The sequence below is a fragment of the Emys orbicularis genome, chromosome 10 (assembly GCF_028017835.1).
Source record: "Emys orbicularis isolate rEmyOrb1 chromosome 10, rEmyOrb1.hap1, whole genome shotgun sequence".
NCBI classification, from domain to species: domain Eukaryota; kingdom Metazoa; phylum Chordata; order Testudines; family Emydidae; genus Emys; species Emys orbicularis.
The window spans coordinates 74673125-74817303 of NC_088692.1; the positions used below are offsets into that span (position 1 = coordinate 74673125).

Sequence of the window (144179 nt, forward strand, 5' to 3'; positions counted from 1 at the left end):
AATGGCAGCATGTGGGCTGGCAATGTGTGGAGACACCAGGCCTCTGGGTGGGTGGCCCTTGCTTCTTTTAGGTGTCCAGAGATTTGCGTGGATCCCAGGGCATCCACAGGTTTAGGCACCTGGACCCTCTTCCCCTTTTTCAAGGGGGCTGGGCTGCAACCTACAAAGAATTTCAAAGAAGCTCAGCAAGTGGGAATTTTGAGTTTCTTGTCCAGGGGTGATTTTTTCCCCCCCAAGCAGGGACTATTTGGCCCTAAATCTTCATTTTAGATCAGATCTCTGTAACTCAACTGATGTGATAAAATAAATAAAGGAACAGAAATTCTAGAAGTTTCTGATGGATATGCCAGGCAGCAAGACTCAGAGCCATGGAAAAGCATGCACCCTTCTGGATGGCCTGAGTCTCCAAAATGCCCAGTGAACTGAAACCCTCATACAGTGGGTTTAACAGAAGTAGGTGGATGCTCAGCAGTTTAGCATGCAAGTGAAAATTCAAGTTAACTCCACAGTGTTTTTGGCAGACAATGGCTTGACTGGTTGGTTCCTATTACAAATTAGTTTTAACCACATTGTTTGGCACATGAAACAAACTAGCTCACTGCTCTCAGTAAATGAGCCTAGATGCCTCTGTTGTAACAGGGCACCTTTTTTAACTGTTAAAATGTAATGTTGCACAAGAGATTAAGGGGTTCACAGACAGGAAATGCTGCTGGTGCTGAAACAGTATTCTTGATATGTTGTACAGTAATTTTATACAAGGATTTTTTGGGGGATGCAATAATAGAAGGCAAAAAATAAAATAAAACCAGGTAGTGAGAAAATTATAGAAATATAGGTCTCACTTAATAAATTCAGTGAAAAAAAGAATAACAGCTTGCATAAGTAACTATATGGCATAAATCAGAATTACCAGAATTAACCAATTAGTGTTATTTCTAAGTAAAGTGATGCAGAATCCTGCAATATCTAAGTTCTGCAATACATTGTCACCCCTTTCGGTATACTCTGAAACGGACCCATTTTATATGTATAAAAAAAAAAAACCCTACCAATACAGGAAATCACATCATACAGCACAAGATATACATACAGTACTAAAATGTACACATATTCAAGTTTAACTGGGTTAAGAGAGGGGAAAAAAGGTGCTGAATCTTCTGGTCAGAGAGAACTATATTATGCTGTATAATCTCACATTCAAACTGACCTAAAAATCTCAAGAATCAAAGAAATCAGAATACTGAGTCTGTTTTCAGAGATTTAAGATCAAAGCAAGGCATTGAATCTGAACAATAGACCCTGTAACTGGACGTTACCTTACCTTTTCTCTGTTAGTCTTTGTTACTTCATTATCTATTTTAAATTTACCATTCAAAGGGAGCATTAGGAATTTTTCACATTCAAATATTTAGGACTCAGAGATTTTTTCACAATCAAGCAAAGTTTTTCATCTCTGAGGTAGATGACAAGAAAATACAAAATGGATCTGTCAATGACCACCACCAAGTGGTGTAACTTCTTCATCAGCACTCACACACCGGAAGGGAGAGAGAGCAAACTCCTATATCACTATCCAAAATATGAGAAACATGACTTCTTGTTAGTAGATTCTACGGTAATGCAATACAGGAAAAGCAGAGCCAAAACCACACCGAAATGGTTTTGTTGAACTTCATTTCCCAGGGTTTGTCTGCGTTGTAAATTACTCAGAAAATGGTGGAAACATGCCCAAATCAGCAAAATCTTCAATGTTGTAATTGCCAGTGCCCTGTGTGGGATCGCCCGGCATAGGCAGCATGTCCTGTATAAGGAAAATCAAAGTGAAGTGTCACTTTATATGCTATCGAGAGACAACCATTTTTTGTTCATCTTTTTAGCTTAAGACCAGAAAAGGCCAAAGACTGGAAAAATAAAGTGAAATTCACCCCATGCAGATGGCTAGCCTGAGCCCTCTGCACTGTTTAAGTCTCACTTACGTCTTCTTTCAAGGGCGGAAGCAGGACTTAAGCAGTGTGTAGGCTTTGTGCTGGCCTCTGCACAGGTCTGACTGTCCCCCATACTGCACATTCTTCACGATTTAAACATACACCATTTGTTACAGAGGGTCATTTGTGATAATATGCTAAGATACTGGATCAGCAACTGAGAGACAATCATAGCACCTACTGCAAGGATGCCATTTGGAGTAGCAGTTGCTTCCTGGTGGCTGTTGACAGCAACAAGTTAGACATTTCAAACCAAAACAGAGAGTACACACAAAGGCATGTGCTGCTTTGCCTTTCCTGGTGACGCTTCCCCAGCATGGGTAGCATGGATCCCTTGATGAAACCAAGACATGAAGGGGTTTAACATGTGTTTGTGGGTTCTGTCTACATGTCTCAGTTATTCTTCAGTGTGGCATGAAGGAAAATCAACTAAAGGCCTTTATGCAGAGGATGGGAATGCATGCTGTGGAACAGAAAGACTCACTAGCGTTCTGAGACCCTTCTGAGAAGGGCAGAGCACCCTCATCCCTCACTGAAGTCAATGGAAGTTGCAGAAGCTCAACACTGCTAAGGAGGTGTTCAGCCCTCCACAGGCTCATCATCTTTCCGCCCTTCACACAACCTAGACAGCCAAGGAAGTGATGAGCAAGCAGTGGCCATTAAGCATCATGTGATTTGTGTGTCTCTTAATATGACTGAGCCCCATTTGGATCATGCACCTTTTCTGACATGCTATGCTGGGCGCATTGGAGGGAGTCTCGCCATCAGAGTTCTGTTGTTATGTAGCTGGTACCAGCACACATTTGTGGAGGATCCACTTCCTCCTGAACAGCATTCTGTAAGCAGGGGTTACGTTTATTCTGACTGCACCTCCGCTGAAGAATGCTGGAGGTCTTTCCTCCAGGTCAATGAGCCTCCTTGTATTTCAGAAAAGGGAGTGGAAGTTGATAGCATTTCTCTGGTATAAGAGGAGTTCATGGTAACTGCGCCCAAATCTCCTGAGTCACATGTGGTCCCTGCAGGAGGCATAGGGAGTACTGAACCTCCTTTTCCCAGTCTGGGACAAAGCCTGGGAAAGAGGTATCCCCTGTTGGGAAAACGATCATGCTGTCCTTTCAGCTCTCACAATAACAAGCTCTGGCAGAACTTGACTTTGCAGCAAGAAAGGGACCATAATAATACAACATCTAAATAGCAAACAAGAAACATGATAACAAATTGGCTCAAAGCATCTGCCCTCAAGAGGATGAACTACCCTCATCTAAGAGCACTGTAATGAGGATTTACCCCAGGAGAGGGCAAGCTTTAAATCTAACTGTGGACTTGCTGGATCCCTTAGAGTGGAGATAGATGATGGGATGGACTGAAGCACATTTCCCAGCTGCCTTGGCCAGCCCTGTGTTCCTGGCCAATGCTGCATATTTCTAATGCTGCACTTGCCACTTGTGGGGCTCTTTCATCCCCCACTGCCACCCAGAGAAGGGGAAGCTGAAGTTGCCTTGTGCTGCTGAAATCTCCATCTCCTTTGGGGAACTTCTGCTGTTGAGGCCCTGTGCCAGAGATTGGTGAAGGCCTTGCAATGAATCTGGCCCTTTTTGTGTACATGTCTTTCCCTTTTCCCTTGCATACAACTATCCACCCTCCTCTTTTGTTGGTTTGGTTCTTGATCGAATTTAAATCATAAACAGATTATAAAGGGATAAAAGACCATATCAGCTTATTTGCTTGTAAAGTACCATGCTCATCTACCATGAATAGTTATAACAGTAATTAATACTGCAAAATGTAACTGAAGATGGTTATTTGCAACTCACATGGTTTCTCAATAGTTGGAGCATTTAAAAAAATCTTTAATCAGTATCTTCTCTGAAGGAACAGCCTACTCTCCTCTGACTTCTCAAGCGGAATTAGACCGAAGTTTAACTGGCTGGATTTATAGATCGGGACCAGGGTATGGGGAGGGACTTCTAGCCAGGACTGATAACCTACTGGTTTCTCCCTAAAAGGCATAGCCCTTGTGCTGAGGAAGCAGGAAGAAGGAGAAAACATTTCAAAGCCCAGAAGTTCCTGTGCTCTGGCAGAAAAAGTGCTTTGCGTTCTAGCAAAGACTATCCTAATCCCAGCGAACATCACTATAAACCCCAGGGTAGCACATCTCAAACGGAAGGTTGGTGCTTGTCATGCACACTGTTTCTACGCTGGCTCAGTTTGGCTAAGGTTGTTGTTCGGGTAAGAAGACCTTCACTTTCTTGTGACAACTGTAGACACAATGAACCTTTGACTCTACTCACTTGGAAGACTTCAGTCTGACTGGGCTGCTGGTGAGAATGCTGGTCACTGCTTTGCTGATTATGATGCTGGCTTTGCCACTGGGACCAGACCTCCGAAGGTCTCCCTTGGAATTGTCCACTGCTTTGGCCACTCTCAGCTGAAAGATTCAGATTTACACAGACAGTTCCTTTAAAAGGCACATGAAGGTTTTTTTAAGAACTTCGATTTTCAGAAGTAAATTTTATAGCACAGATACTCAGCAAGGACCAGTTCCGGTGGGAGTGAAGTCAAGGGGAGTTTTAACACTGATCTCAAGGGAGCAAGATAATGACCAAAGAGAGCAAGGTGAATTACCGTGGCTGCACCAACACAACTGGGACAACATGCTTACTAATAGTAAAGCACAAAGTGAAATAATGAAGAGTGTAATGAAACCTAATCTGGCCATGCCAGGGTTTTCCCCAGTCCTGCCTCTCTCTTTAATAGTGCGAGGCAGTACCAGCCATTTCACTTAAAAACAGAATGACAAGATAGGCATTTTAATGTACTTCCTCTTTAATAAACTCTTGGATCAAGAGCTGGACCAGAAGGAACACTGTCATCTGATGGATTATATAATTCAAAGGCAGCATGTCAGCACCCCATTTACAAAAATCTGTTGTTTCATGACCATTTAAATAGTAAGATAAAAAGGTGCCGTCTTATTTAAGTGTAAAAGTCATGTGTTTAGAATGCTGGTTGGTGAGCTACTTTGTCCTCCATTATTATAGGTGTAAATCGGCTATTTAATTCATGCGGCTCTAGTCTCAGAACTGCAGAATTGCGCTGTTCATTTGCCATACAAAACATAGCTCACCTCCGGTTCAGTGATTCTCAGTACTCCTGCTCCCCTCACTTAGGCCCTGAGCCATGGTGAGCCCAGATACCCTCCTCACACACACCAAACACCCCACCTCCCCTTAGCTTTTTTCCCCTATAGGGAAGTACAAAAAATACATAATTTTTTTTTTTCAATGCAGAGAACAGAATCAATGAATAAAACAATTCTACCCCTACAACTGTGTCTCATGTCTGGCTCTCTCCTTTCCCTTCCTTTCCTCTAGACTTTTCTTTTTCTCTCCTTCTGTTGCCCACTGTCCTCTTTACACCTTATCTCATTCCTGTGTATTTCTCTTCCTTTTATTTTATTATCCCTTCCTCTCCCCAGTGCTCTCTCACTTTTCCTACCCAATTCCTGGCTTCCTCCATTTTTTGCCTCAATATTCTCTTCTATTACCCCGACCCCCATCTCTCCCTTTTTCCTCCTTGGCTCATATTGTTCCCAACTCTCCCTCTCTCCCTCCCCTATATTGACTACCTAGTTCTTTTCCCCGTGGTCCTCACATCTTTCCCTCCCCTCCTATTTCTTTTTCCAGACCCCACTCTCTTTAGGATGGACTGGCCTCTATTCCAGTATTGTCTGGGACATGGGCGTGGGTTCTGCAGACCACCTCTTGGTGTCTCTTCTCAGACTGGGCTCATGAGCATGGATTTTTCTAAAGGGCCCTCAGGCCACTCCTGTTACACCCAATGCCAGGGCACCTCTCTCATGCTCCCCTCGCTAGTTCCAACCACTGAAAGTTAGAAATTATTTGATTACATTTTACACCTTTAACAGGAAGTAACACAGGTGTTTATTTTCAGTAGTGGGTGTTGCGTGTCTTGTTCTGTGAGTTAAAAATGTTTCTAGCATACCTTAAAACAATTTTTTTCCAAAACATTTCCTTTTTTTGCTTCTGTTTTTGCCTTTTTGCCTTCAGACACACAAATCCAAAATTTGGGGGTCACCGGTAGATCAGGTTACTGCTGGTCAGAACCACTGGCCAACTTCCTAGCCACTACTGCAGAGGCACGCGGTTCTGCATGCCCCGTTGCGTTAGACTCCTGACAACCAGAAACCAAAATTTCCACACAGAAAAATGGAAAGAATGGCACATGGGAGTAGCCAAAGTGCCTGACTCCACAGTTTGTCATTGCTCCATAACGTAGAAGATCACAAATGCCTCCACTTTCACTCCAGTCTCTCTCTACTACCAGCTACCAACTCTGGTATAAACGGTAAGCAGTTTCCCAGAAGACTGATGAACTGCAATGACATGCTTCTGTCACATCTGGGCTGGAGAATTACTACTCCCCTGCTGACATTACTATTACAAATAATTCAGCTGACTCAGAAATCCTGCAGTCACACTATTGGTCACAACAAAGTTCATTTAAGTTACCCCTTAAAAGAAAGCTGCATCAGTTTTGCTCAGTACGATATGCCAAAATGTACTCAGTGAGGCAAATGAGCTTTTTGCTCAGCAAGACAGAGGTTAATAATAATATATGGAGATATACCTATCTCATAGAACTGGAAGGGACCCTGAAAGGTCATTGAGTCCAGCCCCCTGCCTTCACTAGTAGGACCAAGTACTGCTTTTGCCCCAGATTCCTAAGTGGCCCTCTCAAGGATTGAACTCTTAACCCTGGGTTTAGCAGGCCAATGCTCAAACCACTGAGCTATCCCTCTTCCAGCAGAAAGTTCAGGCTGCTCCTTTCAGTAATAACTGTATTTATTAATAGAATTCAAACTGATGGAGATCAGGAAATACTTCCCACCAGATGAACGGTCATTACCAAGTAGTTTGGGTCTCCAGTGCAGGTCTTATAAACAAACGTACAAAGCCCAATGGAATAAACTCAATGGGAAGTTAGCCATTTTGGTGTACACACCCCGCTGCATTGCTGCTGTGTCCAGGCCAGGCAGCATAATGCTAGTGCCTGAGGCCTAAAGAGTGAAAAGGGCTTGAAATGAAACTGGTCTAATTTCATTCACAATGTTGAGTGAAAAGCAAAAAGTGAATAAACTAGCATTAAGAGCAAAAAGAAAAATTAGTGTTTTAACATTCAGACCTGTGGTAAGGGGGAAATGGCTACTCCTGCTTCCTGGCATATCTGCAAGGGGTAGACAATGTTAAGTTCAGTGCAATATGAGCCATTATTTTTATTTTGTTCCTCGAACAGTCAGAACAAGGTGCTGAGGAAACAGGGTGGAACTTTCTTTAAACTCACTGCATTAAGGGCTTGATCCAAAGCCCACGGAAGTCAGTGGAAAGACCCCTTCACTGACTTCAGTAGGTTCTGGATCAGCTCCTAATGTAAACAAGGTACTGACTAGGATCACCATGTGATTTTAAATCTTTTGCTTAGTGTGTATATAAAACTTTATATGACCTTGGCCAAGGATAGCTGAGTGCTCTTTCTTCACCTTTTGTTCCTGGCAGCCTACCTCACACTTCTGCAGCTGATTCACTGACTGTCCTGACCTACCAGCATGTCATGCTGGATTTAGGAATGTTGCTGTTACATTTGCTGGCTGTAGAATTCCTTAACTGAAGCCTCAGCATCCATCCAAATTTTATATTCTCTCTCATTTCCACAGCTGACTACATACAGTCTTGTAGGCAGATTACTATTGAGGCCATTGTTTTAGAAGGTGTGTGTGCATGCATAGGTAGAAGGGAATAGGGAAGTGTTCGTATTTCATTTTTTTTGCTCTTATTTCACTTACTGATTTTTTTTTTCTGTTCAAGCACTCCCTCAGGAACAGCCTGTACTAAAGGCATAACCTGAACACTTACTGAAGACACTGTGAATAGCACAATTATCCTTAACCATTCTACTTAATGATCCATGCAATAATGTAAGCAGCTGTGGAGTTTCACACACTCCAAGTATGATCATGATGAGGCTCAAGTGAGGGCTTCCAGCTAACAATAACTACGTCTATAACATCGGGACTGAACCCGTGAACCTTGTGAAGGAAAGAGCATAAATCAATGAACAATAACATTGCTGGATAGCTCGCCCAAAAATATCAAGAAGTTGCTTTTGCTGTGCTGTTGAGCAGTTCTAAAACACTAACGTTTTTCATGCTGTAAAGGTGTACAGGCGCTGGCCCTTTCAAAGACACTGCTAATGCTACTCATGCTCCTGAAGCAGGATGTACAATGTGCACTTGGATTTTTTCAGATTTCATTTTTTACAAAGTATAAAACACATGTGAGGCCTGATTACCAGCATACATTACCATCTTAAAATTACAGACATAGAGCCTTCCAGGCATTCTATAACAGGTAGCATATCGTACAACAATGTAGTGAGATTTGAGAAAGGATTTGCATTAATATCTTTACTCATTCTTTTTTATTTGTTTTTAAATATAAAGACAACAATTCTGTCTTCCATCTGTGTCATGCAACTCCACTGACTGTATGTAAACATAGCTTTGATAGATGACCAAATGTACAATAAAGTGCTTCTAATTCTTCATGTACAGGATAATTCCATTATAATCAAAAAATAATCAAACTGCAACAGGTACAGAGAAGGGCTAGTAGGATGATCAGGGGATTGGAGTCTCTCTCATGATAGGAGACTAAAGGAGCTGGGCTTGTTTAGCCTAGCAAAACGAAGGCTGAGAGGAGATACAATTGCTCTCTATAAATACACTGGAACAAGCACCAAGCAGGGACAAGAGCTATCTCAGCTAAACAACAATGTTGGCACAAGAATAAAGAGATCTACACTGGCCATAAGTGAATTTCGGAAGAAATTAGAAGGTTACTAACCATCAGAGTAGTGAGATTCTGGAACCATCTCCCAATAGGTGGGTGGAGGCAAGAAACCTAACTGGTTTTAATACGGAGGTTGATCAGTTTATGAACGGGTTATATAATGCAGTTGCCTGTGAGGGTAGGGGGCTAGACTTGATGACCGAGGAGACTGCTTCCAGTTCTATGTTCTTAATTAGTAATTAAAACAACAACACGAAATTGTTGTTATTGAAATAGGGAAGGCTGCAATAAAGAAAGCATACAAGTCCTTACCACACATTCTACACTATTTCATATTCTTGGACTAAATTCTAATCTTCTTCAATCACAGAATTTATTTTTTTTTTAAATGAATCAATGTCTGTCTGATGATATAATCCTGTCCAGGCAGAATTCGAGGTGCCCTTGCTATACCTTTTTGCCCAGGCGGAATTCGAGGTGCCCTTGCTATACCTTTTCTCTAATACACATTCCAAAGCTATGGTCATATCTTAGCTCCTGAACATATCCCATAGGGTCAAATCCTAATGTGTCTAACTCAATTCTTACCCATGTCTTACTCAGAGGGGAAAGAAATCTACTGATTTAATTTGAAAGCTTGAAGTCAGTGGAGTGTTGCCTGGGTAAATAGAAGTAATGAGGAAAGACATTAGGATTTGACCTTTTATTGATTACTATCTCCTGCGACAATAAAAACAAGAAATGGACTATTGCCATGTTCTACTTTAGACAGTTGCTGAGAAAATTCACATTAAAATTAGTCCTAGTGAATGTGAAGTGTTCTGCTCAGAAACACACTGAAACACACCCAGCTGTTTAAAAAGGGAATTGTTTAACCTCACAGTAGGAATAGCAAAGGTAATTGTCTGCGTGTGACTGAGAGTGAGGGTGACAGAGGTTATCTGCACAGAATAAGCAATGATTAAGTATCCTGGGACAGGAGCAGTGACACGGCAGTGACAGGACACAATTTCACACATTCAGGTGGGTTTAAAAAAAGTCCCTGTTCTGGATTGTGCCATTTTGGGACTGTTCTGAATTAGAGTAGAGTGGAGCTGAGCCACCCAAAAGGAAGTTTGGGAGGGATTTTACCTCAGGAAGGGAGTGCAGCGTGGAGGGAGGGGTCCCTGAACTCAATCCATTGCGCAAAGTAGTAAGAAGCTTTGCTTCCTCTCTTTTGCCTTCCTGGCAATCCCTACACACCCACACAAGGGCAGAGACAATCTCAACCTTGGCACACATTCAGAATAGAGGAGCAGGTCCGAAGATTTAAAATACAGTTAGCATTTCACTTCCATGTTCACTTGTGAGATACAGAATCTGAAACCTACCAAACCCTGCACCTCTGTTTGCTAGGCTAGAGTAGGCATTTCCACTTGGGGAAGAAGTGGCTGGGCTAGAGAGAGGGCTGTACGATGATGGATCAGCTGGATAGGTATGACTGGTTCCAATTCCAAACGGTGATGATTGCGTCTTGCCAGATTGTGATGGGATTTGCTGAGGTGGGGGCGAGAAAAAGAAGAAGTTATTTTCATTGCTGGCATTACAGCGGAGCAGCATGATAGACCCGTTTTAACAGTGTAAAATCAACTGCTAAATAAACACTGCAGATGAGATTAGGCACATTATCCCTGTCTCAGCCATATTCAATTTTCATCAACGTGGACGTACAGCTATTTAAGTTTAATGAAAGCAACAGATAACTGAAAATATAAATAGCTCTCCTGATGATTAATATCCTCCATGCATTCAGAAAGAGAATCAAATCACTATTGTTCGTTACCTGCTGTAAGCTGTTTTTTCCCCACCGCTATTAGGGCATAGAGACTAGGAGCAAAGATTAAAGACGTACAAAAAATGAATCTTTATTTGCCAGATGCCCTGTTTTTATACTACCCCAGTTATCTGAATGCCTGGTAGGATATACCTCGGACCTTAGGATAATCAGGATTTTCGATAATTGGGAGAGCTGGCACAAGAGGCTTCAAAGGGAATGTTCTGGATCTCCACACAGGTTGAAACGCCCGCTGGGTTTTCTCACCTGATTTTAGCGTATGCAAACCAGCTTGCCCAATGGATACCGGAAGCACAATGAATATGTTCTAGCTTGCCTTAGGCAAGCAGTCAGCAATTGCACGAGAGACTTGGTGGGGGTGCCCAGCACTACTAGCGCAGGGGGAAAATAACCAAACTGCTTAAAAGGGGTGGTTCAGTTAAATCAAGAACAATAACACTTTACACTTCTATAATGACGTCAAAGGATCTCAAAGTAGGTTACAAATAATTAAATAGTACAACACCCCTGTGAGATGGGTAAAATGAGACAAGAAGCGGGTAAGTGTCTCGCTCAAAGTAACAAAATACATTAGCAGATAGCGCCAGTAATAAAACCCACTTACCAACAATGCATTCCCTTTTCCCCTATCAACCAGCCCAACAGCTCTACAGAAGACTGGTATTTAACAAGTTCTGCTGTTTGAAATTAAAAGCAGTAACATCTCTAGATACATTTAATGATGTGCATCTTATAGGCAATCAATGCACTGAAGTGCAGCTATTCTCTTGGGCAAATGAGGGGGGAAAATAGATCCCAACAGGCAAACAACATGATGAAAATACAAGTCTTCAGTTTAGTTCCTAGCTAAGAAGTAACTTAGCTTTGAAGGTTCCCACAATGACAATGACAGCAGTCTCCTGGAAGATTTTATTGATTTTTTCTGAGTTCCCTAAATTTGTACTCTGGTGATGCAGACTTGACCATCTCCCCTTAACCTAAACCAGACTTGTCTTTGAGGTTTAGGTTAAGGGGAGATGTCACATTTTTGATCAGTAATCATTAATGCCCTTTCTATCCATTGTACAAATGAAAATATGTCAAAATATTATTTCAATTTGATTTCTTTAGGATATGGAATAGATATGGCAGAGTAATTGATGTAAACTGAGGACTAGTCAGCCTGTGTGAGAAACTAGGAAACGAATATAAAAATAATTAAGCTGCTGGTAAAATGACTGAATGAATACCTTAAAGTGCCTTTATAGACTATATAAGAAAATTGAATGCAAACAATTATTATTAAAGTAGTATTAATAATAGTCTTATTTAAACAGTTTAAAACAAGAGCATTTAATGATTGGGTTGCTACTCAGTCCTTAACACATGGGCTTCTCTGTAGTACTGAGAATGACAAGTGATCTGAATACAGTATGTACTACAGGCTTTGTATGGCAGAGTTGGGCACATTAGTGTGTCTGTATTTTAACTGGGAGCCTCCCAGCCTGGGTAAACAGACTCAAATAGCAGTGTGGACTGTGGTTCGGGTGGCAGGTTGGGCTCTCAAGCCCACCTGGCCCCTGGGTCTGAGCTCAGGTGGCTAGCCCGAGTCTTCGTCTGAGTTGCAACGTCCACACTACTATTTTTAGTGTGCTAGCCTGAGCAAAGATAGCGAGAGTCTGTCTACCCGGGCTGGGAGGCTTGATCCCAGTTCCAATGTAGACATACCCATTTAGGCCTCTGTTCAGCAGAAACTTAATGCCCAAACTTAACTGTGCATAGTCCTGTTGATTTCACTTAAAACACAGATCTATACAGGAATGAGGATTAAAGTGGGATTTCTGTGGGGGTCATGTATGTATACATACATACAAAAATATTTGACCAAATAACCCTATTTTTCCTTCAGAATTATGCAAAGGAGCATCCAACCTTGACCTTTTCTATTTTTACCAGATGAAATCAGTTCCTCCGTTTCTGATTTATTACCCTTTTTTTTTTTTTTAAAACAACATAAAAGTATCAGGAGATAGCCGTGTTAGTCTGTATACACAAAAACAACAAGGAGTCTGGTGGCACCTTAAAGACTAACAGATAGAAAGACTGTTAGTCTTTAAGATGTCACCGGACTCCTTGTTGTTTTTATAAAAGGTACATTTTACCAAATTTTAACCAGGGAGTTTGATTTGTTCTTTTTGTAAAATCTGCTTCACTAGAGTGCACTTAAAAACCCCTTAATCAAACACACACCTGTCCTGGAAATGGTGGACGACTCCCCGTCCAGGCAACCTGACTCTGATTTAACTGACGAGAGATCTGTGTCAAATTTTGGCCTGTTGAAGAAGAGGACTGGATATCGTTCACACCAGGCACATGTACCACAGATGAGCTAAAGGGGAAAGAACAGAAAATGGCTTGTAGGTGATAATACAATTTATGCATCAGAAATATTGTATGCCAGATACTGAAATTTTGTTAATCATCCCATTAAGGCGAGTTTTCCAGATTGTCTGCATAAGGACTAAATGAAAATGACATGACTTCAGTATTAAAACTATCAGGCATTTTGAAATTCTAAAATATCAGACTGATTATGCAGACCCAGTGCCCCAAATTCTTCTTAGTTAGATCCATGCAATCTCATCCAAGGGCTTGCATGAGTACAACCAAGGGGAGGATTTTAGAAAGATGTGTAATTAAATTATTTTCCATATTGGTTTGGCCCCCAATTCAGGAAAGTAGCTCTCCTCAGGACCACACTTAAGTATGTACTTAACTTTAAACATGTGCTTAAAGTCAGTGGTACTTAAGCACATGCTTAAATGCTGTCCTGAATCGAGGCTTCTGAAAGGATGCTGTTCATAAATATTCTTTAACCTGTTTCTTGTCAGTGTTGCATTCTTTCTGTAAAAAGAAGAAAATATGTGTTATGTAACAAAGATGTATGTTTGATTAGCTGCTTTTAATTCTTGTTTTCTCCCATTGGTGCTAAAAGATATCACAGTTACAAATCAAGGTGAAAGAATGAAACATAAACTAGTGTTTTGAGCCTTGGAACAAAAAAAGCAGAGAAATACTAATAGGAAAAAAATGATTCCTAACAGAATTTGTGTACGTTACAATTAATTGTTTCTCAGATCTTGAAATATTTTAACCTTATAATGAAAATTATACTTTTTTTTTGTTCAGTGTTCTTTGTACAGAAATCTTTGGACCTAGTGACTATACTATCTATAAAACACATATTAATACATAAACTTAAATATACATCCATGAATCCCAATATTTTATCTGAAAGAACATGTTTCAGTATATATATCAGTTCTCATGTACGGTCTGCACTTCATAAGTGATTTGTTGTTGGGTTTTGCCCAGGGGCGGAAAGGGGGAGCATCTGTAGTAATTTTTTTATCCTTGCCTCTACTCTTTCTGTGTTAATTATTGAATAACTTACAAAAACAGATGGATGGCTGTTATGGATTCATGTATGTCTGTATGAAACTACAACCTCCATTTTGCTTTTGTGAATGCCATTTTGATTGTAAAACTGTTCTGTACCTCCATCTTGGACTGGAATTCCAAGAAGTGTTCGCAGAGGTCTAACAATACAGCGCAATCAAGGGTTGTTTCCTATTCACATGCAAGCACCTTGAGACAATGAGTTAGCTGCAGCCAAAGGAATCAGTTCAACTAGGTGAGCTGGTAACCACAGTCCCTGATAAGGGACTTGAAGTCACGGAGGAAAGTTACCTGACAAACAGGACTGCAGTTACTTTAGAGGGGGAAAAGGGGACAGGGAACAGACCAGGACCAGAAGCAGTCAAGGCTGAGCAGGATGAGGTGAGGAGGAATTCTGGATTCCCTGAAAAGACACTGACCAAATTGTAAAGTGCTCTTCGAGTAGTAGAGAAACTGAGCAGGGATTTGCATGCTGGGTTTGTTGTTTTTTTGTAGATCTGAATATCTCTTGTGCTATCTCAATGTAAAGTGTGTGTGCTTAGAAATCCCTTTGCAGAGTCTGTATTACTTGCTTTCACTGTCACATAGTCCCTGAAGAGGGAAATAGGAAGCCAGAGGGTTCACAGCTTCAGTGGATCTATAGACGCATGCAACTATTTCGGAGTCTGGCGCTAGTTTCTGGGCCTAAGCAATTGGACGATGGGGTCCCCACTGCCAAGAGGGGTGTCAGGCATGGGATCCGCACCTGGAGTATGAGTGTATGGCTCTGGGCCTCTAGAGGCAGTGTGCCACAACTCTGCCCAGCCTCAAAAGGCCAAGAGCATGTGGGACATAAAAAAATAAGAATGGCCATACTGGGTCCAATCAATGGTCCATCTAGTCCAGTATCCTGTCTTCCAACAGTGGCCAATGCCAGGTGCCCCAGAGGGAATGAACAGAAGGCTAGGGACAACCAGACCATGAGGTTGCATCCTTGACCATCTTAGGTAATAGCCACTGATGAACCTATCATCCATGAACTTATCTAATTCCTTTTTTGAACCCCATTATTGTTTTGACCTTCACAACATCCCCTGGCTACGAGTTTCACAGGTTGACTGTGTGTTGTGTGAAAAAGTACTTCCTTTTGTTTCAAACTTGCTGCCTATTAATGTTTGTGTTATTTACTCCTTCACATAATTGGTCCTTATTCACTTTCTCCACACCATTCATGATTTTATAGATCTCTATCATATCTTCCCTTACTCATCTCTATTCCAAGGTGAAAAGTCGCAGTCTTTGAAATCTCTCCTCATATGGAAGCTGTTTCATACCCTTAATCATTTTTGTTGCCCTTCTCTGTACCTTTTCCAATTCAAATATATCTTTTTTGAGATGGGGCAACAGAACTGCACCAGACTGCTATAAAGGATCCAAAGTTGGGTGTCCTGGTTGGGGAGCTCATCAAGGATCGTAACAATGGCATTTGTCTTTGTGCCACTAGTTGATGGGGCACATTACAAGCCAAAATGAAGCTACAGTTAAATTTCCAAGAGACCCATCAAAACAAAAATAACAAAACATGCCAAACGTCAAGATGGCTACTGACAATTTACATGCTGAAATATCATATAAGATCTAATTAAAGAACACTTGTGAGATCATTGCCAATTACAAGGTTAAAAACACATTGATTTCTATAAAATTATTGCATGTATTTAATTTCTAATTCATAGACCTCCTAACCAACAGGTTACTGCATTTGAATGGTTGTTCCTTCATTTTCAAAACATTGGCTAGATCAAAGTAGTAACTGAGTTTTCCCTTAGGTTAAAACAGCTACATGCATGCATAGCTTGGGATTTCATTAAATAGAGTTCATTGCAATATAGTTGCTCAAGACAGTTTCTCTTCGGTCACTTTAAACAACAGGAGGACAGAGAGGAACAGATTAGCCTTCAAGCAGGCAGACTTCATTAACAGCTAGGCCATTCAGTGAACAGTCATAAATCTTCTTTACTAAAACAGGACTACTACTACTAATAAAGTAAATCTAACCACAATGGCTACAGAAATCTCAAGGGTGTGCCAATTCCTAAACTTCAAGTAGTTTGTCAAACCTTTAGTATCAGCTAGTAGACTCAAAAATATTTCAGAAGCTAGTAAAACACCCAAATTATACATGTTTGAAAATGACCTACTATAGGTCTTGCCTACAGACTGATTCTTCCCAATGAACTTTTGTGTGGGAGCCAAGCTGACTCAAAGGAAGAATGATTCACGTTGTACAGGACATGTGTTAGTGTTACCCGTATTCTGCCTCCACAGAATCAAAATGGAATTCCCTTTTGTGTACGGAAGTTATTGGTGCTGGTGCGGGTACTGTACCTGAAAGCCTTTCCTGAATGTCCTGGCTGGAATGGGCTCCCCTGAGAATAAAGCTGTTGGTTTCCCGCTGGGGATGCAGAGGCCATCATTTTTTTATCTGCTATAAAAAACAATCAAAGAAAATCTTAGGAGAGGACGTAATAAATTAACAATTTGTTCACCAGAAAATAACAAGTATACAAACTACATGGTGCGAGTAACATTCTCCTTTTTAATCCCTTATGGGAAGGTCCTATGGAACACAGTATGGATGAAACCAATAAGGCTGTATGGAAATTAAACAAGGGTCAAAAGGTGATTTCTATAGAATTTTGAAATCAATCCATAGGATGTAATAGTGAACTCTCTCTGCTACAGAATGCAATAGGTTGGCTTAAAAATTCTACAGAAAAATAACCATTTTCTATTAATTCTATAGGTCTTTTCCAGAAGAGACTGAATTAATGTTAATGGAGGTTACACATTTGCCTTAAGAAGAGACTATATCAGGGATCGGCAGCCTTTGGCACACGGCCCGTCAGGGAAATCTGCTGGCGGGCTGGGCCGGTTTGTTTACCTGCAGTGTCCGCAGGTTCGGCCGATCGCAGCTCCCACTGGCCGCGGTCCGCCGTCCCAGGCGAATGGGGGCTGCGGGAAGCGGTGTGGGCTGAGGGATGTGCTGGCCGCCCTTCCAGCAACCCCCATTGGCCTGGAACGGCGAATCATGGCCAGTGGGAACTGCGATTGGCCGAACCTGCGGACACAGCAGGTAAACAAACTGGCCCGGCCTGCCGGGGCTTTCCCTGATGGGCTGTGTGCCAAAGGCTGCCGATCCCTGGACTATATCCTTCTGGATGTATAGAACAGATATTTCTTTGGTCTGAGGTTATATCAGCATTGAAAAGTCTGGTCCTATCTTGCAGAGCTAACAAATCTGTATTATCAATGACTGGAGGCTTATTTCTTGCATGGAAGAACTATTTTTATTATTATTTTTTTTTAAAACAGCCTTCTAAAGAAAAGACTTCCTCAATTTTTTATAGCAGGGTGAACAGTTTTGGGATAATCTGCCGGGTATGAGACAACACTACTATTGTTGTTAATACAGTATTATTTGTATTGCTGAAGCAGCTAAGACTAACCTGTGTTCGGCACTGTACAAACAGAACAAAAAGCTGTACCTTCCCCAAAGAGCTTACAATCTACTCCCCTCAGCAGTAGCGGGAGTTATAGTCCTGGTTCTTCCAGGCATGGTGGAATTTTGCTCACAAATCAGGCGGATCTGCAGCCCCTTAAATACAGATTAATCCCACTGTACTCAGTAGGAATTTTGTCTCTGTGAGGTCTGCAGATCAGCTATGTAAGCAGTAATTTAAGGTAAAACTGAATCTCTCTGGGACACAGTGAAGCTTACTTTCTTTACTCTGACCACAAACTGGCTTGAGCAGGCCATGAACTAGGCCAGGGGTAGGCAACCTATGGCACACATGCCAAAGGCGGCACGCGAGCTGATTTTCAGTGGCACTCACACTGCCCGGGTCCTGGCCACCAGTCTGGGGGGCTCTGCATTTTAATTTAATTTTAAATGAAGCTTCTTAAACATTTTAAAAACCTTATTTACTGTACATACAACAATAGTTTAGTTATATAGTCTAGACTTATAGAAAGAGACCTTCTAAAAACGTTAAAAATGTATGACTGGCACACGAAACCTTAAATGAGAGTGAATAAATGAAGACTCGGCACACCACTTCTGAAAGGTTGCCGACCCCTGAACTAAGCTGTGTCCCAATGGAATTATCATACAAAGGCACTGTACATGAGACGCATACAGAGATGCCATTGACTTTTATATTCTGTTCTTACACTGTAATAAACACATTTACTCTTGTGATCAGTCTCCTCATTTGCTAAAACAACGCAGGGCAAACATGGCCATTCATATTTTTAATAGGAAGTTCTCTCTTGTGTAATCTGACAGCTGACACACCAGGGATTGAACCAGGGACCTCCAGAACTAAAGGCATGAGCTGCTACAGCTTGAGCTAAAAAATATCCTCCCATTGCAGGGAGATGTAACAACTCATATCCTCTGCAGGTCAACATAGAGGCAGCCCTCTAAAATACACTCACCAGTAGATTTCTTAATAGTACCATGACTGGGATAAAGCATGAATCAACTTTGAATTTACATTTTGCTAACTATCTCGGCTGGTACTTTGAGACGGAAAGGCAGGTCTCTGCTCTGAGAATCCACTAAGAGATCTGAAAATCTCAGTAAACTATAGAACCTCCCTTCTGCAATGCTTGTAGCTGTATAAACAACTGCCAACGCTTCTGGCAACCCTCCATTCCCCTTTAACAACGTAAAGGCCCTGCTCCACCTTTCCTCCTCCACGTCCTATCTTCCCTCATCACCTTCAAGTTCAAAAAACTGCTGATCTCTTCATGACTCTCTGCTGCCACACACCTCCCAGAGCTCTATAAACCAGGCACGCCCCTCCTTTTCCTCTGACTTCACTTGATCCTCCCTTGGTGATCATCCTCTCCGTATTTAGAAAGAGTGGGTCAGATGGCTCCCTGGATGTGCTACAGCAGCTCTGCGACATGAAGCTGCTCTAGATACTCTAGAACTGGCTGACCTCAGCCAACTGGAGGATTCCCTATCTGAAGGGGAATTCCTCAGGTGTCACAGACTTGCACAAGACAGAATGGCACAGGGGATGGCCGAGGTATCCCTATGCTCCTGCTATCACCAGCTGCCAAAACAGCTTCTGGGGGCCACTGGCAGATGATGCAGTTAAAAGTAGCTTCCAGGTGCTGAGCTACTGAGGACTGGGAGAGGTTTAAAAAGCAATTGCTCCCTCCTGAGCTCTGCTGAGTTCTCTAGTCACACCTCAGAATCCAGCCCTCCACTTCTTGCCTTTTTCCCCTCTGCCTCAGCTCTTCCCTGATAGCACAGCAATAAACACATCCTTGCTGTCCACTGGTATTTTACCAGGTGCCCTGAAGTCTGCTAGGCTCAAAATCCCCTACCTTCTATCCCAGGGGTGGGCAAACTTTTTGGTCCGAGGGCCACATCTGGGTATGGAAATTGTATGGCGGGCCATGAATGCTCATGAAATTGGGGGTTGGGATGTGGGAGAGGCTGCGGGCTCCGGCTGGAGGTGCAGGTTCTAGGGTGGGGCCAGAAATGAGGAGTTCAGGATGCGGGAGGGGGCTCTGGGCTGGGACCGAGGGGTTTGGAGGGCAGGAGGGGGATCAGGGCAAGGGCAGGGGCTTGAGGTGTGGGAGGGGGTCAGGGGTCCAGGCTCCAGATGGCACTTACCTCAAGCAGCTCCCAGAAGCAGCAGCATATCCCCTCTCCGGCTCCTATGCAGAGGCGCAGCCAGGCAGCTCGGAACGCTGCCCCGTCCGCAGGTGCCGCCCCTGCAGCTCCCATTGGCCATGGTTCCCAGCCAATGGGAGCCGCGGAGCCCCTTGGCTGACCCTATGCATAGCAGCCGGAGGGGGGACATGCTGCTGCTTCCGGGTGCTGCGCAGAACCACAGCACATGCGGAGCGGGACAAGCCCCCGGCTGGAGTGCCAGAGCGGGGCAAGCCCTGGACCCCACTCCCCGGCAGGAGCTCGAGGGCCGGATTAAAACGTCTGAAGGGCCGGATGTGGCCCCCGGGCCGTAGTTTGCCCACCCCTGTTCTATCCCCATACCCTCACTAGTTACTCATTTACTTTTCCCCAACCAGAACCAACATCCTCCTCTTTGACTCCTGCAATACCCAGACTGCCAGAGGCGTAGCACACAGCGGCAGGGCATTGGGGACACTGCCCCACCAATGTAGGGAAGCCAACACATCTTGTTTGTTTAATATATAATGTGTGAGTGAGAGAGAGAGAGAGAGAGAGAAAGGGAGAGAGACTAAATCCAAATCACAAACACAGCAAATCTACGGCAGCCTGCTATAGATTTGCTGTGTTCGTAATGTAGATTTAGCAGCAGGGCATTTTTCTCCTTTGCCTCTGTGGCACATGTGCAGCCTGTGTAGTCAAGGTCTGGCAGGAGGTGAGGCAGCAGCAGTTTCCTGTGGGGTTTGTGGTGCTGGATTTACCACCCAGGCAACAAAGCAACCACAGAGTGCTCTGAAGTGCTGGGCTCTACCTGCGCCATATAGACCCTGCCGGTAAACTAGGTACCTTTTAGAGCACACCAGCAAGGTTTACATGGGGCAGTAGAGCGCAACACATTAGGGCACTCTACACCTCACACTTCTGGCCAACCACGGACACAGACTCCAGGGGCACAATGGATGGGGGTGGGGAGAGGAGAGGGAGGCCCCCCTTGGCCATAATGAGAGCAAAGGGAGAGAGGTCTCACCTAGTCCCAGCCTCTCCAGGGGGTGGGGAGAGGAAGAGATCCTGCCATGACCCCTTACTCCTCCCACTGGAGAGGCCAGGATTGGCTGGGACCTCTCCCTCCCTTCCACTCCCCTCCTAGCAGAAATGGGATCTCTCCCCACCCCACCCCCCACTGGTACTGGGACCGGTGGGGGCGGCTCCGTGGCAGGTCAGCACAGAGGGAGCTGGGATGCTGCAACTGGGACTGGGCAGTGGAGAAAGGGCCAAAGCAGCTTAGAGTCTGGAGTAGAGTAGCCTGGACAGTGGAGCTTCCCACAGGAAGCAGGAGGGAAGCACAGGTAGGGGGAGGCAGGGACGGGATGGGCTCTGGTGACTCTTCTCCCCCTTCCGCCCCCCCGCCCAGTCCTCTCCCTGCTTCGCTCCACTGAGTGGGTAAATTGTCCAACTTGCCCCAAAGCTCACCAGTGACCAATGGTGGCACTGCATTAAACAGTTCTGTATCTCAAAATGGCTGCTGCTCAAAAGGCATGGACGGGTAAAGCATGAGGTCTTTTATTTTAATAAAACATGCAGCTGATGGGTCCCCTGCATCTGTCCCACTACATCAATCCTGTGTTTGTCAGCCCTAAACTATTTTTATAAGCCAAACTGGAGAAAGAGGCCTAGTATCAGTACAAAGCAAGTGTCTGCAAGCAGCATGCACATTTGTCAATATTGTTTTTGGACACTTTAGCACATCTCTAACCGAGAACCATTCCTTTTTATCATTAAAAGAGTCCTTGATCACAGTTCCCATGAGATACTCACATAGGGAGCACACCCAAAAAAAAGCACAGCTTGTAAATTGATAAAAATGAAAAGTGAAATGGCATTTCCAAGAACACAACTTCTTAGCTCACCTCACAGCTTGCTAGACCCTTAACCCTGACCTAGTCACACAAACAGTTCAGAGCTGTTTGAATATTAGCCAATAAAGCAGCCAGAAAGCAAGATGTTCTCGCTTGGAAAACATTGTTCCAGTGTTTAGGGTTGGAGTCTTGCTACCTTCCAGCAGACCCCGTTATGGCCTCAGACACTGACTTCATTGTAAGAGTAAACAGACAAGGATGAACAGGAATAGCAGAAGTCTCAGCAACAAAGAGACAGAATATCAAGTCTATATTGAAGTTACAGTGCCTTCACAGTTTGAAAAGGTCAAGCCGTACATAAGAAACCCATGCAGTGAGGTCATCTCCTTATACCCCTGTAGTTAAACACAATGGGTTATTTCCTCCCTCACTGCAAGACACTTGCCCGTTATGTTTGTTTTAAATAAATCAAAACTTCTTCACTCTGGGGGAAGTGGGGAAGGTTAAGAACAGCGAACAATTAAAAAATAAACAAGGAAAAATATTACACCTAACATCTACAAAAATAGATTATTTTTTTTAAATTGTAAGCCAATCTTACACAGTCTTGATAGCATTGCTACTCCAATCCGTCTCAATGAGCCACACTGACATATACTGTCTGAGAAAGAAAGTTACTTCCAACTTTAGAAGCTGGAAGATCTATTAAATGTGTTTACATCCTTCTATGAGTTGCATTGTAGAAGTGTGCCTCTGAAAAAAGGACGGCTACTGTTCAAAACTGCACGGGAAAGATGTGGCTACTAAGTGAGAACCAAAAGTGGCTTCTAAGTGGTACTGGACAGCATATCAGCCTGTCCTCTAACCTTCTGAGTTTCATTCAGCTTCCTTTTTGGGGAAAATATCTATTTCCAACAAATTCTATGCATCGTTCTTTGAGACTCACTTGCCTAGTGACTTCTCTGCCACAATGCTTTTTTTTGTTCTTTCAATACAGTTTCATATTATTAGGGTCCTTCGTTTTCAGTTTTTATTTAATTTAATTTTCCCTGGGAATTTATACGTGTTTATTACCACCACAACAAACACAGGTGAAAATCAGTGCAAAAAACTTAATTTTTCTGGGTAAATGTCTGGATTTATTATTTTTGTGGATGGAAAGACAGGGAATTCTGTTAATCAATGTGGTTTTCTGCAGAACTAAAACAGAACTCAAAACACAATGCCACTCTGAGTTTAAGAAAACAATATATCTCTAATCTCCAAATAAAACTTTTCATTTGAATAAATAGTTTACTGCTGTAGACTTCGAACTATTCACCTATAAATATTTACATTTAATATTTGGGCCGCACCGTTCGTAGCACATACACTTAGCTTCATCCTTTTCTCCTGCTTTTGTCTTTTTAAAACTTTTGAATACTTTGTGTTCTGAAACGTAGAGATTTGTGTTTTCTTCCCATTGTAGTGTGTCAAACCTTTAAACCGTTATCTGCTAACAGCTTGGAATGTGTATGTGGTGGGCGTGAGATTCATCAGTATGTTCAGATGCGCACGTACTTCAGAGCTTGCGTGCATGCCTGTTTGTTTATTGTGTGTATCTTGTAGACTAATACATAGCCTTCCTTTAACAGGCAGCTTTGCATATACACACACAGACTAATGTATTATCGTAATACATATATCTCATGCAATGGATTGTGTTTTCCTAATCAAACAACGGGTTTTTTAAAAATATATTTGAATGATAGAAATGTAGGGTGAAAAATCAGAAAAAATGGAAAAATACTTTTTGTAAAACCTGGGAATTTTTCAGTATAAATCGGTTTAAACTGAAAACAAAGGGGCTTGCATATTATGTAATAGCACTTAAGGACATGACTACAGCTTACAAAGACAGTATTAAAAATTAAATACCAGAGGCTCTCACTTACAAGCAGTTATTCCTGCAAACATCTCAGCAAACCTAGGATTCTGCTCCTGGGAGAAGATAGTGTCTGGCTTCTCCACTGGCTTTCCACCCTCATGAACGTTAGTTGGTATATTTGGAACAGGTACCTGTTGTTGACATAAACAAAGAAAGAATGTAATCCCCCTCTCCCATATTTGACACAATGAGCTCAAGTATAGTCACAGGGTCTTTTTGTTTAGTTTAGATGCTTAATCACTTTGTGTTTAAAAGATCAGAGACACCAGTATAAAAAAAACAACACCACCCATTCAGAGATATCACCTGAGATAAGTCATAGGAGGACAACCCATCTCTCTGATGTACTTCAAGCTCGGCTTGCTGTTGCTGAAGCTGTCTGCAAATACGAGGAAATGACTAGAGTTACAAAAAATATAATTCAGAAACAAAGAGGAGGAGGCTTGGCTCGCTCCTTTAAATTCCCATAGCAAATGTAACCGCTTTCAGAGTCTTTGTTGACAAGCCATTTCCTACAAAGCCAAAATATTTTTAAAGATTTCTTACTGAGAAAACCTCAAAACACAGTACAGTTCTTGCTGAGTATAACAGGGTCAACAATGCCTTGCACACCAAAACCCACATTGATTTCCAAGGAGTTTTGGGCTGTATCCTGCATTCCTTATGCATCTAACTTTTTCATAAATGTCATTTATTTTTAAAATGCCAATTAGACGTCTTTGCAGATTAAAGAACAATACGCAGGCCCTGTTCCTGCACTTGCTGAAGTCAATATTAAAGTGCCCATTGGCTTGAATGGATGCAGCATCGGGCCCATAGCAATCAACAGGTGGGAAAATTATTTCCTCGTTTTATAACCTCGTAGATTCCTGTGAAGATTATGGCAATATAATAATAAAATACTACTACTACTTATATAACTCATAGTGGTTTTCATCAGCAGATATCAAAGCATTTCACAATCTTTTAGTGTATTTATCCTCACAGCACCCTTAAACTGGGGTACAGAGAGGCTAAGTGACTTGCCCAAGAACACACAGTAAGTCTGCGGCAGAGCACAGAACTGAACGCAGGTTTGCCAAGTCCTAGGCTGTTGCCTGAACCACTGGACCGTGCTTCCTCTCTAAATAAAAAAAACCCCAGAAGTTATTTAGATTGTCTGGTCATATATCAATGTGTGTGTGTGTAGGGGAGGGGGAGTAGTGTATCAAAGCAGATACTTCCATATTACAGATGTGAAGAGTTTTTCAGGGAAATAATTTAAAGAAAGGAAAATGTATTGCATATAAAACCATTCTTAATAACCCACCCCATTCAGCATAATTTTGGTTCTACCCCCCTCTACATCACAATCCAGATTCTATTTATTTTCCCAAAGCTTTGTACAGCAGAGGATCTCCAGAAATAAATTAGTTTTACATTTACTAGAAGACACTTTTTATAGAATCAATGTGTGGACAAATGCTGCAGAAGAAGAGTAATTTTAAACACGATAAAAACCAAAGGAAATAAGTAATTTAAATGAATAAGAATCACTGCAGATATATTCAATAAAAATGAATGAAGAAGCACAATCTACCAAAAATTTCTGTGTAAATCCCTGAAACACAGTGTCAGGCACTGTTACTTAAGCACACCAAATTAGTGAAATACCAGCAGATATAGTTGAAAACTATAATTAATTTGACACATTTATTGTCTATAAAGCTTTGGAGGGACACTACTAATACATAAATATATAATCTTAGCATTAACTAAGTGTCACTTACTTATGTACTAACATTTTACAAAATACATAATGTAGTTATAGAAATGCATAGCTCTTTTATATTTAAGTTAATATAGCCATTAATGTATTTTCTGCACCTTTATCTTCACCACTGTGTTTTTAAAAAGCTATAAACCCGTAGGCACCTAAGTAATAACTTCACAAATATTTGAGCCAGCTACAGTAGCTAATACTTTATGACATCCAGAAATTCAGAAACCAGACCACTATAACGCAAAATGCCCTTGCAGTATCAGTTTTTCCTCATTAGGGCTAAAATCTGATTCTGCTAAAGACAACAGGAACGTCCCCCCCACCCCCCCCAGACTGCAATGGGATCAAGATTTTCCCTAAAATATATACTACACAAACCTTTACTTTTAACTATCTGCATTCACAAATAAGGTAGTTGAAAATCTTATTCTAAATTATTACATGGCACCCATGACCGGAGTAGGAGAATCTCCCAAGAATTAAGAAAGCAACATCAACACCTCTCTCTCTCTCTCTCTTCCTACCCAAAATATCAGAATAAATTGTATGGCTAGATTATTGGAATTGTATGTGTGGTTTCTGTGTGAGGTGCTTACAGAGGGAAAGTCAATTTGAAGAGAAGTTTTGCAGTTAGTTCTGAACATGGTAAGGTTACTGGTCATTCTTCTCTTTCTGGATAAGGAATTCCATAATGTAGGCCCCACCGCCATAACATTCTTTCAACTATGCTCACAAGTCTAATAGTTGACAAGTTTATGATTCCAGTAGAATGTAGCTGTCATGGGCGGGTATCAGTCATGGAGAGAGACATGATCCCCCACATAATTAGGGGCCAATCCCATGGTTGGCTTTGAGCACTAGGACAAAGACCATGAACTAGCTTCTGTATTTAATGAGGAGCCAGTCCTGAGACTGGAGCACTTGGATGGTGTTTTGTGTTTGTGTTTTGTACCAGTTAGAACTATTTCTAGGTGAATGGCTTCATTTCTAGTTATGAACTGCAATAACCAAGCCTGCAGGATATAAATGCATGCAATACCAGAGCCAGGGCTGTGACCATTAGAATGGGGACACAATCTTTAGGGGGTCAGCTGCAGGCAGAGAGAAATGGGCATTTCTGGCATCGATTAACACCAAACGGGAAGGAAGGTGGCAGACTGACTTAAAAATCGGAGGGCATATGCCCTTGATGGTGGGAGGATCGAGTTTTAGCCAGCTGATCTTCATCCAAGTGCTGACTCTGGCTAGCGGCTGAGAAAGCTGGGAGATAGTGCTGTTTATGCTGAACATAAAGGAGACGCAGAGCTGGGCGTTGTCCGTGTGCTGCTGTCATTTCAGCCTGTGTTGTCTCAATGGCTCTGCTGACTGCTTTATGTAGATGCTGAATAATATAAGGAAGAAGATTGAGCCTTGGGGGACTTCTCAGGTGAGGGCTTTGGAGGTGGAGGAACACTTCACTTGCCCATAACAAATATTTGGGTTTGGTCTGAGGTGAAGGACCTGAGTAGTTTCAGGGCATTTCTGTTTAAACCTTTTGCCTCTTAAAGGCAGGAGAGGAACATTTGTCAATGACGCCAAATGTTGCAGGCTGCAAACCCTTCATAAAGTAATACGGTTTCTACAGAATATCAGCATTTATCTGATTTTTTTTTGGCTTCTGATGGCTTAAGACAATTAGAGGCAAATTTGGCTTGTACTAGTTCTGCTAATGGTTCCTTTCTGCCTCTTGGTCACATCTAGTGACGCTGTTTATGGCATGAGGGGCTCAAAGACAGTTGACCCATCCACTGTGGTCTAACCTTTACTATGACCTGTACCCAGCCACCAGAGATATTTTTCACAGGAAGACAGACACCAAGGCTGTGAGATAGAGGTGATAGCAAGACCAGAATTGGATTGATAGGAAAGTAGGCCACCTGTAAATAAGATCCAGTGTTTTGGTGGTAGCATGCCCCTGGCCTCCTCCTGAAGAAGTACAAGACTTCATAGACAGGAATTGCAAACCATTGGTCCTTTCCCTCAAGCAGAAAGATATTACAGATGGATGGGTGGTAGTGGTAGAAAAAAGGGGTTCCAGATACCAAGGAGATGGACCTCAACTATCTGGATAATTTGGGTAAGTTCTGGGCTATGATCCAAAAAGTTAGATCCTTATCAAAACCATATTTTAAAGCTGTCCATTACTATCAAGAACTTGAATCAGAGATTCAAATCCCAAACAACTGGAGACATATAGTGTATAATATAGAATCATTTTTGTATCATGTGGAGAAAACAGAAAAGGTATTTCCCAAGTATTCCTTGGACCATGGATTTTCATTAATAGTTTATCAAATAGAAAATGAGTATGTCTAAAAATACCCACTACTGTACACAAAGAGATTCTTTATTCAGTAAGCAAATACATGCTTTTCCAACAAAACTCCAGGCAGCAATTTAATCACTGAAAATATATGGGGAAGTTTTTCCAAACACCATTCTTTGGACGATAAACACCCATTAAATTGTGTTGTTAAAGTGAAAGCTAATTACATTGTTTCAATCTTTATGTCTCTTCTATTAAGTACAAAGTGTGTTCTCTTGATTCAGCCATAGATATACAACTGAGTCAAACAAAATAGCATACTTAATTAGCTCTGTTTGTTTGCCAGCACTTGTCTAACCTGGAACTCCTCCGCCTGTCTCTATTTGAAGATACTCATCAGTAGTACTTATTAACCTACAATACAAAATAAGTACCACGCTAGATCAATATTTGCTTACAAGGCAAACATTACAAAATCCAACTAACTATAAAGAACAAATATTTAAATGCATCTTCTCTGCATTGCATTGTACTGTAAGCTACTCAGTTCTAATTTAATTTTAAAAGTGGGTTGGGTTTCTCATTTTTACCGCAAGTATTAATATCTCAAATGTGGTTTTAGCTCTTTAAGAAAATATGCAATGTTTCAGAGAACAGTCAATTAGGCACAGTTGAATCTTGTTGCTGGGATTGGTTTAGATACTTCCTCACTGCCTGCCCTTTTGAATGGATGATTATTACATATAGATCCCTTCAGTCATTAGATTTCCAGATCAGATGTGTAACAATGGGACAAGCCAGGGTGGTTTTGGTTTTGGAAAAATTCAATCCTCTTGTTTTGGTTTGCAAGTGAAAGCCAAAACGGACCCTGCTTTTGATTTTAGGATTCATGGCTTAGAGCAGACGGGGGCAAACCACGGCCCGTGGGACTGTCCTGCCCGGCCCCATAGCTCCCGGCCGAGGAGCCTAGTCCCCGGCCCCTCCCCCGCTGTGCAGCGTGGGGAGCGCAGCTGGCTCTGGCCAGGTGTCGCAGCTGCGAGCTCCTGCTGCTGATAAGGGGGTGGGGGGGCTGGGTAAGGGAGCGGAGGGTCCTGGGGGGCATTCAGGGAGGAGGGGGTGGTTGGATGGTGTGGAGGTTCGGGGGGGGCGGTCAGGGGATGGGGAACAGGGAGAGTTGGGAGTGGGAGTCCCAGGGGGCCTGTCAGGGGGCGGGGATGTGGATAGGGGTCAGGAGGGCAGTCAGGGGACAGGGAGCAGGGGGGGTAGGATAAGGGGGTGGGATCCTGGGGGGCAGTTAGGGGCGGGGGTATGGATAGGGGTCGGGGCAGTCAGGGGACAGGGAGCAGGGGGGTTGGATAGGGGGTGGTCAGGGGACAAGGAGTAGGGGGGGGGTTGGATGGATTGGGGGTTCTGAGGGGGGCAGTCAGGGGACGGGAAGTGGGAGGAGGCGGGTGCCAGGCTGTTTGGGGAGGCACAGCCTTTCCTACCCAGCCTTCCATACAGTTGCGCAACCCCGATGTGGCCCTCGGGCCAAAAAGTTTGCCCACCCCTGGCTTAGAGGAAGCCATGAAAGATGAATTTTCTGGTTCAAAAGAGGATATCCTACATAGCAAGTGGAATATTGTCTTGGTCAACTGAGAATTCCCCAGGTAACTGCTGAAATTCCTGGCTCACGATGGGAGCCCCTGTGAAAACCTGTCACTGTGCTGAGGATGTTCTGTGAACCTGAAGGATTTAATTGCTAATACAGATTTATCTAAGCAAATACTGGAATAAAAAGGCTCTGTACAAGTTTCCTTTTGAAACTGGAGAATTTTCTAGTTGAATACCTGTGTGTCTCTGTATAAACTCTGGAATCACCAGCTTATTGTCCTGGCTTCAAAGTGGTCAAGAAGAATTCAAACTTTAGTGTGTGCAGTTTTCTTGTTGGGGAGAAATGAGTGGATGCAGACTTGAGATATCACCCCTAGTCTATTTTTATTAGTAATAGATGCCCAGAGTCCCAGTTACTACTTTGAAAGTAAGGTTTGTGATATCTTCACTATCATGGGCTAGAATTTCACTGAAACAGCTGATTTCACAAGTGGTCTACTCACTACTGCACCTGAATCACAGTCAGGAATCAACCATACCAGAGCTGATCACTGATTCAGCCAGAATTCCACCTCTGGTAGCAACCTGCACCAGATCTTTCAGAGGACTGCAACTCTACCACTAAAATATTTCAAGACCAACAGAAGTCCAGGATTCATCAATACACACAATAATCCAATCAGGTTTATGAAAAATGAAAACATCAAAATCTCTAAAGGTCAGGAAACAACCCATTTCTGCTCTACGTGCATATAAAATTAAGAAACTGTTCATTCAGCTCAGGGTAGATGGGTTCATTCAAAGGCAGTTCAACCTGTGCGTTAAATAAATGTTAGTCAATTTTTTCTGGAACTCAAAGAGGAAGATGATGTGGTGAGGTGACGTGTAGAGGTCTCCTTTTCAGCTGAACACAGTACAAATGCTAAACATTAAATACTTCATTTCTGCAGGAAGTTTCTTTTGGATGATTACATCCAAAAGACACCAAGCTAACTTTTTTTTTTTTTGGCACGGTACTAAATGAACACTTGAACCCAAAGTTTAATTATCCTTCCACACAGAAACTAAGCTGGGAAAGTCAACTGCTTCAAGTCCCAAAGCAATATTCTAAAAAACAGCTATGACCAGCACTGCCCTCTACAGTCCTCTTGGAAAACAAACTGCATTCACTGGGCAACACAAAATGAAAACGTTTTATTAATACAGAGCACTGGCAGGCAAAACAGACATATCTCTAAATTCAATTGATAGCTATTTATCTACATATATCTATATATCAAATCAAACGTCTTAATATAGCATCAGCCTCAGGTCACAGTGCCTATAAGATAAATACATGTTTTAAAACTAACAGCTCAGTAAAATGAATACAAATTTTAAAATGAAAAAGATAAAAGAAAAAAAAGACAGAAAGCCCCACAAGATAAACCCTTCCTCCAAGATCTTTAAAATTATCACCCTAAAACAAATTCTAAAAATAAAACAACAAGGGTTAGAAATATATTATTTAAGCTAAGTCACACACTTTTTTTCTGGTTTTTGTGGCTGATCAGGCAAAGAAGGCCACAGCCCATACAATCAAAACATTTTCACGACATAACCAGTATTCTAGTTTTTAAGCTGGTACGGTAAAAGGCATCTGAGCCAGGAATGGGGCTAATCACTTAATTTTCAGGTGACCACAGAGGTTTTAAGAAAGTAGAGCATGTGATAAATCTTCAATCTGGCCAGATCTACATAGACAAAGACAATTATGTCTCACAATACCCGCATATTTCCTTTCTAGGTAAGCCATCTGCATAGTTTGAAAACGCTGAGTTGTAAAGGCCCTTTTTAACCTATTATTGTTCATCATTTCCAAATATGGCTATTCTTTAAATGAGAAAGCCCAGGGGACATACTTGTTGTGTGAACAACTGCCATATCCAGTTGTTTGCAAACATTTTCTGCTCTAAGTTTGCGTAAAGATATAGAGACAGACAGGCAGACATTGAAACTCGGGTTTTAAAAAGGATATTGTAGAAATATAGAATAGAATTAAACATATGTTTACCTGGTCCCTTGTCTCAAAGAAATAATTATGGCCACATTTTAAAGCATTCTTGAGCCAATATACTATGTTGCTAGATGCATTATAAAATTTATAGACAAATCAAAACCTGCTTCTGATTTTGCACACACAGTTGACAGCATCTGTCATCTGAGAATATGCACCCGTTGTGTCCTCAAGTAAATCAGCCTATTGGGCCCAGTGTCCATATGCAAATTAGCCATCTGTGCATGCAAGAGATGCACCTCCACTGATTCAGTTACAATTAGACATGCAAAAAATGGGCATGCAAATCAGAGGCTAATTCTGAAAAGCTGCCCTTTACTCTGCCCCAAAGTATCCAGAAAATAATGTATCCATACACAGGCGAAGCATAGCAATAGCTAGTCAGCCATAACAGTAAGAGTTGCACTCTGCATGTGTGTATGGAGGGGAGAGGAAATGGGGAAAAGAAAAAATAAGTCAGTTGAACATAGATAGATATGTTCTGTTCCTTCTAATCTAGTACTTAAATTTACAAGCTTTTAAAAAAAAATAAAATACCAAAACCAACAGATTTTTTTTATTGTGTCACAGCACTCCACAAAAAGGGAAGGCAAAACATATTTAGCAATGTCATTTTGTATAAGAGAATACATGGAAACATCATCTGTCGAACTAACAGCACCCAATCTCCTTATTAGGGCAACATCTCTGGTTTATTTTTAAAACCAAGTAAGGACATATATGACAGGATCCAGATACTGGCACAATTTTATTAATCCCAGTCTGTGCTAGGGAGCCAAGGTATCTTGAAAAGGAAAGTATGGAACAATAGTCAACACTACTTAATCTATAGGTCAAAATTTAGATCTCTGGACCCTGGGAACAAAAGCCAATTATTTCAGTTGGCATCCAGTTATCAGCAATTGTCTCTAATTTTGCATGCCTATTTTTATATATGCAAATGATTATGTGCAAAAGTATGGGTGTGCATCTCCCCCCCCCCCCCATACATAAATATTTGGGCGTGCAAATGAGGCAGCTGAATAACCAGTTCCCTGATTTCAATACACAAGATTTATTTGCTCCAAATGGGCAGTATGTCCTTTTTTTCAGGCACAGTTGATGTGTTACCAACAAGGGTTTTAGTTGGCAACTAAAGAGACCTCAGAGCCAATTCTAACCATTTATTTTAAATATTGTTAGGTCAGTGCATAACAGAACGGTGCATACCTCAATCTGTAAAAAAAACCCTTTGCAGCCTGATCACAAACAACTTACACTGTTTGACACAGTTCTGAAGTTAGCTTACAATCTGGAACATTTATAGGGCTTTGTATATTTTCACTGTAACTTATGTTCTCTTTTTTCCACAGAGGAACTTCTTATTTTTAATAACATTATTTTTGCCCATAAATTTCCAGTACATTTGAACATCTGTTCATCTGTCTGGCACATCAGATTTTTGCTGACTTAAGCTAACATTATAGTTGTTTGTTAGGACACTACAAAAATAATATTCTTTGCTGAACAATTCTTGTAAAGGTTACATCTTTCTGGTAACTCTTAGCAAACTAGCATTTTTTCTTCTCAGCATGACTCCTAGGACACTTTGGGAGTTTAACTCATAACCAAGTTACAGGCCTTATAAACTCTGGTGTATAGGCTAACAGGTAGTATATGCAAAAATGGGCATATGAGGGTGAGGCTGGGTTACAAGTGGCCTTTAGTGTCCAAGTCTATGTCATTGTCAAAACGCTCTCCTAAGCAACAAGGTAGAATATAGGGTGATAGTTGAAACAGAGGAAGAACACTTACCATATTTATAAAATGCAAAGCCAGAGGAGAGTTTGTTGTGATAGTGAAATTATTAGTGCCCATCTACATTAGTTAAGTGCCTGTTTGAGATCTCCATTACACATTCTAACAGGTTTGTAACATAGATCTCAACTTTCCCTTTGAGTTTTAAACTTGTTAAAAAAAACACCCAGTTTAGTCCAAAGCACATTTTAAAATATCAGATTATTATTTTATTGGGAAAAGATCCATAACAGAAGAAAACATCTCAGGTTAGCGTCTGCAGCTGCTGGCTCTGACAGTCTGTGTTATGAGGTTATGCGGTGAATTAGGCTGCACTGGATTCTTAGGGGAACTTTGGAAGCAGCTCTACAATACCAGTTTGGGGATTAAACATCTTAAACCTCTCTCATGGGTGTAGTCACAGATTGTGCCCAGAATAATTTAGACTCACAGTGATTTGAGCACATGGCTCTAAAGGACTGGAGCAGCATTAAGCTGCCAACCTAACACAAGCTGCTGCTGTGATCCTGCCAATGAAAAGAATCAAAGGAGCTGTTCATCTTTGTAACCTCTACCCCAACTCCTGGTAAATGCCAATCTTCTCCTACCATGGTCTGTTCAGGAGTTACTCTAGCAAACTGCCACTGGCTGCAAGGTACTAGGGATGAGTCAAGGAGAAGAGGACCAGGTCTAGGACATGTACACAGTTATAGCACACAAGAAGCAGGAAATGTGTTTACATGAGTTTGCCATTCCTTTAAGCAGCTCTGCAGCTTCCCCTTTGGGCTTATGAACTGGGCTAACTTTTCTGCAGTCTCACAACTGAACTGAACTGGATTCGGACTAGATACCATGAGGTGAAAATCGCCAACCCTTATTATTAATTCTCTAAGCTATCCTGCTCTGGGCAGATGTTGTGTTGCTGGAGGCCTTGTCCTAGCCTTCAATGCAGGCTGGATCAAGCCTGTTGGGCTTTTCTGATTTCATGAGTTATAGTTATTTGTTTTTAATCTGTGATGCACCCATATGCTAATGACACATCATATGCAGCAATATATGGTAAACAGAAACATTTATTTGTGAGAACTTGTAGTGTAGGCAACCCGACTATAGTTTGGGGTAAGTATAAATGAATGCAACTGGAAATAAGCCACCATGAGAACCCATGTAAAAACTCAAGTTCAGGTTACAACAGCATTTTTTTAGGTTAAATTCTTTTAAAAAAGCGTTTCAAGCTCCATGAAAAGCACATACTTAACGTTAGTGTTGGTGCAAATGATGTATTCAATCTCATCAGAATAAGGATTCTGAAAAGTGAAGCTGCTGGTCCTGATTAACATCCACTCCCGGTTTTTGGTACGAAAACGATACATCACAGATAGGACTTGGCCTTTCAGTTTAACAACCTGAAAAAGTTTTTGTAAAGGTTAGAGACAGCAGACTGATACCTGACGTAGAAACAAATAACACACCACCAATAACTAGTGGATTTCAGACTGAAACTGTGCAAAGATACAGCTACAATTTGGATGTATTCTTTATACAAACCCAACAATCCAAGTCCACTCTGTGTTTGCAATTAGCCCCATAAAGTCTAAACCGACATATCCTGGATTACAAAATACCCTCTTCCAATTTACATATAAAGACCAATGGACTGTGTCTTTATCCCAGTGGGAAGGCAATACAACAAGGATTTACCGTGGAACACATATCAAAATATACACCTCTACCCCGATATAACGCTGTCCTCGGGAGCCAAAAAATCTTACCGTGTTATAGGTGAAACCGCGTTATATTGAACTTGCTTTGATCCGCCGGAGTGCGCAGTCCCGCCCCCCCAGAGCACTGCTTTACCGCATTATATCTGAATTCGTGTTATATCAGGTCGCGTTATATCAAGGTAGAGGTGTATTATGAGAGAAATAAAACCACAGCATCTTTTATCATACGAATATTTACACATAATCAGAAAACAAATTTTGCACAATGTACAAAACAAATGCCAAGAGAAAACACTAATTTTCATGAGGTTGTCTGACTACTTACAATTCCACTTGGCTGCCTGGCTACCGGTTCTATTTGCATTGCACTGCTCACACTTTAGTATCATAGCTAAGGAAAAGCTCTGAGGAAGGGATACTTAGGAAACGTACTTTGCTTTTCTTCAAACATGCTAGAAGTCAGACACGCTTCCATTGCAATGTTTAAAATTTTCTGTCAGACGTGGCATGCCAAAGCATCTGATTCTGAAGCACCTCTGTCTGAATGTGTGTCTATAGCCATTTAAATTCCTGAACGTCTACCTCCCATATCCCCCTGGGTAAAGTCTATCATTATATCCCTAGGCTACATCCATTCTCCTGGGATGTTTTTGAAAGATAGCACAGTCAAAGCAGATGGGTCTCATACAACTGTTCATTATAGTCATGTATTTTGATGTCTGGACGGTCAAGACATATCTGCCCATCTTCTGGGTTGGAAGATTCTTTGTTCTCATGTAGTTCCTGTGTTCGGACACAATCTATCTATAGGCTCCAAACACATTACATACTCCCTCTTGCGATACCCATGAACATCACCATACACATATAAGGTTCTTCAAAAATCTATTCCCCCTCTCAAGAAGCGCCCATTCTTATCTCAACATGTGAGGAAGTCACATGCATAAATCGTTGAGCACTGAGAAAGAGCACACCACAGGGACTTATGGACACACAGCCACAGGGCCTTTGGTGAATTTTTAAGATGGAAAACCAAATGAAGTCAACTGAACTTTAGGGCATTTTTAAGTCTCTTTTGTTCTGCTCATTAGCTGGGGCCGAGGATCTGGCCCTGCTCCTGTATTCCTTGTATAGCCAAATCTTCCATTGGACTCCTCACTTGTTCTTAGCAGTGATAGTGAATGTTTTAAAATTTTGCCTATTTCTTTCCTGCATGTAGGTAGGCACAAAAATAATAGTTTATTTCAGGTTTTGTCTCCATTGTACCATCATTTTTACAAACGAATAAAGAAAGAAAGGTGGCACAGAACAGCACTGAATTTATCCAGCTGCTTTAAACTCCCATATGACATAACAATTCTCCAATAAATGATTAAGGGCTTTGAAGAAATCCCAAGGGAAAGAATTCTAACACTGATCTCATGAATAAGCACTGACAGGAAAATATTGGCCAGGATAAAGATGATGAAATTCCATAGTCACCCCACTAAACAGGTGAGACAATTGCCAGAGGGCAAAAAAAGAAACAAGAGAGATTTGAATGCAGAAATAAAAAGTACTGTTTAAACCTGTACAAAGTAATAGGAATAAACCTGGGAGAAGAAATCAGGAAGAACATTACAAAACTTTACCAAGAAAACCCTTGAGTAAGAAACCCAGGACTAAGAACAAAAACTACAGAGGAAAAAGGTTAACTGAAGATCTAGAAAAAGACAGGAAGGACGTGACAGGGACAAGATAAATAATTACAGAAAAGTGAAAGGCAGAGACAAAAAGCCATGAGGAGGCATAGGGTGAGCACACTGCCCCGACTGGTACTGCTGCGGGGGAAAAAGTCTGTGTCTCTGGTGTGCTAGGCATGAACACCTGAGAGGAACATATGTCTGCAACTGCTAGAAGAAGAAATATAGCTTCTTCGGGTTTTGGTATGACTTACATCTTATGATGAGACTTGGAAACAAACAAACAGGCAAAACAATAAATCAAGACCAAGGACATCTCTAAGACTGTGAATAATTAGCATGGCAATGTGCCAGCAATTTCACAAGGAGGAGGGGTGGAAGACAGGCCATGCTTATAGTGGAACGAACACCATGAATACGTGCTCCATTATAATACAACTTAAGGCAAATGTGATGAAGACAGAGTAACAAGTTAACAGTTTGCTTGTTATCTAAACCAGAATTGGGATGTTTGGTAATACAGGACCAAAGTTCCACCCTTGGTTGCACAAGTTCCACTGAAGTCAATGGTAGTTATGTGTGTGTGTGTAACAAGAGAAGAATGGAACCTTGTCCTACAGGGGAAACAATGAGGCTTTGATGACGAAACAACAGATGATCCCAGAATGGACCATCAGATCCCAAACCCCATGAACTCTCTCGAAAGCTTGGCTCTGGATCCAAATTTTGTGGCTTGGGCCCATCTCTCAATGTGACATACACAACTGACTTTAAAACAGAAATAAACTAAACAAATAAGATCTAAAGCAGTGGTTCTCAACCAGCGGTCCGGGTCCCCCGGGGGGCCGCGAGCAGGTTTCAGGGGGCCTGCCAAGCAGGCTGGCGTTACACTCGCTAGGGCCCAGCGCAGCTCTGAGCCCCACCACCTGGGGCTGAAACCAAAGCCTGAGCGACTTAGCTTTGCAATGCCACTGTGACATGGGGCCCTGGGCAATTGCCCTGTTTGCTACCCCTTAGTGCCAGCCCCGACTTTTATATGCAGAAAACCAGTTTTTGAGGCACAGCTGGGCCGTGGAATTTTTATAGCATGTGGTGGGGCTGGGGGGAGGCTCAGAAAGAAAAAGGTTGAGAACCCCTGGTCTAAAGAACCTTTCCTCTCATAGCTGCATTGTGATCATGTTATGTCTTGTCCATGATCTGAGAGTCCGGGTCTAATTCAGAATAAATGTTATGTTTCTTGAGATCTGGCTAAGCCATTCAGCTGACGCTTAGCTGGGCCACATGCAATTATTTTCTGCAGTTTTACAGCAGGGTAGGTCATGTAATGCCTCAGGAAGGAAGGAGGAGATTCTATGCAAATAAATGCTGCAGCCCATAGTGGAATCCTAATCCTCACCCATTAGGATTGGTTTGTTTATTAGTAGTCTGTAGCCTGACTTTGCTAACAAGAGTTATCCTCGAAGAAATCTGGTGTTTACTCCATCTGGCTGCTGACAAGCATTTGGGGCGGGAGAATTGCTCTAATCTGATTTTTTCAAAAGGTTCTATTTTAAATGGATCCACTGGATCCCTGGTTACATAGACAGAACACAAGGAAGAGACACAAACTTCAGTAATGCCCAGGATAATAAAACCTATTCATCCTACTGACTATGTCCAGAACAATAAAACCTATTCATCCTACTGAAAGCTCAGGGTTAATGTTTTACTTAAAATACATCCTTTTGTAGTTTCAATCCAATAAACCATATCCTTTTATCAACAAATGTTCTACCACCACACCCACTGTAAAGAATACAGAACTTGGTGTTGGTGTCCATTCTGAACGTTTTCCTACTAGATATTAGATAGCTGTCCTCTGGAACCTTTTGATACAGAACTCTATTTGTTGTTCTTGGCCTTGAGAACATATCATTCTGCCTTAATTTTCCCACCCCGATGAATGAATTTATCTTCTCAAGGAAGTAAAGGCTCTGAGATGGATGCTGGCAATCAACCAACAACTGCAAATCCCTCTCACTCTGCTATGCACCAACCTGCTTTTGACAGCATCAGCAATTTAAGAATGTCAACTTTAAAGAGGATTTTTAAACAAAGGTTGCTGGAAATAATAGTTACCATTTTAATAAAAAAAAAAATTCTTAAGGCCAAACTATCAATAACAAAACAAACTGTAACGCTCTATTGCTCTGCAATCTGAAATAAGCAAACATTAACTTTGTAATAATATATAAAGCATGGAAGTCTTTGGTGGGAAAAACCTGAACTGTCTTAAAACAGTGCACACAAACACGATAACACAAGAAGATTCAAAGCTAATGTTTAACCTCTATTAAAAAACAAAAAAAATCATCAGAAATGAAAACCATCTGGTGTACGGTTAAATTGTTTAATTCAGTCTTTTAGTCACTGATGGAAATAGCCTGGATTGCATTGCTACTGTACTAAATATAAATATTCAAAGAAGGAATACTCCACCAAAATAGAGGCAAAATGATTTAGTGGATTGAACCTGGGATGCAAAGCCTGGAACTCCACACTTTTAATCTCTGGCTCTTCCAACAGCTTGCTGTGTGACCCTGAACAAGGCACTTAAGCCTTGATCCATCAAAATACTTAAAACTAATGAATAACTATAAGCACATGAATAGTTCCAATGGAGTCAATGGCAGAACTCCCACGGACTTCAATGGTGCAGTATCAGGAGGCCCTTATGGCCTGATCTAACTCCCACTGAAGTCACTGAGTGCCTATTCATTAATTTCCATTGCAGCTAGATTGGCCGTCTCGGGGTATGTTTACACTGCAGTCAGGATGTGCAACTGTTTACAGTATATGTAGACATACCCAAGCTAGTTTTCATCTAGCTCGCTTGCTAAAAATAGCAGTGAAGCTGTGCCAACACAAGTGGCAGCATGGGCTAGCCATCCAAGAACGTACCCAGGGTCCTGGGCAGGCTTGTACTTAGGTGGCTAGACCGTGATGCTGAAACTTCGCAGCTGTTTTTAGCAAGCTCGCTAAATCAAAGCTAGCCCAGGTATATATCTACACATGCTGCAATCACACTCCTGATTGCAGCACAGACATAATCTCTGAGTTGCAGATTCACAGTCTATAAAATGGGAATAGTATTGTATGAATTATCTTCCTCATACAGGTTTTATGGGGTTTAGTTTTGTGCCATGCTTTAAATAGATAATCGTCTATATACATCCACTGCTAACCTGAATCCAGACTGAGAACCACTTCCATATGTTATGTGCCTTTTATTACTTTATTTTGTATTTCATTTCTTAAAATGATTTATACAGGGCCAAATTCATAGCTGGGTAAAACTGGGACTGCTCCACTGAAGTTTATGGAGTGGTGCCAATTTACACCAGCGGAGAATTTAGACCATAGGATCTATTACAGATGGGATTTTCAAAAGCACTCAGCGCTGGCCTGCGTGTATTCCCATAGATGTCAATGGTAAAATTCCCATAGACATTATTGGGAGTGGAGTTAGGCCAGCCCTGAGTGTATCTGAAAATTCCTCTCTCTGGATGTATATGTGCCTGTATCTGTTTCTGATTTGCTGTTTTAGTATTTTCCTCTTAAATATTTGGTTTAAAAAACATGGGAATGGAGCCAGTTTCAACTCAAAAAACCATATTCTTGCTGAAGACAACCAATCCCTTGTGGCTCCCATTGACTTCAGTGGGCTCTACGCAGGCATATCCCGAGCCACACTATGGCTCTAAACATGCCCTGAATATTCATTTATATTTTAGAAATAAGAATGAAAAGAACATTTAAAACAATGTGATTTTTCTGAAAATGTAGCACCTTGAAGATGTGTGTATAATCCAGTTTAAACTACTGGATTTACAGAGATTAATATTAATAGGAATTACCCCATGCAATACGCCCTCCACTCTTAGATATCAGAACTGACCCCTGGTATTGAGAAACGAACGTTAGGTTCTGCATAAAAACTAGAAAAAAACATAAATGTAGGACAGTACCTGTTGGAAACTCTCTCTCAAATGGCTTTGATCTTCCGGATGGCAGAATTCTAAAATGTCTTTTCCCAGAAGATCCTAGAAAAGCACAATATAAAACTGTAAAAATACAAACCTGTGTGCTGATCCTACAAAGCTTTAGTTTAGAGCAGGGGTCGGTAACGTTCGGCACGCGGCTCGCCAGGGTAAGCACCCTGGCGGGCCGGGCCAGTTTTATTTACCTGCTGACGCGGCAGGTTCGGCCGATCGCGGCCCCCACTGGCCGCGGTTCGCCGTCCCGGGCCAATGGGGGCGGCGAGAAGCTGCGGCCAGCACATCGCCCGCGCCGCTTCTCGTCGCCCCCATTGGCCCGGGACGGCGAACCGCGGCCAGTGGGGGCCGCGATCGGCCGAACCTGCAGCGTCAGCAGGTAAATAAAACTGGCCCGGCCCGCCAGGGTGCTTACCCTGGCGAGCCGCGTGCCGAACGTTGCCGACCCCTGGTTTAGAGAGTAATCCTTGCTCACACACGTAGTCACATTACCTTCAATTGGACTACTCACCTGAGTGAGGGCTTGCAGGATTGCTGCCCTACATTGCATTTAGGCTGTTGCAAAGACATGTGTATTTCCTTTAAAAACAGTTTCAAGTGAATTTTTAATGCTCGTTAAAAGGTGCCAGGTTGATAGCCCTGAGGACCCTGAAATCCTCTATGAATCCAACAACATTCACTTTAATATACTGTTTTGTTTGAAGAATTTACAGTAAAGCTAATTCAAATCAATATGAAAGGGAAAGTAAAATGATCAGGTAAGGACAGAATGTCTTGCCTGCGAACTACAATTGTTTCGATACGGAAACTGTAGTTTTCTTTGAGATTAAAAGATAACATGCTGTTATCTATGAGAAAGCCATCACACAGAGCTCATTTAGTATCCAATTATATTACCTTAATTTTTATTCAAAGGAGCAGACATGAGCTTCAAGGAAAATAAGCTTCATAATGGAGGTCTGCTTGTTGTTCAATAAACTGGTAGAGAAGTTAAAATCGACAAATGTAACAATCTCTCAAAGCAGAATTTATATTGCTTTAATGTCTTAATTTGAAAGATATAATTTGAAAGCTGCCTGGGATTTGAACCAGTTCAGTGCTAAAAAAAAGAAACACTGAATCCAAAAAGGATACAATGATATCCCCTGTAATTCATAGAATCATAGAATATCAGGGTTGGAAAGGACCTCAGGAGGTCATCTAGTCCAACCACCTGCTCAAAGCAGGACCAATCCCCAACTAAATCATCTGATAATAATTAAGGGGAAAGCTCTTAATTTTAACGATGTGTGAACAGTATGGCAAAATAAATGACACAACATGAGACTGTGTATAGAATACGAACAGCTGGAGATCAGCTGAACTACTGCATCTTTTGGAAGTTATGTTTTTATTTGCAAACACAGATAGAGAATTTCCTTAATTAGTTCTCACCAATCTCTCAGTTTAAAAACTAGGAACTGACCTGTGGTTGGTAGCCAATCACACTGATACATCTTGGATCAACAAATGTGATTATTCCATCAGAGTTGTGTCTAGACAAGAACTCGGTAGGAACAGACATTCCATTCATGTCCATGCACACAGGTGAGCTAGTTACCTAGGACAAACAATCAGATAAGCATAATTTTGAAAAGGAACAGTCACCATAAGTAGAGGTTGCTTTTTCATTTAAAACAACAAAATCTGTTAGTTTATTGACAACTATGTAAAGGGTTCATAAATAAAACAAGGACATGAATAAAATGAAACTGAAATGGCTTCAGTCTAGTCCACAGCACAAAAACATCACTCCATTACACGCACCCTGGACTAACAGAACAATATGAAAACAAGCCTATCAAAGATGCCTCACAAAGAAGGTTCTAACAGCTAACTCAAGGAAGTTCCCAAAGAACCGTGACACAGTTCTCTCCCATTGGGCTCTTAAGGTATGTCTACACTGCAAGAGGTGTGATTATAGCACAGGTATGCCTCCCCGTGCTACAATCACACCTTCACTTGCAACACAGACCTAAAGTTAAGGGCATAATGCTAACACAGCAGATATCACTGTTAAAAGAAAAACAGATTTTCTGTAAATTTTCATAACGGTTCTTCAGAAAGAATGAAGCATTTCTAGGTTCCTACTTCAGATCTATGCAGCCAGCCAAGTTAATCTACTTCTATCCATTTCTACGTGGGCTAAGAGCGAGAACTGTCTTTACTTTGACTTTCTCTTTCATCCTAAACAACTAGGCCTGTTAAAGAGGCACAAGCAATCTGTACAAAATTTCTTTTTGATCGCTGCTCTGTAGCACAATAGCATCAAAATGCCAGTTAATAGAGCAGGGAGGTGATTAGCTGTCACTTTATGGCTTACTATTTGGAGTGCACAGTTTTAAAATTTGTACATCTTGATTCCTTTGTGATTAAACTTATCCACTGAGCCACTGCTTGCCTGCCCTTGCCTTCACTCACTGAGGGCCTGCTGGCTATTCTCTTATGGAACAGATGTTTTGACGCTCCACAAGTTATTAATGGGATTTCTGGGCAAGAGTCTATTTTGGCATCTGTAACATCTGCAAACTCCATAATTTCCTTCTGTCCACCACTTGAGTATTTTATCTTTGAATGCAAGTGTGATTAAGTGGAAAATGTCATAGCAATGCCACAAAAATATTGTATCGCACAGGAGACACTATCTGCAGAAGTGATAACATTTCCAGTATGATGCTCATCTGAACAGATATTGGTTTGGCAGCTACACTCCAATGACACTGTCATTCTGCCATTAAGAGGGAACAATGCCATCCTAACAGATGGGCATGAGTGAAGGCCAACAAAAACCATGCATTAGGATCAAACGTTTTTACTAATGGCATGATTCCCAGACAGGAACATAAAAATGGCTTCCTTATTATGATTGAAAAGGTTCACCACTGCTGCTCCAGCTCCAACTCCAAACTCTGATCCACTAGGACTCCATTAGCAAGGGATGAAGGGAGGGAAAATACAGGACACACAGATTGCTTCAAATTTGGATATATTGATCAAATGAGATGTAAAATCCTATGTACACTACTTTCAATGGACTTCTACGCATGGATCTGCCATACAATATCTCAGCAATATTAAGTGATTATGTGTGTAGAATAAAGTTATACTTTGAAAAGCATTTAACTACTTAGGGCCTCTTGACTGCATTAATTTTATTGTTTTCAAATGAGCTTTTGCAACTACAGGTTTTCCAGACAGTTAATTACCCTTTTAAATCAGCAACTAGAGAAAATCTATTCACAACAGTTTCCACCCCCTGACGTTTCCCTTGTCAGGTACCCAGGAAACTTCCAGAAAGAATCATTTCTACAGTCCATCCAATTCCAAGTGAGTCACTTGGCTGGGCAGACATCATAGTCTTGTGCTTTTTGTGGCATGGTACAGACACTAATCTTCTAACCAGAGCCTGTCAGAATCTTATATAAAACTGTACTACAACATTGACTAATGTTTTCAGCAGCAGTGGATGTAATAAAAAAGCGTTTTTACCTGAAGCCTCCCTATTGCCACAAGGCAATATTTGCTACCTTGTCCCACTTCTGCATCTTCTTCTGGTATAGTCATTCCTAAAATAAACAACAACAACAAAACCATTGTTACTGCTAGGAAAGGTGAATAAACAGAATCACTTGCCTGTTTTTATAGATGCTTTCAATTTTACAAACTAGTCACTATCTTCTGGCTTCAGTTAGACAAAGGGAAACACATACACAACGGCCACTAGACTCTGATGCTGGCAATAATACTTTGATTAATATTTCTTTTCAGATTATTACTGCAAGATGTAATTTATGCATTTTTCTTTGGTATAGTATACACCAAATATCAGCTTGAAAAGAAAGGTACAATGTGGATTACACACCAACTTCAACATTTAGACTGGTTACCTGCCTTTGCATTAAATGGATTAGTTTCCTTTATTATAAAATATCCAGCATGCTTTGTTATGCTGAAAGGAAATAGCAGATTGAAAAACATGGGTATTTCATTAAACTCTATTTGTTTTCAGTTTTTCAATGGGATTAACTATTACAGACATGAATAATATCAAAGCATACGTGTAGGCTATTTTCCACTCGTGTTACACAAATAGAAATGCTCTTTACATGAGTGTTGTTTAGATATTATTCGGTTAAGCCTTTAGTAAGTAGATTTCTCAATCTAAATTTTGAGTTATCCACTTCCTATGATACATTTAGGAAAAACTCTTCTATTGGTAACATTGTTGATTTATTTTAAGCTATTTCCAAGCTCTTTTCCCAATGTTTATTGGAATTAAGACACAACAGAGAATGAATCATTTTAAAAAGCAGTTTAATGTGTTAGTGAAGTTAACTGCAAAGTAAGCTACCAGTTATGAAGCAACGATCATGTTCAGAGATTATCCTCATGACATTTATACTTCCTAATACAAGTCAATCACACTGCATGCAACCTTGAACTGTTTAGAGAAGAACCGGATATAGCTTTTTTAACATGATGCATATGAAAAAACCCTAAAAACACTGGTAATTTTAGTGATGAGGTTTCCCAGATAAACGGTTCATACTAATAAGCAGTGTTATTTAACCACACAGTTTCTGAACATTGGCACAGAAAGTATTTTCCACTTTCCCACAGTTATAGGACATAGTAAACTGTACATGAATATGCAAGAAAATAATGAGTATTTTGTGCAATATACTCAATCACTTGTCATTTTGTTCATTGCTCATAGTGAAGAATACATTCTGAGGCCCAAATTCTGACTCTTGGGTAATTATAATTAGCTCTGATTTCACCTGTAGATTTCAAAGGGACTTTACAATGGAGAAAAAGATTTATTGTCCTCCTTCTACAGATGGTGAAAGTGAGGCACAAGTGATTTGCCCAAAGGTACACAAGCTAAAGAGACAAGGTGGGTGAGGTAATATTTTTTATTGGACCAACTTCTGTTGGTGACAGGGAGAGAGTGAGAGAACTGTGTAGCTCAAAAGCTTGTCTCTCTCACCAGCAGAAGTTGGTCCAATAAAAGACATGATCTTGCCCACCTTGTGTCTCTAATATCCCGGAACTGACATGGCTACAACACTACGTACAAGAAGTTAAAAGCAGAGCTGGGAATAAAACCCGCGTCTCCTACCCAATGCGGCGCCCTTCCTCTTAATGCATGCACAGATCCTAATTTGGCCCTTAATGAGCTTCTTTACATTTAAAGCTCTTTGATGTTCCTGAATAAAAGCCATACACTTCCTTTGACCCATGCTCAGGAGTTCTATGCACAGACCAAGCTAGTATACGAACTTAAGGGAACACTTTAAAGGAATCACACATTAAATAGAGAGTTTTAAAACACATCGAGTTCCATTTGTCCATACTATTTTTCAAATGAATAGTTTATTTTGCAGACTTGGAAAAGGCGGTCCCTGGATAATTCAGGATTTGATTCTCATTTTCACTAAGGATCCTTACACAACTCTGGCAGGGTAAAGAACTCTTAACGTGAACGTAAGTTACATTTACACCTACTTCAAGGCCCCTTTACACTCTCGGGATTCAAAGGGGTCTTAATGTTAGTAAGAATCAGGCCCATACAACAGTTAAGTTAAAAAGTAACTTAGTAGAACAAATAGGACTACAATCTATAACAAATATAATTACAATCTCTGTTCTATTACAACTACACATCCCACGCTGCCTGAAGAATATTCATCTCCATACATCAATGAAAGACATTAACACACGTCTGCACCAAGGATAAAATAAAGCACCAATATGAAAACAGAGCTACTGAGGCACGGTGTAGGGTTTTTGGTTTTGTTTTCACTGCTGTGTTTATGCACAGTGGAAGTCTTTCTCAAGTACTGAGTTTAGTCGTCATCTGATGGCATAAAGCAGCTTAAAAACACACACAGGGACAAAGTCTGGCTACCTGTTGTGAAAATGGAGGTAACGGTATCCTGAAAAAGAAGGACCAAGCACATGTACTTAAAGCTTTATACACTGACAAATACAATTCTGGAGTCAGGCTATTAGTAAAGGCCAGGGTCCAAAAACATATAAAAAAAACTCTTTTGCATGGAAACACTATTTTCTCACAGAGGCCAAAAGTAGTCCTCCTGGGGATTGTGTGCAATCTGCAGGAGATGTTAAGCAGAATCCATTATCCCTTCCTCCTATAATGCTGTGAACAATAATCTGAAAACAGAATTGTATACAGGAAAAACAAATGTAAAAGTCACGATGGACAATGAAAGAAATAGAAATAGCAGGAGGAGCATATACATTGGTCTCAACGATTATTATTAATACAACAATATCACTTATTTTGAGCTGCACCCCCCCCCCCGCCAATACTTTTAAAAATATGAGGCACCTCTGCCATGAGATGTTTATGGGATTAATTTTCAGAAATGCTGAGGACCTGCTTTTCCCCACTGACTTCAATGGGATTTAAGGGTGTTTGGCTCCTCTGATATTTTTTGGCCTAAATATGTATTTAAGCTCTTAAATTTAGGCAGTCAGGTTGGATAATGTTGGCTGAAGACGCTCATTTTTATAATGGTGTTTTCAATCTAAAAATAACATTTTTAAGGTATTTCCCCTCAGTTTCAATGAGCTTTCTTATAGTTTCCTTAAAGACACAGTATACCACGAAAGAAGGCAAAAGCTATGCAGCTGGATGGTATCCATTTCTCATAATCTTTTTGCTGATGTGTTCAATAACACTTTCCCTTTTTTGGAACTTGGTTCACGTCCACGACTGCCCAAATAAACCCAAAGCAACATAAACAATCTCCAAAATTAAACCTAGCAAAGAAATGTCATTCCTGACTGAGCTCAGTGTTGGCAAGGGGAGCTGTTGTTCTAAAATTCACTTTTTTTGTTTTGTTTGCGAGGTGGATTACATTAAGTCCATGCAACACAGTGAAAAATTTATTAGCTGGGTTATTCCACAAGACACACTATGCATAAAAATCTAGCTGCCTGGAATTAATCAGTACATGACCCAGTGAATTGCTAACCCTTCCCAAAGCTTCTAGAGCAAAAAATATGCCAAAATGATTACCTGCTCGCCTGCTCAAAGTAATTTAGGTGCTATTATTGGTAGGATTCCATGCAGTATATTTTTGTTCTGGATGGAAATTGTTTTCCTTACTCTCTTGCTGATGGTTATAAAGATGCTATTTTACACCGGTGTGAATGTGCGTAGGGGATCTGTACTTCCCCTATAATATATTCTCTATTAAATGTACTCAGATTTCATAAGGATAGGTAAGCAAGATCTATGCACTGGTCCCATCACTACTTCATCTAACTCTTAACACAACGTGATTTGTTAGAATCTGCAGTTGCCTAAAAATTAGTAATTCCAAAAGCGTTCCAAAAATTTGTACCCAGGAGAAAGGCTATAAAACTGGCCTATTAATAACATCAACAGAATAAACACACATTATTCACATTCTTACATGTAGCCATTAGAAAACTTTATTTCTCAACACCAAAACATATGCTACTACTAATAAACAAATGTAGCACTACAATTGAACCGATTAACATCAACAACTTACAAAGCTAAACATGAAAATAAATCACAAATAGAACACTGTGCAACCAGAGGCTATGCTGAATTTAACAGTATCACTGTGAGCTAACAAGCAGTTTCCCATAAGGTAAAGGCACGTGTTTAAGCGGACATAAGGAAGTGACTTTTTAAACAGTCCCTGATTAGTTTCCAACTTGGTCCTAACAACAGAATGCCATTATCTCCTGTCCTTCTGCAACCCCACAACCCTGTACTCCATGTGTATGTATAGATGCAGAATAATGACTTGTGAATTTGTGATTTCACTATATCAGCGGTTCTCAAACTTCATTGCACCATGACCCCCTTCTGACAACAAAAATTACTACAGGACCCCAGGATGGGGGACCAAAGCCTGAGCCCGCCCAAGCCCCGCCACCCCGGGGGTGGGCAAAACCAAAGCCCTACCTCCCCAGGCCGGGGGGCCAAAGCCAAAGGGCTTCAGCCCCAGGCTGAGGGCCTGTAACCTGAGCCCTGCTGCCTAGGGCTGAAGCCCTAGGGCTTGGGTTTTGGCCCTGGGCCTCAGCAAGTCTATACCAGCCCTGGTGACCCCATTAAAATGGGGTCGTGACCTACTTTGGGGTCCTGACCCACAGTTTGAGAATTGCTGCACTATATTAAACTGAAAAATAGATATTTTATGATTGTTCATAACAGTGGAATTAAAACATACACAATATACCATTGCATGGCTACACATTATTTTATACCTCCATCAATTATTATTACCTGTACAGTACCATTCATGTGCATGGCACTTTAAAAGATAATATCTCTTGAATAGGTGTATGCAGGAATCTAAGTCCTCAAAAAATCAAAAAGGACCAAAAAAAATTTCAGTGGGTCTTAACATTGTGGGGGATGGGGGAAAAGAGTACTTGTGAAAAATTCCAAAGATGAGTGAGTCATTTTTTAATAAGCATTAACAATTACAGTGCTGTAAAGAGTATTCAAACAACTATTTTTTGTTTTGTTTTGTTAAAAGGAACAGTTTTGCACAAACTTTTCAATTCAAGCCAAAACTTTAAAATAACCTAACTACTTTGGCATTTTGTGGCTAAGTAGTTACTGTAAGTCTGACTTGGAAGACTAGAAATGAATCAATAATTGCAAGACAAAAAGCTAAAGACAAAACCAAAACAACCCACCCCAAAAAACATCACCCAAAAGAAATACAGAATTCTGTATTATTTGAAACTTTGTCCTTCTGATGACAATGACTTCCCTGCAGTTTCCTTTTGGAAAAAACATTGGTCTTGGATTTGATTTATTCTTTACAAAACCAGTAACATGCTGACATACTGTAGTTTCTCTCAACTAAATATTTTCCATCCACTGCTATGTGATGAATAAAACTATTAGGAAAACATCACGTGGACTGCATAAAACTAATTTCCTTCCAGGAATATGACGCTTTAATTGAAAAAAGGCAAATGCTTGTTTTAAATTAAATTTAAAAATAATAGATTGGAAAAAAGTAGAATTGGTATATTTTGTACATTTGGTTATTGGTTACAACACTTCTCATGCAATCAGAAGCACAGGTTCTTATAGCCAGTTGGCAGCAGACAAAACAAATGTAGGATCAAAGTCTGGAATGGATACTCAGCTAGTTTCAAATAGTGAGTCTTTTCCCCATATTGAAAATATTTCAGCACTGTATTTCATTGTTTAATAGAACGTACATCACATACAATAAGCAAATAATATAACTCCCTGGAAAAGAGAGTCTGGATTTTCCAAAACCAACTTTTTCATTTAGTTTTTGACAAATGAATAGTTTTGAGAAATTTACCCCCTGTGCAGACAGTCTGCACAAGACCAATATACCACTTGCTCCTAAAAACAGATCTACATTTCCCCTACAGTTACTTACCCAGAAGCAAAGCCTGATGGCCAGGTTATGTACTTTGGGTGGTGGGGTGCTGCACTACCCCATGGGGAGCCCTAGTTAGGACTATCATGTACCCCCAACCCCCGGAGAGCATATGAAGTTTGCAAGCTGCCCCACACCTTGGGACTATACAGCCTGCACCTCCTAATGTGTCTGGCCACCTTTCCAAGAGAGGGTGGGTGTAGGGCCATAGCTTTGCCTTCTCCTGGAGGTGCCCACATGCAAGGACTACAGAAGTCCCCAGCTCTTGTTTGGGGTACCTCCTGTTCTCTCCCCACACCTATGTAAGGGCAAGGGACAGTCTGACCCTGAGAGAATACGGAAGTCTAACTGTTCTTTGAAAGTAAAAAAAAAAAAAAAAAAAAAGATTTGGGGTCTGACCGACCATGTAGGCACAGGGGGAATTTTTATTATTATTTATATTTCATAATTATTATTATTATAATTATTTCATGTTGGCAATCAACACTTGGGGTTCAGTCCTGCAGTCCTTATTGAGATAAAGCACCCCATTAACTTGAGTGGCGAGTTTTGCTCGAATGAAGAACCAGGTCTCGGTGTTAGAGAACTTAGGAGTCAAAATGTGATTCTTTGTTCCATGCTTCACTCCCTAATAGCATAGTTCAATAGGGCGCGGGCGTACCGGTGGTGCAAGGGAAGACCGTTCATATTCTTTTAGGCTCTGACAGGTAATTAAATATTAGTTTCCCTTTCAATAAGTAAAGGTCCACATCATCATTTATATTCCGAGGACCAAATTCTCTGCTGGAAGTCAACAGAATTAAACCAGAAGAGAATTTCGTCCTGTATTTTTAATAGAGGGATCCACATCTAACACCCTCCCGCCATTCCCTACCAAATGTAGTCAAACTTAGCACTAATTAGCAATATCAGGGATATTCTCAGAAGGAGGACTGAATGAGCCTCGGAGGCTAAACTAACTGGTCCTCCAGGCCTAGGCTGAGGCACGCTAACAGGACAGTGCCAGAGAACCCTGTCCTACTGTTGCTCATGTTGTACTCATTGTGTGGCTAAAGAGAGTAGTAATGTGTTCATAGAATCATAGAATATCAGGATTGGAAGGGACCTCAGGAGGTCATCTAGTCTAACCTGCTGCTCAAAGCAGGACCAATCCCCAGTCAGATTTTTGCCCCCGATCCCTAAATGGCCCCCTCAAGGATTGAACTCACAACCCTGGGTTTAGCAGGCCAATGCTCAAACCACTGAGATATCCCTCACCCCATCAACTATCCCTCCCCCTGTTGCCAACATACTATCCAGGGATTTCTGAAAATAATAATGAATAATAATAATAATAATAATAATTTATTTCCCCTTGTCCCGTGATAAACCCCAGGAGTGCAGGTATTTACAGACAAGGGGGGTGAAAACCTTTCAATTATTTTCTCATTAAAACTAAAATGCTTTCTCATAACCAGAACCCAGAAGAGAGGCAATGCCAGTGGGCAAACAAATCTATATTAAGTATGTTTGCAAGAAATGTTGATATTTTGTTCCAGAAAATTCTACTTAAGTTGACAGCATAGCTGAGAGTCGAGCTTATGAAATCTGAAAGGGGCGGAGGGGCCTTTATTAGAGTATCCATATGGCAATGTGTATGAAAATTGTCCTTTCCCCCAGAATATTTTAAGAACACCTATCATTTGGCGCAAACTCATTTATTCTAAAGGCTCAAGAAAGCATGCGACAGCTAGATGTTTGCTGCTCTCAAAATGTGGTTTTAACTCAAGTAATTTCTTTACAAGGTAGAGGAACTGTAACAAATTCAATTTCCTCTACATTTAAGTTACTAGCTTATTTTGCAAATTATAAAATTTCAAATGGTAATATGCTAATACATGTAGTTACATTGCCACGGACTACCCAAAACCTACCTAGGGGCCAAATTGTGCCCTCAGATACACCAAAAAGTCAACAAGTTTCATGATACCTTCCAGCACAAAAGAGTACAAGGCAGGACACAGACTAAACATGCAAAATTTACCATGTGGAAAAGGAAACCCTATTGTGCACAGAATGACCTGAAAAAGACAACACAGCATATGCTGTTGGTCTGAGCAGTGGGAGTGTGGTTAAAAACAAGACTGTAAGATCACATAAAAGGCAACTGAAATCCCATTTAAAAATGTTAGAAGCCAACACATCTCCTGGATTACAGCACCTTGCTATTCTCCTCAAAGAGAGGTAACCAAATAATGTTGCATTGTTGTTAGGTTACCTTAACCCATGTACGGCATTTGACTGTACTTTGCTCCACTGACCCTGCTTTCATTCCTCGTTATCACTGTGGTCCACTTCAATGCGTTTTTCACCAGTGTAGGGTCTGTAGCGATGGGTGCCAATTAACCATCTTTACCACCCAAGTAACCAATGTATCCCGTTAAGCATGACTAGGTGTACTTCTCTGGTTATCCATTTTGTATATGACCATTTAATTCACTTGCATTTGAAAGTATCAGGAGAAAAACCTCGAAAAACTGAACTTTTCTTAAAGCAAAAAAGGACATTTTGTTACAGGATTTAAGACTTCTGTTGACTCTGTCCGGAGATAAGAACGACTTTGAAACATTTTGACAGTCACGGTACACTAATTTACATTGTATGAGCTTTAGCAATCTTATTACCAGCAGTTGGGAATGCAAAGAGGGACTTTTACACTTCATTGTGGTTCCAAAGTATTGGCAGATGACATGTGGTCTGAATTATACTTGTCTGAAGGCTGATGAAATTCCAAAAGGATGCATCATTTTAATTTTTGTACATTTCTCTTTCTCTCTGTGTGTGTGTGAGAGAGAGTGAGATGATAATTATATAACCTTTGAAAATATAAATCTGCACAGAATCAATAAGAAATATAAAGTGCAAGTTAAAATCTACACAAACAAACAATGTACAGATTTAGTGTAATGGGATTTTTGGCACTCCTAATCCCTGGAGTAGCCTGAATAATGTCTGCGGTATACTCAGCCTATAACCACAAAAGGGTAAGACCTCTTGTTCAACAGGAATTAACATATTAAAAAGAATATTAAAATATTCAACTTCTGCAAATGCTAAGGCCGGCCAAACTATCCCTTCATGATGTTGGACTGGTCTCCATTTAGTCTCCCTTTGTGTCCAGACTCTTCCCATCTGTAAATATTCTCATTTGTAATACTGAATTACAGTAGGTGAGTGGTTTTTTCATTGCTGTTCAAAGCAGCATGTAAAGACTTGTTTCCCAAAAACCCACATTCAAAACAAAATAACTTAATCAAGATGCAGAGATTGGAATATTCTCCACTCAGTACATTACTTGTAAGTGAGTGTACACTTACCTAAACTGAAGCCAAAATTTTCAAACATGGGTGTCTAAAAATAGGCACTGGCTTTGGCCAGTTTTTCAGAGGTGCTGAGTACCTGCTGCTTCCACTGGCTTCAATGAGAGCTGCAGGTGCTCAAAACCTCTGAAAATCAAGCCATTTTTATTTAGGCACCTAAGTTTGAAAATCTTGGGCTATACTTCTGTAGTCATATGGTACCCTCATTCTGAGTGTGCAACTCTTATAGATGACAGTTGATACTCTGCCAGCGTACATCAATGGCAGTTGTATGTGGAGAACCAGGGCAGTATATTGAAAGACTGTGGAGAATACGGATGCGCATTAACAATGACACTGACTGACTTTCTGATTTGCAGGAAAATGCTAGTGCTGCTTTCCAAACTGAGATGTACATGGACTAACCAGATGAAATCAGTCTGGTTTCATGTGACTGCTCTATGTTTTAAACTCGATTTAATTCAAAGAGTGTGATCAGTTTTTCTGTACCCCTCAGCAATGCTAATTTTGGAATATCACGATACAACCTCATGCACCAGGGCATCGTCTGTAAACCACATGGAGCAAATTTGGTCAGGTGTTTTATGGGTTCTTTCCACCTTCCTCTGAAACATCAAGTGTAGGAAACAGGATATTGATGGACTGTTGGCCAGATCCAGTATGCCAAATTGAACAAGTGTAGCAAATCAACTTGCTTGTGCAACTTTTAACACAATGAGCTACCTGGTTGAGATTATCGATTTATCAGACTGAGGCTGGGATTTTCAAAGGAGCCTATGAGAGATAGGTACATAAATCACACTGCACTTAGGCTCCTAACTCCCTTAGTCTCCTTTGAAAATCCAACCACAGTGTCTAACTAGCAAGTTGGTCAATAGATTCTAGAGATCAGTTTGGTCTTGTACATAGTACTATCTATATTGCCCTTAATGCAACTTTTACCTGCTGGTGGCCAGGCCTTGATATATCCAGTGCAGTGGACTACTGCATACTGTGCTTCTCCTTCTTTTACTGGGCCTAGGCCATTCCTATATGAGAAGAAACAATAATATTAATAAAATGTTTGATATCCAATAGAACTTGATACGAATACTAATTTTAATACAAATTTACCAATTACACTAATAATATTTAATACAGCTCTGACATAATGTTCAACAGCTCGAGTGCTGTATAAGCCATATCTAATTATAGCTAAGTATCATTTTACAGATGAGGTTAACTAAGGTACACCCTAAGGAGTCAGTGACAGAGGCAGGATTAGAACTCTGTGGTGAGCTCCCAGTGCTGTGTTCACTCCATTCTGATGTAATCTCATGCTATTTGTGAAGCATGAGTCAGATTCTGATACACAAAGACTTGTTCAGGTAACACTGGGAGATATAGCGCTACTGAAATGGACAACTAGAAAAGTTCATTATGACATACTGTAGTGGCAACTGAAACAAACTCACCTGTATCTTTTTCGCATGGTGGTTATTCTGTTCAGAGGTAAATGATCCAAAGGGGCATTTCCACACCTAAAAACAAGCCAGCATTTGAAAGATAATATAAATGCCTGGGGGAAAAAAATCCAATTTGAACCCCTTTTAAGGATATATATTCAAGTAATATTGCGTTTGTTTTTGATTGTGTGTCTTAGAAAAGTATTTTCTGAGGGCTTGTCTATACTTACCGGGGGATTGACGCGCAGCAATCAATGCATCGGCAGTCGATTTAGCGGGTCCAGTGAAGACATGCAAAATTGACTGCAGATCGCTCTCCCATCGACTCCTGTACTCCACCTGAATGAAAAGCGCAAGGGGAATCGACGGGAGAGCAATCTGCGGTCAACATTGCATAGTGTGAACCCCGCGGTATTCACGTAACTGAAGTTGCATAACTTAGATCGATCTCCCCCGGTAGCGTAGACAAGGCCTAAGAAGTTGTTATTACTTTAACCCTCATGTTGGTTTTTGTTTGTTTGTTTGTTTTACTTTTTACTGCCCCAGCTATTTTCAAGATGTAAAGAATAAAAAAACACTAAGAAAACTACTGGCTCACAAAAGAAAATCCTACAGTTAACATGATGCTAAAGAAGAAATACAAGAAGAGAAAACAGCCCGAAGCAGAGAATCCCAGGATTGGTTTAAGCAGAAATGGGCTTCAGCAGATCACAAACACTTCAAAAACAAGTACGAAAACTAGACAAACATACAATTTTGGTCCTCAGCTAAACCATCCAAAAATAATTTTCCAGCTTCCAGAGGATTTATTAACACGAAGAATTCACATACTATATATTGGTGTACTCACCAATTACTTACGTATTAGACACTAGTCATTTGTATGTACACCCATATATATCAATGCTGCCTCACATGTGGTATAACCCTTTCTACTGGAATATAAGATAGGTACATCAAATACCTAGAAACCCTAAACTACTTAAGTATTATCCATGTAATGTCACAGAAGTGTGTGTGTGTATATATTGGCCCAATATCTGACTACCTGCTATGTGTGCTCCAAACAGAGCTAGGCAGAAAAAGATTCTCCCATCCCACAAAACTTTCTGAGATTTCGAAGTTTCTCCCTGTTCTGCATCAGAAGGAAACTGTCTTTCCAAAAAAAAAAAAAAAAAATCTCAAAAAATCAAAGAGAGACACCCTCCTCCCTGCCAAGAATAGGCAATAGGCCAGTGGTTAGGTCACTCACCTTAAATGTGGGAGACCTCAGGACTTGAAGCTGGGTTTTACATGTGAATGTTTAGAACACTGGGCTAGTGTGTCAATCTCTTTCTCTGGCCCAATGAATTATTTCATTAGTGTGGAACAGCTCCAACATGAAAGACAGGAAGATCCAATTGGCTGTTGGTTAGGGCACTAACCTGGAATATGGGAGAGTCAGGTTCAAATCCCTGCTTCAATTCAGGCAGAGCAGGGTCGAGAATCTTGGCCTCCCACATCCCAGAGGAGTGTCCTAACTACTGGGATATTAGCTTTTCTGGTCTATGGCTCACTCTCTCTCACCCGCCCCCTAACATTCCATAGTGGACTTGAGGAATTTGACAGATGTTTTATCAAAACTAGCACATTCCTACAGAAAGTTTTGGTTTTGACAAACTGGCATTTTCCAATAAAAAAAATTTTGTCGGAAAACTCCTGACCATATCTAGTTCCAGCTGACTTGTACTAAAGTCAGCTTTGACTACCTAATACCTGGCTAATGATGCCAGGTAACTTTCTGTTTGCAATTTAGATCTGCATACCAGAGTATATTTATTTGTATTTCCAATTGTGTGTCTAACCGCACATTTAATTGTGTATCCACATGCAATTATCCCTTTGAAGCCAAATAAATGGTTTGAAAGGACAAAACTGAGTTTATTTTCATTAAAAAAAAAAAAAAAAGAAAGAGGAACTATATGGCAAAGAAAGAAGAAATCATGCAGCAAACATGGCAACCTCAAATAATTCACAATATTTGAGGATGTGGTGGGGTACAGGTACAAACACTCCCTCCCCACTAAGATTTTTTACTAGTTACTGCCAGGAAGTAAGAAGAGAAATAAATAGTAAAAAAAGTTTAGAATTAGACACACAATGGGACTACACACGTGTGTAAGGTTACTCACGCACATTAGTGTTTGCAGGATCAGGGCCTTATAAGTAACTGTGATTTGGATGGCTGTTTCGAAAAGCTGGGGAACAATTGTAAACTGGATATTAGTTCTGGCTCCTGTCTGCTCAAAGACCTCATCACATGATCAGTAAACATGGGCCAGAGGATAAAGAGGTGCATCCTAAATGATGAACAGCAGACTGAATACTCTTACTGAGTCAATATTTGCCTGAATTAAATTAATTTTATATACAGTGGTTACAAATTAATAATAGAAGAAAATATTCTTAGAGTACATGTGAGGACACGTGTATGATACTGGTTCCATAATTCCGAAGCACAAATGTAATTCCTGTTTCTCAGCCCTATAACTATGGGGCTAAGTAGCAGCTTGGAGCATTGTGGAGAACTGGGAGAAGAACGTGGTATGACAGTGCCTTAAAGGAAACATGCAGGGGTTTTGCTATACTGAAAGGAATGCTGAAGCCTGCTCTTCCTCCTTGCTGAGCAGCCTCCTGTCCTATCACTCTGCTGCCATTTGCCCTTTGTTTGGACAGTGCTACCACCACAGCTAGAGTCTCCCTGTTGTGCTTCTCAATGCAAGTAGCCAAATTAGAGCTGCCACCTGTGTAGATCAGCGGGGGTGGTAGAGTTTCTTCACTCCTCCATAATGTGGCTGGCCCTATGTGGGGCCTATGGTCTATAGCAGGGGTCGGCAACGTTTGGCACGCGGCTCGCCAGGGTAAGCACCCTGGCGGGCCGGGCCAGTTTATTTACCTGCTGACGCGGCAGGTTCGGCCGATCGTGGCCCCCACTGGCCGCGGTTCACCGTCCCGGGCCAATGGGGGCGGCGGGAAGCGGCACAGGCGAGGGATGTGCTGGCCGCGGCTTCCCGCCGCCCCCATTGGCCCGGGACAGTGAACCGCGGCCAGTGGGGGGCCGCGATCGGCCGAACCTGCCACGTCAGCAGGTAAATAAACTGGCCCGGCCCACCAGGGTGCTTACCCTGGCGAGCCGCGTGCCAAACGTTGCCGACCCCTGGTCTATAGTAAGTAAGTGACTGTTACATTTATACCACTACTACTAGGACACTTCCAAAGCACCCTCAAATTGAAGGATCTCAAGGAGCTTCACACACCTGAATTGATTAGATTTAATAATTATATTTAATTAGGATGTGTTTCACTTTACATGTTCGAAACATTATGCACATACAAAGTAATCAAACAGGCTCGTCTTGGGCTTGATTTGACCTTCAAATCTTTTGGTTTGTTTGTGTTTTTGCATAATTTATTCTCAGCGTACAAATTGGAAACAGGCAGCAAATGCGACGGTGTGCTTGTTCCCCTCAAAGTCACACTGATGGACCTTTCACCACATTAGATCTACTTAATGTTGTTATTACAACTATTCATTTCTATAACAGGGTCGCCAAGAGGCCACATTCAGGATCAGGCTCCCTTGTGCAGGTGGCTCCTGTTAATCACTTTCTTGCATGTTATTTGGCAAACAAACATCGGAACAGTCACAGAAACTTACCAGAAGTTTGAAAATTGTGAAATAACTCCCCCCCCAACCCCCCCCAGATCTAACGTTTACTCATGTATTTAGGATTAACTAGTTGATCATTGGTTAATTTTCACATAGCTGGCTAACTCAGTAACTAAATTCCTGCTCGTCTTCAACCTATTTTTAGGTATTACTGGTTTGTTGGGGAAAAAAACAAAAAACATGAACCCACAGAGCCAAGTTTCCAGTCTACTTTTGAAGGCTTCTTTCCAGAAGTATTGATTTAAATAATCAAACTTTAAGAGACAATGGCTTACATGCCAGTGGTTAAGATGGTCTGAGGCTCTCTGGAAAAGCGCACAATATAGCACTCTAGTACAGATATGATTTAATGACCTACTTGTTAATTACAGGAATTACAAATTGCAAATTGACACTAGATATAAAAGCAAGCATACTGGAAATGTCTAATCAGCATATGACAGTACATCTCATATTTTTAAACCAGGTCAAACCTGACAAAATGGGCAAAAACCTTGAGGTCTGAGAAGGGATAAGAGTATTGAAGGAATAGAGAATTGTGTACCTCATTCTGCAAATGAAGGAACGTCTTGATCCCATGCACATCCTCATTGAGGACTGCTGACCTTCCTTCTTTACTGTTCCAGTCTTCAAGTCCAAAATTCGCCCTAGAAAAACCAAGAAGAGCAATTCATGATCTTGCCTTTTGCCTGCTAAGAACTGACACAAATTAATTTTACATGGGCCCCTAAACGGCCACGCGATAGGTAAAAAATTCTGGAAATTATTAACACAATGTGGAAATGAACCAGCGATATGGATATGAAATGCTTCATACAGCATTAAGCAAGGCCCTCTTCCCTCTAAGTTTTTTCAATGAGAACAGTATCTTTCACTAATACAGGTTATACAATTTTAATAGAGAGGCTATTTTTTAAAAATCAACATTTTGTTTTGGTATAGTGTAGCAACAAACCTAGTTAGTGTAACGTAAGATGCAGCTCTGTTGGTATTAAAATGAACGGAAAACCTAGAATATAAAGAAGTCTCCCCATAAATACACAATGACTTAGTTTGGAAATAAGTTTATTCCCACATATTAAGCCCTGAAATTACTGTCAGATATTTAGATCTACAGAATTATTTTATTCACACAGGGAATAGGAATTAATTGAAGACATGCACATCTGTGAATGGGAGGAAAATCTTTACAAAACACTTTAAAATTGAATATTTTAAAAACAGAACTAAGTAGCGAAGAGCATTCCCTATTGACTATCAAGGTACATTAAAGGTTTTTGGTGCTGTAGGAATGTTATTCTTACTAACCAAGAGCTGGATTGTGCCTTCACAGCCTGGAGCAAGGGGTAGTACATAAACCACACTAGCTCGGATGTAGTCCTGGGAGGCATTGTTATTTGGAGACACCCCTCTAAGGCACAATTCCCTCTCAGTTCCTGCAGGGTGCAGGAGAATGGTGGTCATTTGATGCAGGTCTGTGCTACCAGCAAGTTATGACACCATCTCCCCCAGCTCAACTGTGCTGGCCAATGTGCTAGAGCAGTGGCTCTCAAACTTTTTTACTGGTGACCCCTTTCACATAGCAAGCCTCTGAGTGCAACCCCCCCTTACAAATTAAAAACACTTTTTTATGTATTTAACACCATTATAAATGCTGGAGGCAAAGCAGGATTTGGGGTGGAGGTTGACAGCTCGCGACCCCCAATGTAATAGCCTCGCGAGCCCCCGTGGGGTCCTGACCTCCAGTTTGAGAACCCCTGTGCTAGAGGGACTGCGCCAAGGCTTATCCACAATCCGCAGTCCAAATAGCTTGCAGAGGGATTTAAGTGGGGAGAGTCACTCACTTCTCTATTCTTCCTGCACTGGCCTGTTTCCAAGCCACAGTCTAGCCTCCCAAATTAATAACTAAAGTTTAGAGGGAAAAAATCACTAGACAAGAGTCGATTCACAGATAAAAGTAATAATACAAGAAAGCGCAGATAATTAATTTTAGATACTGTAGAGAACGTGTGAATACGAGACCAATTTTCCATCCATTTGATCAGACAAATCAAATTAAGCAATTTTAGGATTTTTTTGCCTTTATAGCAAATCACTTCCCTGTACATGGAAAGGAGGAGAAAAGTTGCTTTCAGGGAAAAAAATATTTTTAAACTGAAATAGCCAATATAAATGCCTGAAGTGAAGCTTTTCGTAAAAACCAGGAATAAAAATGCCTTTCAAAAAAGTAATAGAAATATTTCTGTTTTTATCACTAAGCAGCATGCCAAAAATATATAAGCACCCTCTACAGTACTAGATGGCTACTAAGTTTAAAATTGCCCATATGTGTTCCTTTGGCACTGAATGCTTTGACAAAGCATGTATCCAAAAGTCACAATTTTAAGAGTAGTGTTTTACTTTGTAATGTCTTAAGAAGATGTGTCAGATAATATTTAAATGGGCCAGATCGTGCCCTGACTTACACTCCATGTAACATCAGTGACACGCATGGGGAGTGAGTCAGAAAATTATTTTGAGCAATAGATATTATGACACAGCTCTCAAGCAGCTTGTTTCAATTGTCACTCAAATGTTTATTAGTCTTTGCATAGTTGGATCAATACAACTTGTTGTTTATTATTAGAGTTCATGAATAAATGTTTAATATTAAAATAAAGGGGAAGGGGGGGGTGTTAATATTAAACAAACAGATAAAGGGCCAAGTTTTCAGCTGCCCTTCAACTAGTTTCCAAAATTGTGCTCATGAATATAGACTCTCTGGGGCAAGAACTGTCTCCTACAGGACTGGGTCCTCTAGGGACTGCTGTAATACAAATAAAATAATAATCATTATAACGATGTTAGGGCTGCAGAGTATGCATGACTGTAAACTGGGCAGATGCCTCACTACCCAGCCTGCATGTACCAATGCGTTTGTACACACAAGCAATGGTGGAGGAACATCTGTGGACACAAGTTTAGAGGCTAGTTTTAAAAACATAAACCATGTAGCATTTGGAGCCCCTGTGTACTATATATGTTGACATTACTTCTCACACACCCCATTAGTACAACTATAAGAGGGAGGTCCTGATTTCTAATAGCGCCAATTAAGATACATGCATCTCAGATTGCCACTGATGTAAACCTAAGACTGTAAAAGAGGCTGTGAGATAGCATGACATGTGTGGCAAAGCGTATTTTTCAAGAGCACTAGGGGAAATAAAAACAGGCTTTCAGCCTTTATCCACACTCCTAATGAGGTCTGGAAAGACACAAAATCCTGATCTAATGCTGTATCACAATGTCTGTCATGATATTTTATCAGTGTGATGACGCAGGACTGCATCAACACAACATGACCAGGTACCGATGCCACATTACAGCCTCATCCCCCTCTCTCTCACCACCCCATTCTTGACTACGTGGATTGCTTCATTCCTAACTGCATGGGGTTAAGAAATGAGGGTCCTGGCATTTTTTATCCTGTTGAATCCAGTTGCTTGGCACTCCCCCACTTTGTCTGGCACACACTTATCAGGCAGTTTGGGCAGATCACCAGTCACTGTTGCTCCACCTGGGAGCAAGTACCTATCAGAAGTGTGAATCTCCTACAGTGTCACATGTAGGGCTTGGAAGATCTGCTCACGGCTCGAGGATCAGTGACACAGATGGTCATCTGCTTTATCATCTCCAGAACTACAATTTGTTACAGCTGCTCACGTGGTGGACCCTGGAGTATGCCAAATTACAATCAAGCACAGAGCAAATAAATCACAGCTGCATGCCATACGAGCAGCTAAGCTCTATATTCTGATGATAATTCTGTCATAAGATCATAAAATATTCATCCCTCTGTGTGCTTCTGCATCTGTTACACTAATACCGTTTCGCTGGTGATATATGCTCATTTAGGATCTCTCCACAGGAAACACATGTGCAAAACACATGCCGGCAACAATATTCTGATTAATAAGGAAGTTTTGCGGAATAGTAATACAAATTACTATAACATAATACTATACACATTATGTGCATCTTCTCTTTTTTTCTAGTATATATTGTAGACCAGTCTTAAGAGAAAAGGTCCAATACGGGTAACACATCAACATTACCATCTGGATCACTAACCAGCTTTTGCAGTAAACTGATTATTTTGTGTGTAGTTTATTTTAGTTTTAAACTAAATCCTTCCCCTGCTCCAGATCTAGCAAGCACAGTGCCCACTTCCCAGTCGCAACACTGCTCTGAATGACACTTGGGCCTCATCATCATTATAGTATTTGCAGAGCTTAAATTATACTGTAGTTTGCTTTGCAGAGAAAGGGTGAATGAAAAATTGAGCAGAATTACACATAGAAGCCAACATATAAACTGCTTGGATTTGGACATAATTGATAACTTATTGAAAGTTCCCCATTACAGTTCAAATTCAAAATGCAGCACTGCTTAAACCAGTGTGAGGCAAACTTGCAGCCAAACCAGGGCTGCTCACTTAGGATGCAGCTGCAACTTATCACCAAGCAGGGCCTGAGTCAGATGGCCCCAGGCTCAGGTATTTCCACAACCCCAGCACAATTGCAGATCAGTCTGAGCAACAGTGCTACCTGGCCAGGAACTCTCCTGCTGCCTCACAGGGCACCCAACTCCAGAGATTCCCAGTCTGCTCCTGCTCCCTCCCCAGCGTTGCCTGAGCCCAGCCCCAGTATGGTCTTTGCTCTGCATTAGCCTCGCTCCAGCCTCGTTACTGACCCGCTCCAGCCTTGCCTCCACCTCCTGATCCACCCCAAACGCTTGGGCTCTGACTCTCCGGTTCTGACCTTCCGTGTATCTGGACTCTGGCTTTGGTATCAATTTAGCTTGTCTTTGGACTCTGACCATCCGCCTTCGACCTCTGGCCGGCAGCTGGACTCTGGCTAGTTCTGATTCTGGTTTGGCTACGGACTCTGAACTCGGGTATTGACCCTGGCCCGTCCCTGGATCTTAATTCCAGGACCAACCCTACTCCTAGCTGCGACCCACGCTCCAAACACTAGGCCTGATTATCAGAGGCCGTGCCTGACACCCAACAATAAACCATCTGTCCCCTGAAAAGTGAACCACAATACAACCCAGGCTCCTGATGTCAGTTGCTATTGCTGTTAGGTGCTGCCAAAGTCAATAAGCGTCATGAGAGATAGGGTTCAGAAGATGAATTATCTCTGTGTAAAATTAGAAAGAGCCGTGCAAGGATCTCACCACTAATAAGAATGGCAAGTAACCAATCCAAAGCAGTGATGATACAGGCCACAGATGCTCCGATACTGTGACAAATTTTCAAACAGGTTCTAAAAATGTTCCCATAATGATCACAGGTGCATCTGTACACAAGTACAAAACCCTGACCCTTGTATGTGCAAATGGGTATTTGTGTACGTACCAGCCCATTTGCCATTTTGATACTCAAATCCTTTTTTCATAACAGAATATTTGAGATGGACCTATGCCACAAAGTTCAGACCCAAGTCTGGAGTTTCTCAATGTTCATGGGGTTTCCAAGCTGGGATTTTGGCTCAAGCCTATCTTTATGCAATAGCTGCAGACCTTTCAAAAATTTGGCCATCTGTGTTTAAACATTGCATGCTAAATTTTATAAGTGGATAATCAGACACAGCCTAGGTTTCTTACTTTTTCCCCATTCTTTCTTTGGTGGATTTGATTCCCACTAGAGAGAGGCGCAAGGTGGTTGAGGTAATATATTTTATTAGACCAACTTTTGTTTGAGAGAGAGATAAGATTCCCACTAGACAGCTAAACCTAATTTCTAATTCTATAGCAAGCTCTTTTTCTCTGTTTGATTCCTAGATCCTACAGTGTCTCTTCCTAGAGGCAGTAATTTAAGGACAAAAAAGCATGGTATGGCAAGGTAGAAGGTTACAGCTTTACTTCTTCGGGAATCCTCCCTACAGAGGGTCCTTCAAGTCCAGTTTCCTTCCAAATTCCCTTCTTCCCAAAGATAAAATTATCACCATCAGACAACATTATTTTCACAATGACCAGGTGAGGGATTGGGGTCTGCTGCATGGCAGTGTAATACCCCTCTTGAGAAACAAAAGACCATCTCTTCTCTAAGCCTGGAGAGATTTCTCTTCTCTCAGTCCCCAGCAATGTACAATTGGCAAGGTGCATAATGGGACTTTCTCCCTAACTCCCTAAGCCCACGAAAGCTTATGCTCTAATAAATTTGTTAGTCTCTAAGGTGCCACAAGTACTCCTGTTCATTTTTAAAGGACAAAGTTAGCTTTTTTACAATTAATCTCAACCCCTTTATTTTCTAAATATTCTTTTTTCCCCCGTAAAGATAAAATAAATGACAAAATTAAAAGTTTGGTTTGGCCAACATAACAAAAGATGACTTTGTGCTCCTTGAAAATACTCCACATGCTGATCAGGGAAGACAAATAGAACACAGGAACACTGCACCAAAAGAATCCTTATGAAAACCAAAAACATCTTTATTGTGGTATAATAAAAAAGGAGCAAACCAGGATAGGGATACAGGAAAACAAGAGGAAATGATTAACAATGAAAGCAAACTAATGGTCAAGTGACTGATGCTATCTGATGTGGTTCCAAATATAAACTGACCGCTGAATTTAAGGGTCACTGGACAAAAGACTATTCTACAGTGGTGCGAGTTACTAGAATTTTAATACTTTTAAAAGGTAACAGAGCCAATCTTAAAGATTATGTGCATGGAGAGTAATTTCAAATAAAACTTCTAGCTGCAACTCTACCATGCTAAACAGCAATGGTCAGAAATGAATGATTGATTATTAATTATATTTGTATTGCAGCAGCACACTGGGCCCCAATCGTGGAGAAGGGCCTCGTTGTGCTAGGCATTGTACAAATGATGCTCCCTGCACCAAAGAGCTTACCAAAGGATACATCCACACTACCCGCCGGATTGGCGGGTAGCGATCGATCTATCAGGGATCGATTTATCGCGTCTCATCTAGACGTGATAAATCGATCCCCGAACGCGCTCCCCGTTGACTCCGGAACTCCACCAGAGCGAGAGGCGGAAGCGGAGTCGACAGGGGAGCCGCGGCCATCGATCCCGTACCGTGAGGACGGGAGGTAAGTTGATCTAAGATACATCGACTTCAGCTACGCTATTCTCATAGCTGAAGTTGCGTATCTTAGATCGATCCCCCCTCGCCCCCCCCCCCCAGTGTAGACCAGCCCTAAGTAAATTCTTGGGAGAATTTCAAGAGCACGATACAAAATGAAGTGCACATTACAAAGTTATCTCTATTATGGTAGCTCAATCAAAGAACATGAAAGGTTTGGATGGAGATAATGTGACAGAAGAACTGCTCCTGTTCCACTGAATTCCATGGGGAGCAGGATCAGACCTGTAACATGAGAGTTACTCATTCTTGCTTCTGAATAAGTGATCAAATAAGTTTCTAGAAAGCTGAATTTTTGCAGCATTGATGAGCAATCAGAACAGATGATTTTCTTTTAGTTGACTCTATGCCAGTATGGAGAAATGTGACAGACATCAGAATTTAGATTTCAGCAATTTTAATTTGATCTTTGATCACGTAATCCAAACTGTATTGAGAAACTCTGATATACACCAGTTAAGTTTATTTCTTCATTGACGTATTTCATCACCAGTTTACTTTTCAATTGTCATTCTAGCCGCATGCACCGACTGGTATTAAATATTAAGGGTCATATCTCAGCAAGTGTAAATTGAGATAGCGCCATTGAAATCAACAGAGCTGTGATGATTTACACCAGTGGACCACATGGCCTGAAATGCATAAATACAGTGTTTCAAACGGGTAGATCAAATGGTCTAAATCTGATCGATTCAGCTACAGCTGCATTTACCATCGGACATTAAGAAGCTAATTCTGACTTCTCGTCATTGTTTTACTGCATGAATACAAAAATCAAAAGGAAAAAAAATTGATGTTTACATTTTTATGCTCTTAAAATCATTAGTAAAGACCACTGCATATTTAAGGCAGCTCAGCCAGGGCTTTAAACTATATTAAAGTTACTACAACAGGATATATTTACATCTTCCCCATGGAGCCTCAGTGTTTCCAAATTGGCCTAAGAGTAATATGTTCCTAATGTAAACGGGAATACAAACGCAATACTCGGAGACTCTCCTTCCTCCCTGGAACCCGTATTGTTTTTTTTTTTTTTTTTAACATATACACAGCCACGAGCACATGAAATAGGATGGTCCGCTAGAAAAATGTCACCTTCACATCAGTTGCGCTCCTGAAATTAGTATGTTATTTAATATTTGTATGCAGGTAATAGTCACCATATGCTAGGTACTGTCTGCGCACATGCACGAGGACACAGGCTCTACCCTAGCTTACAGTCTAAGGCCCCAATCCTGCAGGTGACAGTGCACAGGCTGACTGCTGCACTCACAAGGAGCTCCACGGACTTAAATGGGGTTTGCTGTGGATTCAGCACAGAGTCTGCATGCTGTCCATTGCAGGATAGGGCCCTCGGAAGGCCAACAAGAAAGCAAGCAAGCTCGCTCTTAAATATCCGAATATGCAAGTTATACAAATATCAACAGTACACCTTGTTATATTACAATGATAAAAATACAATAAATTAATAAAATAAATCCAAGAAAAATGTTCATCTCTGGTCCTCATTGAGAAGAAAAGACGTATAACACTCTACAATTAAGAAGAGCAACAGCATTTTTACTCCAGGCTACGCATTCAAAGATTGGGGTGAGTTTTAGACTAGCCCAAGTTTTACATAGTCACACAATTGTCTGTATTGTACACAAATACCAATGTCACGGTGTAGATCTCTCAGGCAGAGCCTTGCTAATCTTCTGTTCATTATACCACCAACCCTTTATGCTCCCTCTTTAGCTGGTATCCCCTTTTCTCTCTTTAATCTGTGACAAAACTACATGAATTCTTGATTATGTTTAAAATACATGGGGGAGGGGAGCATGAAAAACATGCCACTTCAACACACACTGGAATATGACAAGCTGAAGAGATAGAGAGAGCGCGCGCTAACCTTTCATGCTTGACTTCCTCACTGCAAACCTCTGCCAAACACAACTTCTGCAAGATGAGAGTGGCATTCTTTGAAATATCCACTTTCCATTGCTTTAGACATACCATGTACATGATGTAGCACTGCTAGTGTTCTGTGCATCACGTAATTAATATATCATGCAGAACAGATGGGCTTGATGGTTTTTGCATATTTAAAATATATAGAATATTTATTTTGTATAAATTTTTTTTTAAATATTCACATTTTTAATTCAGAGAAAAAAAGAGGTTCTGGGTAGCACAATGGGTGCCGGTTCAAATTCTAGCTTAGATTATGAGTAAAATGAGTTTGATGGGACAGCCTCATTCCACGTTTGCATTTGGCCACCATAACTAGCATGAATAAAATCCCTGCTTCAGAAAGGACCAGAAACTGAACAATGAAAGTGGTGAGGTGAGAGAGGGATGGGTTGATTCAGGTCAGCCCGGAAGTGTACCTGCGGGAGGGGAGGCGGGGAGAGAACTTGACTGGCATAATACCTGACTCGTGCCAATGCTATTAGTTTCTCATTTTCCTGAGGATGAAATAAGTACACAAATGAAAAATGAAGATGAAAAGTTATAGCTAGTGAAAAGTGTAAGGTGCAAGGACCATAGGATTGTGTGTTTAACATAAAAATGCTCATCCCAATAAATACAAATGCAAAATTAATCAACTTTCTTCAGATTGTAACAAATCCGTGACCATCTATGACTGCACAGTTGTCACAGTACTGCAAGCCATGGCAACTCAGAACTACATGGGGGCAGCACAGATAGAGCTCAGATGCTTCTGCTTCAAAATCAGAGGTTCCTACTACATAAGTGAGAATCTTCTTCAGCTGTGAGCAGTATAGGGCCTATGAAACAGCTTAACAGTTCTAGTTCTGTCCAGCAGAGAGCAGTGACAGAGGTGCACACAGTACATTAATGAGAACTTATGATTATGTACACGGTGAGTTTCTAGGCCTGCAGATAGTAGTTCCCAATAGCCTAACATATTATGATTTACAAAAAGTCCTGATGAATTATAGCCAGATCTGGACACAAATAGCACAAGTAAGAAATATACATGCTCACTACTTGATATATAAAGAATATAGGCTGTACTGTTGATTTATTTTTCTTCACAACTATAGATATGATATCTTAATGAATAAGTGGAGCTACTGTAATCTGTTAGCTCCAAATAAGTGAAAAGAAATCTCACCTTATCAAACATCCACACTATTAAATATGCTATTTAGAATGAGCATATATTCTATACTGTGGTTTTCAAACTGTGGGTTGCGACCCAGCACTGGGTCATGGAATGCAAAGCACTGGGTCACAGAGGCTCTGGTCAGCACCGCCGACTGGGCCGTTAAAAGTCCTGTCGGGGGTGCTGCCCAGCTAAGGCAGGTTAGTCCCTATCTGTTCTGACACTGCGCTGCATCCCAGAAGCGGCCAGCAGCAGGTCCAGCTCCTAGGCAGGGGGGCCCTGGGGCTCCGTGCGCTGCCTCCGCCCCGAGCACTGGTTCCACACAATTCCCAGCCAATGGGAGCTAGGGGGGCAGTGCCTGCGTGCCTCCGCCTAGAAGACAGACCTGCTGCTGGCCACTTCTGGGGCACAGCATGGTCCGTGGTGCCAGGACAGGCAGGAAGCCTGCCTCTGCACCCCAGCTGCACCACTGACCTGGAGCCGCCAGAGGTAAGCCCGTGCCCCAACCCAGTGCCCCAGCCCTGAGCCCTCTCCCACACTCTGAACTCCTCATTCCCAGCCCCACCCCTAAGCCCCCACACCCCAACCCTCTGCCTCAGCCCTGAGCCCCTCCCACACCCTCATCACCAGCTCCATTGGGTCGCGGGCATCAACAATTTTCTTTAACTGGGTCGCCAGAAAAAAAAAGTTTGAAAACCACTGTTCTAGACTGCACATGTTTCCTCTGTACTAATTAAAAATTCCTTAACTATCAATCACTTCATGATGGACAATGTAAATGCAAGCCAGCAAAAGCTGGCTCTCTTCACTGGCTCCGTTCTCAGTGGAATTATTTTAAGCTCCGTATTGGTGTTAATGTTTACTGCATTAAACTGTGACAGATGTTGTATAAGCATTAATGTCATGCTATGACATTCTTACAATAGAATGAAGTGTGGATTCATATCAACACCAATTAAAAGCACAAAAAAAATAAATAAAAAGGAATATGACTGAAATGTAGCGGTTTTTGTAAATTTTTCTTTCCTCTATTGGCAAGAGGAAGAGCTGAGCTGTGGCAAGGGAATTGTAAGGATTTTTTTAAATGAAGTAAAACAGCCCATATTGCAGATGTTTTCCTCATTTAACTTCTTACAAAGCTCATAAGGCCAAAAGGTCTCCATTATGTCTGCCCTCATATTTGACTAATCAGTCTGCATCACGTAATTCTCCACAACGTAGGGCAAACGTGCATCATCACAATGAAATTCAAAAGGAAACTATGTGGGCTTTTTGAGTCTTGCAACTGGGTTATTTTTAAAAGGCTAGTTTTACATATCACATGTGAGCTTCGCTGCAGGTAAAGCCTGCCAAAACTGAAAAGGCAACAAGTAAATGATTCAAATCACATGTTTAAAGCGAATTAGGTTTAAAAAATAACAAAAAGGAGAATAAAGATGTATTCTCAAAACTCCCACTTATGTAATGATCATATTATTTATGTAGGAAGAACAAAAGCTATGCTAAGCAGTATATTGGTGTGACCTTGAACAAGTCATTTAAACTCTCCAAGGCTCAGTCCCCCATTTGTAAAAATGGGATAGTAATCCTTCCTTTTCCTTCTCTTTGTCTGTCGTGGCTATTTAACCTGTAAACTCTTTGGGTCATGAACTGAATCTTACTAAAGGTTTGTACAGTGCTTAGCAAAATGATCTCAGTAGATATCTCTAGGTCAGTGGTGGGCAACCTGCAGCCCATCAGGCTAATCCGCCGGCGGGCCGTGAGACAGTTTGTTTACATTGACTGTCCACAGGGACAGCCGCCCGCAGCTCCCAGTGGCTGCGGTTCGCCGTTTCTGGCCCATGGGAGCTGGGGAAAGCAGCACGGGCCCAGGGACATGCTGGCCACCACTTCCCACAGCTCCCATTGGCCGGGAACGGTGAACTGTAGTCACTGGGAGCTGCGGGCGGCTGTGCCAATGTAAACAAACTGTCTCACGGCCTGCCAGCGGATTACCCTGACGGGCCACGTGCGGCACGCGGGTTGCCCACCACTGCTCTAGGTGCTACCATAATACAAATAAATAATAATAGGGGTTAAAAATTCCATCTCCCCTATACAAAATGAGGTGGGCAGTTGTACTGTGTGTTCTGTTACAGCTTCCAGATGAATTTCAAGGAAAGCCCAAGTAGGAGAAAATTACAACAGCCCAGCCTGTAGGTGAGCAAGGCATGAATGACTGTAGGTCCACATTAGAGAGAAGGCAGACTTTTCAGAGCTGGAGATGGAAACAGCTACTCCAAAATGCTTTCTCAACATGGAATTCCATGCTGGGAGAACACTCCAAAATAACTTTATAAAAATACTGTAACTCACAAATTAAGTGAAATATATTAAAACCTAAACCACAGAACAAGATGTGAACCACATTCAGTTTTATGAACTGCAGGGGCATTCCTACACCAACAAAATAAAATAAACAATAATAGTTTAATATGAATGCTACCTACCTCCATTAAAATTATCTGCCTGCTTAAAGGTCTCTTGAGAAATACCGCTGCTAAATGAGCTCGTTTCCTGATGCTGCTTTTATTAGGTCATCAAGATCATGTCACAAGTAATTTCCCTGGCTGCAGGGTTTTCACAGGTTTTAATTCTATTAAATAAAATAAAGTATAATCTGGTACCAGAATTTATCGGTGGTTTCTCTGTCAACATGAGCCAAGTTTAGATTTAACACCCTCTAATGATTTCCAAACTAATTGCTGGGGGACACCAAGCCACAACCAGTGAGTGACCACGCTAGGAGGTTCTACTGTACAGTGGCATTCATTTTCCATCAAAAAAATTCAGAACAAGTTAAGTCTGACAGAGCTCGCAGTGGTACAGGATGATGAGAGGAGAATCTGCCATGAATGCTCACTGTTCTTTTAGTCGTGCCTTTGGCAGCTAGGAAATAATTACTAGTAAAGGAGAGTTTCCACAAGAACCAATGCTACACCAGCTCCATGCATAGAATTCCCTTTAAAGTGCATGTAAAGCAACTGTAGCACGAGGCCTGCAGCATCAGACCCATACAGGATGTTATTTCTGTTGTTTCCATTTAACTAATGTAAACTTCAGTTTGCCCTTTCTATTGCAAATCTCTATTTAAAATGCCTCTGCATTACTGAAGTGTTATTACTCCCACTTTATCTGAAGGTTGATCTTACACGTGGTGAAAGATTGGACAGCTATAGTTAACTTTTCAGATGTGAAGTCTGTGGCAAATTTAAGTGGACACTTAAGACAAAATGTTTTGGCCCTGATTCTCCTCTCACTTACACTGTAACTCAACTGATGTCAGTGAAATTACACTGGCGCAAGAGGAGAATCAGGCTCTATTTTTTATGTTATTCTTTCCTCATGAATAAGAGTTTAGAAGCTTTTTTTTTTTTTAAACTAATCCACAGAAAGTGTAAGGTAACAGCGTCTCCCCTTCAGTCTTACTATCTGCCATTTGTTGTCATGATGTAATGCTTCTACCTTGTGTTTCATTCTTGTGAGAGTAGTCTCACTCTGTGCACTACAAGAGAGCTGAGTGGGTGGAATTTAGAAAGGGACTCCATTTCTTATGCATCTTCTATTAAACTTAGTTTGAAATAATCTCCCTTAATTAAAACACTGCTTGTTTTTCTAGTCTGCCACTGGATAATTTTTATACTTTACATAGCATCATAGAAAGGTGGGGCAGGAAGGAATCTCGAGAGGTCACCTAGTCTAGCCCCTGAGCTGAGGCAGGACCAAGTACAGCTAAACCATCCCTGGCAGGCGTTTGTCTAACTTGTTCTTAAAAACCCATCAATCACGGGGATTCTATAACCTCCCTTCGAAGCCTATTCCAGAGTTTAACTACCCTTATAGGTAGAAAATGTTTCCTAAAATCTAACCTAAGTCTCCCTTGAAGTAGAGTAAACTGATTACTTCTTATTCTCCATGTCCACTGATGGCAGGATAATAGATACCGTTCTCTTTATAAAAGCCCTTAAAATAGTTGAAGACTTATCACATCCCCACTCAGACTTCTTTATTCAAGACTAAACATGCCTAATTCTTTCAACCCTTCCTCCTAGGTCAGGTTTTCTAAACCTTTTATCATTTTTTTTTTTTTTTTTGCTCTCCTCTGGATGCTCTCTAACTTGTCCACATATTTCTTAAAGTGTGGCATGCAAAACTGGACACAGTACTCCAGCTGACGCCTCACCAGTGCCAAATAGAGCCGTTACATACGATATGCCTGTTAACACAACCCAGAATTACATTAGCCTTTTTCAAAACTGCATCGCATTATTGGCTCATATTCAATTTGTGATCCAAGATAACCCCATTAGATACAATCTCCCAGTTTGATAGCAGATCATTGATAACTACTCTCTGGGTACAAAGAGAACAGGAGTACTTGTGGCACCTTAGAGACTAACAAATGGGTACAGTTTTTCAACCAGTGGTGCAACCACCTTATAGTAATTTCATCTAGACCACATTTCCCTAGTTTGCCTATGAGGATGTCACATGGGAATGTGTCAAAAGCCTTACTTATATCAAGATATATCATGTCTACAGCTCTCCCCCTCCCCCATCCACTAGGCCAGTAACCCTGTTGAAGAAAGAATAAGGTTGGTTTCGCATGATTTGTTCTTGATAAATCCATGTTGGCTACTATTTATCACCCTATTATCCAGCAGGAACAAAGGAAAATATATAGATCTTGGAAGCCTGACATTGGGCTACACTTTGACTTGGCTTACCTGCCTGTGAAGGCACATGAGGGTGAGGCAGAACTCTCCCCACCATGTGCCCCTGTGCAGGGATCCCATGTAGGAGTAAATGGGTGTTATGTGCCTGCTACTTCCAGACCCCAAGCAGGTATGTGGGAGTTTAGGGGAAAGGAGGGGAGTGGATGGTGCCCTGCCTCTCCTACCCCAGCACACCAGCCAGTGGGGAGATAGGTAGTGGCAGGGACCAGCAGCAAATAACTACTTCTTTGGAACAAGAGGAGAGTAGGGATGGAAAGATGCCACACTGAGGCACCATTCCTTTGTGGGGCTCCTCCTGGGTCAGTGCACCAACGAGTCATCCCACACACACAGCTTGTAGCATTGCGAAGGTACCAAAAACTGAAGTTAGTTTGAGAGAAAATTCCCCATTCCACGGGAAAGATCTCGAGTCCAACATTCCACTTTCCCAATATCTGTGGAACACCCCCGGAGAGCAGTGAGCATACAGGGATTACAGAGGATTGAAGGTGAGTTCTGCCATAAGGAGCTGAGAGGAGAACATTGACTGCTTTATCTGCAATGTGTGAATGAAAAGTGAACTCAGACAGACATTTCTATTAAGTATTCCTGAAACATTAGAAGTTTATAAAAAGGAGGAAGAAGCTTGCTGAACTGTATATATTTCATCATGCCATGAACACAGTAAAGCAAAACAAAGCAGTCTGAGTAAATATTTAACAGCAAAAGCTGAAATTGATCCTTTTAAACATCTGTGATAACAGACAAATAGATTGCAGTTTCCAAGTAGGAAATTCACTGTGAATGTTACCAAGAAATAACAACCACACAATCCTTATGTAAAAGCAGCAATTTGATAGCTGCTTTTACAGATACAGACTAGCACGGCTACCCCTTTGATACGATCCTTATGTTCACTTTTATATGAATACCCCCAACACCTTCTGAAAAACCATATTAAATGCATTTGCTGGACACCTAGAATTATTAAACTGCAATGCGGCTCTCTCTGAGGACTCAGTTAAAGCTACTTCATCTAGCAACCTTTACATCCAAATGTCAGAATTAGCAAAGTGATTGTGAAAATACAACTGATCATCATTTTTCCTCTCAGACTTGTAGCCCAATAGTGATATCACCTTGAACTGAAACCCATAGCAATGGGGATGACCACTACGTTTGTGTAGGAGTTATTTAATGAACAGATTTATCCACAGCTAATTTGTTCCAACACTTGGAATTTTATTTTTCCAGCAACAGCCCCAGAGACCAGAGCAATACAAAATTCTCTTCGAACAAATTGATGAGATCAAACAGTTCCTTGTTCCATATATTTAAATTACAATCATTTGAAAAGCCAATTATTGTGGGGTCTCTTATCTCTTGGAGACCAGACTAGCTTCTTCGATATGGCAGTGATAACTTAGAACGTCCTATTGGGTTACAAGGAAATTAGAAACCTTTCCTTTCAGACCTTTAAGTCTTCTTTCCTATACACCCAACACACAAAGCCAAATTCTATCCTGAGTTTCATCTCTGCAAGTTCATTGAGGTCAATGAGGCTAAAGGGCAGTAACTGAAGACAGAATTTGGTTTACAGTGTGCATGTTAGGCGGGACGTATGGACAATTTACAGTTTGAGGAACAGAATATTTAAAAGCTTTCTTGTACTGCTTGTTGCACCCTAGTCTAATCATAAAATGGAGCAGGTCTCACCTCTTAACTCTGCTGCATGGACACCTGGGACAGCAAGCTGCTCTGAACAGCACCTGAAAATATTTAGTTTTGAGCTTCATTTTGCTAATGGTTTCTGAAGGGATATCCAAGAGCACAGACTTCTTGTTCTATGTGCTTGCCTAACCATATACAATCTGCTGTTTTCATTCATCTGCGTGAGATCACCATGGAAAGTGACAATGCCTCGTTTCTCTAGCCTAAACTTGAAAGCCTACCACTGACCATAGTGAATCTGGAAGACACTAACTCTGATACCCGAAACTAACCAAAGATGCAAATTCAAAGGCTATCTGCACCATAGCAACTTTCCTGCTACAAGAACAAATAGTTTACAAAGTCGTAGGCAACTTTTTCACTGGAACAGCAGCAATGGCAACTGGCAGGTGTGAATGGAAATTGTTGCTTTTAACATTCCTTTATTTATACAATATACCACAAGGATCATAAAACCCACAAGTTTGCTGAAAAACAGGTATCACATGCGGATTTGGTAGTGTCGCTAGAATGAGCCAAATCTCCCTCAGATTTCAGAGTTATAAATCGGATAAAACGTCTTGCCAGGATTGGACACTTCTACAGCAAAACCAGGCTGAAATATGAATTCTCAGTGTTCACAGTAATCACTTTTGTAATTGCCCTCTGAGAGAATGTGGCGACTGTGCATTCCAACACAGTCCACATCCTGACCAAGAGGGGATGACTTAGCGTGTCAGCTTCTGCTCTTAAATATCTCAGTTCCCTGGAATCACAGGCTGGAAACCTGGCATGGCTGGCTCATCCCTTCATCTTTTCAAACAAGATAAACTGAGTATCTACAAGCATGGGGGTGTTTTGAATGAGAACTTAAGAGTTGAGGTTCTGACTGCTCTGCTTGGACATGAAAGATTTCATGAAACTTTTCATAAGGAGAGAGTTTTTCTTTATGTAAGTTTCCCCTCCTCCTCCTTTTGGGTAGCATGCAATTAACCATTTAGCTGCCAGCATCCACTGCAGAAGTGGCTGCGGTTCACTGGTATGGCATAAAAATAGTTTATGAAGAATGATGGCTTTACTTCAGGGTAAAAAGCATTATGTACATGTAAAATACTGTAACTTCCAATTACCGATTAGTTACTGACAAAGTCTAGCTCTCCCTATCTGCCCACTGGCCAATACTGTCATTAGGTCGGGCCAGCCACCTTGCGATAAGGATCTATGATGCGAGTAGAGAGATCTGGATTTGATTCAACTCTCCATCACTTCCCAGGCTGCAAAGCCTGGGAACCTTTCAAAGGTACATGGAGCCTCAGAGTTTCACAGAATACATAAAACAGTTCACAGGATCAAAAAGGGAAATAAGCCATTGCCCCTAGAAACAAGATTACACACTGCCAGCACTATACCACCTCTCTGGTATGGAACCAGCCCTGATAAACATGTACTCCATGGTACCAAATGCTACAGAAGAGATTCCCAAAGCAGCTTCACTACCGCTTTTGATTTAGCTGATTGTCTTACAATCTCTACAATAGCATGTTTATCTGAACAGAACAGAACAGAACTTGGTTCCTTTGAGGCGTTTCCCTAACATGAATATGACACTTAAAAGCAGAAGGAAAGCTAGAAAAGCTTTATCTTTGGCCACACCAGATAAAACCCATAAGGGAGTCCATCTCTGGAGCCACTTCTGATTCCCATAACAACATTCAAGGAAGACATTCAAGGGCACCCACCATATTGCACTTTCTAGTGGAAAACTTTTTGCTTCCTCTGAATTTCAGGCATTGGAGTTTCTTTTTAGCAGGCTAGTTTGTATTGCCAAAGAATCTGAACCAATTCTAAATTATCACTGGACCAAGAGAAGATCCCTTCCAGTTACGGTAGAAAACATCCTGTAAATTAAACTTTTTAAGTTTTGTTTTCAGTGGATGTGTTTACTGACTTTCATTGTCATTCATCAATCATTATTGGCATGGTACCATGAGAGGGTAAACAAAATGGGATTTTCCAGCATGAAATTTTCAAACAGCTTCAAGGGGGCCTCCAAATGTACAACCCCACTCTTCCATGGGCAACTGAATAAGGGTCCCACCCAACCCCCCTTTAAGTAAGTAGGAGTCTCTCCACTGACATCAGTGGGAATTGGATCAAGTCAGAGTCTACAAACGTGAGCATGCACAACATCCACCTCTGCATTCACACATTGTTGTTTGGGGAAAGGAAACTAGGTGTGCGAAGTCAGAGGACAGAGCAGGAAAGAAGACACTAAGTAGGAAAAAGAGCTGACACACAGTCCTGACACAAGTTTTCAGAAAAAAACTTATTTGTTCTAAAGGAGAATACGGAGCCATGACAGTCCCCGTATATTTAGAGACACAAGGTGGGTGAGGTAATATAACAAAGCTTAAACTTAAAAGCTAAATAATGGCAAAATCAACAGAAGAATACTGTTTGCCAGAAAGCCAACAGAGAGGAGGTAAGGTAAAGCTTAAACTTTACAGAAGTTGATCTATAAAAGATATTACCTCACCACCTTGTCTCTCCAAAAGAGAATACTTATTCCTGAATTTCTCTCTCAGGTGGTGTTATTTACTGTCTGTTGAGCACTGACCATGTGTTCAGTACGGTACAAAGCATCTTCCTTACCACCTCTCTGTTGGCCTTCTAGCAAACAGTATTCGTCTATTGATTCTGCCACTATTAAGCTTTTTTATTTTCACAGCCAATCGGACTCTGTGTACAAACACCAGGACTGCATGCACATGCGCATGCAAACTGGTAACAGAATCCTTTGCAACTGGACATGAAATTGACTATGAATGCCTCTACGGAAGCCGTCATCATATGGCAAATTTGCCATTTCAGAATCTGTAAGGCAGGTTCCCCAAGCCATACGTCCATCCCCCAAATAAACTTCCACAATACTAAAGAAATATTTTTGCGAAAAGCTGACAGAGAAAATATTTTCTTTAATTCTATAAAGGCATCTATTAGGTCAACTATAGCTAAAGGGTCTGTCATTGTTTCCATTATGAAGCCCTACTTCTAGTTATAAAATCTAGCTATAAAAATTTGTGCCAAGATTAAACTTGGCACATGAGTTCTCTGAGCAGAAGTTAAGTTAAAGTTAGCAACCAAATTCACTTAATCACCGTTAAATCACATGAGTGCAAAAGTTTCTGGTGTTGATATTTTGTTTTCCTGCAACTCAAATCAATCATTCCTAAAATGAAATATTTCAAGCCATGAGCTTGATTTTGATCTCACTTTCAGAAGGTTATACAGCAATATAACTCCACTGACCTTAACAGAGTTCTACTCCTGATTTACACTAGTGAGAGATCAGAGTTAGGCCCCATTCATTCAGAATGAGGCTTACTCAGTTTTGGTGTATTCTACCACCCGCCCACCACCTTTTAAATCAAAACATTAGATTAGCCTAATATTTAATCCTAGCTTCTGGTGATATAGTTTCATTTTTCTCTGTAGAACTAATATGTGCAAGATTGGATACGCATCTGGTGTATGCAGCCAATTCAGGTGCTCGTGATGAGAGTATGCTCAATTTTATAGGTGTAGTTTTGCACACAAATATGGGAGACATTGACTTTTAGACAGGCTGTAAATTTAGCTCTAAAACAATTAAGTAGGATCACAGACTGCCCTTGATTCACTTTGAGACCACCTGGAAGTTATATGCTAACCTGATGCTGCAACAAAGGGAGCTGCAAGTGTCGACAGAGAGCAGAATTCTTCCTTTAGTTTTTCTTGGAAAAGAGGTTACTGAACATGAATAGCTACTTTGCATCAAAACTTTTCTATGTACCAAACTGAGTGCTGATGAGGGAGTTACTTGGATTGAAAAGGATCATTCCAAACCTCCTTTTAAGTTAAAACCAAGTGGAGGGTATATTAAAGTCTTGGCAGAACACTGGGACCCAGTTTATTTTAAAATAAGTCTTGAATATTTTGTAAAGGGGAACTGCCTCTTTTGTGAAACGTAACACATAGTTCAGCATCTGATCTCCTAAAGTTAAAAACACCCAAACTTTAGACACACAAATTGTATTTTTCAAAAACAAAATGCCATTATTAGTATTTTTCTGATTTTCTCTCCCCTTCCTCTCTCCCAAGTTTAGAGCCAAATTTAGGAATAGAAATAGGTGGCCAGGCTCCTCAGTCTACTCGCCCATACTCCCTCCAGCTATCCACGGGAATCTAATATTGGAAGAGCTGTGAGGCACAAACTTCAGTGCTCATTCTGCGAAGCCAATGCACTTAACGTATCAGTTTGCATCCCTTTCAGGCCAAAATGCCCACCTTGGCACATTTCGCTTAAGAGACCAACAAGTGGTATATGGTTCGAGAAATTCCTCTCTGTTAAATTGCCCCCAAAGAGGCAGTAATCTTTTGTCTCCATACAGATATTTTTAGACAGTAATCCCCCTAGCATTCAAGGACTTCAACGTGGCTTCTAGAGCAGGGGTGGGCAAACTATGGCCCGTGGACCACTTCCGGCCTGTCAGATGTTTTTATCTGGCCCTCAAGCTCCCGTCGGGGAGTGGGGTCGGGGGCTTACCCCGCTCCACCCGCCCTGCACTCCCCAGCCCCCGACTCACACTTCCCTTGATGAGCACCATCTTCCGGCACACAGAGCCACACTGCGCAGGCGCGCCTTCACCGCTCTGTTTCCAGGATCGGAACCCCACCCCTACGTGGCAGCTGTCCCCCCCCACAATGCAGCAGCGCACCCAATCCCCTCCTGGTCTCCTATGGCCCCACCCTCGAAAGCCTCAAAACCGCCCAGGGGCTGCACCGGTCCCAGCTAGGGTGCCACTGCTGGCCCCTAGGAATCCCCAATACCACCCCTATAGAACCCCTCCCCGCACCACACCCCATGAATCTCCCCTCCCCTGGTAACATTCCTGATAGAGCCCCCCCATGCTACACTGCTAGAGTCCTCAGAATGTACTCGCTCATCTAGCACATGTAAACGCCTTCTTTAGGAGCACTGTTTGTCACTATCACATTTCAGTCCTCGCCTTTTCTAGCTCATCGTGATCTATACTTTCTTGGTGCTACAATGTGTTCTCAATTACCCTACAATAAACACACAGACAACTGTTCCATCCCCAGACCTAAAAAAAAAAAAAAAAAAAAAATTTCCATGGGTATGAAACAACACAGAAATCAACCATTTTCCCTTTAGCCAAAAATAGATATAGCGCTCAACTAACTCTCAAGGAAAATGAAGGGCAAGAGGAAGATGAACCTCTTTACCCTGGCACTTATTTTTGCCTATTTAATTAGACACGTCTATGATGCCCATTGCTACAACATCTGTAGCAGCTCTAATACCATTACATTAATGAGCCTTTGCATATAGTTATGTGCCTACATGATCAATGACAAACCTGCTGCCCTCCCATGGTTTGGAAGACTGTAAAATACCACTACTGACCTGACAAAGTGAATCAAGGCAAGTTTGTGTTTCTAGTCACACCCTAGATAACGAATTACACTTATCTCTTCCATATCTGCCATCTCAGTCACTGGGAAGGAGTCACTAGTCATCTAAAACAGTGCTTCTCAAAGCCGGTCCGCCGCTTGTTCAGGGAAAGCCCCTGGCGGCCCGGGCCAGTTTGTTTACCTGCCGCGTCCGCAGGTTCGGCCGATTGCAGCTCCCACTGGCCACGGTTTGCCGCTCCAGGCCAATGGGGGCTGCGGGAAACAGCTCGGGCCGAGGGATGTGGAAAGTCCCCACTGTTCTCTGCAACTTCATGCCTTTAAACTGCTGCAGAATCTAACTTAGACCAGGTTAAAAATTCAACACTACAAAAATCTCGTATCCTCTCTGTTTCCCCCAGTGACTCCTGACAAGATATTTGCTAGTCACACTTAGTGCTAACAGTACAGACTCCATGATGCACTTGATACAGGAAAGAAGGCATCACCCCCTACAGTAAAGGAGGAGAAGCGTCGTACCCCTAAGGCTGGGAGGTCTGCTGCCACCACTGCGAATAGGAAACGTAGGGTAGTGGTGGTCGGAGACTCTCTGCTGAGGGGGACGGAGGCGCCCATCTGTCGCCCTGACATTTCATCTCGGGAGGTATGCTGCCTGCCGGGAGCCCGTATCCGAGACGTTACGGAGGCATTGTCGAGGATTATCCAGCCCTCTGACTACTACCCCATGCTACTCATCCATGTGGGCACAAATGATACTGCGCGGTGTGACACTGAGCGGATCAAGAGTGACTACAGGGCTCTGGGAGTACGGGTGAAGGAGTTTGGAGCGCAGGTGGTATTCTCTTCAATTCTTCCTGTCAAAGGTAGGGGCCCGGGCAGAGACAGATGCATCATGGAGGTGAATGCCTGGCTGCGAAGATGGTGTCGCCAGGAGGGCTTTGGCTTCCTAGACCACGGGATGCTATTTGAGGAAGGACTGCTAGGCAGAGATGGCGTTCACCTTTCGAGGAGGGGAAAGACCCTATTTGGACACAGACTGGCTAACCTAGTGAGGAGGGCTTTAAACTAGGTTCGACGGGGACAGGTGAGCAAAGCCCGCAGGTAAGTGGGGAACATGGACACCTGGGAGATGGATCGGAAACGAGAGGGAGTGTGGGCTATATTGGCAGAGAGAAAGGAGGGTCAGGACAAAACTGGGAGGCAAGATCAAACCAGTATCTTAGATGCCTATATACAAATGCGAGAAGTATGGGTAATAAGCAGGAAGAACTGGAAGGGCTAATAAATAAATACAACTATGACATTGTTGGCATCACTGAAACTTGGTGGGATAATACACATGATTGGAATGTTGGTGTGGATGGATACAGCTTGCTCAGGAAGGATAGACAGGGGAAAAAGGGAGGAGGTGTTGCCTTATATATTAAAAATGTACACACTTGGACTGAGGTAGAGATGGACATAGGAGATGGAAGTGTTGAGAGTCTCTGGGTTAGGCTAAAAGGGGTAAAAAACAAGGGTGATGTCATGCTAGGAGTCTACTACAGGCCACCTAACCAGGTGGAAGAGGTGGATGAGGCTTTTTTTAAACAACTAACAAAATCATCCAAAGCCCAAGATTTGGTGGTGATGGGGGACTTCAACTATCCAGATATATGTTGGGAAAATAACACAGCGGGGCACAGACTATCCAACAAATTCTTGGACTGCATTGCAGACAACTTTTTATTTCAGAAGGTTGAAAAAGCTACTAGGGGGGAAGCTGTTCTAGACTTGATTTTAACAAATAGGGAGGAACTCGTTGAGAATTTGAAAGTAGAAGGCAGCTTGGGTGAAAGTGATCATGAAATCATAGAGTTTGCAATTCTAAGGAAGGGTAGAAGGGAGAACAGCAAAATAGAGACAATGGATTTCAGGAAGGTGGATTTTGGTAAGCTCAGAGAGCTGATAGGTAAGGTCCCATGGGAATCAAGACTGAGGGGAAAAACAACTGAGGAGAGTTGGCAGTTTTTCAAAGGGACACTATTAAGGGCCCAAAAGCAAGCTATTCCGCTGGTTAGGAAAGATAGAAAATGTGGCAAAAGACCACCTTGGCTTAACCACGAGATCTTGCATGATCTAAAAAATAAAAAGGAGTCATATAAAAAATGGAAACTAGGACCGATTACAAAGGATGAATATAGGCAAACAACACAGGAATGCAGGGGCAAGATTAGAAAGGCAAAGGCACAAAATGAGCTCAAACTAGCTACAGGAATAAAGGGAAACAAGAAGACTTTTTATCAATACATTAGAAGCAAGAGGAAGACCAAAGACAGGGTAGGCCCACTGCTTAGTGAAGAGGGAGAAACAGTAACAGGAAACTTGGAAATGGCAGAGATGCTTAATGACTTCTTTGTTTCGGTCTTCACCGAGAAGTCTGAAGGAATGCCTAACATAGTGAATGCTAATGGGAAGGGGGTAGGTTTAGCAGATAAAATAAAAAAAGAACAAGTTAAAAATCACTTAGAAAAGTTAGATGCCTGCAAGTCACCAGGGCCTGATGAAATGCATCCTAGAATACTCAAGGAGCTAATAGAGGAGGTATCTGAGCCTCTAGCTATTATCTTTGGAAAATCATGGGAGACGGGAGAGATTCCAGAAGACTGGAAAAGGGCAAATATAGTGCCCATCTATAAAAAGGGAAATAAAAACAACCCAGGAAACTACAGACCAGTTAGTTTAACTTCTGTGCCAGGGAAGATAATGGAGCAAGTAATTAAGGAAATCATCTGCAAACACTTGGAAGGTGGTAAGGTGATAGGGAACAGCCAGCATGGATTTGTAAAGAACAAATCATGTCAAACCAATCTGATAGCTTTCTTCGATAGGATAACGAGTCTTGTGGATAAGGGAGAAGCTGTGGATGTGGTATACCTAGACTTTAGTAAGGCATTTGATACGGTCTCGCATGATATTCTTATCGATAAACTAGGCAAATACAATTTAGATGGGGCTACTATAAGGTGGGTGCATAACTGGCTGGATAACCGTACTCAGAGAGTTGTTATTAATGGTTCCCAATCGTGCTGGAAAGGCATAACGAGTGAGGTTCCACAGGGGTCTGTTTTGGGACCGGCTCTGTTCAATATCTTCATTAATGACTTAGATATTGGCATAGAAAGTACGCTTATTAAGTTTGCGGATGATACCAAACTGGGAGGGATTGCAACTGCTTTGGAGGACAGGGTCATAATTCAAAATGATCTGGACAAATTGGAGAAATGGTCTGAGTTAAACAGGATGAAGTTTAACAAAGTCAAATGCAAAGTGCTCCACTTAGGAAGAAAAAATCAGTTTCACACATACAGAATGGGAAGAGACTGTCTAGGAAGGAGTACGGCAGAAAGGGATCTAGGGGTTATAGTGGACCACAAGCTAAATATGAGTCAACAGTGTGATGCTGTTGCAAAAAAAGCAAACATGATTCTGGGATGTATTAACAGGTGTGTTGTGAGCAAGACACGAGAAGTCATTCTTCCGCTCTACTCTGCTCTGGTTAGGCCTCAGCTGGAGTATTGTGTCCAGTTCTGGGCATCGCATTTCAAGAAAGATGTGGAGAAATTGGAAAGGGTCCAGAGAAGAGCAACAAGAATGATTAAAGGTCTTGAGAACATGACCTATGAAGGAAGGCTGAAAGAATTGGGTTTGTTTAGTTTGGAAAAGAGAAGACTGAGAGGGGACATGATAGCAGTTTTCAGGTATCTAAAAGGGTGTCATAAGGAGGAGGGAGAAAACTTGTTCACCTTAGCCTCTAAGGATAGAACAAGAAGCAATGGGCTTAAACTGCAGCAAGGGAGGTCTAGGTTGGACATTAGGAAAAAGTTCCTAACTGTCAGGGTGGTTAAACACTGGAATAAATTGCCTAGGGAGGTTGTGGAATCTCCATCTCTGGAGATATTTAAGAGTAGGTTAGATAAATGTCTATCAGGGATGGTCTAGACAGTATTTGGTCCTGCCATGCGGGCAGGGGACTGGACTCGATGACCTCTCGAGATCCCTTCCAGTCCTAGAATCTATGAATCTATGAGGGAGGGATAGGCACACAAGGATGAGGCTGCGCTTGCCCTCACAGCAATGGAGAGAAGATACAGCTGAGCACATTGGGTCCTGGTTTCAGAGTCCCTTTCTGCTGGAAGGCACTTTCTGGCCAGGGACCAGGCTGATGTCCCAGATGTGAAGCCCAGCATAGCTTGGGTTGGGCCTTGGTTTTCTCCTCAGACTGTCACTGGCCTTATGTGGAGTCTTCTTGTGTCGTGAACAGTAGGACAACTTTTTTGTGTCACATTCATCTTCCTTCAGTGAAATCACTGCACATTTCTCCTCTTCGCATGGGATCGGGATGGAAGAGCCTTTCACTATCCTTGGGCAGACAGCATCAATAGGTTAGGTCCATGGGACTATGCATCCATGTCCCAGTCTCACCCTCATTTATTTCATCTTTGGGTGCAGAAATGTGAGAAAGAGCTTACTCTCTCACTGTCTGTACATCACACTTGCCAATGGCAGACCCAGAAATGCTCACAACGTGCAGCGGCCTCTCTATGTCCACGGATCACTAACAGTAGGGGCTAACTGGGAAAGTCAGAGCAATGTAATAATAATACTGAGCATTCATATCCTGGTGCCAGGCACATACCAGAGGCTACTGCATGTGATCTGATACAGGACAATAAAAGTTGCTTCTGTGGAATGCTATTGTGTCTGTTCCCAAACCTCAACAGGTGAAAAGGGTATTTACAGGGATGAGGAAATGTACACTTAGAAGGGGGGAGAATATTAAAAATCGTAACTTTTCTAAACTAAACATTCACCTGAAAATCCCCTTGTTTCCCTGTGTGGCCCCTCTGCTCAACAGCTGGTGACCATGGAAGGATGTGGGATTTTACTGCTGCCTGTGGTGAACTGCACTTTTAGCAGGGGAAAAAAAAAAAAAAAAAATCAAACAAGCAGCTGGCTGGCTTGCAGTTTGCTTCTCTTTCAAGCCTTGCATTGCCCTTTGTTCTGTATAAAACAGTAATCTTGGAAAACAGAGTGAGGCTTGGGGACTGCCCAAAAGGTTCGATAAATACTAGCTTGAGGCAAACACTTCTCTGTGTGGCGCTTTTAAAAAAATATTTAATTAATTCATTTACTTACATTATTTCATTACACTGATGTAGACGTTACAACCTGCTGCTGAATTCAGCCTGGCTCATGCTGGAGAAAGGGTGGTGTCTTACTGTGTAGATAGGTGTAGTGCACTTTGGAATATATATGGCCTCACTACTCAGAGAATGAGAGAGATCAAGGGGCAATAAGATGGCTCTTGGAGTACCATAGCATGCCATCTTATAAATGGATTGAAATTGATCTGACAGTCCGAAAGGACTATAGCTAATTTTAGTTTATGGTAGTCTGCAGAATCAAACTACTTAACTTTAAAACTGAATTTCAAGAGTTTGTTTGTTGCTGTCTGTACTAACACAACAGTATATAAATTTCATTGGTGGGGTCTTGTTTTAAAAAGAAAGACTAAAACTGCAGCATAAGAATATTTGACAAGGATTGGCACTTTAGACTATTACCAGTAGCATGAATTCTTTGTATTATCAGAGCACCAAGGAACCCCAATCATGGACCAGGACCTGCCCCAAAGAGCTTATAATCTAAGTATGTGACAAGAGACAGCAGATGGATACAGACAGATGGGAATACAAGAAAACAATTAGACTAGTGTTATACAAACTCTAGTTAAGATCCCAGAAACACCCTAAAAGTTTGGTACTTTCTGTGATGCACATAAATGGCAAGATGTGTGTGATAGTATATGTCTAATGTGTACATGCAATTCCCAGTACTGAACATAAAAATCAGGCTGCTGAATGTGTTTATGGCTGGAGAGATATTTAATTGGCCCTTTGAAGGCTGAAGTACTGGCTCTATATATGCAATTGTGATAACTCTACACAGAAACCAGGTTCACAACGTCTAGACCAGGGGTTCTCATACTGGGGGTCGGGACCCCTCAGGGGGTCGCGAAGTTATTACATGGGGGGTCGTGAGCGGTCAGCCTCCACCCCAAACCCTGCTTCACCGCCAGCATTTATAATTGTGTTAAATATGTGAAAAGGTGTTTTTAATATACAAGAGGGGTCGCCCTCAGAGGCTTGCTTTGTGAAAGGGGTCACCGGTACAGAAGTCTGAGAACCCCTGGTCTAGATAAACTTGCTCCCATGCACTGCTCTTGTCTGCACCAGGTTGTAATGGCTCTAGACCCGGCCCCTTTAGCACCTTCCCATGCCCAGCATGGCCCCTACACCACAGGCTGAGGCAGGAGGGGCTGGCATAGGGACAACTATTCAGATTTTATATCAGCTGAAAATTTCCTTGGATTTGGGGAATCCTCAGCTGTCCATTTAGGGCAGATTTAAATCCCTTTATGCTGATCTAGTAGCTCAAAGGGACTTTTTCAGGGAGAGGATTTGACCCCAAATGTGTTCAGTTTTTGAATGTTTTTTTCTCCATGCAAAGGCAGGTTCAATGAAAAAGCAGCACAAGTTTAAAAATGCATGAATATATTAAGAGTTGGCTTTTCAAAAGTGCTCAGCATTGATCTAACCTTGCTCCTGTCTGAACAGAGCTAAGCGCTTTTGAAGATCCACCCCTAAGAGTTAAGTGAGTCTCTGGGATAATTGCTTCTTAAAAGGGAATGCTCTGTATTAAGTGCTATATGCAATGGGAACGTGTATGCTTTTTTTTTTTATTATTAAACAAAGCACAAAGTTTTAGAGCTATGTGGATCTCAGCAGTCTGCACAGGCTCCTGTCAACATTCTCTTGGTTTTGATCCATATGGATTTCCACAGCTGAATTTTGCTTTGAGTTTGTATGATTTGAATAAAGCAAATCTTTGCCAAAACCACATGACTCCAAAACCCCATGGAACCCTGAATTTGGCACTTTTTTGATATGGAAGTTGTAAATTGTGCCCAGGTTCACTTGAAACTGGGCCACAGGCCTTTCAGTTATGAAACATAGCAAAACTTCCAGCAAACAAGGTCAGAAGTTTGAGTTCCTAAGGAAGTGAAAACCATGCAAGTTTTGCCTTGTTTGGAGTTTTGTTGTGAACATTTTGCACAGCTCTAGTATTTTTCTTTAGCCTGAGTATTCCTCAGATATACACATACTGCACGGCTAGACAAAAGGAACAAGCCTACGTATTCTTTAAGTAATTCTGGTTTTCTGCTTTACAAGTTTCAGTGAAAATGGGATTTAGCTCCATCTTGCTAGTTCTAACACAGCCTATGCCAGGGGTTCTCAGACTTTTGTACTGGTGACCCCTTTCACAAAGCAAGTCTCTGAGGGCGACCCCCCTTATATATTAAAAACACCTTTTTATATATTTAATACCATTATAAATGCTGGAGGTAAAGCAGGGTTTGGGGTGGAGGCTGACAGCTCACAACCCCCCATGTAATAACTTTGCGACCCCCTGAGGGGTCCCGACCCCCAGTTTGAGAACCCCTGGCCTATGCCCTAGTAATGAAGGTCACATCTACGATTGGTGGTACTCAGTCTTGATGGCTTTACATGCCACAATTACAAGGTAAAGCTATGCATGTTTTAATTCAAAAGTAGAAAACCACAAAGTATGTTGTAAATCAAACACTAGCTAAGAGCAGCAAATGTCTTGTTAAAAAACCACATGTGATTCTGAGCTGCCAAGCATTAAATCTTTTGAATATGGTTCTTCTTAACAGACCACATGAAACTTTTAGAAAAGAGAAAAGTGTGAAAAATTATTTCAGGTTTCAAAATAGACACAGGCATAAAGAAAACACATATTTGTGAAGAAGCTAAAAAGATCAGAGAGTAAGGAAGGAAAACAACACAAAATCCATACCTGGGCAAGCCAGAGATGTGAAGGTACAGCTAAGTTAAGGGGGGAGGGGGCAGTGTCTACAAGCCAAACCTGAAGTAAAGTAAGTGGGGAGCAGATTCTAATAACACAGATAAATTAATAAGCTCACCAGCATCATCGCACTGCCAGCAAGACAACAGCAGCCTAATCTCATTGAATTGAATTGCCGTTATTCATAGATAAAAAAGGCTAAACTGACCTAGGCTTTAATTGGGATTTTGAACTTCAGCTGAGCTCAGAAGGGGACCATAATACAACGAAGCACATATCCGATATATCTGACCTGTCATAGAGTTTTCAGATGTACACAGTTGCTCTCTCAGCTTTTCCACATCATCGGGATGAACCTGCTCATAGAGTGTGCTGCCAAACCACTCTGACTGTGGCTGGTTCAGCACTGGAGTAACGGAATCCGATACGTAGATGACTCTCCCGGTCTCAGCTGCAACTACAAACAGGAACCCATCTGCAGCCTCAAGGATAAGATGTTTCAGTTCCTTGCAAAGACAGGATTTAATTAGAAGGCCAGCAAGAAGAGAGAATTAAAGAATACATCTGTCACCCTCAACTCACAACACTTGTTTGTGATTTGAATGGCTGGTCAAATAATAAGTGACCCACACTTTCAACGTGGTACTGATATAACAATGCATTCAATTTTGTAATGAAACAAAAATTGTTAATCTTAGTAACTACAACAACATCTTTTATCTGATGAGCTCAATGCAGTTTAAAAAAATTAACTAACTAAGCCTCATAACTCCCCTCTGAAGTGGGTATCATAAAGAAAGGCACAGACAGGGAAAATGACATGCTAAAGATAATACAGCAATTCCATCCTTATTGAAATGTTCTGTTGATTTAATCTCTGTTAAATTCTATAGGATTCATTTGAAGTGTAATATGATCTTTTAGATATTATTCAAAATCTGTAAAATCTCATAAGGAACGATATATTTTTAATAGTTTTTTTTTTTGAACTTGCCAATAGAAATCTATAGCAGACATAATAAAAAAATTACTTAAAGATTATTAATCTCTATCAAATTCTGTAGAACTTTTCCACATAGGAGAAGAGGGTCACTACTGACCTTTTCCATTCCCTGAATTATTTGAATGCTAAGGGCCAGTTTTCAAACAGCCTCTTTTTATGCACAGAACTCAGTGTTCCTGTTAAAGAGCACCTACCTTTTTTGTGTGCATAATGTTCACTGTTGAATGCACAACCTGGGCAGTTAGTCACCCAACAGCTTGACCGGTGCGCGCAATATGTTCTTTACACGTATTAAAAAAAAAAATGTATAGCAACTTTGGTGGAAGCAATCAGTCGTGCAAAAATGGTTGATGAGGAGTGAAAGACATGGTCCTATCTTTTATTTCTGTTTACTCAGACTCCCTTCTTAACACCCACCCAAATATGTTGCAACTGAAACTTGTATAGCAACAAACAAGGTTTCTCAAGCCTGTCCTTTTCATTGTCCACTTTATTGTTCTGATTAAATATTTTAGTCTCTTAAATAAGGGTCTCTGAGTGCTGCTGCTTCAGACTTTTGCGACTGTTACTTATGGTGGAGACAGGGTGCCTAAACAATGCACGTCTGTGCTAGACCCTACTGCCCACCCACTGTACGTCTCACATTTAATCTCACACATTGACCTACAATGGAGCTTAGATAGCAAGACAGAGTTTATGGAAATTCCAAGCTCCATTGTGGGTTGGAGTGCACAAAATTGGACAGAAGGTGGATGGTATTGGGTGATAAGGAAGAGATCTTAGTCTGGTAAACTGATACCATTGTCTTAAAGAGCTGTCACAGCTATCAGAAATACTGCTAATAAATTACATGCTTCTGCTGAAATGTATCTTATTTTTCACCACAGTGTCAGTATATCAATTTCTGAAACACCAACTAAAAACAAGATGATTTTGTTAAAGTGGCCCAGCTCCCTCTAGATTAGCTGCAACTTCTAGAGGATTTATGACCCCATTTTAAATCCATTATTAACACAGTTGGAAATAGAAAAAATGTGTGCGCCATTCTGTAAGCCTCAAAAAAAAAAAAAAGATACAATGAAAAGTGACTAGTCTGCCCTAAAGAAGAGTAACAGGGTGGGTGATGTGATATGTTTTATTGGACCAACTTCCATTGGTGAGAGACAGGCTTTCAAGCTTACACAGAGGTAAGAAGACAAGTCAAGTGACAATATTTGCGGTCCCCCAGAAGCAAATTTAGAGAGACCCAAGATAAAAGTGTTACGTTTCACTCCATATTCTTTAAGAAAATATGCTTACAATATGAATATGACATACCTGAGATGTACTTCATGCAAGATGGGTCTTGTAAGGTATCACTGGAAACAGGGCTGGCTTTAGGCACCGCGGGGCCCGATTCGAAGGCGCTGCCGCCGAAGTCCCGCTGCTGTCTTCGGCGGCAGCTCAATGGCTGCCGCGGAGGAAGGACCCTCCGCCGAAATGCCGCCGAAGACAGCGGCAACGATTGAGCTGCCGACAATGACAGTGCCGGGACTTCGGCGGCAGCTCAATTGGCTGCCGGTGCCTTCGGCGGCACTTCGGCGGAGGGACCTTCCTCCATGGCAGCGATTGAGCTGCCGCCGAAGACAGTGGCGGGACTTCGGTGGCAGCGCCTTTGGGACGTTGCGGGGCCCTCTTAGGGGCACGGGGCCCGATTCCGGGGAATCGGGTCAATCGCCCTAAAGCCGGCCCTGATTGGAAAGGTTATAGTTTACTGAATGTGATTATCCAATGTGTCTGCCTATATCATTTCTGTATCTGAAGTTAGGAATATTGACTATTTCAACTATGCTACTTTGGGTGACGCCCACTGTTAATACTTCAGTACAACAATGGAAAAGCCAGACCGGGTGGCCAATGGACTGTGAAAAGGCTTGGCTTTCCTGCAAGGCTCCATATTGCCACTGACTCATGGATATTGTGATACTACAGAGTCTTGTAGGTGGTCTTGTTACCTGATACTAAACATTACCTGGAACTTCTTGTAACTTTCCACTGGAAGGGAAGGGGGGTCAAGTTTGGGAAACAAAGGATTCCTGCTTTATGAAAATCCTATTTAAGGGTGGTGAGGAAAGCAAACGGGACTCCTTCTCTCCATGGCCTGTCTGCCCAAGAAGAAAGACTACTAAAACCACCTGAAGGGAAGGCAAGGGGGGGGGAGTCCAGACTGAGACAGGAATCCAGTATGAAAAGAAATATAACGAACTCTGAACTACAGAAACTTTGCAACCTGCCAAAAATAATATTTAGGGTGAGAATTTACATTTTGTAACCTGTTTCTTAAATATATTGAGCTTAGCTTGCGTATTTTGCTTTATTTGGTCAGTAATCTGCTTTGTTCTGTCTGTTACCTCTTATAGTCACTTAAAATTCACCTTTTGTAGTTAATAAACTTATTGTTTGTTTATAATATAACCCAGTTTATGTAATTTCTAACGGGGGAGGGAGGATGGCAAGAAGTTGTGCATATCTCCCTCCACATTGAGGGAGGGGGCAAATGTCATAAAACCTTTGGGTTTGTACCCCTTAAAGAGAGCGGGCACCAGAGTGTTGGGGTAAGCCCCTAAGGCTGAATCTTTCCAGAGCCGGTCTCTGTCTCTCTGTGCAGCTGGGTGTAGCCCTGCCTGTGTGCTTGGCTGGAAGAGGCTTGTGAGCCTAACCCAGCAAGGCCAGGTAAAGGGGACCCAGGCTGGCAGAATAGGCTGACTCAGTGGCACCCCAGCACATCAGGTGACACCCCAAAGGGGCCAAACCTATCACAAAAAGTACATAGAGATATGAGCATTGAAAGCTCAGCAGCTGCTGGTATTTGTCTAACAGAAATATGTATTGCTTCAAGCCATTCTTTACATATGTAAGAACTTTACAGTTAAGAGCAAAAGTGTGTAAGTTACAGCCCTCTGGGTTCAAAAGTACTAGCAGGCATGAGGACTTTCCAGTGGATAAGGCTGAACCTGGGCTCCCTTGAAATACCAGTTACATCATATTCCCTATAGCCAGAAGGAAACTAGAGAGGAGTTTTGTAAGTTCAGATCCAAGCTCTCCAGTTCTGAGTTTTTACAGATGGGGGCAAGCCATATAGTTCAGATCCAAATCTGAATTTTCTCCAAATCTGTCTGTGCTCACACCTGGGATTGTGTGCCTCTCACTAAATGAAGCAAGGAAAAAATAATGTGAAGAACCTACTGACCTTTCTATCACACCCCTCAAAATAACAGGATTATTCAGCCCGGAAGAAATAACATTTATGAAGCAACTACCTGTTCCGTTAGGAAAGAAGGCTTATATGCCCCATCAGTAGATTTATTTCCGGTGCCCCTCATAGACTTCATGTGCGAAACAGCCATACGCAGAATTGTCAGCTTGTCAGGTTTACGGGCCAATGCACTGCAGGTGGGCACCATGTCCGACAGCTCAGTGATATACTGTGTCATCTTATTTCTCCTGCGTCTTTCAATTTCACTATGATTCTCCCTAAACATTTAAAGAAAAATCAAGCCAACAGACAAAGCAAGACAAGATCAGTATAGGAATTTCCATTTGGCATTATAAATAATAATAATACTTTGCACTTGTGTAGCATCTTTCATCCAAGGAGATCAAAGCGCTTTACAAAGGTAAGCATTATTATCCCCATTTTACAGGTGGGGAAACTGAGGCACGTGACGGTTAAATATGACTTGCCCAAGGTCACACAGTAAGTCAGTGGCAGAGCGGAGAAAAGAATCCAGATTTCTGAACTGCCAGTTCCTGGCTCAAACCCACTAGCAATTATACCTCACTTGGTTTAGAGCAGCAGACAGAAAAAGGAATGTGAGGTGCTGAGGGCTGTCAACTCCGGGGGAAGTCCCATCTTTCAAGAGATGCTCTGTGCCTCCTAGTGTAAGGGCCTTAGTGAGGTGTTGCTTGTATTAATATAGAACCTGATCCAGCTTCTGATTAAATCAGTGGGAGCCCCACCGTGGACTTCAGGTCCACAGTAAGCAACAGCTCTGACTAAAATTTTGTAATTGTGATATAGACCCAATCCTGTAATCCTATGCAGCAGACCTCAACCTCTATGCTTCCCCCCCCACCCCCCTCCAAGACTTCAGGGATCAGATTGCAAGATTGGGACCATATTTTGTATAACAAGTAAATACAATATCTAAACCAAATATTAAAGGTAAAGTAGGTCCTGACTTGCCAGACACTGAACAGGTAAGAGAACTAACTATAGTAATAAAATAACTATGACAATATTCAGCACTAATATAGTGCTTTTTATCTTCAGTGAGACTTACACAGATACCTAGAGCATCTTCACAATAACCCGGTTTCACAGAGTTTAAATAACTTGACTATAGCTACAAAGGAAGTCTGAGGAAGCCAAAGAAAGCTAGAGCTGGGATTAGGAGGACGTATTGGTATTCAGGAGTTCCTGAATACCAATACTGTGCTCAAAAAATATTCAAAAGAAAACATTATCAGAAGCTTTGGTTTTACTTTGTCTTCCATGAGTGACAACATTTATAATTATAAAGGCCACATCTTAAAGTCTTTACACAGTCAAAACTATTATTAAAGTCCATGGGAATTTTACCTGATAAATAATAGAGTTAAAAATTGTGTAAAGACTTGAGGACTTAGGGTGTGATTTTCTAAGAGGTCTAACAGAGTTAGATGTATAATTTCCATTCTTTGAAAACTCCAGCCTTAGCATACAGACATTAATTTTCATGGCAAAACACTGCTCTCAGTCCACCTATCAAATTAATATCAAATTATGAAAAATAGAATCCAGTAAACTAAGGGTTTTTTTCCCTCCACTTCACACTTCCCAATACCCTACAACAAGGAGGATCACTGACTCATTTAAATTTTATTTCCAAAATTCTCAGCACATAACAATAAATATATTACTGAGTTGGCCAGTTGCATTTCAGGGTTTTTCGATTATCAGCTGTCAATATTGTATATAAATTAGGATGTGTGGGCCAGATCCTCAGCTAGTGTAAATCAAAGTCAATGGAGTTGAACCAATTTACATCAGATGAAGAACTGACCTACTGAACCTAGAAAACTACACTGCATCATAGAGGTGCATTTCTTTATTTTTTGACATGGCACCAGCATACTGTACCTGTAAAGCGGTAACTACCTACAAGCATGCCCAGGACATGCCACTTCTGATGTCAAAGCAGCTTCTTCCACTGATTTCAATGAGCTGTATGGAGTTTTTTTGTGGGATTACTGATTGATCCAACAAGATGTGAAATTGCAGATTACCACATGGAGAATCCAGTAACGTTGATAGGTACAACATGCAGTATTGGAAGAGATTAATTTATTCTGATTTAGCATAACTCAGGGCTGAATAATTAGGGAGTGACTCGTGGAAGCGGACTAAGCAAAGTACAGAATACTTTTCAGCCACTTTTCACAACTAAGCTTTTTTTAAAATTTAGGGTCGGTATCCCAGTTGCAATATGTTTCCCTTTGAAATACTCTAGTAAATAAGCAAGATCGTAGAACATCTAGAAGAGTTGGAGTGCATTGGCTTGTGTTGCTTTGGAAGATGCATCATATGTGCAGGGTATCATATGTAGCTATTACATGTTGGAGTCACTGTAACAGAATCAACACATTTTAGAGTTCTGTTTCCACATTCACAATTCCCACTGATATCAATAAGGACCTTATGAATAAGCCTACGTTTCAGTCACGGGTATTCTTAGTAAAAGTCATGGACAGATCACGGGCAGTAAACAAAAATTCACGACCCGTGACCTGTCCATGACTTGTACTATATACCCCTAACTAAAATGTGGGCCGGCGGGCCGCAGGTTCTTTGGTGGGGGGAAGTGGCCCTGGACCCCCGCTGGTGCTGGGGGTGGAGGCGGGCAGCAGCAAGCGACCCAGGACCCCGCTGCTGTTAGGGGGTGGGAGGAAAGGGTTGGCGGGGCTCCCTACCCAGCTCCGCATGTCCCTGCAGCTCCTAGAGGGAGGGGTGGCTTGGGGGGCTCTGTGCGCTGCTCCTGCCACAAGCGCAGGCTCCACAGCTCTCATTGGCCGGGAACCGCAGCCAATGGGAGCTTTGGGGGAAGCACGTGCGGGCGCTGGCAGCGCACAGAGCTCTCTGGTCACTCCGCCTAGGAGCTGCAGGGACATGCTGGTGGGAGCTGGAGGACCCTCACCACCACTACCCAGGTAAGTGCCGCCCCGCACCTCCTGCCCCAGCCCCCTCCCAAACACCCAAACTGCAGCTGCTGGCCTGAGCTACTGGCCACTGCAGAAGTCACGGAAAGTCACGGAATCTGTGAGTTCCGTGACAAACACGCAGCCTTACTTAGGAGTAAAGCATCAACTAGTATACAATTCAAACAAGTGTATTGCAATGTCAGCCCTTAATGGTTCAATAAATTACAACCTCTCTCTTTTGTTAAGGTTACCATATACTTTGTTTATCACATTCTTCCTAACGAAGGACCTGTTTCAGATTCTCAACTGTCTGTGAGTGAGATGGTGTAGCCATGTCGATCCCAGGATACTAGAGAGAGATTAGATATGAGAGCTCTGTGTAAGCTCGAAAGCTTGTCTCTCTGACCAACAGAAGTTGGTCCAATAAAAGATATTACCTCACCCACCTTAATATCCTGGGATCGACATTGTTTTTAACTATGCAGTGTGGTTGTAGCAATCAATCACATACAGAGTAACCAACGGACAACAGGACCCACTGCATGGAAACAGTGACAAAAATCCAACATTCCATGGTATTTATTATTTTAAAACTTTAAAACTATTACATTAATCCATAGGTCAGTAAAGGGCCTGACCAAACAAATAAATCTGACATTGACCTGAAAAGTTGAGCTTAGTAGATAGCAAGAGGGAACATAGACCCTTTTATAAAAGGGTCTGATCCTGGAAATTTACATTCATGGACAGGTTTAGAAGATGGAGTCCTGGATTTATAATTCCTAACTGGTTTTTAAAGAATGTTTTTGAGAGTATTGAATCTGGCCCTAAGGGGCTGATCCAAAGTCCCCAAAGTCAATAGTAGGTGGGAAGTCTCCTATTGACTTTAATGGGCTTTGGATCAGGCTCTAGATAAGTGAACCTTACTGATTTGTGATCAGTCGGAATGTTATCGTGTAAAATAAAAGGGGCAAAACGTATGTGATTTTCCTTGTTCCTACCTGGCCATCCCCTCTGCATCAGCAGTACTTTGATCATCTTCCCACCTAGAAACAAAATAACCAGCTCTCTAAGCTAAGGCGCACAGACCGAGAAATTTTGGATACGACTATCCCCCTTCTTTTCTCTCAGCAGAGGATCTCTACAGAACACGCCTACCTTGCAAATTTTTCATTATCACCAGAGATTTGATCATCATCATACCTGTAAACAAAATATGGTAAGTAAATTTAAAAGGCTTATGCAAAACTAGAAAGTCAATACAAAGTAGATGGCGAAGACAACACTTGCAATTGGAAACTACTATAAATTACACCAAGAGAAGCATGATATTATGGGAATGATGGAACGGAAAGAAAAAGGGGACTCTGGTGAAACTTTTTGAATGACCAGGAACCAGCTGTTAAAAACTCTCTCTTTTTGTGTGTTAATATGAAAAAGGTCAAAATATGACCCACTAGTTTCACTTAAAATATTAGAGCTTTTTTGTTTATTGCTTGAGAAAGTTGTACAAAGCACCATTAGTCTGTTACTAATAGTAACCCATGAAATATTCCTGGTTGCACAGCTGTAGTAGGGATATCTTCAGCAGGCTGCATCCACTACCCATGGCACTCAGTAGAGGGCAGTGATGACACATACAAATTGTGGAAAGACAAGAGACATCCAAACATTTTATGGACACCTTTGTAAAAAGCTTTAATACGGACACTGTACACTCCACCAAGTATTCTTTATGATCCTGGGCCAGATCGTCTGCTGGCGTAGGTCAGTATAGCTCCACTCAAGCCAATGGAGCTATACTGATTTACACCAGATGACCATCCGCCTCTCTGTATTAGAAATAACATACTGAGTTTGATGCAAATGTCTGTCATTTCACAAGGTGCAGATATCACCAATGACCTCTTCTGGATTGAATCTCAGACCTACTTCCTTGTGTATAGATTTCAGAAGGCTAAATATTATTACACCTGAGCCGATACTAACCTCCCTAGAGTGTGTATAATTGTTGCATTCTAGTGGTTGCAGCCTACAGAAGATAGAAGCCTAAAATCTACTATTCAAGCAGGAGTATTCATGGGTTACTACCAGTGTTTAATCAATCATACTTAAATAGGCATCTTTTCTGTTTATTGCCTGAGCAATTTAAAAGCATAAATCTTCTTTTCAGTTAATCCTATTCAAAGGTTATTATATAAAAAGAGAATATTTCACTAATAAAAAGCTGTTAATATGCTACAATTAAAATGCTCTGTACACTTGCAAAGTTAACTTTCTACATAGACCCAAATCTGTACATGCCAAAAATAAAGTTATAAGAAAGAAAAAGAACAGTTTAAAATGGGTTGCATAAGATATCCTCCCAACTCCCACAGTCCTTTTAATTTTCTAGGCCAATGAAGGCGTTAACACACATGTCGGTGCACATGTATGTGCTTTCTATTCTGTTCCAGATGTAGCAAAGTTGCCTTCCACATCTGGTGCCCTTCTCATGCCCTCCAACAAAGTGGAATTCTGCTTTTGCATCAGAAGCAATAGCAAAAAAGTGTAGTGTCCTTCTGCATAGAGGTAGTGTTTAATGTTCATGTGTGTAGCTATGATCCCTTGCTAAGATCACTAGAAACTCCCCCTGCCTCCCGAAATCTGGTTATACTCATGAGTTATACACACAGGGCCAGCTCTTCAGTTGGTGTAAGTGCACCAGTTTTACGTACAGTGTCTATTTTTTTTTAAAAAGATCTAGATAGATAAACAGAGTTGTATAGAGAAATAAAGCATAACTGTATAGACGCCTACTAGGTGTGAGAGTTCTTGAGACAAGTATAGAGTTATGCCCAAGTGTCAAATACAGGAAATAAAACTTCTTAGTTTCTCTTATATTAAAGGACTGAAATATGGTCAATCAGGTAGCAGGAATTTATAATAAATTATATCATGTTATGTATTATAAATTATAAATTAAATTAGATTAAATATTTTGAGTGAAATCCCAATGCAACTGAAGTCAATGGAAGTTTCACCTCTGTCTTAAAATGTAGCTAGGACGTTATCCTTTTTGTAGTGTTCTCCAAAAGGCAGTCGGGGCATAAAACATTACTTATGTCACCTTTTTTCCTTTCTCTCTTTTCTAAATATATATTCATCATTTGGAATCAGTATTTCCTAATGTGGACAAGAAATAAAACAATATCTAAAAGAAGATCCTGCTGTTGGAAATAAATCAGAATACCTGGTCCCAATGAATATTTATTTTTTGAAAAGTTGAGACAAATAAACCAAAAACAATGGGTTGTCAAGAACTCAATAATAGCGCTAAATGCTTTTCTGAAAATAAAGAGCATTAGTTCTCAAGAAAAGCCAATCTGATTTTCTATATTATAATTGTCACTTTGCCATGATAAATACAAAGGCACCACACCTTAATTTATTAGTATCTTTAATCCTTTAAAGCTTTCATGGGAAGTACAGTATAAATAACAACTTTTTTTTTTTTTTGGAAAACTTAAAGGGTCACCATTAACTAAGTGTAGACCATTTTTTTTTTAAAAAGTGAGTTAAAAGTACTTGTAGGTACTAAATTTTCTCATGAGCCCTCCAGCCAGTTTTTTTCAGCCTTACAGTCACATTTCCTTTTTCATTGAGTCATATGTAAATCCTCAAAATAGAGCTCAAGTAGGACTGAAGTGATGCATTTTGCCTTAAGGTTTCATCCTGTAGTCGCCATTCATGCCAATAATCTCAGGATCAGGCTCTTATTTTGTACTGACTACAAGATAAAATGCTACTTCCTCTATTTTACTTTGCTTTCTGGGATGTGGTCATGCCCTGAAAACATAAAGGAAAAGGATAGGCTCAATGGAGAGTGCCTGCATCTCTAAATAGCGTATGCTATTAGATGGAAACAAAATGAAGTGTTGCACTTTCCCAAAAAGAGTACAGAGTTAAGGTGCTGAAGCACTAAAAGCCATTAAGCACCAAATTCTGTCTTCAGATACATAAGCACCTGAATTTAACGTTAGATAAGAATCTGGCTTCAATAAAAATAAAAACAGGACCCACAGGGTCAAATTTTCAAAGGCTCTGGCAATGAGTGGTGTCATGCAAAGTACATATGCACCACTATGCCCACAAAACCCTACATTTTTGCACGCGAACAGATAACTGCATGCACAAATCAGCTCAGTATAATAATATTTTACTTCTGTAGCTGCTGCCGGAGGCACTTAAAGTCTGTGAAGTTCTTTAACACTCACATGCTTAAAATACCACTCAAAAAGGTGGATTTGGATATCCTCTCTGAGAACAGCACTAGCTAAACAGAGTTACTGTTGACCTTACTAGGTAAGTCATGACACGGTTTTAGAATTTGGTTCTAACACAATATCACTGTCAATATTAGGCAGGAAAACTGTTCTAGAACCCTATTAATGACAACTGTGATTAAACATGGCTGTTATCATGGTTCCAACTGCAATGTGAGTAATAGTGGTGGGCTTCTGAATATACACGGTGTGTCCCATATTTTTCTAATGGGAAACTGCAAACAATGTAACCAAAAGTGAAATGAAAGGTGAAGGATGGCAATGTCACTTAACTTTTGTTTCAACTTTATTGGAATATTATATTACTGCTCAAGACACACACACAATATTTAAAGTAGCATCTGGCAGAATATTTTAATCGTCAATTTAAAAACTACAACTATCATAAGCAATATAAAACTCATTCAATCAACAGGAAACTTATTTTCAGTGGCAGAAAGACAAATTCAGCAACCAAGAATAATGAGCGCTCATCTCTCAAAGTTGGAATATTGTAACTAAAAGTCACAAATTTCCTCATCTGAAATTGTTTCCGTGATATATGTAACATTTCATTTGATAAAGCAGAATGCATTCTGAGTGTTGTGAAGCGACAACTAAAGTAAGCAGATTCATCTGAAAAAATTTGCTCATTAAATAGTTCCTGCAGGGTTTGACACTCTGTGGGCTGAGACCTAGTGGATATCAACCTACTTACTGGCTATTATGTGCCAGAATGTGGTATGCCTAATTTGCCGACACAGAAGATGTTGCCAATGCAGTTCAAGCCAATCCATTAGCACTGGGAGACACCAAACACATTTCAGCCTATGTGACTGTAGTTTTGTCAATATTAGTAGTTTGCTAGTTGTCTTCCTGCATCGTAAAAGCCAATCATTTAGCCACGTACTTATAAAAGCTCACCTTGAAAATTTGCTGGGACCTTCCCCATCTTCATCATCAAACTCCATTCTGAAAAAGCAAAATTTTTGAATAAGTAATCATTATTTAAGAAGCCAAGAGTTAAATTAACATTCTGTCAACAAAAATCTGCATTGCTGTTATTTTCTTCTTAATTTTAAGTGAAATGTAGTTCTTTTGAAGTGTGCTGGATTAGCAGCCCTCAGGCCTGATCCAAAGCCCACTGAAATCAATAGGAGTCTTTCCATGTATTTCAGTGGGCTTCTGTGGGTCAGGCCGATACATAATGAAGTTCTCTGTTATCCACATAATACAGAAGAGGGCAACAGTCATACAGACTTCCTCGCACTGTCCCGCTCACATGCTTTCGCCCAGGTCTGGAGAGTTCACATGTAACAGTGAGAGGGAGCAGTAGGTCAATGTCTACATCTAATAGTTTCTTGGCCTCTGCTAAAACTGGCTGCCAATTAGTCCCAACTGATTGTAACTGTGGTGGTTTTTGGACTTGTCCGTTAGAAACCAAGATCACCAACGCATTTCACGCAGGTCATCAGGGAACCCTTAGATGCTGATGACTTTCAATCACTACCAGGGCCGGCTCTGGCTTTTTTGCCGCCCCAGGCAAAAAAGCCTCCGGGGGGAGGGCGGCGAGCCCCGGCGGGGGCTCCGCTCTCCCCCCGGGGGGAGGGCACGGGGGGGAGGGCGGCTGGAGCCCCGGGGGGAGGGCGGCAAGCCCCGGCGGGGGCTCCACTCTCCCCCCGGCGGCCGGGGGGGAGGGTGGCGAGCCCCGGCGGGGGCTCCGCTCTCCCCCCGGCGGCCAGAGCGCTGGGGGCAGGGCGGCGAGCCCCGGCTGGGGCTCGGCTCTCTCCCCAGCGGCCAGAGCGCCGGGGGCAGGGCGGCGAGAGGGCGGCAAGCCCCGGCTGGGGCTCGGCTCTCCCCGGCTGGGGCTCGGCTCTCCCCCCCCGGCAGCCGGGGGGAGGGCGCGGGGGGGAGGGCGGCCAGAGCGCCGGGGGGAGGGCGGCGAGCCCGGCCGTGGCCCCGCTCTCCCCGGCGGCCCGAGCGCCGCGCCGCCCCCCTCCAGGTGCCGCCCCAAGCACCAGCTTGGTTGCCTGGTGCCGGCCCTGATCACTACAGACACAGATTAAATGAATTAGTGACTTTTAGCCACTACAAAGTCATGTAATAACAACACTATTACTTAAAACAGAAAGTATTTTTACATCTTTATGTTTCTATACTTTATAAAGGTTGGCAAGCATTGCTATACCAGCTTTACCGACGGGGAACATAGGATTAAAAAAAAATAAAACTTTTTGTTAGGCAACACAAATACTTCTAAGTTTTCTAAAATTTCCGACTGCAATAAGACTTAAGGAAATTCTGGATTCCATATGCCCTCAAGATTTTTATGATAATAAATGCGATAAGTTATAGCTATGGCAAAAGGAAACTGCAAAGACTATTTAGGTCTTCATATTAAAAAATGTTTCACTGAATTAAAAAAATATATTTTTTAAATTAAAAGTTATATTAAAGAATAGAGAGTACAACACTGAGTTCTGGGCATAGAATAACTTCTTTGAAACTAAAAAACAAAATACAAATGATGAACTACACAATGTAAATGACCAGATGCCCTCTAAAAGATTTCTTTGGATGGCAGTAATCTAGGTACAAATAGAACAAAAACAAAAAATAATCACAAGAACTGAAAATCTCATTAGAAAAGACACATTAATACTTCCTGATGGCAAGAGTGATTGTTCATTTCTAAAGGAAGTGGTCAGGAAACCACTTTCCAAAAAGGTCTCATAGAAAAAAAATGTGGTTTTTGTATTTAGGTTGGTTGAAGTCTGATTTCATCATCGATGTTTCCACTGAAAATTATGTTGCGCTCTTCTGATCATTACCAAGTTCTGTTTCAGAATCACTTCTATATAATGAATGGCCTTTCAGTTGTATTTTTGTGGAGCAACAGTGACCTCCAGTGGCCAGCGAGGCTAGTTGTACAGAGATATTGTTTACAGCTAATTCATGGCCAATCTGATATTCCATAACAATGCTGCCTTCAGTACGGGGCTCTCCAAATATTCTGAATTTGCTCAGACCAGCTGCATGGGAGATATTTCTAACAACGTACATGTTACCTTGTTGAAATTCTCCTGTGATCCTTGTCCCTGCAAATTGATTTGGACCCTTTCACCTATGTTGGTGCCACTGAAGTCAAAAGAGCTCTTTACGGGCACAGGGGTCACTCTATGAAGATTCAACTGCAGGACCCTTGTCTATAAAGCAAATCCTTCCCTAACCTCACTGGCAAATGAAGCGCAATGGAGAGAGTCAAAAGTTTACTGCGGGTGCTACACATCCCTTGACCTGGAGGAAACCAGCTGGGGAGACATGGGTCAGAGCTGGAGGATGCTTCACTGTGTAGCGCTTCCAATCCTTTCCCTTGTGGAGAGGTATTAAAGGGGCTCTTACCTTGGTGGAGTTTTTCCAGAACCCAGCCAAAACACACTCGGGGAGGGAGGGAGTGTTGAGAGCTGGATCTTCCCATGAGCATAACATCCCAGCTTTATTATGTTTGGTCCAGTTTATTATTATTGGAATATGCAAAGCTTGATAACAGTGTATTTAGGGCCTGGTCTTTCAGCCCTTACTCATGGGACTCATCCCAATGGAATAAGTGAAACTAGTCATGCAAGTATTTATCCAGCTAGATAGAGCTGAGTTTCTTAAACTGAAAACTCTTTGGAGTTAAGACTGCCAGTCAGTCATATGTATAGACAGCACCTACCACATTGTGTGGGTGACTGGAATGCAAACAGAAAATAAATCTAGGCATTTATACCGTGCTTATCACTGTAGTATCTAAGTGCCCAGAGCTGTGGTATCAGGCTTTAACATACTAGTTTTTAATATATACATATCGCTTTGTTAGGCTACAATATAATTGCGTTTTTATTCCAAATGTAAAACAATGCTTTTTTTTTTTTAAATAAGCAATTAAACTAACTTAATAGAACACTTGTAAAAATGCTGCACAAAATTAACATCAACTCTGGTCTTTGTTTTTAAAATGAAAAATGTAGAAGTGGAAATCAGAGATATGTTAATTATATGACATGGAAAAAGTCAGATCATCTTGAAAAAACACTGGGTTTAAAAGTAAGAGATGCTAACTGGTTGCCTTCCACTAATATGTATTGTTTAGAATGAGGCAGAACCCAGAAGGATAATGAATCAGTTTTAACCTTTAGCATAACACAGCACAGCATGTAAAAAATATTCCAACAAACTCACCTTACCCCAACAGATAAGATCCTCTATTCAGAAAGAGTAAATTGCATATCAGCAATACAGCAGAAGTAACTTCCCAGAAGACAAATGACATCATTTCAGAAACAATACCTTTTGTCTTCATTTAAAACTCCCATTTAAAAAAGAGACTAAAAATATGCTATCCTGGGCTCTCATACTGAAGAGACAAGAATAAATCTTGTTTTCTTCTTTAACATAGTATTCAGCTGTTGTGAAAAGGCTAGATAGTAATAATTATATTTATAAAGTGTCCCATGCAAAAGCTTTCTTGGGTGCCATAAATAATACAAGAATTATAAAATATAGTAACATTTTAAGTTAAAAACACGTTCAAGCAAGAAACACAAAAGGCAGGTTGAGTGGGGAAGATGGGAGAAAATGGATTTTAGGTAATGTTTAAAAATTGGGAGAGATGGTTTGAGGTAGCTATCCTTGAGGGTGCGGGCAGAAAACAAGTTTCACACCCTAGGGCCCATCATAGCAAAGGCAAAATCACCTGCTGACCTAAGGCCAAAAATCAATGGAGCCCTAAAAGAAATAGATACCCAGCCAAAAATAAAACAACCCAGAAGAAAGAGGCCTGAAATATAGCCAGTGCCTACACTGAGAAGGACTTTAAAAATCAGCATAAGCAAATGAAATAAACTGAAATAAGTCTACATACTCTAACTGCCCCCATCAATGGAATATCTTATGCATTTCTACCTTTTTTTCTTCCCCACAAAACGTTTGGCATAATCCAGAGAGAGGAAAAACGTATTTCCTAGCTGTCAATGGAATGGAATCCTTACCTTGTAGAAACACCTTCTGGACAGACAATGAGCTTAAACTGGCATATATTCAAGTCTGTACAACAATTATTTTGCCAGAGTGCATCAGCAATTATAAACAAAAAACAATTTTCAAAAAGACACCAAAGTTTGGAAAGAAGGCCATGTCGCTGGCTGCATTCCTTTGCGTTTGATCTGAAGCATTCCTTTCTAAAGTGCCCAAGGAGTTAGGTGTACAAAGATGCATCACCAGGGGAGTAAGGAAAGGACTAAATGCTTGTTACAGCTTTGTTCAAAGAGAAAGTACAATGCATTAGACACAGCAGGCAGACCTACCAGGCATTCTTTCCCTGGAGGTCTGAATACATAGACTGAATAAAATGCTCTCTCTCTACCACCTTAGGGAGGGCCTTCTAATCTAGAACTAAGATGCACTGATACAAAATTGCCTTCTGTACAGCAGCAAACCTACAATATCTAATTCAGAGAATTTTTATATTAAATACATTTTTAAATAACTCACTTTTACCTTTTCCCCCCATCCCATTCTCCTGCATATAAAAGATGATACTTACAATGGTATATTTAAAACTCAGGACCACGACCTTTTGATTTACCTTTCAAGTCAATATTTTGTAGAACCAGCAGACTTCACATTTAGCAACATCAATCCTTGGCAGTCACTACTTAGTAATTAGCATTAGTAGCTGACCTGGCTGCTGTTCAGCGGTGAGATCATTTGTCTGGTCACGTAAGAGTCCAAGACAGTTAAAGTTAGACTCTTCGTAAAGTAGCCATTAAAAAGATGTTAAAGCTTTCTCTTTTTTTCATAGATTCCAAGGTCAGAAGTGACCATTGTGATTATCTACTCTGACCTCCTGTATTCACAGGCCATATGGAACGTCCCCAAAATAAGTTCGAAGAGCAGATCCTTTAGAAAAATATGCAATCTTGATTTTAAATGTGTTTGTTTTTTAGCATAAGCTTGAAAAAGCTTTTGTGTTCAACAGTTTTAACACTAAATGTAGCTTTTTCAAAAGGGATAGTTCATGATTTAATAAGATCAACTGCATACAGTTAGCTCAGCATGTGGAAGCCCACTTCACAGGTAAGGCAGATCAAAGGAACATATCACACCAGTGCTCCACATCCCTCATCTGGCTGCCAATTTAATTCCAGGTCTAAGACACGGTCCAGATCCTCCTGTTTTTATTCACATATGGAGTGGGACCAGCTGTGCTAGCTACTGTCTCTTGTATGCCCTTAGAAGACCATTAAAATTGACAGAACACTTTGGCTGACAATCACAAGAGGAGAACTCACAGGAATTGGGTCAGGGTTCTCTCACTGGATGCCCCTCAGTTGAAGGATCTCTACTCCTGATGAGCTATGTCATGGCCATATTTAGGGGGCAAACATAGGACAGACCCATCTACGTGTGTATGCCTTCCCCTAATAGAATAGTGAAATCTCCAGGAAAATGATCTCCTGATTGCCCTCTGGATTTCATCTGCCTGGGGAAGTAGAAGAAAGCGCTTTTCCCCTGTGAAACCCTGAGGTACTTCTAGTCCATGTTGAGGGCACTCAGATATTACAATAAGAGGTGCCGCAGAACTACATGTGATTAAAAAAAAACAAAACCCACAAAATATTGTCCTGCTTAGGGACACATTAGGAATGAGCAAAAATGGTTTGTATAAAATAAGAATTTCCTCTTCCCCAGCAAAACCTCCAGCCATGTTAAGAAAGGAACTTGAACCAAACCTCTCTCAGATACGGAGACATTTTAACTTCTGATTTCCAATCAGGCCCAGGATATAACAAGCCAAAATAGCTTAAGAAAGGCTGTAGTTATGGTTTCTGCACCTACGGCAGAAAATGGAAATACTGTATTGGAAATTTAGATAGAAAATATGTAGTTGTGGGATTCCAAGCCCAATTTTCAGATCGAGTAGGTTTGGATAAATTTACATATGCAACTAGAATCACATCTTGCTCCACTTATTTGCATGGGATATCTCATTGAGACCAATGGGATTACTCATCTGAGCAAGTATAATGTGCTTAATGGCTTCAGGACCACATCCCTGATGGATGCTTAGCCAGTCCATAACACCATAACCTTTTGAGGCTTGCCCATCACTAAACAAAATACACACACATCAGCAAGTTCAATCTTACAACAACATACATGGTGAAAAGAAAACCAAAACATACTAGCCAGTGTTGTGATGCATATTAGTACATGTATGCATTTTATTTATGAATGCACATAGTTTTCAGTTTCACCACTGATAAAATGAAATAACTTACCCAGAACGCCTCTTTCCTCCTCTAGCAGGCATGGATCCTGCCATTCTCACCTGTCCTGTTGCCATAGGTGCAACCGGCAATGTCACTGATCCAGGAATATCTGAAGCCATTTCTGTAATACAGAATGAAAATCATGTTATCCACTATGAAAGGAGCAGCCAGTGATAATGACATAAGAAGGCTCTTTTAAAAACAGTGTGGAATGATCTTTCCTTTTATTTCTAAATGAAGACAAATCTATTCTTTGTGGTTTAAAGGACTGTACAAATGATGGCAAATTCATTACACTCTTGCAATAGCTTCAGTTTTGTCAATAGACATCCTGAATGCAATTGGAGAGAGACACAATCATGGCATACACAGGAAGCTGTTTATTTCACTTACCTATTAACTCACTGTACTTTTGTTCCCTACTGTACAGGAGCTGCCAATGAAGCCTAGCAGTCTTTCACAACACCTAAGCTTCCTCACAGGGAATTTTTTGTCAATGCAAAACTACTGAAATGAAATAAGTGATGGGTCATAATTTATCCAGATTAGGCAAAATTTTAAAATATATTCAAATTCAATATTTAAAAGTATGACAAACCCTATAGGCTGGTAATTGTGGGAGGCAATGAGGTCTAGTGGTTAGAGCAGGAGATTTGGGCCTCAGGAGATGTTATTTACGTCCTGGTAGCATTTAGAGACCCTGATCAGAATTAATGTCCCAAAATGCAAGGCGCTATAAAAAAATACAGGAAGGCAGACACTTCCTGGAAGAGTTTACACTCTAGGTTCTTATTCATATCTCTATCAATGCCTTGGTGTGCGACATTGGGCTAATTCGATCTCCATGCTATGCTTTTCCAATCTGTAAAATGGGGATATCAACACTCACCTTAGTAAAGTATGTTGAGATCACAGAACAGGACCCCGGCCTTCCGTGAAGCCCGAGCCCGCAAGCTCGAAAAGTACGCCCCCCTGGCTGACACCCTGCGGACTAAGGGTTACGAGGTGCACACCGACGCTCTGCTCGTTGGGGCCCTGGGTGCCTGGGACCCATGTAACGAACGCGTGCTGAGGACCTGTGGGGTGGGCCGTCATTACGCGCGGTTCATGAGACGCCTAATGGTCTCGGACTCTATTCGTTGGTCCCGGGACATCTACACAGAGCACATCCCCGGCCACCGCCAATACCGAGAGTGAGCCGGGGAGACCTCGTGCACCCACAAGGGGGAAGAGACCTATAAACCCACCCTGCTGGACTTTATCCCCTGAGCCCTGAACCCACCGAACCTAACTGAATCCCACCGCGTTCGTTACATGGGTCCCAGGCACCCAGGGCCCCAACGAGCAGAGCGTCGGTGTGCACCTCGTAGCCCTTAGTCTGCAGGGTGTCAGCCAGGGGGGCGTACTTTTCGAGCTTGCGGGCTCGGGCTTCACGGAAGGCCGGGGTCCTGTTCTCGAATGGACATTTAAAGGCATTTTTATTATCCAAAGACAGCAATTGGATGGGAAACATTTTATTATACTTCAGAATGAAATACACTATAGCAGTGTTTCCCAAACTTGGGACGCTGCTTGTGTAGGGAAAGCCCCTGGCGGGCCGGGCCGGTTTGTTTACCTGCCGCGTCCGCAGGTCCGGCCGAGCGCAGCTCCCACTCGCCACGGTTCGCTGCTCCAGGCCAATGGGAGCTGCTGGAAGTGGCGGCCAGTACGTCCCTTAGCCCACACTGCTTCCAGCAGCTCCCATTGGCCTGGAGCAGCGAACCGCGGCCAGTGGAGCCGCGCTCGGCCGGACCTGCGGACGCGGCAGGTAAACAAACCGGCCGGGCCCGCCAGGGGCTTTCCCTACACAAGCGGCGTCCCAAGTTTGGGAAACACTGCACTATAGGAAAACAGAACAATGTAGTTCTTTCCCTTCTTTCTATCCCACAGATTAAGTATATGTATGGACTCTGTGGAATCATTATAAAATGATTTAAATGAAAATTCTCTCTCCCTCTAAAGCATAGAGATTTCACAGACTATTTGCTGTAGCATGCGGATGAGATACTACCAACCAAAGGTCACAATGTCTAGCAGTCACAAAACAAAAACCCAAAAATGTTGTGTTAAACTGTACAAGGATTGTGCAAACTGGATGTATTTTATTACTATTCCCTTCCCCCAAAACAGCTGGTAGGCTGGAGCTTGCAGAAGGATGGAGAGGAATCTGCTGAGAGTGAGCACGCATCAAGAGGAAAAAGAGACTGGATGATAAAAAAAAATGTTCTCCTTCACATACACATACAGCACCTCATTACCCCCTGCCCCTCAAAATGCATTCTACTGCAAACTTCAACCCTAAATATTAATTCCAATATTTTAAAATGTTGTGGTTTTTTTTAAATATCATTTAGAACCACACATCTCAGGGTTGGCAAAGGCATCTTTGGTCATCTGGTCCATCCCTGGTTGAAAATGTTGCTAGGTCTTCAGTGGAAGTTTATTGATTTGGGGAGCAGGGATTGAGGGTTTTCTTTTTTCATTACTCAGTGCCATAGCCACGATGTTCCGTAACAGAGCGAAAAACAAGACAGCAACTCTAGGGGTGGGAGGTGAAATCCTATAACAAGGGGCTTCTAAGGAAGATCAGAGCTGTAATGTTGCCTCCACTCCACAAATGGACCCCATTAGACCGAGCAGCCTACACCAGCTTTAGGGACATGCCATAAACCAACCCTAAAACAGAGAAGAATCTGGGCCTACGAAAGTTTATTAACAGAAAGCAAATTATTCGAGAAATCCTGTTATTTTTCTCAACATACTAACACAAAAAACCAACTGTGATGGGGAAGCAGAAACCCACTCTTTTTAAACAGCATTTTCTTTCATGTTTGGAGAGCACTTCATTCCTGACATATTTTATTCAAATCCATTACTCAATAATGTACATTTTCAGTCTCACTGTTTCTGTTCACTGCTGTTAGGAATTTCTTCTAGCACATTTATTTTATTTGCTGCACTTCTTTTCAACCAAGAAGCAACAGAGCAGGGAACTTAAAATAATATGCTTCAAAAAATGCAGTCAAGGATTTAAAAAAAAAAAAAAAATGATGTGTCTCCAGTACCATAAGAAAGACATAGTAGAGTTACATAAAGGCACTAAAACATAAAAGCTAAACCACTATTTCTGAAAATAAGTTATCTATGAAATATACTGACAGTCACCTCACATTTGAGACATATAGCTGACGGTCATCTTCAATTGCTCTGCTGATTCATTTGTTAAAGCAGATTTTAAAACCCTAATAAGTACGCTCTTACAGTGTGTTTCTCACTAAGAGAAACACTGAAATACACACCACTAAGAGGACTGCTCTTTTAACCAGCATGCAGCTCTACAGCAAAAAGGGATATTTTAACACAATTTCAAATAAATCCCAAAACATCCTTTATTAGATTTTAATACCAGAAAAGAAACGTGAACACTCACTTGTGATGAGGCATTTGTACAGCACTATTTTCCTTCGATACAAAATAAAGCACATACAGTACCTTGAAAAGACATGTTGAGGGTAAGAGGGTCAGAATGGACTCAGCACATTAGACCCCAAAAGAGTCTAAAAATCTATAGAATAAGTAGCATCTAATTATTGGTCTTTTTACTAACAAGAAATGTGGTTGCCACTGCTCCAACAGTACATTCCACCCTTGACAGCATTCCAACCAGCTCACCTTGCTTATTCAAGGAGTCCTGCTGACTTTAATGTACTACACATGTGAATAAAATCGGCAGTAATTGCCCCTCATGAGTTGTTCCAAGCATTAACTTCACTGCTGAAGTGTCTCAGGATGCAAAGAGAAGGGCATTCAGCTTCACAGCTAAGAAGGTAAAATAATTCACTAGGAATTTAGTTTGTTAGAGACCTTCTTTTTCTCCCATCCTAGGAAAGACTGTATGCAATCAGCATTACAGTGCTTTCTACCAAGCAGCAAAGACTAGTGGAAGACAGAAGATACAGAAGGGTAGATTCCTCAGCCCTTCAGTTATTTTTAAATCTGACAACTCTCAACCCAAAAAGGATCCCACAGAATACAAAGGGGGAGGGGGTGACATAAGATGTGAGAGAAGGAAAATAGTGCTCGTCACTTTTCACTGTCCTCTCCATCCAGCAGAAGCTTCCAAACAATCAGCAGATATAGCGAGCAGACCCTAAGAGGAAGTGGACCTCGCTGAGAAGCAACTTGGATAACTTTGCCTCTTCTGCCTATGACCACACAGGAATGCATTCAGAACTGTGAGGCAAGGACAATCTACATGGTCTTGAAGTTTCCAGCATGGTGAACTTGTTCCACTCAGCTCAGGTGGTAGAAATTCATCAAGCAGTATGGCTTTTTGCTGGCATCTTGATCATCTGTTAATAATACATGATTTTAACCAAATGACTTAAGGCATGGTAGGTAGAGACCTTTGTTTCAGGTCTTTGAAATGAACATCTATTTGTCCTTCTAAAGAGCTATGTACAATGGAGATTAACCCTAGCGGCTACCTGTTCATCCAAATATTGAATCCTTTCCAGGAAAAACAAACAAAACAAAAAAAAAGGAGAGATTTGGTTAGAAGTTAGGCACAATCATGGACTCATTCATATGGAAGTCCAAAACCAGTTGAAAGAGGAATTCCTCAAGCACCTGAAACTCTCATCCATCCAGGAAAAACAGTAAGAATGGAGCCTTGCTCACTAGAAAGCTTAAATCTCCAACAAGTCACACCAAAGAGCTACTTTCAGAGTCAACAGATTTCATGTAATTTTTCATGCATGTCCTCAAGGAACTATGAGCATGGAAAGCAAAAGCCCATCAAACCCCAGATAGTCAATATACCAAAACTGAAAACACAGAGGGGAGTTTCAGGCCATTCATAAAAACAACTCAAATAAACCCACTGTGGGGAACAGCTTGTGGACGTGATATGCTTGCATGCATATCAATACAGCACTATATACACCAGGGGTCGGCAACGTTCGGCACGCGGCTCGCCAGGGTAAGCACCCTGGCGGGCCGGGCCAGTTTTATTTACCTGCTGACGCGGCACGTTCGGCCGATCGCGGCCCCCACTGGCCGCGGTTCGCCGTCCCGGGCCAATGGGGGTGGCGAGAAGCGGCGCGGGTGAGCGATGTGCTGGCCGCGGCTTCTCGCCGCCCCCATTGGCCCGGGACGGCGAACCGCGGCCAGTGGGGGCCGCGATCGGCCGAACGTGCCGCGTCAGCAGGTAAATAAAACTGGCCCGGCCCGCCAGGGTGCTTACCCTGGCGAGCCGCGTGCCGAACGTTGCCAACCCCTGATATACACACACAAAACATTGTGACCGTGACTACTATGGACTTCACAATGGCTCTAGAATGCAGGATGCATCATGGCTTAAAGCAGCTCGCTGTCCAATACTCAATTCCTTCCCTAAAAACCAATAGTGAGTTCTGCAGATCTTGAATCTTGCGGGAGGGTAAGGTCTAATTGTCCAGCTGTATAACAAATGCAGTGACGGTAGCACTTCTAAGCGCCATGACTGGGATATCAAACACACCTCAGAGGGGAGCTTTCACTACCTAATGACAGCATCATTACTATACAGGGTTAACACATCTGACAAGGGGGCACCACTACTGAGTCACAATATCCTGGGGAGCGAAGGCTACATTGCTGAGATCAGGTTCTCCCCCAAAAATATGCACTCCAGATTCTGACTGTGTGGAAAATCCACCCAGGATATGGCCAAACTAAACATTAGGTTCCAGGGAGTCTGACTAGGAAACTGGTTCAGATTTGAACTCCTTTTCAAAGCAGTTATCTCCATCCCGACTTGCCAACAATCACCCTGCAGGATCAGAGCCTCAATATAATTTCTCCTTCACATGCTAGAAAGCAGATCCTAGGGCTCCATGGGGAGCAGGGTGATTAGAAGTTGGATGGATCAGATAAGCAAAGAGGACAGGAACATGCAGCCTCAAAGAATGAGGTACTTGTCTGTGGAAGCCACAGCCACAAGGAAAATGTGACTGGACAGCCTGTTTTCTCTGAGGCTGGACCTGCTGACACTGAAGGACACCAGAGATGAAGCTAACAGGCTCGGAGAGGTCTACATGGTACTGTACTAAGGGAAACCTACTGACAGAATAGAAGTGATGTGGCAAGCAGGCCACAAGAAGTACTGCTGCAGGGAGCCCTCCTCTGTATGGAAGAGGGAGTGCAGCAGAAAAAAAGGACACCAGAAAATGAGAAGGGGATACCCGCCAGTGATCTAAATTACATCAGTATAAACCTGGAGTAGCTCCATGGGGGTAAACTAAGCTATTTTGGTGTAATAGAACCAAAGTCCGAAAGTGCATGGGCAGTTACAGCATTGGTTGTTTGGGTGTGAAAAAAAAAAAAAAACAGTTACTCACCTTTTTGGAACTGTTGTTCTTTGAGCTGTACTGTTCATGTCCATTCCATTTTAGGGAGCTGGCATTCTACATAGATAGAATGAAGCCATTCCGTAAGTCAATGCAGTTGTTCGTTGCAGTGGCAGACAGGATGAAAGGTCGTCCAGTGTCTGCTCAGAGAATCTCGTCCTGGATTATGGCCTGCATCCGCTACTTCTATGAGCTGAGAAAGGTGCCCCCGCAGGCAACCGTGATGGCGCACTCAGCTAGGGCACAGGTGTCATTGGCAGCCTTCCTGGCACAGGTGCCGACCCAAGAGATCTGTCGGGCCGCTACCTGCTTGTCTGTCCACATGTTCACGTCGCATTGCGCGCTGACTTAGCAAGCTCAAGAAGACGACACTGGCTTTGGCAGAAAGCAGACACTGGATGACCTTTCATCCTGTCTGCCACCGCAATGAACAACTGCGCTGACTTACGGAATGGCTTCGTTCGATCTTTGTAGAATACCAGCGCCCGAGAATGGAATTAACATGAGCAAGCACTCGAAAAAGAATGGAAGCGCTTGATGTGTGGTACTTGTCAATAAAGTGCCAGAAAGATACAGCTCTCAGGCTCATACACAGTTGCTACTGTTAACTCAAACAGAAGTATTTCCTCAGCCCTGTGTATTAAGAAATGAGCTGGGCTCTTTCCTAGGTTGGGAAGACTCTTCTTTTGCAAACAAAAATAAGGGCATATCTAGCATACATAACCCTTATTTAAAAGGTGTGAGGGAGTAATGGTCAAAGTGAAATATGTACATGGAGTCTGACCATGAATGTTGCCTAACACTGCGGACCCAGTAGAGTGAAAAATATCTGTGCAAATACTTTAAATAGCTTTACAAAAACAAAAAAAAGTCTCTCAGTTGTAAACTGTTTTTAAAGGTAAGACATTTGCTTTTGCATTGCAAATCACAGGATTTCAAAAATGGAGGAACAGGCTTACACCCAGTAAAGAGCAATGGTGGTATTCAGACCCGTCTGAGTTAGCAGCAAAACCAGAGAATAGTTTATTGACACAGAGAGCAATTATATGACTTCAACAGAAATCTGGACCCAGTTTCTGAATACATTTGAATGCTGAGACAGCTCAAATAATCTCAGACTTTCATTCTACCTGACCTCTCCACTTTTTCCCTCCCTCTTCCCACCCCCTTCAATCCCCTTCTTTCCTTATCCCCACCTTTCTTTTTTAAATTGTTACCCCATCTTACCACGTTATGTCCATGTAATATTGTCTGATTTTGTACTGTCTGATCCTGCAGCTGTAAAGTTGTGTAACTACACAATTTTATTGGATAGCCTGTCAAATGCGTGGTTTTTGGTAACATAGACAAGCTGTGAATCATTTACCTGTTTGTATTTTTTTACTGTTTATTTCTTTATGAAAATTAATCACAAAAAGGAGAAAATTCACAGGGTATTTATTTCATTAACAGGGTACAAAAAGTAAAGTAATCCAAAATTCAGCCAAATAGTATCCAAATGCCTTAAAATTAGGATTCAAGAAAACACTCATTTAGTAGGGAATAATCTCCAATGACAGATTAGACTTCTCTTCTATCTCCGTCATCCACAGGCCTGATCCCGCCACCTGTACTCATGTTGACTTGTACATCAGTCCATGAGTAGTCCCATGAATTCAAGAAGAACGGTACTACTCAATGTGAGCAAGAGTGACAGAATCGGCCTTGTGAGTCTGTGTCTAGAATTATATTCATGGCTACAGGCCTCTTTGCTGCCACTTCCACACTTACGGAATATGGCTGTATTTCATTGGTGTTGCATGTAGGTCATGCCAAAGTGCTTTGGGATCTTTTGAAATGAAGGACATTTTACAAATGTACGTTTAAAAAAAAAGTACATTTTTTTAAATGTACATTATAAAAATCCCAGCTCCAAATAAAAGATGTTTTGTATTTGTTCTGGCCTTTATTATAAAGTTATAGGTCTATGTTACTTATAAAAGTTACACTTACTCCACAAAGTGAAACACAAAATCAGGTAAAATCTGGTCTGAAGGTTTATTTTAAATAGATTTGTAAATATATGTATGTGATTTTTACAACAACCTGTTTCAATTCTTTGTACTGCTGAGTAGGATCTAGTGTGCTATCCTCCAACACAACAATTGAGGGTCTAAGCCTCAGCAATCTTAGTGCAGCAAGATCACTGGATTGGATTTTAGGGGGGAAATATTGATTTTATTTTATTTTTAGTTGTATGTTACTTACCAGAGATTGGCCCCTAAGCCAAAATCTCACATTCAAAACACCTCCCAAGCTTCTGAGTATTCAACCTCCAGATCTGGATTTGAATTTTGAAGCTTTAGCTCAGCTCTAATACAGTACATGCTTACGGCTTTTAGACAGACAGAGATTTCAGAGGAGCAAAGCTGACCAGTTGCACATCTTTACAATTTGTGTCATCCAGCTGAGGAGGAGATTCTGGTACTGCAATCAGAAACCTCTGCTTCTTGTGAAGCTCTGAAATTCCCAAAGGAACACTCTCTCTCCCATCTAGAACGGCCATTACCCAACATTACTTTCAGTCAGTGTATTACACAGTCTTTGCTTCAGACCAAGACATGCATGATCTGCATAGGTAACGCTGGCCCTAATCCAAAGCCCACTGAAATCAATGGCAATCCTTCCACTGACTTCAATGAGCTCCGAAACACTTCAACTTTCAAATCTTGTGACAAGTGCAATATTTGCTACTAACTATTAGGGGACCATTGAGGATGCTCTTTCCAGTATTCTTTAATCCTTTACAATTCATTGTAATATGATAGGTTACATTAGAACTAAATATCAGTGCATGACTAAACCTGAGAGCAGAGGTGCTGAAACAATTTGTATAGTGGGGGTGCTGAGAGCCAGTGAACCAAACTATAAACCCTGTATATAATGGAAACCACTTCAAGCCAGGGGATGCGGCAGCACCCCCCGTTCCAGCACCTAAGCCTTAGAGATGCCAGTTATATAAATATAAATGTTACAGATTTGACTGCCAGTCCACAACTGACTGAAATGTCAATCATCTCAGAGTAAATCTTAGTCTAAGGTTAACACACGTGCCCTGTCCCTTGAACAGAAACCGATAAAAAATGTTTTAGATGTTCTACAAAGGCAAAGTCTAAAAACTTCTTTAGGTAATGGACAAATACAGTTTTCAAAATCATGAAGAATGAAGATATACAACCACTAACAGATCACAAAGGGTTTTATCACCTAGTATAGGCACATTTAAGAGGAACAAAATAAAATCACATTTGTGAATTCAGAACTTGCCAGGTGAAAACATAGCCACCATGAAGAATATTTCAGAACACCTACAGTAAAATCTAATTGTAAATTTAGTCACATCACTTTGGCATGTTAATTACAGAGAAAGAAAAACCCAGAGAAATTCCACACAGCAGTACAAATTTAAAATACAATTATTTTACAACTTTATTAATATTATTATACATACATACATACCATTAACAGGTAGGTTAAATAGACAACAGGTCAGAAAAATTTACCATTACATAGGATATGCAAAAGAAGCAATAACCTTTAAATGCTCTTAACTCAGCACAATTATCATATCAAATAAGTAATAAATATAATAAATCCCACCTCTACAGAAGAATTTCTTTCCTGTGACCAAAACCTTCTTGAAATAAATTTTATCCGCATATGAGAAACATCAGAAACCTCTGGGAAGAAATACAACTGCATTGGTATTCTGCTCAGAAAATGTCATCACATATCTGTTTACCTTAACTGTGGACCATGATTCAGCCAGCAACAACCATCTTGCATACTGATCAATTTACTTGCAGCAAAATTACTAACATTTTCTACATTAACCACATAGATTCTGGAAAATAGTTAATAAATTAAAAAAAAAATCGAAGTATATAATATGGACACTATTTTGTTACATTTCTCATTCCAGCAAGATGCATTGTATTTTATGGAGCTTCTCCTGTTATCCTATTGTGCATAATATGACATATTCTATTATATACAATTATTAAAGGGACATTTGGGGGAAGTTTAAAGTAAGAGCTTTATCATCTTTAGGATTCACAGGTGAATGTTAATTGCATATGAAAAATGTAAAACCATGCAACTAAGTATGTGATTCTTAATGGATCTGTTTTTATAGCACGTTTGGCAGTATGTGCAGTCCTGGAACCTTAATAAGAGTACAGGAGAGCTGGAGTTAGTGTAGTTCAGCAGCATCAGGAAACCCCAAAGAATCCCTGCCCCCAAAGAGCTTTGGGCTATTTTTGGGGGGTACATCAATTTTTGTGTATTCAACTTGAGACATCTCAATGGGGCCTGATTTTCAGAGGGTGGGTGGGTGCTCTGAAAATCAGGGCCCTGGAAGGTGTCTCAAGCTGGGCACCCAAAAATGGTGGTACCCAAAAATAACTAATCACTTGTGAAAAATCTTGGCCTATAACTGTAACTTATCAAGTGAAATAGGGTTACCATACGTCCGGATTTTCCCAGACATGTCCGGCTTTTTGGGCCTCAAATCCCCGTCTGGGGGGAAATCCCAAAAAGCCGGACATGTCCGGGAAAATAGGGAGGGAGGGGCTGGCGGTGCTCGGCCAGGGGCCAGAGCCGCTGGGGCCGGCGGTGCGGGGCCGGGGCCGGCGGTGCGAGGCCAGGGGTGCTCGGCCGGGGGCCGGGCCGGGGCCGGCGGTGCTCGGCCGCGGGCAGGGGTCGGGGCCAGTGGTGCTCGGCCGGGAGCTGAGCCAGGTGGGAGACGCCGGGGCCAGAGCCTCTTGGCCTGGGCCGGCCGGCCACCGGAGGGAGCCGCTTGGCCAGGGGGGCCAGACTGGGCCGCCCCGCCCCAGCCCCAGCTTACCTGCTGCCTCCCTGTTTCAGGCTTCCCGCGAACATTTGATTCGCGGGAAGCAGGGGAGGGGGAGGAGCAGGGGGCGGGGGCAGAGTTGGGGCGGGGACTTTGGGGAAGGGGCGGGGAAGGGGCGGAGTTGGGGCGGGGCTGGGGGCGAGGAAGGGGTGGAGTTGGGGCGGGGCCAGGGCCCCATGGAGTGTCCTCCTTTTTTTAAATTAAAATATGGTAACCCTAAGTGAAAGGATACTCCATTCTTGAGGCATGGATATGAAATACTACTTTAAAAACAAAACCCATATTATCAGAGCATGAAGCTATTTATGTGGCTATTTCTGACCTTGGATAGGAACGTGCTATTCCAACTGACTTCAGTAAGTTTTATGGATATGTATCCAAGGGCAGAACCTGGCCCAATAAAAGTTTACTAGTCTAGAATATTCTAGGATACCAAATAAACAGTGTATCAGAGCCAAGCTCTACAATGAGAAACACAAACTTCACTTATGAAACAGCAATTTTAGATAAGAAACTGCTTTAATTGCTTCATAAAAGGACAGAGGAAGTTATAAATTTTATTATTCTACAACTATTACAGCAGACTGCCAAAAATCATAAAAAAATAATTATCTAACACTTAAAGTGTACATTAAGTAACTGTCCAAAGGAAATTAATTATTTTAGTGCATTTTTAGAAAAGATGTTTGTAGATGTAAACTGGGAAATTAGGTGCCAATTTTTAAATAAAATGGGTCCATGTGCAATTCTACACTGAACATTAGCTCACACAATTTCCACAGTTGCATGTACATTTTTATATGCAGCCTGAGGCCTCATTTTTCCCACATTTGGCCTTAAAAATGCATCCTTTGTCTATGCAACAGTAACCTGTGCTCATAAATGTCATATTGTAGGTTTCTCTAAGTGTACTACTTCTGCTTCCTGTGCAAGTCGTAGCACGCTATACTAAAAGCCATTCACAACTCTAAATAGTTCTCTTTTCTAAACTGGGAAATATTTCTAATTTTTGTTTTAATTATATTAATAGTCCAGAGTTTTCAAAACTGCATAATTCAAGGCCAGGTCAATACCAGAAACTTTTATCAATATAGTAACATTGGTTAAGTGTGTGATTTTTTGTGACATTTCTATAGCAGCAAAAGCCCTACTGCAGACACAGTTAGACCGGCATAAAAGTGTCTCTTAACCATGTAGCTTATTTCACTTGGGAACCTGGCTTATACTGCCAAACATGCTCTAGTGCAGACCTGGCCAAAAAAAACACATTTTGCAGTGACGGTTTGATTCAGCCCACGGTAACAGCCATCAGTGCTGGTGACTATGTGAAATGAGAGGGTGGTTTCTTTTCCCAGTTGATGAGGGAGAAACACCTGAGTAAACTGGGGAAGTTGCCAACCACAGAAGCTGAACAGTATTGCCAATGCCAGGAGTTTAAAAATCATGAGTCAAAACCCCCTCATCCACCTCCCACCAAAATAAATATGATATTGTCCTAAAACTCATAGGATTTTTCAAAAGAATAAATCATGGTTTTGGGGGGCCACCTTCTGGTTTTTAAACTCTCTCTGTTCATCCCCAACATATCTGTGATGATTAAAGGCTGAAAATTCCACCTTATTGCACACAAATATGTAGGCACTAGCTTCTATGTGCTCCTGCTCCCTGACTCCTTCTCACCTCCACAGCGAATGGTTCATCACTAATTCACCTTCATCTCTTCTCTTATTCCCATGCTTTTCTCCTCATTCCCGTTTTTTAAATCCCTCTCTTCTTAGCATACTAACAGCTTCCGGCTTGGGAAAGACGGCACTTCTTGCATCACTCTCCAGCAGATATGTACAATCGCATTGCCGACAACTTCCAGCGAGCTACCCTCCGGGTTAAAAGAGAATTTGCTTGGACTTCAATTGTTCAAAGGAGCAAAGGATAAAGAAGGATCCTTAGTGCTCTATTAACTTCAGCTGAGCTGTGACACTTAACACAAGTGGAGGGTCTGGCCCCTGTTGTTTAAAAGATTCCATCAATTCCAGGGACATATTTTCAAAGCCAATTTTGCGACCTCTGCAAACTGGCCAGTGGTAAGAACCATGGGGTATGCCCCCAGAAGTCCCAGACATGGAGGAGTGCAGCATCAGTGAGGACACAGTAACTCGAGTAGAACTACTCACACCTGGGCTAGGCTAACCCAAGTGCTCAGACCCACCTGATGCTGATCAGCCAAGATAACTCTGCATACCCTCAGTCTTAATTCTGAATTTTGTTTTGTTTTCTGGAGAATGGGAGCAGTCCTTCCGAAAGCAGCGCAAAATGTGGATCACAGTTTTTGTATGTGGATCGGAGCATAATTAAGGTCAACACTCGAATAAGAGCCCAGGTTAGCTCTGCAGTGAAGACATACCCCGAGTGTCAAATATTCAGGCACAGTTACACTCACAAATGGACAACTGCATGTGTAAATTGGGTAGTCACATAGCTAACGACTCAATCTGCATTCTCAAAAGTGAGGATTTCATGTGAAGTTCACTGGCCAATCTGCGGAGGCTTCAAAGTTGACATTGAAAATCTGTCCCTGGAATTGATGGAATATCCAAACAACAGGAGACAGACCCTCCACTTGTGCAAAGTGTTATAGCTCAGCTGAAGTGAATAGAGCTATGACAATTTTCACCAACTGAGGATCTAGGCCTAGGCCAGGGGTTCTCACAACAAATATTTTGGTGACCTCAAAGTGCGGCCACCAATTCTTGCTGGTGGCCGTGCTGACAATTTTTCCTAAAATACTTAATTTACTTTAGGAAAAACAGATATATATGCACCTATATCTGTCCAAATCATTGTAATTTATTGAATCTTTTTGCAGACTCAATAATAAAAATTACGTACAGTTGCCTCTCTTAGGACCTAAACAAAATAGAAACACAAATAAGGTGCTCTGCAGGTTCTTGTTTTTTGTTGTTGTTGCTTCTTTTCCTTTTTTTGGTTGCTTTTTTAAAAAGACTTGCTAGCTAGTAAGTCTGCTGCTGTGAAAAGTGATATTAACAAACATAAAAATATCACTTTTCATAGCAGCAGACTTACTCAGTCCTGGCAAGACCGGGGACAAATTAAGCCTTGGATGGAGAGGTCGGTAGAGGGGAAGTGGGGGACAGGGAGGAATGCATGACGGGTCGGCACAGGCAGCGGAGGCCAGGGACAATGGGGGGTGAGCCCCGCAGCTGGGGGTTGGAGCCCCGTGGCCAGAGCCTGCTGCCCGCCACTCCAGGGCTCTAGCCCAACCCTACATCCCCAGGAAGGTGAGGGACTCACTAGCTGCCTCCTCCACCAGCATTTGTGTCTCCAGATGGGGCAGGGTCCAACCCCTGCTGGTGGTCCTCGGGGAGGGACCAATGCTTTGCCCCCCCCCTCCCCTCCCCCCCAAATCACTGCCCAGGAGGCTGTGGCCGCAAGAAAAGCCCCTGGTGGCCGCATTTGAGAAACGCTGGCCTAGGCCCTCATATAGCACAGAATATATTGCCATACAGAGGTACAGAGGGAATCTTTAGGGATGCATATTTTAATTTGTCCTTGTTTTGTTGTTTAGACATTCAAGATCATTTGATCAATTTTCCCCCATTTAATAAGTATTAATCAAATGGCCGCGGACAGTATGTCCCTCGGCCCGCGCCGCTTCCAGCAGCTCCCATTGGTCTGGAGCAGCGAACCACCGCTAGTGGGAGCCGCGCTCGGCCGGACCTGCGGACGCGGCAGGTAAACAAACCGGCCCAGCCCGCCAAGGGCTTTCCCTACACAAGTGGCGTCCCAAGTTTAGGAAACACTGACTTAGTAGATGACATACAGCAAAACACCAGGAGGTAAAGTGGAAGTTGTAACACAAGAATATGTGAAAACTAGACATAATAATATTGCATTAGATTTTAAAAGATTACACACACACACACACACAGAGTCCAAAGGTCATCTTTATTACTTGAAAATGATGGGTGAGATTCTTGTCTCTGTTCCACCAGTACACAAACAGCCTCCGTGGAGTTACTCTGGATTTATACTTGTATAATAGAGTTCAGAGCCTGTCTCAGTGTGAGCAAAAAAAATTATCTTACTGTACTTTGATGAGATCCAGACTGTGCCCAAATCCAGTCGCATTTTCCTCCACAACATTTCTAAGATCTGACATTTTCTGTCTAGATAGAGCACCTAGATGAGAATTTTGCTATCTCCAATCTTGCCTGCTGTAATTACTTGTTCTCCTTCCCCAAATCCCACCTTACTATCTTATTACATCCCTCCACCCTATTATATCATGTTTGAGATGACCTGCAGACTCTTCTGGGAAATTGTCTCTTTTTATCCATTTGGGAGGATGCCTAGCAAACTTTTGGGTTTTGTGACAAATAAGTAATTATAACTGTTCAACACTTTATTATTCACTATTACAGACTATTTTTTAGTCCACCCATCTTTAAATTATTTATTAAAAATCAATACTTCACTATTAATTTCAGTGCCACCATCATCAATATCTGGCCTTTAACTTTTCATCTTGGTCAGTATTAATTACTTTGGTCAACTGAAGTTTATTTAGATCTCTACCAAAAGTCAATTTTTGATCATTAAAATCCAGAGCTATATTGTTCATACAAAATCAATTTCCAAGAATTATTTTACAGTTGCCTTTAGAATATTTATGGTACTATATTAAGAAAAAAATAAGCCAGATCAATATTATTCAGTGCTGTTCCAAAGTTTAAATCATAGCAAGATGACAAAACATCCCATTCTGAGAGGTGCTGAGTGCCCTCAATTTCTATTAACTTCATAAAGCATAGTGAATAGTAGTAAATAGACAATGAATTAAAGTTAATGGATAGTAAATCTACTTAAAATGTTGACTGGGATTGATTTTAACCAACGACAGCAAGACACCAGTAACTCAGCCTTCCTGGGTAGCCAAATCTTTTCATTGCTCCCCCGCAAGCTGTTATCTCCAACCACAAAAATACCAAAGTCATATGAAAGTTTTATTACATGATTTGAGATGCATTAGGTTCATGATCCCTGTCCATACTTTCTGTTAAGCCAACTACAATATAAACTTGTTGCCAAAACATCTTGAGTGTGGGAGTCGGAACAATTTTTCTAATTTTAACTTTCAGCTAGAGAATACTGCCAGCAGATTTCTGCTAATAATTATTCGAGTTTTTAAATGAATTTCCTTTCATCGTTCCTAGACTCCAATTATAATTGCTTTGCATAAGAATCCTTGCAGTCCAGTTTTACTGGCATGAATATTCACAGAAAGTCATGTGCACAAGTATAGCAGACACAAAATTTTAAATTTTGCTCAATCACTAATTCATTCTGAGAACCAAAAGATATCATGTGACTTACTTCATCAAACATAACAGAGTACAAATACTGAATACCAAATGTCAAATACTTAGAAATATTGGTAATCCATAAAGCTAAACCATTTTCAAAATTTCGTCAAATAACTGAACATATAGTTTTGATGAAATCATAATCAACTTGCAACTGATCAAGCAAAAAATTCAATAATTTTACCACTTAAATTATTCATTGCAAATAGCTTACTTGCATCTTTCAAATGATTTTGTAACTTATTCATTGTATCTTCATAATAAAAAATCATGTTGCAGTAGGGATGTATAACTTTTAAGTTTCATTCAGAACACCACGCTGGGTCTATCAAATACTTAATTATCAGTATATTTAGGGTATCACTGGGCATGCTTAGTTAACCAATGTCTATTGTATTCAAAAATTACTGCATCATTAAACAATATTTTACTGACCGCTCTAGTGTCTGCAATCCTGCTTGGTCAGCAAGTAAGGGATATTTATTTAATGTTATGATACTGAACTGACCTTTTATGTGTTTCCAAATCCCTATTCGTCATCATAAGTCAAACTGAAGAGAAAATTAAAGTACAGTTGCCAGAAAAGTAACTCAGTAAAAATGACAATATGAGGGTTCCTTATTGAGTCTCTCTCCCAGATTTCCAGTTTGAGGTTCTTTAGTCTACAAAGATTTCCCACCCTCTCTCCCGCACTTTAAACTCCAGTTCTGCAAACTCAGCCTGGGTTCAAGACATTAAGTTGTGTCCTTTTGCACCCTACATCACCATCAGTAAATAAAGACCCTCTGATTAGTATTTAGCTGGCATTTTTTTTCTATTAATGAAGCAGAAAAAAATCCAGCATTGAAAAAATGCTTTAAAACTATCCATTGAATTTATATAAACATTGAATTCTACCAAGCCTAGATAAAGTCTAGTCTACAGGCAGCAGGAAAGGGCTGGGAAACAGGGAATCATGGGTTCCGATGTGACTGATCCTTGGACAAGTCACCTAAAAAGGGTATTTCATTATTGTCCCCAAATTGCAGTTTCTGGCATTTAGCAGTGGATTCTTTCAGACAGATATCTAAATGGAGATTCCCAAACACTCCATTCTACAAAATTAAGTGCCCTACCATCTCATGTATTGACTCTTTTCAGAGTCTTTGTCAGTCGTTGGAAATTATCTCAAAAAGGTTGAAGTTTTTTGCAGTTGAAAAGATTTGGCCAAAGGAAGATTATGATTTTTCTGCCCTTAACAGAATAATAAATGTCACTGGAGCAGTGAAGAATGCTAGTCTCTCTCCCTTGCTGTCTGAGTATTACACCCTTTATGTCTGTGAGTAAAGAAGGAACAAATAAAAACCCATCCGTTTTTGGAAGTTCAGAAGGTAATTGCAGGGGCGAGGGGGGGGGGGGAGAGTTATTAGACTGTAAAATCTTTCATTCCAACTGGTGCCCCAAAGAGAACACTCTCAGAATACAGGTTTCAAAGTAGCAGCCGTGTTAGTCTGTATCCGCAAAAAGAACAGGAGTACTTGTGGCACCTTAGAGACTAACAAATTTATTTCAGCATAAGCTTTCGTGGGCTACAGCTCACTTCTTCAGATGCATAGAGTGAAACACACAGACAGAAGATATTTATACATACAGAGAACATGAAAAGGTGGAAGTACGCATACCAATTGTAGGAGGCCAATCAATTGGGATGAGCTATCAGTAGCAGCAGAAGAAAAAACTTTGAAGTGATAATCGAGATGACCCATAGAAGGTGTGAGGAGAACTTAACATGGGGGGGGAAAAAATTCAATTGGTGTAATGACCCAACCATTCCCAGTCTCTGTTTAGACCTAAGTTAACTGTGTCTAATTTGCATATTAATTCGAGTTCAGCAGTCTCTCTTTGGAGTCTGTTTTTGAAGTTTTTTTGTTGCAAAAGTGACACCTTCAAGTCTGTCACTGAGTGATTAGAGAGGTTGAAGTGTTCTCCCACTGGTTTTTGAATGTTATGATTCCTGATGTCAGATTTGTGTCCATTTATTCTTTTGCGTAGAGACTGTCCAGTTTGGCCAATGTACATGGCAGAGGGGCATTGCTGGCACATGATGGCATGTATCACGTTGGTAGATGTGCAAGTGAACAAGCTCCCGATGGTGTGGCTGATGTGGTTAGGTCCTATGATGGTGTCCCTTGAATAGATATGTGGACAGAGCTGGCATCGGGCTTTGTTGCAAGGATAGGTTCCTGGGTTAGTGTTTTTGTTGTATGGTGTGCGGTTGCTGGTGAGTATTTGCTCAAGGTTGGGAGGCTGTCTGTAAGCGAGGACTGGTCTGTCTCCCAAGATCTGTGAGAGTGAGGGATCATCTTTCAGGATAGGTTGTATATCTTTGATGATGCGCTGGAAAGGTTTCAGTTGGGGGCTGAAGGTGGCGGCTAGTGGCGTTCTGTTATTTTCTTTGTTGGGCCTGTCCTGTAGTAGGTGGCTTCTGGGTACTCTTCTGGCTCTGTCAATCTGTTTTTTCACTTCAGCAGGTGGGTATTGTAGTTTTAAGAATGCTTGATAGAGATCTTGTAGGTGTTTATCTCTGTCTGAGGGATTGGAGCAAATGCAGTTGTATCTTAGAGCTTGGCTGTAGACAATGGATCGTGTGGTGTGTCCTGGATGGAAGCTGGAGGCATGTAGGTAAGTATAGCGGTCAGTGGGTTTCCGGTATAGGGTGGTGTTTATGTGACCATCAGAATAAGACATGAGGGAGAGCTTTATAAATAAATACACAACTCAGCCAGCCTTGTTACAGGAGAATCTCCGGGGAAATATTAGTTTTACCATACTCCCAAGAGTTTGCCACAAATGTTGAGAATCTCAAGTCCTGCTTAACTTCATCACAATGAACTGTTTTCTGAACATTAAAGCTTACAGTTTGCTTTAGTCAGAGTTACCGTGATCTAAATTAAATTAAAAGTAAGCTTTCCTATGTTTTCAGAAGGAAGTTGTTACCCTTAGAGACCACTATTACTGCATTTTCCAGAATTACAATCACGGGGTTTCACTAGCAATTTACCGTCAGAACCACTAAGCAGACATTCTTTCCCTGGCTTTTTAAACAATTGAAGATCTAAAGTAATGGAAGATTGAATAAGGGAGCATGGAAGGAGAAACAGATTAAACATTACGTCACATTCACTAGAAGCCGCTTGTTCCCAGAAGTATACAGACAGTCTGTAGATGCTTTGAACATGGAAGTGAAGAATGTTATTGAATAAAATTCTCTACAAACAAGTGGGATGTTTACATAAAAGCCTTTACAGAATTGAATTGTTCACATTTCTATCTGGAAGAGCAGCAAGACAGCCTTTACATATGTAAACACGAAGGAAACATGAAATCACACCAAATGTCAGATTTGGCAATCACGTTCTAGCTAATAGCAGAATTCTGCATAACTACATACCAAAGGACCTGTAGTTGTCAGCTACATTTTATAAGAAAGACCCTTTTCAGTGTTCATTTTATTTATTTGTAAAGACAGACTAAATAGCCTATTTCAAGGAACAGTCTTCTACAGTTTATACACCACACAACCACACCAAACAGCATGTTTTTCCTTCCTCTAGCAAGCCAACGCATGCTTTCCACAATAAACATGAACAAACGCTTGAAAGACATGCATGTCATTTTTCGGCTTTTTAAGTGTGCATGAAGTAAGTATTATTGAACCATTTGGTAATGTTGTGTGTGTGTTGAATATTTCATCCTCACTTTTAAATCCAATTGTAACAATCCAATAACAGGTTAGAATGCTTCCAAAAGCAGCGAGCAGCTGATGGAATGAGTAGGCAGAGAGCAAGTTGCAAAACACATATTAAAACTAGAAAAGACATGGGAGCTGTAGCAGTTTAGTAGTGAAGGATAAAAGGTGGTGTTCCCATGCCTAGGTGTATATTTTGTTAAGACAATTAAAGGATATGTGTTTTGCCTTATCACTAACATATCTAGCATACGGAGTGATAAATGTTAATATGCTAAATGTAATAACTAACGTCCCCGGAATGAAGGATACTTGTTGGTTCCAGAGTAGCAGCTTTTAGTTTTATACCTACATCTTTTCTCCCTAACCTCCAGCAAAAAACTGATAACCAATGAAAGATACAATTGGTGTCATGCTTCCACGGCTGTGATTCAAACATCAATCTTGCAACTGAGTGATTGGGTAATTGTAAGTACTTAGAGAAGGAAAACTTGAAGGACTTAATAACATACATAGAAGGCTAGCAAAGAATAGTTCAAAACGGACATGGATGGCTGAGTTTTGTTTGTGCCCTGAGCAACATTTCATGGTCTGGGAAGGATTCAGATGAGTTCACATGTGAAAAGCGACACTGGTTTCCACATAGGAAAGATTCTAATCACTCTAAATATTAGCATGCTGTGGAACAGGCTTCTTCACCTTATTGCTGAATATGGTAGAAACTATAAATAATTTTTATATCATCAATAATTTTGTTCTATCACTTTGGGGAAAAAATGGATACACTGTTTGTTCCAGGTCCAGACTCTCTGACATCTCTCCCTTAAAAGTGAATTTTAGCTTTGAAACTTCTCTTACTAAGGCTACATCTACACTACCACTTATGTCGGTATAACTTATGTCACTCAGAGGTGTGAATAAGCCAACCCCCTGCATGATGTAACCTCTACCTCGATATAACGCTGTCCTCGGGAGCGAAAAAAATCTTACTGTGTTATAGGTGAAACCGTGTTATATCGAACTTGCTTTGATCCACCGGAGTGCACAGCCCCCCCACCACCACCACCACCACCGCCCCAAGCACTGCTTTACCACGTTATATCAGAATTCGTGTTATATCAGGTCACGTTATATTGGGGAAGAGGTGTACCAACTTAAGTGCTGGTGTGGACAGCACTGTCAGTGGGAAAGCTTCTCCTGCCATAGCTGCCATCGCTCACTGAAGATGGATTATTTAAATCAACAGGAGAGCTCTCTCCCATTGGCTTAGAGTGGCTACACAAGAGAGCTTACATTGGCGCAGCTGCACCGTGGTAAGCTCTTATTGTAGCCATAGCCTTAGACTATTATTTGTATTACTGTTATACCTAAAAGCCCCAACCAAAACAGGGCCCCACTGGGCTAAACTCTGTACCAATGTAATGGGTTTGGAGAAGGCAATATGTTAACATCAGGTATAGCATTTCTTTCCCTTTTCTGTACCACAGCTTACCTTTCTGCTGTGGTAGAGCCCAGAGCTAGGTCTGTTCAGGACTTCTATATAATGCAGAGTTAATCTGATAAAAGGAGAGTGGCACATAATCTCTAAAGGAAAAGGTTCACTAAAATCTATCTATATGAATACACTATAGTTTATGACCCTTGAAACAACTGAATACTTTCAATAACAACTCTTTCAGTATTTCCCTCTCTCCTCAAACTATTAATACTTGTTACGATCACGTTCAAATGCAAAATATAATTCTGCACATGCATACATACATTCCCCCAGGACTCTTCTCTGGGAGGATTTACCCTTCTCCATCTTGGTGGAATGGGGTCCTAACTCTCTGTAGGGCATGCAAACTCCTCAATGTCTAGGAAATTCAGATCCAACAACATCCTTTGAATTTTTCAAAACTACAGTATGTTTTCTCTACCATCACAAAACTGCAGCAATTTCAAAATCATTTCCGCTTTTCATATGCCAGTTGCATAAGACTTAACTATATTTCTTGACCCTAAGGCAGGGATCGGCAAGTTTTGGCACGCGGCCCGCCAGGGTAAGCACCCTGGTGGGCCGGGCCTTTTTGTTTACCTGCCATGTCCGCAGGTTCGGCTGATCGCGGCTCCCACTGGCCGCGGTTCACCGCTCCAGGCCAATGGGGGCTGCGGGAAGCGGCGCGGGCAGAGGGATAAAACAAAGACAGAGGAAGTTAATTGATACTCATTATTAAAGCAAACTGATATATCACTCAGAGTTCTCATAGCGATACATTTTATATTAATCATTACCATCACCACCACCACATGAGCAGTTGCGGGGGGGAGGGGAGACAGAAGGCACTGAGGGTGAAGAAAAGCAGTTCTGTTTTACTCCTACCTAGCACCTTTAACTTTGCCCATGTTTAGTCAGTGACATTTGTACCCAGGACCTACCATTAAAAGCATGCACCTCTACTGTTTAAGTTAAAGGAGAAAAACTCAACAGCTGGTAGCAATAATAGGCTATTCTACTCTATGTCAGGGGTTCTCAAACTGGGGGTCGCAAGGTTATTACATGGGGGGTCGCGAGCTGTCAACCTGACACTCTATACTAACTTAGAATACAAGTTCTTTTACTGTAACACTTAACATTTTTAATAGCTCCTCCAAAAGTGCTGAACAGGTGTCCCCTGTACAGAGAAGCTAGAACTCTATATTAGTTATTACTGTACATTGCACAACACACATCTCTTTATTACAAAGTGTTAGAGTATTCAAACAATTGGGTATATTAACTGAACAGTGCTAATTTGGTGCACAGTCTCACAGCACCCAAAAGTCCCATGAAAGTTAGTGTAAGTTTGGGGTACAGAATCTAGCTTCCTATTGTCCATCTCAATAGTTGCCATAGAACATTTTCAAGGTGACACAGTGCTTGAAATTTCTTGACCGACTATCTCAAAGGTGCTCTCAAAAGTGAACTTTGTAAAACAACGTCTTGGTGTCCATGTTAGACTCATAGAGTCATAGACTTTAAGGTCAGAAGGGACCATTATGATCATCTAGTCTGACCTTCCGCATGATGCAGGCCACAAAAGCTGACCCACCCACTCCTGGAATAATTCTCTCCCTTGACTCAGCTGTTGAAGTCCCCAAATCATGATTTAAAGACTTCAAGTTGCAGAGAATCCTCCAGCAAGCAACCCCTGCCCCATGCTGCGGAGGAAGGCGAAAAACCTCCAGGGCCTCTGCCAATCTACCCTGGAGGAAAATTCCTTCCCGACCCCAAATATGGCGATCAGCAGAACCCCGAGCATGCGGGCAAGATTCTCCAGCCAGACCCTCATTGACCAGTGTTACTAATTACCAGCGATGGCACGTTATTGACCTATTGACTAAAATCACGTTATCCCATCAAACCATCCCCTCCATAAACTTATCAAGCTTAATCTTATAACATGTTTACTGACTCTGAGCAGCACTCATCAGACGGAAATTTATTTCCTAGCCAGTCATAGGGGTCAGCATCCACTGACTTCTGTGGTTACTGTTACACGTGTTACAGCTTAGTGTTTAGGAACTTAGACATTTTCCATTTCAAAACAAGATTTTTCTAGCTGACAGCACTTTAAGGTCAACCTGCTTTCTGACAATTAAGCAGTGTTCTCACATTACCTCCAATAACGAAGATCCTGAGCTAGCAATTTTGTTGATCATGCATGAAATAAAACAAAATCCAGCTCTTATTTCCACAGCTGTATTGGCTCTGCAGTGCTGAGAGAAGTAAAACTTGTTTTTCTCAATAAACAAAACAAATGTGACTCAGAGGACACAAAGGGGACAGTTACAAGCAGTAGCTCAGGGGTAGGCAACCTATGGCACATGTGCCGAAGGCGGCACGCGAGCTGATTTTCAGTGGCACTCACACTGCCCAGGTCCTGGCCACCAGTCTGGGGGGCTCTGCAATTTAATTTAATTTTAAATGAAGCTTCTTAAACATTTTAAAAACCTTATTTACTTTACATACAACAATAGTTTAGTTATATATTATAGACTTATAGAAAGAGACCTTCTAAAAACGTTACAATGTATGACTGGCACACAAAACCTTAAATCAGAGTGAATAAATGAAGACTCGGCACCCCACTTCTGAAAGGTTGCAGATCCCTGAAGTAGCTAAATGCCATTTTTATAGCTACTTTTATGACTGTAACCACTTTCCAGTGGCTACCGTTACACGCAGCAGCTAGTCAGCGGATTACATTGACCTCTGCCGTGTGACAAGGGTATGAACTTTTTTAATCTTGACCCATGTCAGGTGATTGGGGATAGAAAACAAAATACCAGTCTCTTACCTGCCTTCCTGTGTGCCACGACTTTATTACATTGTCCCTCTTCGGGATGGGAGGTGTTATACTGGATCACACAGTCAATGATGTTTCACCCAGTTACTATTTCTTATTATTTTATATTGCCATAATATCTAGAGGCCCCAATCACAACTGACATATGATCCAATCATAAGAAGTTACTTTACTTCTCCCTGCATCCTGGAACAATTTGATCCTAATTTTTAAATATGGCCAGACGTCAGCCTCTGATTTTGCACCCAGATATAACAGTGGGTGAAACTTTACAAGCACACAGCACTGCAAGTGCATTTTACTACACTCAGACAGCTACCCATCTACCTAGACAGTAATAGGTAGACGGAGAAGGGTAAATCCTCCCAGAGAAGAGTCCTGGGGGAATGTATGTATGCATGTGCATAATTATAGGTGGTATAAAATGCACATGTAATTATTTGTGCCCCAAAATTGTGTTCCTAATTATTTCTGGGAACAAAATTGGAGGCCATTTTTCATCAACAGATTTTTCATTTATTGTATATCCAATTGAAAGTGATTTTGGTTTTTTATCCTCAGTAATACAACAATGCAGTATTTTAGGTCTTTGCAGCATTGGTCATTTGTTGGCATGTCTCTTCCCATAAAATATGTTCATGTAACTGACAAACTCTACAGATACATTTTGAGTCTGCCAGTAAGCAAATACTACCGTTAAAGTGTAAAGGAACATTTAAACAAGCATCTGTACCAGTTGCAAAGAAAAACAGACAAATTATAGTGTAATTAACATATGAATGACGATCCAGTTGTTAATTACTATCTGTTCCAGGCGTTCTGTATGAGCTTAAAAGCCTTACAGAGTGTATGCTAGTAGAGTCAGCAGTTAAACACTTCAACTCTCCACTAGCTTTATTAGAGAAAGATGACAACTTTTGCATATGATTTGATTTGTCAGATGTGTTTGAAATGTAGCTGAGGGAAGGACTGGCAGCACAAATCTTTAATTTAAAGTGCAAAATTGTGACCTGTCCTTGAGCAAAACAGCAAAATGTATGTGTTAATGGAGTGCACATCTAACTTAACTTAACAGATGTTCCCAATCTTGAGCCAACTAATAATAATACTCTGCACTTAAACAGTGCTTTCCATGGAAGGCAGTGTGATTAGTGGTTAGAACAAGAAAGCCTCACCTTCCCTTAGGGAAGGCTGCTAGCTCTACCTATTGAATAGCAATGGAACTTTCTTAAATGCTGTCTTAGCACTTGAGAGAAGCAACAGTACAAAACCAGCATTTGTTTAAATAACAGTCATTGAGAAGCAAGAACACTGCTGAGCCTAGCGCCAGAGTTAACTCTGACAGAGTGGCTGTACCAGATGGAAAGGAAATTGAGTGGTGAGGAGGAAAATGAGACGAGGAGGAGAGCGGTCTGAACAAAAATGCAAGGGGAACAGAAAAGAAAAGAAAAAAGCAGACAAAAGAGAAGGAAGATGGCATTACAGAAACAGGTTAATAAAAGGAGGCCTTCCTATACCTCCGGAATATGAAAACGTTTCAGCAGTACTATACTTAGACCTACTTACAATGCAAAGGATTTTCCCTTGTGCGCACTATGAAGGCCTCCTTTCCCAAAGAAACACTGGTATCTCCTGGATTCAAAAAGGAGCTCGTAGATTCCTGGAGATTATCTTTTAATGTATAATCCGGATACTGGCTGCCTTCAGCAATCCACACAGCTAGGAAACCCCTTCAGAATGATACTGTAATAGGCAGATCCTCTGCTGGTGTAATTTACCCCAATTTGCACTGAGTATCTGGCCTTACAAGTCCCTGTTGATATTTAGAAGCAGACATTCCATTTGTTACGGATTGCTATTCTGCTAGCTTTTTCAGTGTAATTTGTTGCACTTACATTTATTATTACGAAAAGGGAAACAATTCCAAACTGCATAAGCAACACTACACTGGGGACAAGGAGATCAGAACAGATATAGTGAGAGACAGGACCTGCACCACAGAGCATACAATCTAAATAAAAATTTAAAAAGATAGACAAAGAGGGAGAGAAAGGGAGTCATTTTACAGAGGCACAGAAATTTTAACTGACTTGCCCAGGGTCAGACAGGAAATCTTCCACAGAGCCAGGAACTAAACCCAGATCACGTAAGTCCCAGTCCAGTGACTTAAATACAAGATCATCCTTTCTCACCTTACTAGCATTGATTTTATTAGCATGCTAATTTTCATAAGTTAGTGTTGAATTAATGTATTTACTGTGCTCTTCACTTTGTAACTATTTAAATCTAAAAAGTTACCCTGTACCCCACACACCTTATCTTCACAAACCATTAAAGTAAGAGAGTTGAATTTGTCTTCCTAATGACAAATAATGTCAGATCTGTCATCCTAGCAACTGGCTACATCAATAACCTTATTTTGCATGCGACTGTTTTAGAACTTCAGTTGTTTTTCCTTGTCTACCCAAACCTTACAATATTTTTCTTACTGAAATGAAAAATCAGCAATATCATCTCTACAGCAAAACTGTCTTTTTTATTAAGAAGTGCAGTGAAACATTAAAGCTTGAAGCATCATTTGAAACTAACCATACTATTTTTAATGTGCATATTCAAACATTCCAAGATCAAAATTATATTCTGAAATTCATCTCTGCCTTTAATTTAGAAATATCAGAAAAATATATGCTTTTAATACAAGTTATTACTTTGCAGATAGTTTTAAAATTAAAGTGCATCACAGAATTGCGTCAAGAGGCACTGAAATAAGACATTGTACTAGGACTGAATTAAGGACCAATTCAGTAGTAGGAAAACTATGAACATCACAGGAGAAAAAGATCTTCAGTTTAACTAAGCCTGATATTAGCTAATGCATGCTCAGTTATAAGGATCTCTGTTTTAACATTATCTTGGACACAATTCTTTGCATTCCACATACTTTTAAAGCCCATTACAGTCTCCATCATTATAACACTCAGTTTATCCCCAAGGATGTTGTTAAATTGCTTTTGGAGTTTACTGACTAGTCTACACTACAGTCAGAGCAAAGGTGTTACTACTGTAGCAATAAAGTAGAGAAGTTCCAGGGCTTAAATTCAGATATATCCAATGATATAGTCTCAAAGATTTCTGAAGCCTAATACACTGGAGCAGGTTAAAAAAAATATCAAGACTTTTTAAAGGCAAAATTAATGCTCATAAAAGATGCCAGATTGACAGCTTAAAAAAAAAAAACAAAACAGCCTCTGTACATCTACAGAACAGGCAACAGCAGTACCTCAAAATCTAATGGATAATTAGGAGGGCTAATAATGATATAGGGAAGTATTAATTTATCTCCATTTTATAGGGTAGGAATTGGAGTGTAAATTGCCAAATGTCACACACAATAAGCTATTGACAGGAACAGAACCCAGATCTCCTGATACCCAGTCCAGTGCTTTCATCACAAGTCCAGTCTTCCTCACTTTCAACACAGAACAGGTGAAACCACGTACGTGGGTGACATAATACTTTATTCACCACAGTTTCAGTCCTTGGCCTCTCTGCTGAGAATTCCAACAACAGAGCTGGAGGGCTTGTCTAGACAAAGAGCATGCAGCTCTGGGATGTCCATCTACCCAGCACTAGCCTGCCATGCATTAACTGAAGTGGACCGGGCTGCCCTGCACTAAGAGCTCCCAAGTGTGCTTTGATCTACCCCACTTTGAGCACCAAGTACACACAAAGTTTTAGTGCTGAAAGTCCACATGGACAGCACAGCCGGGGGGAGGGATGACCCCCGGCACCCTGGCTGCTCCCCCTCCCTGCAGTGCAGGCTCTTGGTCCCCACTCTGCTCTCTCCCACCCCCACACCCTCCCAGGGGCTGCGTGTGCAAGGACCCGCAGGCTGTGTGCACTGTCAGGGCGATGAGTGGGAGCCAGCCTTAAAACTTCCCCACAGCCTCCTGGGGATCCCTTGTCCCTGCCTCCCAGGGTGCAGCGGGGGCAGGGATAAGGGATCCCGGGGAAGTGCTGAAGCACACTGCACCCCAAGCCCTGGGGATGCACTTCCCTGCTCCACAGCCAGCAGCAGCTAGGCATGTGTGTTTCCTCTGATACCTTCATTTTTTGTCAAACTTCAAAACAAACAGACAAAAAATAAATAAAAACCCAACCAAACCAAAACACCTTCATTGAACATCCTGTTTTAAATATTAAGAATTGCAAAGTTTCGTTTTAATAGTTTGACAGCCCTGGATCCTGATGTCCTAATTATCCTCAGAAAAAGGTGCACATGGACATTTTCCTGTCACTGTGACTCAGCCCAGATGTGGAGACCCCAATTCTCCGATTAGATGATAGTTCAGTATAAAGCCCTCTCAAACTACAGTCATTCTAAGGAGACAGCCACCAAAGGAGCTAATTATGTGGTTTATGTACTCACATGCGCCTTATGGCACCTGAGTCCCATCAAGAGCACCACCAGAGTTAGGAAACAAGGTGGGCAGTAGAGTTTTCCCACAGTGCACCACATTCCTAGGGCTAGAGTGTTGACATGAGAGAGGGGGTGCTTTAGGCACTTTGAGATGCGTTTACTTTGACTCAGATCTGTGCAGTGCAGTGAGGACACCAGAGACCTAGGTTCGAGCACAGGTCAGAAAATTCTTAACTTGGGTTAAAATGCAATGTAGATGCTCAAGTCCAAGTTTCCCCTACGCGGGTCATCTGACTCGAGTCCCATTAACCCTACGCTTACATTGCTGTGTAGACATACTCTTAGTTCATTGCAGGCTAGTGCCAGGTAGATTTACACCCCAGCTTGCCATGCACGAACCTTCTGTCTACACAAGCCCTTAGTGTTGCCAACTCACACAATTTTAATCATGAGTCTCATGGTATTTGATGTTTTACTTGGAGCCCCAGCTCCTGGAAACAAGTGATTACATGAGAAACTGAACTTTTTTTAAAAAATAAATCATATTTAAGGTTCTAGCCCTCATGGCTGCAGAAAAATTCAAAACACAACTCAAGTGCACCCTAAAGGATCAAAAACGAGAAGGCAAATAAAAACCTCACATTATTATGTATTTATTTTTAATTTTATGATTTTAAGTCAATCTCGTGATGGGGGGTGGGGGGGAACCTGACTCATGAAGTTTTGAATATTTATAACTGGTAATACTGTGGTGCTAGCCTTGGTGGTGGTTTTGTACCATGGACATTTAGGCTCAGATCCTCAAAAGGTATTGATTTCAAGCCACTAGGAATTGGCTTACTCAACACATTTCACATAGGCTGACAAACAGGTTACAACTTTAAGTCTCTACCAAACTGAGCCAGACTGGAACTGGAAATGAAATCTCCTGAGCGATCCAGGCCTCACTCCATCTCCAGAAAAAGCAAACATTTATTTCATTAGATAATTTACATTTTCACAGTATCTTGACTAACAGCAAACATCAGAAGAACAGGAATTGAACTTGGTTAATGAGCAAAATTTTATTTGAAAGAAACAATGTGGACAAGCCAGGATACCAAAAACATATACATTAAAAAAAAAAAAAAAAAAAAAAAGCCAACAGATGCAGCACTAAGTGCAAACGTCACAGCAAGCACCATTTTATGAAAAGCCTGCTTCACTGCCACCATTTTTGGTTCTTAGGTCCCATTTAGCTTGTCTTTGTTTAATATGTCAATCATATTTTAGGAGGAAATAAATTATCTTTGATTCTTCGTGACAATGCAGATGAGCTTCCCACACACCTGCAGCCTGTTTCACAGCTTTAGATACTTCGGTTAGTCATCCAGATCATGACAAGCCAACAAAATACCTGTAAGCTAGGGGCAGTTTGCCCTCTCCCATGGTAAAACCTGCAGGAGGGAGGAAAAAAACAGAGGATTCCCTAATGGAGTTTCCCCCACATTGTTCTGTCAGTGGGGTGTATAATTACACACAGAAATACAGATAGCAGAAAGAGCTGCAGGTCTGGCTCCCAAGCTTCACAGGGTATGTCTACACTACAATTAGACACCCACAGCTGGCCTGTGTCAGCTGACTTGGGCTCATGGGGCTCCAGCTGCAGGGCTGCTTAATTGCAGTGTAACTCGCAGGGTCCTAGAGTCTGAGCTCCAGCCCGAGCCCGGACATCTACACTGAAATTAAGGAACCCCAGCCCAAGTCAGCTGGCATGGTCCAGCCACAGGTTTTTAATTGCATTGCAGACATACCCACAGAGCCTAGGGAATCCAAGCAGAGACCTGTGTCCCTGGACAGTGTAGTCCCATTCGAACTATAATCAAGGTTTCTTGGCCGCTGCTAATCCCAGCTGTGATGCTGACAGGCCAGCTCAGGTTAGAGCAATAGGCAAACTCACTTGTGTGTGAATATCAAAGAAATGTTAAGCGTACTAATTTAGTTCAAAGGAAATGTGACTCATATTGTCTTCACTTATCTATAAACTGTTGAATGCTATCACGTTACATTATGTATATCCATGTACTTAATTAACCGTAGCTCAAACATGTATGTTAGTATTAAGATGAAAATTTACTTGATGTGTAAACTTCATGAAAACTAATGGAATGTTACTTGTATTGTTCTCACTTATCTGTTCCTCTTAATGGCAGGCATTTGCATGATGTATATCCTTGTAACTAAATAACCCATTAAATGCAGATGAAGACTTGGGAGAGGAAGAAAGGGCTAGCTTCAAAGCAAGTGGTCATTGGTGTAATAATTGAACGTCAAAGATTCAAGATGCATTCCTCACTCACCGTCAACAAAGGAAACCCACACATGGGTAAAAGCACTGACAGCTTGCTTTCTGTGTGGAAAAACTAAAAATATGGATTCAGGGAACGATCCTGCATCCTGTTGTTTGGATACTCACAGGGAAGCGTTCCAGATGCAAGACAGAGATTTCCAAAGTTATTCTGGGTAACCCTGAGAGACTTATGGAAAACTAGCAGATTACCACATCTCTGCTATTATTTTGGATTTACAATACTTAATGTATTTTACTTGCTTTAACCTCTCCATAACTCATTAGCTAATAAACCATTAGTTAATTAGAGAAATTGGCTGCCTGCATTGTCTTTGGTGTGAGATCGAGAGTAAGTGACTGACCCTTTGGGGCTGGGAGTAACCTAATGCAATGTGATATTTGGTATAGCCACCAGTATCACAAAGTCCAGTTTGTCAGGGAAGGGAAGCTAGAAAGCCTAAGGGGACTGTTTGTGACTCCATGGTAAGACTAATATAGTGATCCAGGAGGGCACATTTGTTACTGGCTTGGTGAGATCTAATTACTGAATATAGACTCATAGACTTTAAGGTCAGAAGGGACCTTTATGATCATCTAGTCTGACCTCCCGCATGATGCAGGCCACAAAATCTGACCCACCCACTCCTGGAATAATTCTCTCCCTTGACTCAGCTGTTGAAGTCCCTAAATCATGATTTAAAGACCAAGTTGCAGAGAATCCTCCAGCAAGCGACCCCTGCCCCATGCTGCGGAGGAAGGCGAAAAACCTCCAGGGCCTCTGCCAATCTACCCTGGAGGAGAATTCCTTCCCGACCCAAAATATGGCGATCAGCAGAACCATCAGCATGCGGGCAAGATTCTCCAGCCAGACCCACATTGACCATTGATACTAATTACCAGCGATGGCATGTTATTGACTTATTGACTAAAATCACGTTATCCCATCAAACCAGTTTGGATGTCTGTCCTATTTTCTGACAGTCTGACTTGAGATTGGCATTCACAGTTGTGAGCCACTCCAGACAGCATGACACCAGCACCTTCCTTAAGGGGGTTCCCCACTACAAAAAAAAGAGTAGGCCACAGAAAAGCAAATATAGCAGCAGGCTGTATTTCCTTTCCCAGATAACTTCTGTGGAAGAAGATTACACCCTGCGTGGACACAAGGTTCTGTGCTATTAGATCCCAATATAGGTTCATGGGAAGATCACATTTAAAAGTCAGATGCATCTACTATTACAGAACACCAAGTGTTTCCTTTTCTGATGTTATATTCCCCATATCATGGTAATTTTCTTCCATTAACCTAGAATTTGGCCAATCTACAGCTACCATGTAATATGTGTGGTGTAATGTCCTGCCTAAATTATCAGCTTTTATGAGAATAAAAAGCTATTCAAATTAGAAATAATTATTAAAGGCTCTTAAGTTAGTGGCTCTATTGTCCTTCCGTAACACAATGGGCCAGGTCATCAACTGGTATATACTGGCACAGCTATCACTGAAGTCAATGGAGCTACCACCAATTTAATACACCTAAGGATCTGTCTCCAAACAAATACAGCCATAAAATCCTACCACAACACACTGCCAAATTTGCAATGGCTTTCATTTCAGTTTGTCTGCACTGCTTGGCAGTATATCTAAACACGTTTATTCTCTGTGGCTTGTATAATGTTAAGACTACAATGGAAACCTTGGTAGCTCAAACATGGTGATCTCTATCTTTGTGCCTCAAAAAAGACTTACTAGTCACAACAGTAACTTTCACACACTGAGAATTCAGGGGTGTAGTTTACAACTGGTGGTTGGTAAATTTGCCTTTCAGCTCAGGAGGTCTGTGCTTAGCTCACGAGTGAAAAGGTGTCTGTCATCTCAGCACCATCAGTGGGGCATATTGGTTCACATCACAAAACCACCACACCATTCCTCACACTTCAGGATGGCTGGCAGCCTCTGCTTAGGCAAATTAAGTGTGATAGGTATTTGTAAACCTTCCTGGGAAGTAGGGTGACCAGATAGCAAGTGTGAAAAATCGGGACAGGGGGTGGGGGGTAATTGGTGCCTAGATAAGAAAAAGCCCTGAATATCGGGACTGTCCCTATAAAATCAGGACATCTGGTCACCCTACCGGGAAGCAATGTACACCTTCATTATGTTTGCCTCCTGCCTGTCTCATTCCTAATCATTAAATCCAGAACGTGTCCCAAAATGAACAAAGTATATTTAAAATTCCTATAGGTAATCATCAGTCACAGCATGGAGGTACAACACAAGGACCTCTACACCTATTAAGGCCTACGTTGTGGCTACATAGGATATGTATGTTAAGACAGGGCAGCCTCTCAGGCCTGACTCCACATCTAGATGCCACAGGAATCTTTGTGACAGTCACAGATAGGTCAGCATGGAGAGTATTGAAGAGGGAGGGGCCAAATATGCAGTAGCCCGGGCAAATGGTACAAGTAGCACTGAGAAGCTGTGACCCCTATTATACTATGTAGCCTGATACAGTGGCTAGGAGGCAGGATGCAATCTTGCACCCTTGACCCTAAATTGGGGAAGGTGGATTTCAACTGCTCATTCTACTTCACTCCACATGTGCTAAAGCTCATTTACTCTGACTCTGTGTGGGTGAAGTGAATTTCACCTTTAACACATATGATATTGTAGGTTGGGAGCTAAATAATATTCACTTAATAACCTTTCATCGAATATTGATTTTCACTGAATATTTGGAATTCTGAAATTAAAAATTAATCTTAAGGGGTAAGGGCCTGAGCCTACTCTACTAACACATGAAGCCAAACACTCACTGAGCCAAATTCATTGCTCACATAGTTGCACTGACTTCAGTGTGAATACACACGTGAGTAAGAAGAGCAGCATTCAGTCCCAAGAATATGGGCCAAATTCTGCCATCCTTAATCAAGCAGAACTTATTGCTTCCAACGAGCGTTTAACTAGACCACACCAAAGACGCAAGAATTTGGCCATATATTATTAAACTATCAAAAACTAGAATCACAACCACTGTATATTTTTGTAAGCCTACCACTCATTTGTTTGGAGCCCAACAGAATTTCAACTGCCCCATTACGATTTAGTTAAGGATTTTTTTAATTAAGCAAAGCGCACTTTTATAATATGCACATGGACAATTTGCTCAAAATTGCTTTACTACATGATGCATTCGTTTAAACAATAGCAGGCACTGTATCTTATGGTCACAGAATATATTTATATTTCATAGAATTTTCATTTGACTGCATCTACAGCAGGGATTGGCAATTTTGGCACGCGGCCCACCAGGGAAAGCCGCTGGCAGGCCAGGACGGTTTGTTTACCTGCAGCGTCTGCAGGTTTGGCCGATCGCAGCTCCCACTGGCTGCGGTTCGCCGTCCCAGGCCAATGGGGGTTGCGGGAAGGGCAGCCAGCACATCCCTCGGCCCGCACTGTTTCCCGCAGCCCCCATTGGCCTGGGACGGTGAACCGCGGACAGTGGGAGCTGCGATCGGCCGAACCTGCAGACGCTGCAGGTAAACAAACCGTCCGGGCCTGCCAGCGGCTTTCCCTGATCAACAGTAATGCTCCTAATAATGAGCGCCACAAAAATCCTACACAGGAGATATTTCTGAGTTCCTTCTATTGGTTAAGAAATGTATTGCTACACTTGCACAGAAAAAAAAAAACACCCTCACACAAAAACCACCCACCACACACATTGCCAAAATGTATGTCTTCAATATTTTGACTCCAAGCAAAAGTTTTACAGCTGTTATACATTCACCCTCGCAAGTTGCACCCCCCCCTGTGTGTGTGTGTATATATAAAGTGTAACTGTAGAAATTCTGATATCCTTAGCTATAGCATGGCTAAGGAAGGGCTATTCAACAACACACAGTATTGCTCTTACATTGCATCACATATGAAATTCACTCGTTTTGTATTACTCAAACCTATTTTCTGCTTATAACCCCCTCTTTTCTCCCCAATTTGATTGTTCATGTTTATGTAGAATTTTAATTGTCACCATTTACCCAAGAAAGTCAGTGTAAGCATTCTGAGTTAGCTCTAGGTACATGGGCTACTGGAAACTGACAATATTTTCTTTAGAGGTACACAGTGTTGTATAGGAACCTTTATTTTTGAACCCCTAAAACATTTCAAATGGAGGCAAGGACCCCTTTGGAAATCTTAGGCATAGTCTGGGGACCTCCAGGGATCCACAGGTTGAGAACTACTGGTCTAGGAAACACTCTGGCTCAATATTATTTTAGGATCAAAATTAAAGGGGTGAAAATAGCTCTGTGCCTGAAACAGGCTCTGTTATATCCCTGAACTTTCCACCATTGTTATCCACCAACAGTGAGTTCTTTTATAATTCTAGAGAGATAAATGATCTTTCTCCATCCAGGGGAGTGACCTTGGAAGCATATAAAACTCTGGAAACGTACAGCCAAATGTGTTCCTGGTGTTATTCCAATTAAGTGACTGGAGATACACCCAGCGGTGAATGGGGTCCAAGATGCCCACACAGGATCACACAGAAAACTGGCCCTGAGCTGTTAGATCCCAGGCGAGAAGGGGGCGTGGGAGAGATGCTGAACTTCGGGACCTGGGATTCGCCCCTGCCGGTGGCTGGTTAGTGGTTACTCCTCCCCAGATGACAATACGCCGATCTCTTCCCTACCCCTGCTCGGCCGCTGCCCTCCAGGCGAACAACCCGCCCACCTCTCCCTAGTAAGGCAAGGGGGACACCGCGCCTCTGTAGCACTCGGGGTCGGAGACAGCGGCCAGGCTCGCCTCCTTCCCCCGAGTCCCTCTCCCAGCCCGGCGCCTGGCCACCCTGCCCCGCGTATGTGCGCGGCGAGCGGAGGAGGCGCTGGCGGAGGGGCCGCAGGGGGTGGCGCCGATGTCCCGCAGGGCAGGGGGCGGCAGCCGCCGCCGCTACTCACCGGGAGGATTTACAGCCGCCGGCGTTGCCATCTTGTCTCGGAGGCGAATTAAGATAAATGCAAGGGGGGGGGGGGGGGGCGATGCTCTGCGCAGCCCGGGCCGGCAGGGGAGGAGGAGCGAGCCCCGAGGCTGCCAGCCACACAAAGGGCCGGACGCGCAGGGCGCAGCGCAGCACCCTGGAGGGGGAAGGAAGGGGGGGGGGGGTGGCGGCT

At 41.6% G+C, this 144179-nt stretch overlaps 1 protein-coding gene across 1 annotated transcript; it reads right to left on the minus strand.

Annotated features, from left to right (window-relative positions):
• Nucleotides 1-1702: 1702 nt before the first annotated feature.
• On the minus strand, nucleotides 1703-107623 carry ARNT2 (aryl hydrocarbon receptor nuclear translocator 2). Its single transcript, XM_065411581.1, has 18 exons — nucleotides 107514-107623; nucleotides 101113-101160; nucleotides 92965-93178; nucleotides 88955-89168; nucleotides 59070-59172; nucleotides 54826-54891; nucleotides 54314-54399; nucleotides 44062-44138; nucleotides 41999-42133; nucleotides 40507-40581; nucleotides 34348-34499; nucleotides 23908-23980; nucleotides 23609-23732; nucleotides 16494-16593; nucleotides 12918-13056; nucleotides 10225-10390; nucleotides 4277-4413; nucleotides 1703-1801 (listed from the first exon to the last, which is right to left on the minus strand). Exons 1-18 carry the CDS (start codon nucleotides 107621-107623, stop codon nucleotides 1703-1705), a joined length of 2118 nt encoding a protein of 705 aa, XP_065267653.1.
• Between the last annotated feature and the right edge of the window lie 36556 nt (nucleotides 107624-144179).

Excerpts from the sequence above, each read along its gene's own strand:
- ARNT2 (XM_065411581.1), bottom strand. The coding sequence starts at position 107,623 with ATGGCTTCAGATATTCCTGGATCAGTGACATTGCCGGTTGCACCTATG. Across the intron at positions 44,139-54,313 it reads CAAGGCCTGGCCACCAGCAG|GAATGACTATACCAGAAGAA; the intron begins GTAAAAGTTGCA and ends TGTTTATTTTAG. Across the intron at positions 23,733-23,907 it reads CCTCCTATGACTTATCTCAG|GTACCTGTTCCAAATATACC; the intron begins GTGATATCTCTG and ends TGTCAACAACAG.